Source organism: Panthera leo, chromosome B2 (genome assembly GCF_018350215.1).
Source record: "Panthera leo isolate Ple1 chromosome B2, P.leo_Ple1_pat1.1, whole genome shotgun sequence".
NCBI classification, from domain to species: Eukaryota; Metazoa; Chordata; class Mammalia; order Carnivora; family Felidae; genus Panthera; species Panthera leo.
The window spans coordinates 10,804,549-10,948,727 of NC_056683.1; the positions used below are offsets into that span (position 1 = coordinate 10,804,549).

The following is a 144,179-nucleotide window of genomic DNA, read 5'->3' on the forward strand; positions in this document are numbered from 1 at the left end:
TCTTCGGACTTATTGTTTGCTGCCAGCCCCGTTAAATAGATTAAATCATTGTCTCTTGACCCTTCGGTAACACACGCCACCGCTTACTGTCAGTACGTGGCAAAACAGACAATACTCTAGTCCCCTCTACCTTGGTCTGATTTTCCAATGAACACCTCCTTGATGTTAGTCCTGGTCACTATTATCCTAGAGATGCAAAAAGCTATGAACACGCTAGAGCATGCTGGCGAACTAAATTCCCTGGTAAATCTCAGTAGGACCACAGCAAAGGGAAACAAAGTAAAGACGGCCCTTACTACTGATTGGACCTCGAATACTTAACTGTTCTGTAGCGTTTGGCTCTGGCGCATAGAGGCTATCAAATCACTAATGGTGGTAACACAAGGATATGCGCATCTTGGGGTGAAACCTGGTGACCCTGAGACGTATCTAAAGCTGGCCGAGGGGTAATCCTGCTCCTTTGCCAATTCCTATGACCCTGTCCACGTCCGGCACGAAGTAGCTACAGAAAACAGACCTTCCCCCGAGCCCCTCAAGAACGAGAAGCAGAATAACACTACAGGAGGAATGTGTCACCAGCTAGACGCCAAGACCTGACTTTTAATTCCCACCCACCTCTGTCCCACTGATTTCCTTACCCTCTTCTTTCCAGCTTACCTCTGAACGCGGGCAAATGCAAAGTAAAACCGCGCCTCCGGCGATGGCCTCCGCCCTGAGGGGACCTCCAGCTTACCCGGGCCTCCCACCCCAGTTGGCGCAGAACCCCTGGCTCGCGCCTGCGCAGATGGACCAACCAAGGAATGACCTTCAGAAGACCAGTGGCCACCTCTACCTCGTCGTAATACGAAAATCTCTGCCCAAGGAGGAGCGCAAGCCTCATTCACATAACGGGCCACGTACGGGTAAGCACGTTTCCTTAAGGCGCATGCGCGGCCTTCCACCTGCTTCTGCATCTGAGTACAAGGCTTCCCGTCCGAATATTCACCCTAACCCTCTACAAGAGGAACCCATACAGCCTTGCTCGGGGAGTCCCAGCTTTGGAAGGTATTCCCGGTGATCCTATTTGCTGCAAATAAAGTCTCCTTTGTGGGACAACTCCACCTGCTGTGTCTGTGACTCAGCAAAGTGGGAACTCACATTGGTTCGATTGCAGTTATGATATATTTGTGACATCGGATATAAAAGCTACAAAGAAGTTTAGTGCGACCACTCTTAACAACGTTACTGTCAAATGTTAAAAGCCCTAAGTGGAAACATTTTGTCACAAAGAGAACGATCGTCTGTTAAGAACAGCTTATTGCGTGTTTCAAGCAACCCATGGAAAAATAAATACATTTTAGTTCAAAAATCAAAATGTTTTTTAAAGCGTTTAAAAGTATTTGTGTAGCTTTCACTTCTTAATTTACTGTCTGAAATCCGGAAGCAGTTTTGTGTTCTACTTTTGAAAATAAAATGTATTATTTTAGCCTGAACAAAAATGTCATTGTACCTAAGTAGATGTAGATGTGCCTATCCATCCATGAATTTACTACTCATTCACACACACACACAGTATCACATACTATCCTATGCATTAACACATGTACATGTATACCTTACATTTAATTCAATTCACAGAACATACAATGTGCACCAGAAACAGAGAAAAATTAATCAACAGCAAGCAACTGGATGTTCAAAATCTCCTTAGGGGCGCCTGGGTGGCGCAGTCGGTTAAGCGTCCGACTTCAGCCAGGTCACGATCTCGCGGTCCGTGAGTTCGAGCCCCGCGTCAGGCTCTGGGCTGATGGCTCAGAGCCTGGAGCCTGTTTCCGATTCTGTGTCTCCCTCTCTCTCTGCCCCTCCCCCGTTCATGCTCTGTCTCTCTCTGTCCCAAAAATAAAAAATAAAAAAAAAAAAAAAAAAAAAAAACGTTCAAAATCTCCTCAGACTGACACACTCAGAATAGATAATCCATTGTATGCTTCAAATAAGGATGAGGTTCTGATGTTTCTAATATAAATACAAGAGGAAACACGTCCCTGGAAATTCTGCCAGCAACTTTTGTTGTAAGCCTTTTCAGCCATGGAGAGCTGTAAACAAACCATGAAGTTCAACCATTGTTCTTTAAATCTGCTTATTTTAAATAAACTGGTAATATTTTTCCCATGCTTCTGGAACTATCCACCATTTGGTGCCTGGAAGCTTCTTCTGGCAATTACCAGTTCCTTGTCTATAAGTTCCCTTGTTGGGGCGCCTGGGTGGCTCAGTCGGTGGAGCTTTTGACTTAGGTCATGATCTCACAGTTCGTGAGATCAAGCCCCAAGTCGGCTCTGTGCTGACGGCACTGAACCTGCTGGGGATTCCCTCTCTCCCTCTCTCTCTCTGCCCCTCCCATGCTCGCTTGCTCTCTCGCTCTCTCTCTCGATAAATAAACTTTAAAAAAAATAACTAAATTCCCTTGTGCTAACTACTCTCAAGCATACGAGGCTCACAGCAGGTGCAGGTGATCTCCTCCACCTTACACAAAAAGTTAGATTTGAATTGGACCTAGAGAACAATCACTTCCAATTTCCTAGATGAGGAAACTGGGGCCAAGATAACTTGTATATTGTCCAAAGCTCTCACATCTTCTACTCGTCCATCTCCACTCAGAAGAATGGCCACTCTAGCTGAAAACATCTAAAGCACTTCCTTGGGGTCTGCATTCCTGCACGGGTCAGGAAAGGGGTGGGGGGGAGGTGATGGCCTTGACTTCTGGCACAGACCCCTCAACTACAGGCAGCAATGGATTCACTCCAATCCCTTGCTTTCATGGTCTGACTTGAGTGAAAACACCATCATGTAGTTTAAACCAGCTCTTACTAGGCATTGTCCCTTCTGAAACCAACACAAGATTCAATCCAATCCTGGATTCTGAAGTTTTTTTGTTGAAAAAGATGAGATCGGGGTTTCCTCTAAGTCTATTTGGGAAAATCTGTGTCACATAAAGGCCAAATGGCCCTCCCAGCCACAAGCAGCGATGCCGTTCACACCTTGGCTGCATCAGGTTTTCAACTGAAACTTTGGATCCACGGTCCCCTCACAGGAAGCTCCCTATTGCTCTGAACTCTTCCCTGAGTTTGTGGATTCTTCAGTGGACACCATCATATCTGCAGACTGTGTGGCTCCACAGAGCAGGGAAACCGAACAGCAAAAGGCTAAATTTCCTACTGAGAATGACCAACATAAAAACATGTTCACCACTTTCAAATTTGAAATGATGGAAGTCAGAGAGACGCAGCAGAAGAGAAAGCCAAAGAGATCTGGAGGATGAGAAACAGTGGGTTAAAACAAAATGCAAATGGAAACCAGTCTTGAAAACTCCCCCGAGTAGACAAAACCAGTTTCGTCATACAAACAAAGCTTAATTTAGCTTATTTTGCAAGGCTAATTTGACCAGGGTCATTTCTTGCTTATGCCTCTGAAAGTCACAAGCAAAACTTAAACCGTTTCCTGAGGTTGATATGAGGTAACCACTGACCAATTCCCTATCATTTAAGAAAATTCTAATATTATAACCAAGCACTGCTTTCTTGCTCTATAAGCTGCCTTATAACAATATACCACTTAGCGTCATTCCATGTTTTAGTCTAAGTGCTCCTGGTGTGCAAATTGTCTTTTCGGCACGTGCATAATAAACTTTTACTCATGACTACTTTGGCAATTCACTGTTTTTACTTCTGTTATTTCTAAGCTTTTGCCACTTGGTGGCATCAGAAGTGGGATCCACAAAAGACCTCCGGCCAGTGAGCAAACAGGTGGGGGGACCCAGAGAGCCCACCATCAGCCCTCTGCTTTCTCATCAACCCTGGAATTTGAAGGTAAGTCTCTCTTGGATCTGAGCTCCACTATCTTTGCATTCTGAGGCTCCGACTTTACTGTGCATGCTTGCTTTCTGATTTCGTTTGTTGAAGTTTCTTGGGAAGTCACCCTTTTCTGTCCAGAAATGGGGGAAACACGTGATTCCCCGTGTTTTGTAATAGCTGTTGGAAAACAGGGCTCCTCGTACTTAAAACATCGTAGGGTATCTAAAGACAGAGACAGATTCCACCTGTCGATGGACCAGGATCTTGTGCCTTTTTGGAAAAATGGGTGAACTTTTGGGTACATAGTAGCTATTCTGGGGAGTCTTTAAGTAAGTCCCCATAAAGATCATTCTTTTTTTTTTTTTTTGAAACGTTTATGCATTTTAGAGATAGAGTGTGAGCAGGGGAGGGGCAGAGAGAGAGGGAGACCCAGAATCCGAAGCGGGCTCCAGGCTGTGAGCTGTCAGCACAGAGCCCAACGCGGGGCTCAAACTCACAAGCTGTGAAATCATGACCTGAGCTGAAGTCTGACGCTTAACCGACTAAGCCACCCAGGCGCCTCTAAAGGTCATCCTTATAAGATAGAATTCCAAACCTCTCAGAGACAATGAAATGCAGTCTTTGATTGGTATGGAGGTTTCTAAAAGACAAAATGACTCTAAAAACAGCTCTAAAACCTTACAGTGTGAAAATAAAATAAAACCAAATAAAACCTTACAGCATGCAAATAAAAGTAGTAAAAAAAAGTTTTTTTTTTTTTTTTTTTTGACCATCTGAGCAGGTAACCATAACTTAGTCTACCTGCTGGAAAACAATTTAAATACAACTATTCTTTGGAGTTTTATACCTGGGACATGGCTAAAACTTTTAAAACAAAAGCTATAAGATCTCTGTTTGCATTTGTCTGTATGTTTAGGTATGTCTATATATGTGTGTTATAGATATGATATTTTTTTAACCTCTAGATGACATTGCCAAAATTTATTTGTAAAGAGCTCTACCTAATTGGCTTAAAGAAAATTAAGTGTTTATATAAATCTAGTATATTCTCAGAAATACAGAAACTAGCCCAAATGTTTTTCAAGTTCATATGATCCAGAATAATCTTTGGTACATAAAAGGTAGTTTAACTTTATTGGTTTCATAAAGCAGGCATGTCTTCAAAATTTGTCAGTAAGAAAAATATCTTAAGATAATGGTTAGCTGTTTAATGTCTAATGCAAACATAATTATTAAAAGCAAGTAACTTAAAAAATGCAAGAAGAAAAACTAAGTTGAACTAAATAATATATATCTTTTGAATATCTAAGTCATTTAAAAATAAGATGAACAATGGGGAGGCTGGGTGGCTCAGTTGGTTGAGCAACTGACTCTTGATTTCAGCTCAGGTCATGATCCCAGTGTCGTGGGATCGAGCCCCACATTGGGCTCTGTACTGAGTATGGAGCCTGCTTAAGATTCTTTCTCTCTCTCTGCCTCTTTCCCCCACTCCCATGCTCACTCTCTCAACTATAAATAAATAAATAAATAAATAAATAAATAAATAAATAAATAAAAGATTAACAGTAAATGATAAACATTAGTATATTTACTTTTGGTTTAATTTTTTTTTACAGAGACAAAAAAGATATTTGAGTTCATTAATAAACATGTTTTATGCCACACTGAAAATGTTATTATGAGAAAGAACACACTTCTAGAAATTATGAAATGTATTTATAAATTGCTAATCTACCACAGGATGCTAATATATGATAGTGCACAGTTGCTTGCTTCTAAGGTTTCTCTGGAAAGTGAACATTACTAAGAGTTAAAATTTATAATCAATATGTAAAAATAAGATCACTAGAAACAATAAAAATTAATGAAAGAAAACAATTATGTATGAAAAGCAGGTGAGGAAAACAGACTTTTTTTTTTTATAAGGATAGGTCTGAAGGACGTGAGGTTTGTTTTTTGTTCTTGCTTTTTTTTTGGCAAAGGAAAAAAGAAAGCAATTTTGTCCTAAAGTGAAATGATTGTTCTACAATAAGAAAAGAAAAAGAGGACAAGAGCTGAATGGATAGAAATGGATAGAATGGATAAATGGATAGAATGGATAGAAAGTTGTAGAAAGTTTGTGGAAAAGGAATCTTGAGAAAGGAATTTTATGTGCGGTCAAGTCTGACTAAGATTTGAATGGCTTTATTTAGCACTGGGTGTTGTATGGAAACCAATTTGACAGTAAATTTCATATATTAAAAAATAAAAAATAAATAAAAATAAAAAAAAAATAAAAATAAATAAATAAATAAAAAAAATGAATGGCTTTATTTAAGTTAAAAAAAAAAAAGGAGAGTTTTAATGTTGAAGGTACCCTGCTGTAAAATTAGAATTTGGTTTTCTCTCTGTTAAAAGGACAAAATTTTCTTAGATTATTGGTCTTCTCTTAATAAGAAATTATAAACAAAGTTTTTTTTTTTAATAAAAAAATTTTTTAACATTTATTTATTATTGAGAGACAGAGGGAGACAGAGCATGAGCAGGGGAGGATCAGAGAGAGAGGCACACACAAAATCTGAAGCAGGATCCAGGCTCTGAGCTGTCAGCACAGAGCCTGGCGCAAGGCTCGAACCCATGAACAGTGAGATCATGACCTGAGCCAAATCGGATGCTTAACATTAGACTGAGCCACCCAGACGCCTCACAAAGTTTTTCTTTACCTTTAATGTCATCTGCTAGAAAGCCCAGATTCTGTGTTCTGTCTTTGTCAGGTCTTTGATTACTTAGGAAAATGGAGTCTTCTCTATTAAAAGAGCTAAAAAAATTTTATTGCAGCTGTGTAATTTTTTGTACATGTTAAATTTGATAGGAAATAAATAAGAAGTGGGGTGTCTGGGTGGCTCAGTCGGTTGAGCGTCCGACTTCGGCTCAGGTCATGATCTCACGGTCTGTGGGTTCGAGCCCCGCGTCGGGCTCTGTGCTGAGGCCCAGAGCCTGTGCTCAGAGCCTGGAGCCTGCTTCGGATTCTGTGTCTCCCTCTCTCTCTGACCCTCCCCCGTTCATTCTCTGTCTCTCTCTGTCTCAAAAATAAATAAACATTAAAAAAATTTAAAAAAAAAAAAGGAAATAAATAAGAAGTGATGCTAAACTTTCTGTAGGGGGTGTTTGTATGAAATTCCTAAAAATCTGGTATGTCCTGGTATAATGTTATCAGTCATAATGTTAAGATGTATGTCACAGAAACAACCAAACAACTGCATTATACTGAACTCTCATCAGATCTTTAACCGTGGTCATTTTTAAGTCCTTCTGTCCTTTACTTATAGTTATTGTTTTACTCTTGATTCTTCTCTGAAAGCATATACAATGAGCTAAAAACAAAAGTATGAGTCTTCAAAGAGATTCATGGAAAAGACCCTGAAAAGTACTCTAAAGGGCAGGATTTTGATAACTTGAAGATCAGAACACCAAACTGGGTAAGAATTTCTAAAACTCTGATGGAAAACCGATTCATAAAGCTGCTAACCCAAAATGAAGCAACACAAGAATGATTACAGGAGACAGAATAAACTGATGAAGATGGTTATAACTTTTTTAGGATTTTACTTAAAACATCGCCAGTTCTTTAATGGCTTGTTTTCCAGATTTATTTTACTTTCTTATTTTAGAGGGTGAGAACTCGTGAGTGTGCACATCAGCAGGGAAAGGGCAGAAAGAGAGAGAGAGGGAGAGAGAGAATCTTAAGCAGACTACGTGCTCAGCACAGTGCCTGTTACAGGACTCAATCCCACGACCCTGGGATCAAAACCTGAGCAGAAATCAGAGTCAGACACTCAATTGTCTGACCCACCCAGGTGCCCCTGTTTTACAGATTTAAAGGACGCGTTTTTCTCCTCTCTTTTAAGCTCTCTAGAACTTACAGCAATTTGGTAAAGCGTATCTTTGCAACAAAGGTTGAAATGTTTATCTCTTTCTCCCTACTTGATCCATGAAGAGTTCAGAAACTCTTATTATATATTCTTATTTTCATGACACAATGTATTATATAAATAAAAATAAAAACAATAGGCACCTGGATGGCTCAGTCAGTTGGGCATCCGACTTCAGCTCAGGTCATGATCTCACGATTCGTGGGTTCAAGCCCCGCATCAGGCTCTGTGCAGACAGCTCAGAGCCTGGAACCTGCTTTGGATTCTGTGTCTCCCTCTCTCTCTGCCTCTCCCCATCTCACACTTTGTCTCTGTCTCTGAAAAATGAATAAACCTTTAAAAAAATTTTTAAAAATAATAATAATCAGGACAAGTTTACTGAAACTAGACTTAATTTGCAGACAAAGAAGACTTACTGTGGTTATCTTTGATGAAAACAAAGGTGAGTACAAAGAGGAAAATTATGTTTCAGTAAATACACCTTTATGGATATCAGATTCGGAGTTGCTCATTGTCTTTGAGGTTTTCTTACCTGTAAACAGGGCTGAATTCTGAATTCCCCCACTTGCCCTCAACATTTAGCTAGAACTCGCCAAAAGTTAACATATCCAATTTTCTCCCACTCTTTTGACTTGGAAATACTATGGAATTAAAATTGCCCTTTCCCTGAAACCAGAGAAGCTAAAGCTGGACTATTTGATATAAACTTCAGAGAAAATCACCACAACAGCTTATGGGCGGACTTCATGCCTGTTGCAATGCGGTCACTCAGAAAAATGATCAGAAACATTCACCTTGCAAACCTGAAAATCTGACAGACCACCACTGCCCGCCCTCACTCCATCTGAAGATACTTAGAATCCAATATCCAGAAATCATCTCAATGGGTCGCTCTCCAAACTCAGAAATCAGTTTTATAATTTGCTTTAACCATTAACCTTTGTTTACCTTTTATTCCCATAGAAATGTCTCTCCTTAAATTACCTGATTGCTCACATCTAGGAGCCTGGGGGGAGGGGGGCTACCAACAATACCACCTCCTGAAATAAAACATCCTCATGTTTATCCTGTCCTAAGTAATCATGAGGCTATTTGATTGCTAATACATCGTGTTGTGCCTATGTAAGTAAGTTGAAAAATTATAAACCATTTGAGTTATTTAATTGGCTAAATCTTGGCTCCTGGGAATCTCTGCTCTGGAGAATTTTTCAATCCTTGACTATTATTCTTTTTGTAGACATCATATCAACCTTTCCAGTGTGGTATGTATTCTCTAGAGCTTTAAATTTTTTTTTAATTAATTTTTTTTATTTATTTTTGAGAGAGACAGACAGAGTGTGAGCAGGGGAAGGGCAGAGAGAGAGGGAGACACAGAATCCGAAGCAGGCTCCAGGCTCCCAGCCGACAGCACAGAGCCCGATGTGGGGCTTGAACTCACGAACCATGAGATCATGACCTGAGCCGAAGTCGATGCTTTACCAACTGAGCCACCTAGGTGCCCCTCTAGAGTTTTAAACATCCGTCAACAGCCACTCACGTGCCAACTGGATCTGTCCGGATCAGACAACTGGATGAAATCAACAATAAGGACAAAAATGATGATGTTGACTATGTGGTCCCTTGGCCTGACAACTCAACTGGATGAAAACATCGAATGTGTGATTCTTCAGCCTGACCACATCAACAGTGCTAACAGGGACTAACACTGCACTGAGAGAATGACCAATAGGGGGAATTGTTAAAATAAAAAAAGAGAGACCAGTCTTGAAAGTTCCCTGAATTGCAGTTTAAAACCAGTTTAGTCATTCAGACAAAGCTTAATTTAGCTTATTTTGCAAGACTAACTTGACCTGAGTCATTTCTTGCCTATACCTCTGAAAATTACATGCAAACTTGAACTACCTCCCGAGGTTGGTATGAGGCAACCACTGACCAATTCATTTTGATTTAAAGAAATTCTAAGATGAGAACCAATCTCTGTGAAGATTCGTAACTGCTCTCTCACCCAAAAGCTGCTTTACAACAGTATAGCCTCATTCCGTGCTTTGGTTTCAGCAAGTGCCCCGGTTTGCAAACTTTTTGGTGTGCACTCAATAAACTTTTAGTAGTTACTATTTTGGCGGCTTACTGGTTTTCTTCTGCTATTTCTGAACTTCTGACCACTCAACATGGCTTGAAGGTACAAGGGACCACGAGGAAGACATGAGAAAGAACTGAGTTCTGCCAACCATCAGTGAGCTTGGGAAAGAACTCCGGGCCCCAAATGACGACATACACAGCCAATACCTTGATCTTTAGTCCAGCCAGTTGCTGAGCAGAGAGCCCGGCCACATGATGACAAACTTCCGGTGTACAGAAGCTGAGGTTAATTATTGTGTTCTTTCAAGACACTTAAAAAAAATTAAAATAAGGCTAAGAGGTTCTGGGCTGGCTCATGAAAGATGTTTCTAACTTTGCCACTAACCCATTGTACGTATGACCTTGTGCTATATCATCTAGCCTCTGAATCTCACCTCCAATCTGTCAACTGGGGGAGGGCCAAAGTAATATGTACTTGTCAGAGTAGTATAAAGAGCAGAAGAAAATGTGTTTGAAAGTACTTTGCAGGGGCACCTGGGGGTCAGTCGGTTAAGTGTCTGACTCTTGGTTTCAGCTCAGGTCATGATCTCCCGACTTGTGAGTTCGAGCCCCGCATCAGGCTCTGTGCTGGCAGTGCAGAGCCTGCTTGGGATTCTCTCTTCATCTCTCTCTGCCCCTCCTCTGCCCACTCTGTCTCAAAAATAAACAAACTTAAAAAAATAAATAAAATACTTTACATACCACATGGCATTGTGTAAATGTGAGTTTTTACAGTAACCCCCCCTCGGCCAAAAATTGTGTTGATATGAATTCTGCCTCTCTTCACATAGCCTCCATTTTAATTGAGCATACAAATAGATAAATGTTTGTGAAATATTTGTGAAAAAGCAACATAAAGGAATTTTTTTTAACATTTTTTGTTTATTTATTTTGAGAGAGTGCAGGGGAGGGGCAGAGAGAGAGGAGAGAGAAAATCCCAAGCAGGCTCTGTGCTGTCAGCACAGAGCCCAATGTGGGGCTCGATCTCATGAACCATGAGATCATGACCTGAGCCGAAGAGTTGGACACTCAACCGACTAAGCCACCCAGGCGCCCCAACATAAAGGAATTTTTTTAATCTAGAAAGACCACCTTTTTTCTGAGGAGGCCATTCCTCCCTCAACACGTACTCACAAGCTTGAAATGGATTAGCCCCCATCTTCTCCTTTGGGAACAGTGTCTGGTCGCAAACTCGTCACCCACACTCACAGCCATAACACACACAGTGCAATGGCTCCCCTCCACTCACCTCCTAAAAAACAATGTCCCTCTGACATTCATGATCTCATCCGACCCTCTATGCCTGAGCCATGACATGACATGACGTTGTAGATAAATGGTTGGCCCCGGACCACACCACCGATCCAGAGCAAAGGGACACCTAGAACTGCAGTCATCTTCTTGCAAGCTGGGTATCTGTCCCCTAAGCCCACACCGTCTGGACCGGTAGAGGGCAGGGAGAAGAGAGGACACCACCTGCTTGTTCTGTGCCCAGGGTGACATCAGATTTGCCAACCCTCTCCTAACTCTCCTTTCACGTGCCCTTGTGGTACCAAAGTCCCAGGGCCAGGCTGGAATTCGGGACACACAACATGCAGGGCAGTGTGTGGATTTCTGGACTTGTTTGCTTTTAGTTAAACAAACGGGCTGGCCTCAAAAAAATAAGTCCAGACTGATCAATAATCAGTAGTCTCCAAAAAGAAAATCTGCCCCTCCAATCACACCAGATCATTAGGGAACTACAAATGGCGAACGTTAGACTTAATTCCTTTCTCACCTAAGGCCTGAATTCTACTTCCAATATACAAAAAAAAAAAAAAAAAAAAAAAAAAAGAAAAAGAAAAAAGAAAAAAAAAAAAAGGAAAGCTGATAAAATTGTACTGATAAAATTCAAAAACATAAAGACAGAAAATGGAATTCAAAGCACAACTTTAGACACATCAGAAATTCAGTCAATAAGTTCATCATTTAGAGCCCCATTTCTCATTTTTAAAACTGCCAATTGACAGATTTAATGATAAGTCACAAATACACATTATAGCACAAGCTGTCAAAGTTAATTTATTTTGAAAAAGAGAGAGAGAGAGCAGCGGAGGGGCAGAGAGAGAGAGGGAGAGAGAGAATCCCAAGGAGGCTCCATGCTGCCAGCAAGAGCCAGATGCAGGGCTTGATCTCAAGAACCATGAGATCATAACCTGAGTTGAAATCAAGAGTCAGATGCTTAACCAATTGAGCCACCCAGATGCCCCTAAGCTGGTAATGTTAAAAGGAAAAAATTTGGATTTGAAATAACAACCATGTTGGGTGTTGATTGTAAATATTAAAGGAAACCGTGAGACCATACTTTCTATTGTGGAGAAGAGCCAAACATTTTGGCATCTGAGGTAAGTACACAGACCCACCTGTGATTCTAGTCCCAACGTTAGCAAGATACGCAAACCCCAGGGAGTGACTGGGGTTGGTCTCAGGGGTGGCCACCTGCCCCAGGCAGGCTGTCAGACACACCAAAACACAGGCTCTAAGTGATTACTTGAACTAATAAATAATTCTCTTACATATACCTCCAGAGGCAGGTAATTGAGGGTGGAGTTCATTCTCTTGGTACTCACAGATCCAGGAGTGAAGGCAGGCTCAGAATTTCCAACTAATGAAAGCACAAAAGTATCTCAAGGGAGTCTTATGTTCATTTTCTGGCTGCCGCTCATCAGTAGTGTGGCCCTTGACCAGACATGAACATAAAACCACTGCTTCCTTGATGAAATGGATCTAATATCTACTCCATTTATCTCATAGGATTGTTTTCAAAAGTCCTTTAAGGAACATGTAAAAAATGTATCTATCTATCTATATCGTATTATAATTGCTATTGAATTATTTGAAGAAATTCATTTCTTGCTCATAGAGTTGGATACCATCTTTGGGGTCTAAAAAAATAAATTTATTATCTTACAAATGAAAATAATTGAATTACAGAAAAACCTAATTGTAATTCTCCTTCAGATTCACTAGGCTTATAATTTACATGGCAATGAGTTTGCTGGTTGGGCACTGATTAAAATCACCACTGTATAAAGTGGTTCATTCAATAATTCTTTGGGGATACAAATTCAAGTTTAGCAAACAATGACACTTTAAAAATGAAGTAATGTTGACATTTTAGGAAATGATTAAGGAAACGAAGAAACCATAACCCAAAAATCTTTTAATATGATCTTACTGATTTCCTCAAAAGTGAATGATTACAAAGTGAAATTTGAATTGTAAGTCAGTCCTAAGTCTTTATACTCAGGTATCCAATCACAACCATTGAACCAATGTTCAATAGAAAGGCATCAACCCCAGGAGACAGGAATGTGAGCTTTCAGTTTTGCATAAACACAAGTTCTAGTTGTTAACCAACTTTCAGCACTCAACCTTTGGTGAGTCCTGCCTTGAATACTAATCAAATGGAAATGACCTTAACACTAATGTAAATCCTTTAAAATTCATCACGAGGAAATACATTCCTCCAACAGACTTGTGAAAGGTGAGAGCGGACCACAGAGAGCAGGCAGTCCAACCCTCATTTTATAGAACTTTGATCCCTGGCAGCATTCATTAGAATGATCAAAGCCCTAAATTATTGGTTGTTTCTCTGGATAATTACCAATGCCCGTGCAGTGACCGTGTGGGATATCGCACATACAACAAAAGTGTCTGCAACGAGTGAAGGCATTATACTTCTCATTTCTTTTAAGAAACAGGGTAGCAAGAATTATTTCCATGAATGGTATAACAGATTTGGGTGCTTTTTGTAAATTCAGAACCTAGGATTTAATAGTGCTTGGTGGCTCCTGGAGGATAAAATCAAACGTGTCTAGAAACGTGCAGCACAACAAAGGTTAACCAATTGCTTTCTTGCTCCACGTTTATTGGGGCAACAGAGACTGAAACAGCTATTTTCCTCTCAAATAATCGGAAAAATATAATACAACAGCAATTTCTTAAATACATAACAAAACTTTCTGGATCGTGAATCAACATGAGATGTAATAGTCTATAGATATCAACTTGACAGCTTTATAAAATGTCATTCATCTAAGGCATTATGAAATTATCTTCAGAGCTGCACATATATACATGGGTCTATATACATAAAGGCATCCATTCATGAACACAAGAGTCAAGCACTGTGCAGAGAAGGGTAAAATAAGACGCATTTAGATTTTGAGTAAGTTTTAAGAGACAATTTGGGGTTTCAAGAAACAGTGATTTACATTCAAATAAACATGTACGTTTTGCAAATCTGGATAGGTAAAATTTTCATGATGCAGGCTACAAGAAAATTCACACTGTGAATTATTTGTTTTTCAAAGGCCTCTTTATCTAAATAGAGATTTCAAGTCCAGAGCTAACACCCATCGTGTGAACAAACAGAATGCCTATGATTCTAAAATTTGCTTCCCTGTGGCCTTCCCCCTCACCTCCCTACCGGATAAGAAGAAAAAACTTCCCAGAAGGGGCAACAGCTAGTTGTCGTCCCCTTACACCTGCTAGTGTTTCCGGGTGGGGGGTTATTACATCCAGATTACAACTGGGTGAAGGAGTTTTGATCCTGTTTCAAAAAAACTACACTACTCCAAACACAAGAGTTTTTGCCACAACATCCAAACATTGTCACATAGACCCATATCTCTTCCTAGTCCGGAAAGAGAATCCCTGGAAGACAGAGCTCATGGACAGAGGAAGGAGACAGGTTAAACTGTCTCACTGGCCAGTATGCCAAACAAAAACATCAGTCTCTTTATCTAAGTTGTCAGTTCCCTCCTTTGTAAACAAGGTTTCTAGACTGGCTTGCTACTCACCCTTTGAGGCACCGGCGATGTATCTGGGTTTAACCTACCAACCTATTCCTGTTGATTCTGACAGTCTTACACAGGCCTATTCGTGTAGCTATTTAAGGAAGAAGTCACTACTTTCCAGGCACTTTTCAACATTTAAAAACTTAAATCCAGTTGTTTGAAATCTGTTTCAAAAAAGCAACCCCCCACACCCTATCTTGTATCTAAAAAAAAAAAAAAAGGAGCTGCTTCTGTTACAGTATCTCTGTGAGAAAACAAGTTCCTTCAATTTTGCCAAGGAGACAGTATGGATGTTCTCTCCTACCTTTAACTCCAAATTCAGGAGTTCCGCCTCTGATAACACAGGATTTTAGGTTACTTGAAATCAGCCCCTGTTTTAGAGATTCTTTGCGGAATAGAAGCTTCCAGAGTTCGCTCATGCCAGGGTAAACTGCCACTCCTGACACTCTTGATACAAAAATTCATTTTCAGCTGAGTTCCCGTGATCCCCTGAGCAGTTATAAATGCCCTGTGCTACAATGAGGCAGTGTTAAGACAAAGCAAATCACTCAAATATATGTACACTTCTCTTTATACTAATAGGGAATACATTGATCGAAGAGAGTATTCTTGTTCTGACACGTTCAGAGTTTCAAAGGAAAAGAAAGACGCTTAACATTGAGAAGTTTCCAAATAAAAATGATTAAAAATGCTTTGGGTTGGTTGCCATTCGAAAGTTTTCCGAGAGTCCACATCTATGTTCTGTACAAATGGTAAATAAAAGTGTACACGACGTAGGGATGGCCTATACGTAGATCAGGTATCAACATGTATGTGGGAACCAAAGTTCCTTAAATATACACATCCCCACTTAGGACACATTCCATTACACAGGCAAAGCATCGTTCCTTAAGAATAGGTCCAGGATAGCAGCAATTTAACAACCTAGTTACCCAGTTACCTCGGGAAAACATCAGAGGTCCAGACAGTCCCAACGCACTGTCCCTCGTTCCAAGGACAGCTCTCTAGGAGCACTTTACATGTTCCCATGAAGCACCAGACTACGTTGCTAATGGCAATTATGACATCCTGTCATTGGAGAAAAAGTTACTGTCTTTTCAAAACCCGTGTGTTCAAAAATCTCACTAACGGATGACGGGAAAACTAAGTCGCAACGGGGCTATACCAACCTAAACTATTTATGATACGTAAAGCAGTTACAGTTTCTTTCTTACATTTTTTGTTGTTTGATCAGTGCCTTGTACACACAGGAAGTATCTGGCTCGCCCTAACAGAGGCTTCCTTCCAAGAGCAATATTAAACTTTGTTGAGAGCTGCTTGCACTGCGTTTGAAAATAGGTAACTAGCTTGATTACCAGTGTTTTTACACACTGACATGACATGACACCGTGCTAGGGTTGTTTTAAAAGAGTTGGGTTTACGAGTCTATACCTTTTGTTAAGTTAGGAACTTGCAACCAAAATTTACATACGTAATATGCAAAAAAAAAATCATTAGGTTGATTTCTAATAAAGTGTATTAGTCCCAGAAGGAAAGACAAAATGGCTTTGAGGAAACATTTGTTTTGTGTGTACCATGGGAAATACTCGCACGTGCCCAGTGGACGGGAGGGTCTAGGTAGGTGGCAAATTATATGGATTTCTAGATGTACACATGGGACTTTGATAGTCACTCTTGCTGTGGACTTTCAGGTCCAGTCCTAAATGTGCTGGGCGCAAGAACGCAGGGCTCAGGAAAGGTCTCTGTTATCTACGGTGAAGGATTTGAACCTCTGCCCCCTGACCCGTATTTCACATCAGACAATCCTGCAGACCACAGCTACTGGCTGGAGGAGAGTCTATCACCTTCACCAAGCTGCACTTGCCCAGGGAGAGCCGCTCCGTCAGACCACATTGTTTTACAGGCTGTAGTCCTCGCACTGGGAAAAGACACCTCCCTCTGCACAGCAGTTTTGTGCTGGAAGCTGAGATCACACAAGGAGAAACCCATTGTGTTTCTGCCAAGTCACCGTGGGAATGCCGGCAACAGCACGCCCGGTGGCTGGCCGAGGCCGAAGCCAAGTACCCACTCCTGAGCTAAGCAGCCTGCTTTGCAGCTCTTACAACAATCTCCTCTTAACCGGTGTTATTCTTTCCCTCCCCCAGGGGGGTCTCTCCCGCGTATCTCTTGGTGGTCAAATTGACACAGAATGGACGCTGGTGCTCAGTTGTGATGTGTGTGGCCAACCGCGACAACACATTTATTACACTACAGGTTCACTCGGGCTCCTTGAATCTGGCCAGCAGTTGAATAGTCCGGTGGGATCCTCCGGGGGGGGGGGGGGGTGTAAAATGATGATGGGTTAGCAACCCATTCCTTCTCAGCAACCCCAAAGCTTCCCGACGTGCTCCACAGACACAGCCTACACCGCACAGCCCGGTTCTCTTCACACGGGAACACGTGCACCAGGGCTGGGCCTTGGTGCCAAAGGCAAGTTCAAAGTCTGGACACAGGCACTTTCGAAGGTTGGCAAGGAGGAGGCAGGTGCGCTAAGTGGGGCTTTCTCACTGTGCTTCTCGTTAGAACCCCAGACATCTGTGGCACGTGGACGTGAGCAGAGACCTCTAGGTTGTGGATGGGTTGTGCTTTTTCTTCTTGCCCCGACAGGACTTGCAGACACAACAGATGATGCAGGGGGAGGCCAGGAGCAGCAGGGGTGAAGTCACCAAGGCGATGATGCCCAATCCCACCAGAATCCCCACCACCTGGAAATGTGGAAGAAAAGGCTACTTCAGCAGTTAAACCTTCCTGTATGTTTACTGTACCATCTGCTAAAGACCGAATGTGTGTTTCCCCCTCAGCCCCAGAATTCATATGTTGAAACCCTAATCTCCAATACAATGGCATCCGGAAAGGAGGGTGGTTGGGAGGTAATTAGGACACGAGGGGGGAGCCCTCACGGTGAGATTAGTGCCCTAAAAAAAAGATATTAGAGAGCTTGCTTCCATTCTCGCCACTCTCTGCCATGTGAGGACACAGTGAGAGGAAGGCCATCTACAGACCAGGAAGAGAGAGGGTCCTCACCAGAACCCAACCATAAAGCCACCTCGAGTCTCCAGAACTGGGAGAAATACGTTTCTATTTTTTTTCAGCCACCCAGTTTATGATAATTTATTCTAGAGCCTGGACTAAGACACCACCTCAGGCACGCAAAACAGTTACCAATCATAGGACCTTGTAGCCCAGTGCCTGCATGATCTGAACTGGATACTAACCAGGGAGACGGCAAGAACTAGATCGGAGGGGAGGGGAGGGAACAAAACAGACATTAACTCGAGCAAAAGCTCTGTGTGACCCCAAACTGTTGCTCTTGGCGCTCTGGCTCTCTCCCTGAGTTTCCTAATAGTCTCATAGGGATATTAACAATGATTGCTAGGCTATTAACACTGGCACCCTTAAAAGGAACGCAGCCTTTAATGAATATGAAACGCTATTAAAAATAAACCAGGACTTCCTTTGAACCTGCCACAGAAACACAATGGCAGGTACAGAGGGATTTAAGCCCCAGCAGCGGCTCATGGGATTTTAGAGCACCGCCTTTTATAGAAAGTAGGGCTTAGAGGGTTTTAGGAAAGTCGTTCTACCATTTTTTTGGGAGGAAAGAAGACCTGCCTTCGTTCTGCAGGTGGCTGTTAATTACCCGACTGCTCCGGGCCCTGCCCCTCCACTTATCCGCAAGGGGGTCATGTTCATGAACTTCAGGCACTTGCTGCATTCCCTTTCCCTGGCCCTGCTCAGGGGCTCCCCAGAACCTCCAGGGATGGATGCGTAAGCAGACAACAGGGTGGGGAGGAAGAACAGGTGGGCTTTCTAAGCCCTCCCAAGTCCAGTGTATCTAATGCTTCTTAAGGGTCAAGGTACCTGTGTTCGGTTCCACATCACTGAGGCTCTCGAGTGGCCAAGCTTATTCCTACACGGCCCTTTGTCATAATGCCTGAGGAAAATGTCATTCTGAAAAACAAGGAGAGAGGTCTCAACAAACACGCTGTTTTGAATTGAGAGACAAATACTAACCACACTGGATCTAACAGACGCGAACCATATTTTGCTTGGTGGAAGCAAACGCTCTTTCGGGCGATACTGATGAACAGCCTCCCGGAATCCCGAGGCCGCGATCTTTACGATGTATCTCGGTACTTTTACAAAGCACTGAGTGAAAAGAGATTGTAATCAACGAGACTCTCGACTGAGTCTTGAAAGGCTCCGTGTCCTGACCGATCCTCTTTGAAAGGCGGCTCTAGAGCAGGTGCGATGTGGAACGAAGAGCAGTCTTCCTCGGCTGGAAGGCGGCCACAGTAGAGCAGGCGAGGAAAAATGCCAGCAGCTGAGGTGGGAAATGCAGGCATGAAATACTGAGAAGGTAACTAACCAGGCGGGGGAAGAAGGAGAAGAAATCACAGGTGAGGGGAAAGGCACTGGGGAGAAGCAGGAGCCTGACCAAGAGAAATGACAACGGAGAGATGAACTTTGTTGGGACGATGACGGCTACGGTTTGGACAGGCTGAACTTGAGAGACACTTGAGCCATCCAAGTGGTACTGTCCAAAAGGCAGCTGATTCCACAGATCTGAGCTTTGGGGTACTTTGCCTTGGGTACTGGCAGATGTCGGGGGGAGGGGCAGGAAACAACACAGAAGTAGATGAGATCACCCGGGAGAGAGTGTAGACTGGAGAGCAAAGAGGATGTTGGTCACAAACATTTGGGTCACAAAGAATGGGTCAAGGGGAGCCCGGGAAGGAAACGGAGAAGTGGCCAGAAATGCAGAAGGGAAGCCAGAAGAGGTGTCATCACTGAAACAGACAGTTTAGGTAGGATGAGGACTGAAATATCCCTTGCATTTCACTCAAGGCCTTAGAAAAATACAGCTGGGGAGTGACAATGTGGCAAGCTGAGTGTACTTCAATGCCCGGAGGCAAGTCAGTGTCAACGACAAGAGGTGACTATGTTGTTTTGAGGCCTGGCTCAAAGAGGAGGCTGGGGGAGAATGGGAGTATGGGAGACACATAGGTTTGAGAAAAGTGTGATTCGTTTTCAAATGGGACACAGCTGCACATGTGATGTTAGTGGAAGCTGAAGTCACAAGAGAGAGAAGAGGTAACAGAAGGGGACAGGTCTCTGAGGTACCCACAGCATAAGATGAAGAACACCTCGTCCTCTGAAGACAGCAGGGATGGGGACGAAGGCAGGATCAAACTCAACACCCCAGTAAAGCTCAAAACCACGCTGGGTGGCTGTCTGTCTCACGCTTGGCTCTCGGACAACCATCCTGCTCCCAGACCCGCTGCTCTGAAACTTTCCCACAAACAAAGATCAACACCACCATCTGACACAGAACACTTGTCGAGGGGAAAACGTCATCACCAAGAGGCCAATGCCCCTGGCTAAAACCGAGAAAATGGGATCTCAAGAAACAATGACCAGAAAAAGATGCTTCAGTATTTGAAGCCTGTGCATCAGCCTTTTAACATCTGTACCATTTCATCTCGAGCGTCAGAACAGTCCAAGTAACAGAACAGTGTGTTCTTTGCAACGCCATACCCCAGACATATTCCAGCCAAAGGATGGACAGATCTGGCACACATTTATTCCCTTACATTCTTGCCGCTTAAAAAGAACCTCATGGGCTCAGCCTCCTTGTGGCTATGAACCCAATTAATATTCTGGTTAAACCTGAAGGAAAACAGAGAAGATTTCTTCCCTTTGTAAAACATGAGGGCTGTGCAGTCAGTGAGAACCTCACTCAGAACATCTCACGTTTGGAATCACGACAGCTCTCAAATATCACCCTTAATTGTAATTCGGGGGGTTATGATAGAATTTTTTTTAAGTGGAAACATTTCTTTCAACCTGAGCTACTGAGCTTCTGAAGTCTAAAATGTTAATTTTCTTTTCCCCAATTTATACCTCTGCTTGAAACACTGAGATCGGGCTGATTAAAATTCTTACTCACAGATGTCGTCTGAAACAACCTATCTAGTTTTCAGTTAAAAACCAGGCATGTGGGGGGCGGAACGCATCCCGTATTCACTGCACACGGACTCGCTGGGTGTGTGTGACACTAAAACCCCACACTAACTGCTGATCGAATTGAAGCAAACCAAGCCAACGAAATGAGAAGTTGAGAGAAGAAGGTCCCTGCCCCCCACCAACATGACGGAGGCTCACACGGATATGGACGCATTTTCTTCGTCTGGATTGCCAAAATAGTGAATATCTCTTCCTATTTGGGGCAGCTCACATGTGCTAGAGTAAACGCTTGAACTGAAGCAAGATCGGCTCATCCAGCCTTCACATCACCTTTTTTTACCTCTGGGGTTACCGTTAGCCTTGGCCCGGGACTGAATGAGCTGTACTCGAATTGGGCAAGACGTGCTTCATGAATGGTGAGGGAACAGAGTGAGGGGGGCAGACCCCTGTGTCTGGGAAGGCAACCCTAATAAAACAATAGCAAAACTGCTGTCATGGCAGTGAATGAAGTGGTTACTGAAGACATCTCATGGATTTGAGTGGCTTTTTTCTTTAAATTCAGAAAGAAGACGACAACCAAAGTACAGTAGGCAGAATGGCGGCTCCCCTACAGACGCCCGTGGCCTAATCCGCAGAATTTGAGACTATGTTGCCCTTACGTGGCAAAAGGGACTGTACGAATGTGATTACATTAAGACCTTCATGGGGGAGTGTAGTCTGCATCATCCAGATGTGGCCAACCTAATCACAGGGCCTGGAAGGGCAGAGAAGCTTCCCCAGTTGTGGTCAGAGGGAGCCGTGAATTGGAAGAAGGGTCGGAGAGATGGGATGTGGCTGGCTTTGAAGACGGGGAAAGGGGCCACAGGCCAACGAATGCGGGCAGGCTCTAGACACTGGAAAAAGCAAAGAAATGGATTCTTCCCTAGAATCCAGAAAGGAATGCAGCCCTAAAGACCCTGTGATTTTAATCCAGTGAGACCCATGTCAGATTTCTAGAAGTAAAGATAATAAATCTGTGTTGTGCTAAGCCACTGTGTTCGTGGTGATTTGTTACAACAGCAGTGTAAAATGAACACACGGATGATTCTTTATGGAACAAGAGGAGACAGTGCTCCCAAAACAGGAAATGTCCCTAAAACAAAAAAAAAGCTTGCTTGCCTTTAAGGTTGAGGTGACACAGTGAAGGTAATCAGAGATTTTATAGACATCTAAAGTGGAGAGTATCACTGAGAACAGTAAACGTCTTTTACAGGACAAACAGAGGCTCATTGTTTCCAAAGGAAAGGCCGTAGGGTCCCGGTGGTCTCACCGATACAGAAAGACCACGTGAGAAGACTTCCGAGTGGAACTTACATCCAGGTTCTGGAGACAGTACCAGCAAAACGTGTGCTTGCAATTCTTGCACATCATCTGAGCACAGCCTTCGTTGCGTTCGATATAAACCCGACAAACAGGGCATTGCTTAATGGGGGCTTCTGTGTCTGTCCCAAAGAGGGCCCTAGAAACAAAATGGATGAGAAATTATAGGGTGTGGATCAAGAACGCTGCCTGAGTTTCTTAAAAGCTAGAACCACAAGGGGGTAGACTACCAGAGCTGGGGAAGAGTGAGCTGAGTGTAAAGAATTAAATAGTTAACTAACACCTTTCTAGATTCCACTTTATGGTCACCAACTGAATTCCTGGGGCTCCTGATGGGTAGGTAGTGAACCCTTCCTTATCCGTGCTGAATTCACTTCCATGGAAGAGGGTGGGGGTAAAAATTGGAGAGACACAGATTAGTCATTCAGATAACTCCAAACAGAAGAGAACCTTTATTTATCTTTGGCTTGAAGTGAATTATATAATTGTATTTTCCACACCTGGCTTAACTCATTATTTGGAGTATTTCATTCCCCGAGCACACACTGTCTAAATAGGAAATGCAAGCAGTCCACTATACAAGAGAAACACGAGCTCAGGATCTGAGAGGGCACAGATAAACCTCTTATCTAGTGATCTGTTCAGACAAACAAATGGCAGAGGTTGAGGGAGTCAGTGATCAAGACTTTAAAGAAACACCTGGGGTGCCTGGCTGGCTTAGTCGGTACAACATGCAACTCTTAACCTTGGGGTTGTAAATTCGAGCCCCACACCGGGTGAAGAGATTATTTTAAAAAAACAAAATCTTTAAAAAATAATGAAATAAAATAAATGCCCAATATCATTCAAGAGACCTGCTCCAGATGGATGAATAGGTCAACACAGGCTCACAGCCTTAAGGGGCACAGATAATAAGTGGAGCTAATTGAGGTGGGAGGGTTAGGGAAGCCACAGCCCGGCACTGCACTTCAGCCACTGTTCATTAAAACCAGCACCCAGCACAGGGAGACATCAAGTTCACAAAGTGTTGTTAGATCCAGGATCGGAGCTGGTACTCACCATAACCTTATAGAGCACTGGGACAGTTACTATTTTAATTCCTACCCTCCCCCTTTTTTTGCAAATAGAGAAACAGATTCATAGAGGCTGAGTGACTGACATGAGGTCACACAGGCACCAAGTGACAACGTCAGATCTCAACCCCTCTCTCCTCTGGGATCTTTACACTATCCTGTGACACCCACAGACCTTACTGCCATGGCAGTGAAAATGCAGAAGGTACTGGCTAGGAAGGTCCACGCCTGCCAAGTGCATGAAGATCTATTTTTCCTCTTGATTTGTTTGGTCTAAGATTCCAGCCCAGCATCATAGCCAGGTAGTGTTGCTATTCCTGAAGAATGGTTCTACACACTCGGAGGGTGCGGGGTGAGTAAGCCAACTGGACTCTTAACACTGGTACGTCTGTTCTCACTGATGCAGGACAGCCATAGCCTTGAGCAGAGCAAGGGATCAAGCACAAAGGTCTCTCACTCTGGGCCCTTCTGCTGCTGTAAAAAGTACTGAAAGGTACAGATTTAATTGCTGCTCGTTGTAACAAAATCTGAACCTTGGTGCCATCTTTTCAGAGCATAAAGTATCGAGAGATGAGTTCTCTTCTTCTTGGACCTAGGAATTGATTACTGCACTGCCCTGCAGGGCTGCTGTTTCTACTGCTGTGCTCTCTTTGATGTGACTGGCACACCTCACAATCTGGCAGCATAATCAGGTAAGAAAATAATCCCAGCACCACTTTGCAAGCAAGAAGAATGAGGTCTGTCCCTAGCAGGTGGCCAGCACTCCTTGGCAAATGGCTGTGGACAAGCCGTGACTTCCTACTGAAAACCAGTGGTCCCTGTGCCTCCCTGCCTAAAGAGAAATCAAAATTTATACAAGCTCTAATTTCAGCAGTGGCTGGAAGATCCTCCAGGGGTAAATACCTAAATTCCCTTTAGAAATTCTTCTTTCGTTATTGTTTGTTAACAACTTACCAATTCTGAGATGCTTCTCAGGGAAGCGACTGATCTCTACATTCCATCACCAGATAACTCCTTTGCCAAGAGACATATTTGAGGTTTCTGAGAAAACTAGTGAATAATCCCCAAGGCCATTTCCCTTCTTACCCGTGCTCTGTCGGCAGGACAACAGGCTGACTATCTCTACAGGAGACTTCTGCGTGCCAAGCATCCTTGCAACAGGAGCAGAATTTCAGGTGACAAGAAGGACACTCCACCAGTACGGGCTGTCCCGGGTCACTTGATGCAACAGGGCACACTGTCTGACAGTCTGCGAAAGGACACCATGTTCGGTGGGGGTCCAGGTGAACTTCTAGAGTGTAAAAAAAGAAAATGTGATGGTCTACCTGTCCTGTGCGCAGGCTTGCGGTTTTCCTCCCCTTCACGTTTCTCTGTTATAGGCTAACATCTATGGAAGCTTGGTAAAATCAAGGGCAGTGATTTCTACCACTGGTCTTCAGAATGGATCCAAACGTACAAGGTCACTCAGCCCTGCCGCATTTCTCAAAGTAGGTACTAATGGAATGCCCTTCTGAATAGATAAGGAGTGTTCTCACCAACCAAAATCTGCGATTGTTTTTGGAATACTTCTCACTGTTCGTTCAGTACTCAAAGTAAGCAAACATCTCAAGTCCCTGCTATCGTTATTTTGGGTATCATCTTAGAGGAAAATTGGACCTGAAGGGCCCACCAAGGCAAAAGAAAAAAAAAAAAATACACAAAGGATTTTGTCCTTTCAGGCACTGAGAAATAAGTAAAGTTTCTTCTGTTTCTTAGAGGGAAATGAAAGAACAAGGAAGAAACTGAATAGTTTAGAGACCAAACAGCATCTGTCTGGTGTGGCTTAGCAAAAAAGTCAGATTACCTGTCAGTTTGTATATTCCATTGCCCTGCCATATGCTAGAGACATTTGCAAAAGACTCACATGCTCCAAAAACAAAAGGTATGGACTTTCACAGACCATAAAATGATAGTCGGTTATATACTACCCATGAGCTAGATCCACGTGGCATGTAGGAAAGCATATGGAGTTGGGGGTAAGGCCACTGTCATTCTATTCAAATGTTTACAAATTTTGTTCAGTCTTCTATTTTCTATTTCCTAACAGACCCCATGTTCTTGTCACATAATGTGACCTTTAAGGGAACATATCATGCAAAAAATGATGTTATTTGAGTAGTTGAGTGGCCCGTTTTTTTTTTCTCTGAACCAATGTATTCTGCAAATTTTAAACCAATGAGATTCCAGTTTTAAATCTCCCAAGGCTTGTGATTCTTTGTAATTTCCACACTGGAGACAAACAGACCCAGAGAGTGGTGCAAAAAGGAAATGAAGGCATTAAGTCTGAGCTTAGTTTTAAAGGTGATAATTTTACAAATTCAGTATCAGGGGAAATAAGTCCAAAATGTTCAAGTAAACACCATCTGCATTAATCTCTCATCTAGAAAATGCAACAATCAGATCTATGCTCATTATTCAAAAAGACCATCCTTACACATAGTGTCTTATCTAAAAATTTAGGGGAGCTGGGGTTGGAGAATTATAGGCCAAATATAATCAGAAAAGGGAAGCCTATTATGATTCACAGGTCCTCAGACCCCAAGAGAGATGGATCCTTGAGAAGTCCCTAAAACTTTGGGACAGCCTGGTTAGAAAGTCAAGGGGACAGTGACACACACATGCTCCAAGGTCTTGACCTTTTATTTCCACACCATTTATATTTTCTTTCAAACTCTTACAACTGCTTCACAAACACTAAACACTAAAACACTAAAGAAATGAAGGTTGGTATGTAAATTAGAGCTAAGGACTCCCACATCACATACCTACTTACCACCCATTCTAAATCAGGGGTCTTTGAAAAGTCTGAAGATAAAGAAGGAAAAGAAAAGGAAAGATACATAACATAGTTAAATTTATAGCATCCCTGCAGATCAACCTAAAGAGATACAAACATACAAACTGTCCACATAACTCTAATCCAAATTATTTGGTAGACATTATAACCTGTTTGTTCCGACCAACTTATTATTTCAGGGAGCTGGGATGCCACAATAAAAGCAGGATCAATAAATATGGCAGCAGTTAGATTTCGAGAGATTCCCATAAGGAAAAAAATCTGAGGAAGCAATGCACCAGCAGAGCCCAATGCAAAAAGCAAGGGAAGAGTCTGAGCCACAGAAAACCGTGATCTCGTGTATTTTTGTCCACTTTGACAGCACAGAAATGACCAAGCGAAGGAGCGTGTAGGAAGGGACCAAAGGGACACATTACAGCTTTCTACTTATTTCGTTGTTCTTTAAGGATAGCTTACAGAACTTAACTAACACCCAAAGTAGGGTTACCAAGAAATAGATTCTTACTCTATCCAAAAGTGATATTGGCCACTCTAGCCACTTCTAGAGTCCCTCAATATCTGCCCCAACCCCTTTCAACCTGCTGAGAACACTCGTCTTATCTCTTCAGACGCAGAACATGGCGGACACTCGCTTTCCCAGCCTACTGCGCAACCGTAGCTTGATCACGTGACATGGTCTAGCCAGTGGGAGGGGAGGGGAGGTCCGACAAGGGGCTTCTGGGACAAGGTCTCCTTCCTGATGTGCGGGCAAGAATTGCCCTTCCATCCAGCCACCTTTGAACGCAACCGCCTGAAGTTGGAGGTCCGGGAATATGATCTGGGAAAACTGTGAGGAAAAACTACATGAGGTGGAGAAACCGAGCGGCTTCATCAGCCAAACCTGCAACCATCGACCTCTGGATTCCGTGTGTGTGAGGTAATTCACTGCCCTCGCTGTTTAGGCTCCTCGAAGTCCGGCGTTCTGCTCCTTGCGAATTAAAGCATCTCAAGTGGTAAGGCCACCTCTAGCAATAGTGAGCAAATGCCCTCTTCCAACAAGGACCGCTCCTCCTGGGGAAGCAGGTATTGTACAAAGGGGATGAACGCGGCATGTCCGAGACGACCGTTAAAGTCCTTTCCAACCCCAGGATTTTATCATCTCTGTAGGTGAGGAACGTGGAAATGTGCGTACAGAAAAAAATACACACGACACACCTCATCCTGTGGAAAACGTATGTACCATAATAAAAATTTTTTGTTATTATTAAAGTTTTTTAAAAAATGGGGTGCCTGGGTGGCTCAGTCGGTTAAGCATCTGACTTCGGCTCAGGTCATGATCCTGCGGGTGGGAGTTGGAGCCCCGCATCGTCAGGCTCTGTGCTGATGGCTCAGAGCCTGGAGCCTGCTTTGTATTCTGTGTCTCCTCCTCTCTCTGCCCCTCCCATGCTCATGCTCTGTCTCTCAATAATAAATAAATGTTAAAAAAAAAAAAATTAAAAAAAATTAATACACTATGCCAGATCCATAAGGTTTTTGTGTAGTTCAGCAGACAAGTAATGTACATCCATATAGTTGGAACAGTACGAACTTTAAAATAAGGCGACTCAAACGTGACAATATGGAAAGATCCCAAGGATATATTACCAATTAAAAAATGCAGATTCAGGATGAGTATAAATGAACCATGTTTATAAAAATATGTTTTAACATTTTCAGAAGAAGGTGCCTGGGTGGCTTAGTCAGGTTGAGCGTGAGACTCTTGATTTGGGCTCAGGTGATGATCTGACGGTTCATGACTTCAAGCCTCGGATCGGGCTCTCTGCTGTCAGCTCAGAGCCTGCAGCCTGCTTCGGATTCTCTCTCCCCCCCTCTCTGCCCCTCCCCCACTCATACTTGCTCTCTCTCTGAAAAAATAAATAAACATTAAAAAACAAAACAAAACAACAGGGGCACCTGGGTGGCTCATTCAGTTAAACATCTGACTCTTGATATCAGCTCAGGTCATGATCTTGCAGTTTGTGGGATCAAGCCCAGCGTTGGGCTCTGTGCTGACAGCATGGAGTCTGCTTGGGATTCTTTCTCTCCCTCTCCCTCTCCCTCCTCCTCCATTTGCTGTCTCTATCTCAGTCTCTGTCTCTCAAAATAAATAAATAAACATTAAAAAATTTAAAAAAACATTTTCAGAAGAATATGTAAGAAACACGAAAATGGTTATCCTTGAGTAAAAGGCGAGGCAGGGGGGGTTGGGGAAGGAAGCAAAGATTTACTTTAATACTAAACTTGAATTTAAAAAACAGGAAAAAATACTACTTTTATAATTTTTAAAAGCTAGTTTTTTTTTGTTTTTTTTTTTACATTCCTTTTGAGAAAGAGAGTGCATGCACACAATGGGGGGTTGGGAGGAGGGACAGAAAGTGAGGGAGACAGAGAATCTCAACCAGGCTCTGTGTTGTCAGTGCAGAGCCTGACACAGGGCTTGAACCAAGAACCATGAGATCGTGACCTGTGCAAAAACCAAGAGTTGGAGGCTTAACCAACTGAGCTACCCAGGCACCCCTAGAAGCTCGTTGGAAAAGGCTACTATCAATCTGGTATATGAGCAACAGACTAGTAAAATAATTCTGCATCTAAGCTGTCCCCTGGAAAATCATCTACTTTTTACAACACTGAAACATATTTAGAATTCCCCTTTGTTTCACATTCTCCATACATACAATTCTCATACTATGTTTTTCCTTCCCCCTAAAAATCCTCTCTCTTTACCAAATTATAGTCTACCCCCCCTTAAAGGACCTTCATTCAAGGACCTACTGTGTACTTGTCTTAATTTTGATGTCACAGAATCAGCATCTTGTAGACCCTAGATCTCCACCCACCTGGATTATGGCTCTCTGCATTTGGAAAGGCATCAACTTGGCAAAACATGGAACTTTACATACAGCACTTTCAACATTAAACCGCCTTTATGAAATGTCACTTATTAAGGGTGACAATGAAAAAATTTTCTAACTTCAAAAGGAATAATAATTACCCTTACTGGACCCCTACTTACTGTCTCTCTGTACCTAACACCCATTTCACTTCTTCTCTCATCCCAGTCCTTGGATGAGTGATCCAGAGTCACCGATTCTCATTCCTATCCCCTCCTACCCTCCTTAAATCTCTAAAGTCAAGTTTTTATTCCCAACTCATTAATAAACTGCTCTCTGAAAGTTAAAACTGCCATGCCCCTACTCATATCCAGCAAGTGGTTTTTTTTTTTAATGTTTTATTTATTTTTGAGACAGGGAGAGACAGAGCATGAACAGGGGAGGGTCAGAGAGAGAGAGACACAGAATCTGAAACAGGCTCCAGGCTCTGAGCTGTCAGCACAGAGCCCGACGTGGGGCTCGAACTCACAGACCAAGAGATCATGACCTGAGCCAAAGTCAGCCGCTTAACCGACTGAGCCACCCAGGCGCTCCCAGCAAGTGTTTCTTAATGCAACTTGTATCAGATACTCTTGCAGCTCCCTCTTCCATTTTCCATGGCCTATTTTCTTCCCCAAACCTTCCTTCTCCTTTAGCATCAAAACTGGTTCCGTTGGTCCCATCTATGAATGGTGTCTAAGACTTGGCCCTAGATTTCTCCGTTATTTGACTTATTTACACAACCCTTGCCATGATTAAGTCTCAATCTCATTCTAATTTGTACTATTTCAAACTTCTTTTGGCCTCATGTCTTGTGATGATATGCCTGAAAACTAGGCATTGGTCATTCAACAATTGATCAATGTCAGGTACTTTTTAGAGATCATGGGCTCTAAAAGAGGTGAAAATAGAGGTTTGCAGGGCGCCTGGGTGGTTCAGTCGGTTAAGCATTTGACTCTTGATCTTGACTCAGGTCATGATCTCATGGTTTGTGAGTTTGAGCCCCACATCGGGCTCTGCACTGACAGTGTGGAGCCTGCTTGGGATTCTCTCTCTCCCTCTCCCTCTGCTCCTCCCCTCCTCACTTTTTCTCTCTCTGTCAAAATAAAGAAATAAACATTAAAAAAAAAAAAAGAAAATAGAGGTTTACTTCTCGGAGATCTCAGCGCGAAAAGAACCAGAGATGTTCAAAATTAATAAAATGTAAAAAAAAACACAAGCAATGTAATAACTGACAGAGCACCCCACAAGATAATATAAATGAAATTATTAACAAATAAATGTGAGCAACTCTTAGGGGTGGAGGTAAGGAATGTCTGATATACAGAAACGTTTTTTAATACAGAAATATTTTATGCTTCTCTTATCCCAAGTATCCATAATGAAGTCTCTCCTTTTAATCAGCTCTAAAATCAGGAGGTAAAACTGGTCCCTCCTAACCACAGTACAAAGCAGATGGCACATGCTGAGATAAAACACAAAGAAATTAAGTTAGAGCTAAAGCACCACAGAAGTAAAGATGAAAAACAAAAAAACCCCAACCCCCGTAATAGCAACTCTGCAGGCAGCCAGAGTCAGGAAGGCATAAAAGGAAAAGGACAGTCTCCCTCCAGATAGTGGAATAAAGATTCTGCACTTAAGGAAACACTGAGCAAGGACACTGGCAGTCGCCTCCTAAAGCAGGGTCCCACCAGCTCACAACCTACTCCATCTCGTCCCAACGCTGCATTCAGTGACACCACATGAATCGGCTACTTGAGAAATCAACCACGGTAAAGTATTTACACCACAGAAAGCGGCAAACGCTGTAAATCAGAGCCTCCCCCGCCCCCACCAAAAAACTGTTTGCCAACACATCCCTGAACACTGTCCACCTTGAGAGTAAAAACATAGACGTAGAGACCCTACCTCAGCATAGTCAAGTGTGGGGCACACAGCGGGCAACCGAAGAACAGAACTTAGCATGAGAAGTGAAAACTACAATAGTGACAGTTGTAGCCATATTTGCTGACCAGCCTTTTCTACCTCCTGAACATCCCACATACAGACAGGTACTTACATCTGAAGTAATCCTCTCATGTCTCCCACGGGTATACATCTTCTAAAGAGTGTTTGCTATTTGATTATATATTCTAGTTTATTGTTGGTTAATTGCTTCTTGTACATATGTCTGGGATCATCAACTCCAGTGAGAGCTCTCCTAGAAGACAGGCTGTTTCTTCTACTCAGAACCACAGCATGTGTATGTATGTTACAAGTATGTATTTTTGAATCTGCCCACCATACTTCTAAGCACCCCTCGCTATGTATGGGATGCACTCAGTACATTCCTGACCACCCAGCAGATGGAAATTTTTTCCTTTATAAATACAAAGGGTCACGGGGAAAAAAAAACAACAGAGAACAGATATCTACTAATTTAAACCAATTCCTTCTCTTGAACAGAGCCCCCCCTTCTCCCATCAGCCATTCTTTTAAAGAATCTAAATAAAATGGAAAGCGCTGCTAGGTAGAATCTGACATGATTAAAGCCTGGAGAAAAGTCCATCAATACAGGAGGTACCCACAGTAGCAATATAGTACCATGTGTATATGTAACGTTTGCTTTGGGGCACAGCTATTTTTTACACAGGTACTTGAGCTTGTTCTACACCTTTTAAATATTATTCTGGTGGGGCGCCTGGGTGGCTCAGTCGGTTGAGTGTCTGACTTTCGATTTTGGCTCAGATAATGACCCCAGAGTTGTGGGATCAAGCCTTATGTCGGGCCCCATGCTGAGCGTGGAGCCTGGTTGAGATATATTCCCTCCCTCCCTCTCTCTCTCTCTGCTCCTCTCCCCACCCTGACTCATTCTTTCTCTTTCTGTCTCTCAAATAATAATAATAAAAAAAAACACATACACTGTTCTGGTTAATTAAAGGACACTCGTCAAAGAAGTTATGCCATTGTCTTCTTGGTAAAGCATTAAGAGCAAATAACTATTCTGAGGCAAAAAGACAAATCTATCCAAATTTGACAGTCCCCTCAGCTTTATATTTCTGTGTTAACGAAAGGAGCTGAATAAGTTAACAAGGAGTTAACATTCAAAGGAGTAGTGACTCAGTTTCTCACACTGGTGACGGAGATAGGACTAAAGAGATTTATCGCTTGCAAACAGTACACGCAAGCCTTCTGTAGAAATTCACGAAGGACATTTGAATGAGAAGAAAAGGTATATTTATACTTCTGGGCCTGAATATATAGAGAATACCTAAATGATTTGGTTTTTCTCTGCCTTCTTCATTTTTGTTTTATGGCAGAGACCTCTCAGCTCAAATGCACACTTTCTGCTCTCTCAACTGGGTATTAATTTGGTTAGAATTGCTAGAGATAAGCCTCTGGGATTGTTACATTTGTGTGAGAACCAGATGACTCTGAGCAAACATTACTTCTGCTTTTGAGAGTTATTTATAGCTGTATGTTTTTTAAAAACACATTGAAGTCAATAGGTTAGAACCATGAACAAACAGCTAATCTACGCATGGTTTTGATCTGAAAGATTTCCAACTTACATCCAAATGATGCAGAAGAAGAGACTTAACACGTGTAATAGGGCAGGGCAATTTCACAAGGAGCTAAGTGAGCAGAGGGGAGGGTCACAGGACATAATGTGGGGATAGTCATCAAGGACCTGATTCTAGAGGATGACGATAAGGCCTAAGCATGCTGAGAAGCCGCTGGAGGGGCTTTTTTTTTTTCGGTAGTATAACACAAATACGATGTGCACATAAGCTGTCTATTCACGTTCGCCACTAGGCGGCCTGGCATTGGGAGCGCTGAGTCTGATGGCCGGCTGGGCCGTGCTTTCCACAATGGCTCTATGGTTCTTAGAGAGACATTGTAAGCAATCTCTGCACAGTAAGATTTGTTGCACATCCGCAGCTCTTCACGCTCCTTGACGCTGTGGACGAGGAACTTCTGGAAGCCACCAGGCAGCACGTGCTTTGTTTTCTTGCTGCTCCCGTAAGCAACGCCGGGCGTCAAGATCCGGCCCTTGAATCTTCTGCGCGCCATATTGTCAGTGCCTCTGGGTTTCCGCCAGTGGCGCTTAATTTCGATATATTGGTCTGACTGGTGCCTGATGAACTTCTTGGTCCTCTTTTTCGCAATCTTGGGCTTCACCAGAGGTCTGAGGGCGACCACGATGCCGAACAGGAGATGGCCGCCACCCCCACGGGCAGTGCCGAGGAAGAGAGGGCAGTGCCACCGTGATGAGGGGAGAGCCGTGACACGATGACCACTCTCAGAAGACTACTCTGGCGACCGTAGGGAGTAGAGCTGGTGGCGGCACAGGGTGACGACAGAGAGCAGCGATCTAATCCGAGATGACGCGCTGGATTCTAGGTGAGAAGTGTAAGTACCGATAATTCGGAGCATATTTTGAAGGTGAAACCGTCAAGATTTCCTAGTGAGGAGGCAGTTGGATGCAGTCATCCCAAGCTGACAACCACTGATCTAGAAAGCTTTCTGAAACTTCGTATTTGTTGAATAAATGAATGAAGCAACGTAACAGAAGTGTAAGAAATGCTATCTGTAGATCAATTCCCCGTGGCAATAAAGGATAATTGATGGTCTACACAGCAAGGTTCTGTCTTACTCAGCCCTGCATTCAGATATTTCCAGAGAACAGGAATAACCACTCAGAGAGACTATTGCACAGGGTTTCTTGGACTCTCAGGGAGAAGAGCATCCCCCAGCAGAACAGGGATTCCCACCCGCAAGTCTGGCCAGATTACGCTGAAAAGGTATCTGAGCACAGCACGACATCTCCCCTAACGACTGTGCTTCGGCCCAGCTCCTAGAAGAGCAGCTACAGGTAAACATCCACAGAGGCTAAGAGAGGCATTTTTATTTTTTAAGAATTAGAATTTCAGGGGCACCTGAGTGGCTCCGATGGTTAAATGTCCAACTCTTGGTTTCGGCTCAGGTCACGGTCACGCAGTCCGTGGGATCGAGCCCCCCTCGGCACTGAAAGTGCGGAGCCTGCTTGGGATTCTCTTTCCCTCTTTCTCTGCACCTTCCCTGCTCACATGCATGTGTGCACGCACTCTCTCTCTCTCGGAATAAATAAACGTTTTTAAAAAAGAATGATTACAATTCCAATATGCTATTAAGAGCACAATTTTGCTTCCTATCCGTCAGGTAACAGAGTGTACCACAAATGGGTTTTTTCCTAGAGGAAAAACCACTAAAGGGGTGTCACATATTAGCAATCCTAACCCCACACCAAAGAGGAACCGACTGATGGACACCAGTTGGAAGCCAAATCATGTCCGTGAACAAGAGCTTCTCCCCCTCACGCCTGACTCCACCCCGTTGACCTGAGAGGAGCCTGAAGGGAGGGGAGCTGTACGGGGTTAATGCGAAATTTTTAAAAACACTTTTGATTACTATTAGAGTGAATTCGATTCTAACTCCTGGCTCTTGGCCTAGGAGACACAGTTATCGTGGAGATAAACAAAATGCGCACATCCAAAAAAACATAAGATTTCGTTTCTTCCCCCTTCAAATTGCCATTCCAAAGCTGGAGGAAAATGCACTAATGCGTATTCAGCTAATTTTTTCTGCATCCGCGGTGACGAAAGCTTCATGTAGCTCTGAGATGGGGGAAAAGTTCAGGAATCTAGAAAAAGAGAGCCCAGGGGCCTGTACACGGGCTAGGGGTATTCCCAACACTTTACCATGAACGTGATTTAGCAGTCATTAAACGTAACATACTTACATCAGAGACAGACAAATTCACCAACTGGAGCCAGGATTTACTTAAGAAAATTAACACTGATCACTGAAGTAAAGTTGCATGACTGGTCTTAAGACTGCTTGTTCATAGAAATTAGGCAAGGCAGGAAATGCTATGTAAAGCTATCTCTACTTCTGTATTCTGACAATTCTTGAGAAATAGAAACATTTTAAGAGAATAAAACTGCCTTGAGCCCTAAGGAGCATGTCTGACCCCAGCGACTGTTTTCAGTTTTCAAACCCTGATCTCGAGATCCACTGGAAGCCATCAGTATCACATAGGTAGAGCTTGGTTTTTATTCTGTTGTAAATTGTCTTAACTAACATAAGTGGGTTTTCTGCCATCCTCTGCCAGTGTGAAACTGTGCCAGAAAAGAGATCCCATGATTTCATATTATGGTAGGAAACATCATACAGCCAAGCTAATTTATCAGCTGAAATAAACCAAACTGGTTTAACTTTCATGACCCTCTGCATTTTTAATTATGCCAAAGTTAATTTGCTTTCTGATATCTCAAAGAACAAAGGTCTTCTGTAGACAGTTAAAATGCAATTAAACTGATCAGAATTAACATCTGCCGTAGTAAATAAAGTGAAAGAGACGTGGCCTTTAGCAGCCCGCTGTCAAGATTGCTGAGGAGAACCAACAGAATTTCAGACCCGGAAACAACTTCTGAGGTTATCCAGTCTGACGCTCTTACATTATGACCCACACAAGCTAGGAGCGTGCATAACCCACAGTTCATGAGTATATGCTGGGATCCAGCCTTTTTTCCTCCTAGAATACCATTCTCCATGTAAACGCATAACCATGCTGTTAAATAGATGTTCATTTCCACTATGAGCATGGGAACGTTTTCTCTTTAGAGCAGCCACTTGGCACGCTCTGGGTCAGCAAGTCATGATCTCCTTGGAGGTGCTGGAGAAGGTGGGTTCATGATTCAAGTAACAGCACACTGTATGATGGTGCCGTACGATGCTTTAGAATCTAGGACAATGTGGGTGGAAACATGCTGAAAAAGATACGGGTTAAGATGAAAAGAGGACAATAGTCGTATTATTGTGCTATACCCTCAAGTCCAAGGTAAGATCTGGATTCTAGAAGATGCTCTTTTCGTTTGGTTTAGAAACCTGGGACAAAGGTAAGATGGGGTGGCAATAGTGACGAATAACAAAAACCACAACAACAATTTACTGAGCACACACAGTGACAGACACACAACACTGACTCATTCTTCACAACACCCCAGCTGTTACAGGTACGGGTGGAAGTGCACACAGGGAGAGGCAAGACGTCATACTGTGCCTGTCACTTGGGGCCCCTTTCAAAAAATCACCCTATCTGGTGATAAGGGTCTCTTCTTACGGACACTTTAGTTTTTCAGAGGAAAGCTGAACCACCTAGAGGGCGCTGTTTGAGATTTAGAACTGACCCGCAAGAAAGAGTTGATGGTAAAGGAGAGGAAGCAGAACGCAGGGGAGAAAATGTTACCATCTGGAGGCACAGGGTAGCTTTGTAAGGAAACCCTAGACTTAGTCATACATTTACCACAAAACACCAAAAAGCAGGCTCAAAGGGAGAACAGGTGTGCACACGCACGCACATGCATGATAAGAATGGGCTTCGGGTCAGAAACTATGAAAAGTAAGATGACTAATAAGAGATGGGAGCTGTTGAAAAATAAAACTGAAGGTTTTGGAAGGTCATGGAAGTATCACACAGCCCTAACAAAAACAAAACAAACAAAAAACACCAGGGCGCCTGGGTGGCTCAGTCGTTGGGCATCCGACTTGGGCTCAGGTCACAATCTCGTGGTTTGTGGGTTCGAGCCCCGCGTCGGGCTCTGCGCTGACAGCTCAGAGCCTGGAGCCTGCTTCGGATTCTGCGTCTCCCTCTCTCTCTGCCCCTCCCCCATTTGTGCTCTGTCTCTCTCTCAAAAATAAAAAAAAAAAAAACATTAAAAAATAATTTTAAAAAAATGCCAAGAGAAACCAAATAACTACACACAGAGCCCCGGTGACATAAAACCTTAAATGATTAAACACAAAGGAGGGGCGGGGAGCATTACACCAAAGACAAATAAAGAAGCGAGATGAAACTCAAAGAGCCCCATCTTCAATGTTGAGACTTTTGTTGCAGTGTGGAAAGGAGGCTTGTGAAAAATGCTGAGAACAGATGGGCTTTGGAGAAAGACGGGGCCGCGGCTTACAGCAGCATCGGGAAGTGACCCTGGCACACAAGAGATTCTCAGTCCACAAAAACGTAGATATTAAATACGTGAGTGAAGGCAGTAGGATTAACAGATAACAGGAAAATAAATTCCTATTTTACTTTTTCCAACAGAGAACAGTGTGCCGCTGGCACCATTTCTAAGAGTTTCCAGCCACTCTGAAAATACAAATAGCCAAGAACAGAGCAATCAACCACGAGGGAATTGAAGCAACGTGCAATTACAATAAGTAAAAAGAGGTCACAAAAAATAGGAAGAGTGCTTAAAGACTAGAGATGGAAAATCTTAATCCAATTTAAAAAAATATTCTGAAAACGTAGACTCCAGACAAGCAGACTGGAAAGACAAAATTCTAGCATTAATCATCAGGCACGTGCTTTGAGGACCAGTAGAAAGTACAACAGTGATCACTAACACATGCCAAACTTAGTATTCTCTTTTCTTTGTTAATATTGGAAGACTGACACGGAAAGGGAAAGCCACAAACACAGTAGTAGCCAACAGAAAGTCACAGATGGAAGGAAAGTGGATTCATCGAATAACCCATCTATGCCAAATGCTGTTTCTCTGCTTTATGTATACAGTGACGATTTAGGCTTGTTCCTATTCAAAATATTTTTTTCCCCACAAAGACTCAGATGAAAACAAAGCTATAAAAGGCAAGTTAATCATATATGTAACATAAAGCAGAAGACAATTAAAACACGGGATGACAGACTAAAAACTGAGTACTTGGTAGGCAATAAGCATGGGGCAAAACTAATGGAAACGTGTATAACTAAGATACAAGGCCACCACTAATCTGAGTCTTTTTCCAGAGCAATGGCAGTCTCTACACCTCTGAGAGGCCAGTCAGTGAGTTTTACTTTCCACAAGTTAGCCCTTTAGATCATTCGCATCAGTATTTAAAGCATCCCAAGACCCCCTTGTAAACAGTTCCACATAAAATATTTTTGTGGCATAGACCCCAAAGTGACCTAGCTGGTAAGTCTTGAGTCCGAGGTAGATATGAAGTCTATTGAGTAAAAACAAGATATACTATTTAGATAAAGATTATCCCAATCAAGTAAATTCCCTTCCATAACACTGTATTGATTTAAACTTACTCTTACTTGGAATGCCTTTCTCTAATAACTCTGTATCATGGATGGATAAAGAAAAAGTGCATGAATTGATACTAAAGAATTATAGGGGCACCTGGGTGGCTCAGTCAGTTAAGCGTCTGTCCAACTTTGGCTCAAGTCACGATCTCATGGCTCATGAGTTCGAGCTCCACGTCAGGCTCTGTGCTAACAGTGCGGAGCCTGCTTGGGATTCTCTGTGCCTCCTCCACTCATTCTGTCTCTCAAAATAAATAAACTTTAAAATAAATAAATAAATAAATAAATAAATAAATAAATAAATAAATAAAATAATTAATTATAAACTGCCTTCCCAAATCACCTCAGATCAAAATGTCTCTGGACTTTGGTTTCCTTTCTTATAAAACAAGGGAGTTGAACCAAACTCCCAGATTTAACATACTTCCAAATGTAATTGTGGTTCCATACTTTATGATAGTAAAAATATACAATTAAATTTATATTTAAATGAGAGAGCTTGGGCAGTTCCTCAAACACCAAATACAGAATTCAGCACATGACCAAGCAATTCCACTTCTAAGTATACACCCATAAGAACTGAAAGCTAGGACTCAAAAAGATACTTGGTCCCCAGTGTTCCCTGTAGCATTATTCACAGCAGGCAAAAGGTAAAAACGATCCAAGTGTCCTATAACAGATGAATGGATAAACAAAATGTGTGATATCCATACAGTGGCATATTATTCAGCCATAAAAAGTGCTGATACACAGCACCATGTTTTGAACCTTCAAAACATTATACTAAGGGAAGTAAGCCAGACCCAAAAGGAATATAGTGTATGATTCCACTTAAATGAAATATCTACACTAGGCAAGTTTACAGAACAGCAAGCAGATTACAAGTTACCAAGGACCGGGGAAAAAAGGGAAATGCGAAGTTATTATTTAATGACTACAGTTTCTGCTTGGGGTGATAAATACACGGTAGTGATGGTTACACAACACTGTGTGTGTTCCTAATGCCACTGAATTGTACACCTAAAATGGATGAAATGGTAAGTTTTATGTTTTGCAGATACATATTACCCTAGTAAAAAATTATGCAATTAACACAACACACAATCTATAGATGAGGAGGCTTAGACACAGTCTATGTGAGGCTGGGCAAGTCTCAACCTCTCCAGTTTTCACTCTCTTCATCCACAAAGTAGGAATAATAAAATCCATTATCAATTCGTGGGATGGGTAATGGGACATCCACCTGGAACTTGTAAGAAAAAATAAATTCCATGTATGATAAAACTGCTTGATCAATTTATAATGCATCAAAGCAAAGGTATGCAAGACTACCTATAAACTGGCTCTAAGGCCTCCCCAACTTGACTGTAACTGGACCGAATATATTAACACACCTGATGAATAAATAAGCCAATCAGAAGTAGGGCTGAACACTACAAGAACATCAAAAAGTCCCAATCACAAAGTAAAGTGTGAGGACATCTATCCAAGCTTTCTGGGGGAGAATGACAGTCCTGGCCGATGATTTTCCATGTGGACCTCTCCCGCAGCAAGGCTTTTCCTACCACAAGCATGGATGTAGCACTTAAGAGCGTATTGCTCAGTGAAAGATGCCAATCTGAGAAGGCTACATATTGCATGATTCTAACTGTAGGACATTCCAGAAAAGGCAAAACTATGGGCACATTAAAAAGATCAGTGGCAGCCAGTGGGTAGTGGGAAAAGATGAGTAAGTGGAGCCTAGAGGAATTTTAGGGCAGTGAAACGCTGTGTATGATACTGTAATGGCACATGTGTGTCATCCATTTGTCCGAACTCAAGAATGTATGTACACACACACGATGTGGCCAATTAACTTCACATGTTCTAATCCCACTAACAACAAGATAATCGTATTCTCTATTTCATTTTTTAATTTTTTTTTTAACGTTTATTTATTTTTGAGACAGAGAGAGACAGAGCATGAACAGGGGAGGGTCAGAGAGAGAGGGAGACACAGAATCCGAAACAGGCTTCAGGCTCTGAGCTGTCAGCACAGAGCCCGACATGGGGCTCGAACTCACGGACCGCAAGATCATGACCTGAGCCCAAGTCAGACGCTTAACTGACTGAGCCACCCAGGCGCCCCTATTCTCTATTTCAATATGGGGATATTTCCTAGAGAATGTGAAGATTATCCCATTTGGGGAATAAGACGAGAACACTGCATATGCGTCAATGTAAAAGGTGCCCCTCTGAAATTATTAGTATTTTTATTATCAACAGCTGTTGACATTTTGAACACGGAGACGAAGTACTCAAGGAAGTGCTTTACATGTTTTAATTCATTTAGTCCTCATCCCAACCACATGGGAGGGGAACCAACATCATCTGCATGTTGCAGCCGAGGAAATCCAGGTACACAAATTAAGTATCTTGTCCAAGGTCACGCAGCTGGTAAGCCGTAAGGCCTGCGTTCCCAGCCGAGGCTCTTAGCCACTGTTTTAAATACACTAAAAGCTTATATTCATCAGTGAGAACCAACTCACACAAAGTTTTAATTCCTAGTACTCTTAGAATTTGTCTCATGAATTACAAAACGACACTTCAGCTAGTAAGTAGTCTGTAAAATGTAAACAATGAGGAATGAGGCCTGCCCCTGACAGATGGGGCCGCAGGCGGGTGAGGAGGAGGTCCAGGGCAGGAGAAAGCAGAGGTGCGTATAGGCCAAGGGCATACCAACAATGGGCAGAGCCTCGGTTACTGAGCAGGACTAGTGAGACTGACAGAGCTCACCAGTTAAGAAGACTGAAAATGCAGTCTAACTTCTTTGACTTTCTCCAGGTAAGAGCCCTTAAATCATTGCACTGGCTACAGCCACATCCATGTGTGGGGTGAATAGTTGGAATGTCTGTGTTCCCACAGTAATTTATAACAGAGGATACTGGGATAAAGTGGGAGAATGGCAGGCCAGGTGTTTGACATTATCATCTCTGGCCATCACACCCAATAAGCACCCCGGGCTGTATTAATCAGCCAGCATGGCTAGATCTGAGATGTAAAGTACCCCATCATTAATTCTCCATCTGGCTGAGAATCCACACAGGACTGATTCACGGGGCTGTGTCTTCATGAATCAAACCTAAAATTCACCTGACTTTGCTGGTTCAGATTCCACATTCAACAACATCTTAACTATTTCCTCACCCGTTATCTGCATCTTCCTATGAGGCAAAAATGTAATTCAAGTAATCTAGTCCAAAAATTGTTTTAGTAATTTCCATTTTAATACTTCAGCCTTAAAAATGTAGTTAAATGATCTGCCCAGGAGAGATGAATCTGCTTTTGGCTTGCTAAAAAAAAAAAAAAAATTAGCCTATGAAACTGGCCAAATCTTGGTCCTAGGTAGTGAGAGCCATCCCATGACTCCCCCGCTGATCTACTCTTGTCCCCTCATATTCTGCATGGTCTTCTTTTCTCATGTAAGAATCATCTGTCAGGGTGACTGCAAAAACTATATGAGGTAAAGGTAATTGTGTTTATCAAACTTACTGGCACCAGAGACATAAACGTATCTCTTTCCCCCTACCCTCACCTCTAAACTTTACTGACACAGATTTAAAAGTTATCAATAGAAAACTGTATGTTCATGCTGTATGAGAGTTTATTTGGGGTACTCAATGAGACCCAAAAGCAATTTTCTCCTATTTCTCAGATATGGAAAAACAGACCATTTAATTCAAGAATGTACAGGGTGTCGGGGCACCTGGGTGGCTCAGTCAGTTGAGTGACTGACTTCGGCTCATGTCATGATCTCGCGGTTCGTGAGCTCGAGCCCCACGTAGAGCTCTGTGCTGACAGCTCAGAGCCTGAAACCTGCTTCAGATTCTGTGTCTCCCTCTCTCTCTGCCCCTCCCCGCTCGTGCTCCATCTCTCAAAAATAAACGATAAAAAATTTTTTTTAAAAATGTACAGGGTGTGACAGCAGGGAAAGGGCTCCTTAAAAAGATCTGCAAGAAGCCAAAAGGAGAATGAATGAATGAATCCTACAGGTAAAAAGACAATACAAAGAAAAAAGCCCTATCAATTACCCCAAGGCCAAAGTGAGAAAGAAAATGAGTCTGATGCATTGTAGATCGCATGGGAAGGACACACTCAGCCATCACTATGATTACTAGTATCAAAGGAATGAATGGTGAGTATCACAAGCAGCAGTAAAAATGTTTGGGTTGATTCATGTTTTGAAGTGATCTTCAGGAGGGGTAAATGGGTGGTAAAACCCATTTTAAGGAACATGTTCTTTTGTGAAACTACCCCAGCTTTTGTAGAACCTCTCTTCACGTGAGCCAAATTAAAAATATAAAGCAACCAAAATAAGGAAGCTTCTAGTTCCTGCTCGTCCGCATTTTTTCTGCCTCTGGCTGAGAAAGCTGAAATTTTGTGTTGCAATTACAGTTTTTCCCCTTTTGGCGTGTCCTTGTGGCTCTGTTGACAGCCCACAGCCGCCCCGACCTTACACGATGGTTTCAGGTTAGTGCGCAGATGACATATTGTAAAGCCACAACCCACCATCGGGACAGACAGGAGCATGCATACATACCTCGTTCAAATTTTAACCGTTGATAAAGCTGAAACTGGTCCACAGGTACCAAGCAGGCAATCTGAAACCAGAGATATTAAAGAGATGAGGTCTCTGTCATCAGTGGAGCCCAGAATTCCAGCCTTCTAGGACCTCTCCTCATCTGGCTGACTTTATACCAGTGGATCTCCGACTGCTTTTTCTCCCCACAGTTCACATGGTAACACAAAGAGCAATTCCGACATCCGCCCCAGTCCTCTGCCACGGATGGGAGTCGCTACTCAAAGCACCCATGACCGGACCCACCAGTCAGCTTCCGTTCTTCCGTCAACAGCTACTAAGACCAGACAACCAAGCTTTTGGACGACCTCAATTATTTGTGTACGTATACAAAAGATGCTCCTTTCCTCTCCACATTCATTTAAGAAATGTTTAAAAGATTATAGTCCTAGGGGTGCCTGGGTGGCTCAGTCGGTTAAGCGGCCAGCTTCGGCTCAGGTCATGATCTCGCGGTCCGTGAGTTCAAGCCCCGCGTCGGGCTCTGTGCTGACAGCTCAGAGCCTGGAGCCTGTTTCAGATTCTGTGTCTCCCTCTCTCTGACCCTCCCCCGTTCATGCTCTGTCTCTCTCGGTCTCAAAAATAAATAAACGTTAAAAAAAAAAAAAAAAAAAAGATTATAGTCCTAGCTTCAGAACTCCTAAAAACTAGGATCAGGTAGGTAGTGCCTCAGGAATTATAAAAACCTCATTAGTTTCCTGGGGAATAGAATCTTTGAAGCAATATAAAAATCATTCCTTCAGGCAAAAATCACTTCATGGGGCCCGTGGTTTCACTGATTGCCATCCATGCCGTGGCAGAAAATGCTAAAGGGGAGCCTGGGTGGTTCAGTTGGTTGAGCATCCAACTTCAGCTCAGGTCGTGATCTCACAGTTCATGAGTTCAAGCCCCGCATGAAGCTTGCTGCTGTCAGCACAGAGCCCACTTCTGATCTTCTGTCTCCCTCTCTCTGCCCCTCCCCCGCTCATGCTCGCTCTCTCTCTCGCTCTCTCCCAAAAATAAACATGTTTTAAAAAAGGAAAGAAAATGCTAAAGATGCTAAAATGCTACAGCTATTTCTTGTGGCTAGACTCCTCCGTTTCCATTTCAGATGGCAATATGAACTCAAAGGTTTACTGGTAAATGACAATGATTCATACCTGGCCAAATGACATTTCAGATTAATCTTCTTAAATTGCATTTCAAAGTCAGATGCAGGAAAAGCCAAATGCTCTTAAACTGGCATTCTAAAAATAATAGTTCCATTGACGTCAACTCTATTGACGTTGCTTAAAAGATACATAACTGAGAAAACCAAAAGATGTGATACTAGGCTTCTAAACATTTGGCAAGTTGATACAGGACACAGTCTTAGCCTTAGCAATTCTGACTCTAACACACTGCATATTCTTTGGTATAAAATATATCTAGATGGAAATTCATTAGTTCAACTAATGAAAGGAAGTCTGCGTTAAGAAAACAAGAGTGAATGGGGCACCTGGGTGGCTCAGTCGGTTAAGCGTCCGACTTCGGCTCAGGTCACGATCTCACAGACCGTGAGTTCGAGCCCCGCGTCGGGCTCTGGGCTGATGGCTCAGAGTCTGGAGCCTGCTTCCGGTTCTGTGTCTCCCTCTCTGTCTGCCCCTCCCCCGTTCATGCTCTGTCTCTCTCTGTCTCAAAAATAAACGTAAAAAAAAAAAATTTTTTTAAAAAAAGAAAAAAAAGAAAACAAGAGTGAAAAAAAAATGAGGCAGTTTAAAATTGTACATAACAAATATTTTTGAAAAGGTATCCAGAATCTAATCCTCCTTCTCACACACAAAAAATCAATTTGTTTACTTTGCAAATGAATTAAACTAAGTTAGCTAAAATCTATGAAGGACCACGAAACAGGCAAGTTGAGTCTTCTCCATCCCAAGTATGGTAAAACATTAATTTAATTTAATTACAGAATTTTTTTCTCCAGCTAGGGGGGAAGGTTGCATTTGCATCTGCCGCCTTAAATAAAGCTCCTGAGAAATCACTGTAAAAAAAATTATGGTTAATTTTATATGATGGGTGTTAGACTTTTACTACATTGGAAGCCACTTTTGTTTCATCTGTTAGAATACATACCACTTGGGCATCTTTCCTAAAAGACAAAGGTGTCTCAAAAACAAAAAACAGAAAAACAAAAAAAACCCCTCTGAACTGGGGACAGAAGACATAAGCAGCCAAAGGCATGAGAGGCATTCAGGAATCTGAATTTAGTTCCTTAGTTGTTGATTCATCGTAGGCAGAGGACAAATAACCTAATATTACTTCAACTTCGGGCCAAGGTGACTTGGAGATGCTGTCATCTGGACCCAACGACCTCGGTGAGGATCTGTGTCTCTATTTTCAACCCCCACCCCCAAAAAAGATCTCATTCTATGGGACAGCCCTGTACTCAATTCGCCTCCATCTAAAATAGTTTCTGGACTGATGAAGAACTTCTTCAAACCCCTCAAAGTCAACTCTTAAAAATTGTTTGTTTGTTTGTTTGTTTGTTTTTCAATGACATGCAATTTATGTAACAGCTAAGGTCAAATACAGTTTCTGGAAGACAAAGCAAACAGGAGATGAAGTATTTTAGACACAGATGAAATGCTAATGAAAAAGTGACACAAATTAATGCAGCAAAAAGTCAACAACAGGAGAGATGGATGTTTAATTTTAAATTAGAAAAATAAATGTCATCAGGGGACACATTACTGCCAACGGGGAAGTCAGAGGTCTCTAATTTGTTTTTGGGTTTTTTGTTTTTGGTCACTTACTCTACTTTAAATCTATTTATCATTTTTCAGAGATCAAAGATTTTTACGGAATTAAGCCTTAGTAAGGCAAATCTAATTTTTTTCTATTGAAATTTGTGATTAAAAAAAAAAAAGTTAGTTCCATCACACCGTTCTCTTCCCAGTCCCCCACCACTTAGAGGTGCACTTTCTCCATATTCTGCTCCATGATCCAGGAAGAGTATAGCACTGGCTGGAAGCCAGGGATACAGATGAGGAAAGGAGACCCAGAAGGTCCCCCCAAGGAACTTAAATTACTCAGAAGGCAATACCGACACATAAGGTTTTTTTTAATCTGCTCCTTGGGGAACAAAAATCCACATCTTGATCTTACAATTTGTTGGATATTAAGATTAGACTAGTTTTCTGAAATGTTTCTATTATACCCATGGCTTTAGGTCAGAGAAAGCCAGACCTTGTTAAAAAAAAAAAGAAAAAAAGATGGCCCAAAGAATTAAAATCCTGGTTCCATTGCCATTTGGAGAAAGTCACCATTGCTCAAGCTTTTTACCTGGAAGTAAATATGTGAGGATAATTATTAAAGGCTCTATCAGGTCACAGGTTAAAGGGCTACTGCTTTAAAAACAAAACAAAACAAAACCCAAAACAATCACAATTACTCTAAAACTGATTGCAAAACTGAAACCCCAACAGAAGAGATTATGAAGAGGTGTCTTTTGATATATCACTCTCCTCTTCCTGCCAAAAAAGAAATTCCAAATTGTTCAAAATCATATCAGAATGCTCCTTTTCAACTTTTCTTTTTGGAAATAATTTTAGACTCACGAAGAATTGCAAAACTTAGGTAGAGTTCCTAAATCCCATCCTCCCAACTTTTCCTTCTGTTAACACCTTACATAACCATGGCATGCATGCATGCATGCATGCATTTATTTATTTATTTATTTAGGGAGAGAGAGAAAGCATGCTCGAGAGGCAGGGGCACCGACAGAGGGGGAGAGAGATTCCCAAGCAGGCTCTGCACTCGGGCAGCGCAGAGCCCAACACAGGGCTCGAACTCATGAACTGTGAGATCATGACCTGAGCAGAGATCAAGAGTTGAACACTTTAACCGACTAAGCCACCCAGGCGTCCCATGGCTAATAATTAAAATAATGAAACTTACATTGACACAAAACAAACAACCTGCAAGTCTTATTCAAAGGTCAAAAACTGTCCCACTTATGCCTTTTTTTTTTTCAGTCCAAGATCCTGAATTGCATTTAATTGCTGTGCCTCTCCTTAGCCTTCTCCAATGTGTGGCAAGTCCTCAGTTTGTCTTTGTTTGTTTGACATGTTGGAAGAGTCCAGGCTAGTTATGTTGTACAGTGTTCTCTGATTTGGGTTTGTCTGATGCATTCTCATGATTAGGTTGAGGCTGTGCATTTTTGGCAAGAATATCACAGAAGTGATGTTGAGCCATCAGGAGGTACATGAGGACACCCATCTCATTACTGGCGGTGTTGACTTTTTAGCTTGGTCAAGGTGGTGTCTACCCAATTTCTTCACCCTTTGTCATCAGCAAAGGTTCTTGCAGGGATACATTTTGAGATTCTGCAAATATCCTCTTTCTCATTGTACCTTTGCTCCACTAATTGTTGTATCTATTGATAATTCTCGCCTACAATAGTTATTACTGTGGTAATTGCTTAATGATGATTTTCTATTTCTACCCTTCATTCTGTATTTGTTAATTAGAATTCTACTAAAAGAAATTTCAGAAATTAGAATTTCTACTGAAAGAAAGAGCTGTCCCTTACTTCCCCAAAGAAGACATCCAGATGGCCAACAGACACACGAAAAAATTCTCAACATCATGCATCATCAGGGAAATACAAATCAAAACCACAATGAGATACCACCTCACACCTGTCAGAATGGCGAACATTAACAACTCAGGCAACAACAGATGTTGGCAAGGATGCGGAGAAAGAGGATCTCTTTTGCATTGTTGGTAGGAATGCAAGCTGGTGCAGCCACTCTGGAAAACAGTACGGAGGTTCCTCAAAAAACGACCCACCAGTAGGTATTTATCCAAGGGATACAGGTGTGCTGTTTCTGAGGGTCACATGCACCCCAATGTTCACAGCAGCACTATCGACAATAGCCAAAGTATGGAAAGAGCCCAAATGTCTATCAGTAGATGAATGGATAAAGAAGATGTGGTGTGTGTGTGTGTGTGTGTGTGTGTGTACATATACACGCGTGCGCATGTGGGCGCGCGCGCACACACACACACACACACACACACACACACTGGAGTATTACTCAGCAATCAAAAAGAATGGAATCTTGCCATCTGCAACTACGTGGTTGGAACCGGAGGGTATTATGCTGAGCGAAATTGGAGACAGACATATCATATGACTTCCCTCATATGAGGAATCTAATATACAAAGCAGATGAACACAAGGAAAGGGAAAGAAAAATAATGTAAAAACAGGGAGGGGGACAAAACATAAGAGACTCTTAAATATAGAGAACAAAGAGGGTTGCTGGAGGGGTTATGGCGGGGGTGATGGGCTGAATGGGTAAGGGGCACTAGGGAATCTATTCCTGAAACCATTGTTGCACTATATGCTAACTAACTTGGATGTAAACTTAAAAATTAATTAATTTTAAAAAAAAAACAAAGAAAGATCAGTCCCTTCTCTCCCATTTATTATTCATTTATTTATTCAGGTCAGTATGGACTACTGATATTTTTTTTATTCAGTGGGTTCTCATCCACTAATAACCAGACCTACATTCAAGCCGTGGAAACAAACGTTCCTAAGTATCTTCTCAACTACCAACAGGACGATTGCCTCAGATCAACTACTAAAAAATTCTTATCTTGATTTAAAGTGATTTTTTTTTGCTATTTCTCCTTTGAAATTTATATTAATCTGCCTGTTCAATAAAAAAGAAAAACTTCTCTCTCCTCCTATGAAAAACCACTTTTTCTCATCCTCATCATTCTAGAAATTCTTTCCAAAAAGAAAGAAAATTTAATTCAAAGATAAAATAAGTTCACTTTCATTTTAACAGAACAAAAGCAGTAACATCAGAACAATAAGAACAAAAGCCACTAATTGCCCATAATCTCTATCTTTTTTTTCTGGTAAAAAATTAACCTGAGGATTCAGGTCCTACTTTGCTGAAAGTCTTCACTTTTCCTTTCCACTCCAACTGTAGCCGAGCGTAACCAGGGCTCTCAGGATATACATACACGGCGGGGGGGGGGGGGGGGGGGGGGGGGGGAGGGGGCGTGCTAGAAATGTTACACATGAAGGTTAACTGGATAGACCTAACATTCGCAACTGAGAAGAAATTAAAGGTGAGGCACCCCCTTGTTTACTATATTAACTATGATTATAATATTTGAGCAGACATCACCACCTACACCGACATTAGCCCTACAAAAACCAAAGAAGAAAAAGGGGGGCAGAGGGTGGAGCCTGTTTGCCAGAGAAACATTTATGCCGAAAGCGGTGTATTCCCATAATACTGACAATTGTTCAATATCTTGCAAATAAAATACTATATATGATTAAAATACATATTGTCTTTTAGTCAGGAAAATGAAATGGTTCCAACATTGAAGCTAGGGGTGGGCTTCATGTAAGTACCTCTCATCAAGGTCTAGAAAGCCAGGTGAGAAGAGAAAAAGAAAAAAGAAAAGCCTAGTCTTTACTTGGGTTTGGCCTTTCAAATCATATTTCTGCTACAGTTGCTTTAAAAAATCACAGACCTGGGGCGCCTGGGTGGCTCAGTCGGTTGAGCGCCGACTTCGGCTCAGGTCACAATCTCGCGGTCCGTGAGTTCGAGCCCCGCGTCGGGCCCCTGTGCTGACAGCTCAGAGCCCGGAGCCTGTTTCAGATTCTGTGTCTCCCTCTCTCTGACCCTCCCCCATTCATGCTCTGTCTCTCTCTGTCTCAAAAATAAATAAACGTTAAAAAAAAAAAAAAAAATCAAAGAGACCCAACAAAGAATACAAGGGACCAGTATATTTGAAGATGGAATTGACCACGAGGAGATCATTATAGCATGTCAAGGCCTTGGCAATTTTTGAGGGGCTATGACTTGCAAAAATACCAGCAAAAAAAAAAAAAACAGTCCCAGTTTTATGGATAAGTGCCTTACCACACTTACACAAAAATTACCAATGTTTCTTATCTCGACCCAGAAAATAAGAACTGCACTTTCTACCCAAAAAGGAAAAATGGCACATCCATCGAGTGTACTAACCAAGCTCACATCTCCTTCCCTACATACAAGATATGGAACCTGCTGGAAAAAACAAGAGGGTATAACTGTCTGAGAAACCAGAAGGCAGGGCCCTCTGGGGACGTGGAAAAGATGGCGGAAGCTAGAACTCCAGGGCCAGAATTATGCTCACAATTCCCTCAAGAGGGCTGCCCTTGCTACTCTTTATTCACCTGTCTACAGAGGCTTCTGTGCACCTTCCCACACCGTCCCCTGCCTCTCTCCCCCGCCTGCCTGCTCTGTGGGTAAAAGGGATACGCCCATGAGCACATCCACATGGCACATTCAACCCGTTGCTGCTTATTCTTCTTATAGCCGCCTTTAAAGGAAAAGCTCAGAATCAGAAACGTTATTCTCCATTTATAATCGGTTTTTAATTTTTTTTAATGTTTATTTTTGAGAAAGAGAGAGAGTACAAGTCGGGGAGGGGCAGAGAGAGAGAGAGAGAGAGAGAGGGAGACAGAGAATTCTAAGCAGGCTCCGCCCTGTCAGCACAGAGCCCCATGTGGGGCTCGAACCCACAAACCACAAGATCACGACCTGCGCGGAAATCAGATGCTCAACCGACTAAGCCACCCAGGCACCCCCATTTATACGCAGTTTTAAAGCAAAGCCTTAAATACCTTCTGAAATAAAATTCAACTGGGAATCTCAAGAATATCTATTAACGCCGGCATAACAGATTTCTTTATCTGTCGCCACCCCAAGTTTCGACTCTTCTCGGGCTAACATGCATCGCGGCCAAAGGTTATGACAGACACACTTTGGTCCCTTCCCGTGCAGATCTTTCAACCGCAGCAACAGGGCTCTGGCTGCCTGCCTGGGCGTCCTCCTCCTCCCTCTCTGCCCCACCTCGCACTGATGATACGAAGGAAGAGTGTGAGAAGAGATGGCAAGTGGGGGCTGTGCTGACGGGGACTTTGTGGGGAACACATGGATCGCTCTAATTCCAGCAACCTTTACCGAAACCACCCCAATAAACATGCAACAGGAGTAAAAACCGTATTTATTTTGCAAACGTAGCTTCAAATTCCTTAGCACGCCACTGCCCCCCGTTCCTCTCTCCTGGTCCTCCACGGTGCCCCACCCTAAAGCTCCTCCTGTAGAAATTCTGCAGCCCCCATTCTTGGTGCATCCTTGCTCTGGTGCATGTGGGGGCTCTAGCAGCCAAATGCAGGCGGGTCATTTCAATGCCCCAGGAGCTAGGGGGAGGGCTGGTTGTTGAGAAGCTGTTCTCGGCCCTCCACTGCCAGCTGGCAGAGAGAGGAAGCTCCATCACTCAGGCCATGTAATGGTAGGTATGTGCTCACCACTCCAAGTTTACAGGCCCCAGACACACGGCTCGGGCTCCCCCAGCAAGTGGCGGGTGCTATTTCCCTTCCACTGTGAGGGAAGGGCTCCATTAGTCATCGCCGTTAGAACAGGGCTACTAACTCCCAGGGGAGGACTTGCCTGAAGTAGAGCTATGAGCAAACAATCTGCGCCCCACCTCTCGTAAGTCCACGGCCGGAAGTACATGATGGTGCAAGGAAGGCCAAGTTTTACTCGTCCGGGGCCCCCAGCGGGGTGACCTGTAGCCACCGCCTCCCACCAACTTGCGTGACGTGCAAGCAAAGATGCCTTTTCTACTGTTTCCTCCATAAGCCAAGGGTACTTGGATGGGGCATTAAGTGTCTCGCTAATGAAGCTACTCCTGATAAACAAAAGTGCAAGGGCAGAACCACAGCTGAGCTCATAGGAAGCGGTAGGAAGGCAGGCAGGACCCACAGCGAACAGGAGGCGGACGCCAGGAGCACAGGCAACCACGTGAGTGAGATCTACCCTGGAAAGCATTTGGACAAAAGAGCCTAAATTGCTGGCGTCCCCTGAAGGTAAAGAAATGTTACGCTACCATGCATCTTAGAAGACAATGGATGATGAAGAACCACGCACATGGTAACATAAACAGCAGCAGCACCAAGGGAACTCGAGTCTTAACCATCATTATTTTTAACATGCAAAGTATGTCTCCGCGTTACCTGTATGATTAAACATTTTTTTAAAGGCACAGTAAGTAGTTATAGAGACAGAATCCAGTCAAGCAATGAGTTGGGTGACGCCATTGTGATATACTTGACCATATCTGGATTAAGAGCTATCTATTATAATAACTATGTAAGAGAAAGCTTGATATAAAGGAAGCCAGAAAGGAAGATGGTCCAGCCCAAGTTCACGTGTATGTGGTATCTGCTTTGAAAGGAGTGGTCCCAGGGATGCCTGGGTTAAACATCCAGCTCTCGATTTCGGATCAGGTCATGATCCCACAGTTGAGATGGAGTCCCACGTTGGGCTCTGCATTGGGCATGGAGCCTGCTTAAGATATTCTCTCTCTCTCTCTCTCTCTCTCTCTGTCTCTCCCCTGCTCACACTCTCCAAATTAATCAATGAATTAAAAATTAATTTTTAAAAACAAGTGGCCCCATATAAACTGATAAAGCTACCAAATATCTCTAACATAATACCCTATTCATGTCTAAATTCAAAATGAGAGACCGTCACTACTACCCCCACAATATTTTACTCTGCGGGAAAACACAAGTGGCCAGTTGGTTAGGAACTTTGATTACTACACATCCGTGCCCATCTTTAGTCAGGCTCTTCAGCAAGTGGGTACAGAAATGGTCCTTTAATGCCTTGGGTGCCTTCTTGCTCACCTAATGGGAAACAGACTTTAAGGAATTGAAGAAATAACCATAGTTTTTAGTTCGGAGGATGTTTTTGTTTTTTTTTTTTTGTCAAATAGCCTTTGGTAATTTCTAAGAGACACTATGGGTTTGTTTGGTTTCCGTACAGCCTAAAAGTTAAAACCGTTTTGAGAGTCAAACTGGGTACACAGAGTACCAGGGAAGTGTGAATGAGGATGTACAACAGGAAAAGGGTAAGAAATAAGACAGGGGTGAGAACTGCAGGGGAGTGTGAAAAGAAAATTCTATACTAAGAAAATCAGAAAAGTCGAACTCTGTTCTAGAGAACGGCAAGACAAACCATGGACTGTCTTCACTCACTTGCCTAAACACATGGGCTCTAACATTTGATAACCCAAGTATCTGTGGCTAGTGGTTACCATCCATTTTTTTAAAAGTCTAGAACCCGCCATGCCACCGAACTTTCCACAATGGTGGAGATGCTGTATTCTGTGGTGTCTAATCGGGCCACCATGAGCCACGTGTGGTTACTACCGAGCACCTGAAACATGACTAGTGCAACCAAAGGAATGAATTTTTAATTTTATTTAATTTTAATTAATTTTAATGTAAGCAGCCACATGGAGCTAGCAGCTATTGGATTGGAGAGCTCAAGGTCCAGAACACAGGAATGTGGCTCATTTCAAATGCCTTTGAAACTTCATCAAACTCTTCATTTCACTTATTTTTAATAGACTTTGCATACATAAATTAACTAGGATTTCCTATGAGACACAGCTCTTGCTGCCTGCTTCATGTCAGGCATTTGACTTACTAGAACTATCTTACTTGTCACCAGGTTAATTGCCACTCTGCTAGATCAGAAGCTTCAGGAGGGCAACGCTGGGCCGGCCTTACTCGTGTCTCTATCCTGACCTGACACAGGTCACTGCATGCTTAGGAAACACTGCTCACTGATGAGAGTATCAGAGAAGCAAATCAAAGAGGAAGCATCTTTTCTAGAAGGACTGTGCATAGAACGATGCTCCTGAACCCCCAAGGCTTATTTTAAAACCCATTTCCAAGTTGTACAAATCAATAGTATCCTTGGTAGCTAACTCAATCTTTCTCCACTTTAATTTCCTTCCACCCTTTCCTCAAACAAAAGTAACCAATATTTCTCACCTCAGGATTATGTATTCAAGATTACTTTTTTATCAAAAAATTCAATTATTTCATGGTTTTCCTAAAATGAATCACTTCTAAACCATTATGTATTCTTTTCATTTTTCCCTAAAAACCATGTCAAGCTTACTTGCACCACCTCAGTGATAGTCTATAAGCCAAACATGGGAGACCCAGATGCAGAATGATTACAAAGGGTCTATTAACATCTTTTGGACTGTTTAGCTTACAGATCAAAGGATATGTATGTAACAGAATATGTATTTGTAAACAAAGCATATCCACACACGCATACATATCCACACACATATACGTATATATTTCCACATATACATATACATACCACTGAGTCTCCAAGTCCTTTATCATATCATCTACCTACCTCATTCCACTTTTTTTTTTCAATGTTTATTTATTTTCAAGAGACAGGGAGAGACAGAGCATGAGCATGGGAGGGGCAGAGAGAGAGAGACACACACACACACACAGAATCCGAAGCAGGCTCCAGGCTCTGAGCTGTCAGCACAGAGCCCGACGTGGGGCTTGAACCCATGAACCATGAGATCATGACCTGAGCCAAAGTCGGATGCTTAACCGACTGAGCCACCCAGGCGCCCCTACCTCATTCCACTCTTAAAGCCAAATAGTTATGGTGGCCAGAAAGAACTGGATTCGAATTCTAGCTCTTCTACTTTTTAGATACGCACTCTTGGGAAAATTACTTAAACCCTCTGGGCTCCCATTTCCTAAGTTTGGTGAAGGGATTGGATGGTATACCAGCTACGAATGATTCCAGAAGAGCACCTGATGCACAGTGTTTGCCGAACGAATAACTGATTTCCTCTGTTTCTTGGGCCCTCTTTCCCAGGCTTACAAATTTCCCCAAAATGGGCAAGAGCTGGTTATCCTCTGATTTAAAGTGAGCAGGACTTGAAGATTAAAAGCAGATTCAAGGGCAAGCTAATGATCAGGGATTGAAGAAACGAAGCAAAGAGACAGATCACAGTCTTAAGAAAATGGGGGAAGAACTTGCTCAAAAAAGACATTTCTGATGCCCAACAAAGATCAAACGAAACTCCTGTGGAAATCGTCCGACTCAGTCTACCTTTGTAGGATGGCACTATTTCTAATGTCTATAACTGGTTGAAATCTGTCATCTGTTTATCTTTAAAGTATTAAAGATCACAAGACTCCTCGTTACTCAGCCTCCATAGCACACATTTGGTAAATGTGGTTTCTAGCACCTTCGCCCATTCTCGAGCTTCTCCAACACTCAGACTGCATTTATAAACAGATCTGAGATACAGCTTTAACACCTTATATGAAGGATCCATAGGTATGCAGAAATCAAGTACTCCTTTAAAAAGTTAGCCTCTGTATTTTGTGTCTAGACTCCCTGGTGGGGAAGTACATAAAGAGTCAAGATCCTACGGAATAATGTCAACAGGAAAGGGGGAAGGGCACGGCACTCATCCGTACCTCCGCTTCCTGCAGGATCCCGCGGCCGAGGCACACCGTGTCGGGGCAAGAGATGGGAGATCCGCATCCCTCTCGGATTGCCAGCTGCAGGTACTGCTTCAAGCACTAGAAGTTAAGAAGAAAAAAGACAATTACCCATCGCATTACAGTAGCACCAAGGTTATGTAACCGCTGCTGCCTCTTCCTTCCTTCCTTCCTTGGCAGTCCTGGGGCTCTTGGACTCAGGAAACATCAGTTATCCCAAGTGTGAACAGTAAGAGCCATCACTTTGGAAAGAAGGCAAGACAGGCGATTAATTATGTATGACCTCAATATCGAGTTTATTCAAGGCCACAAGTCAAACTCCTGTAAGCTCACACATTTTATCCCCCACAGGTTTGGCAAAGAAGAACCACTCTTTTGCACTAATGGCAAATGCCTTCTCTTTACTTTTTCTCTTTTTTAACTTCTATGACTTCCTAATTCCGTTCTTACCTAGTAGTCCTTTGCCCCAAAGTAGAACCCTGTGACTCTCATGCAGAGAGAGCCAGACAGAATCAAAATACAGCTGATCCTTGAACAACACAGGTTTGAACTGCATGGGCCCACTGATATGTAGGTTTTTTTTTAATAAATACGGTCCAGTACAGCAAATGTATTTTGTCTTATGATTTTCTTAATATTTTCTGTAGCCTACTTTATTGCAAGAATACAGTATATAATACATATACAAAACGTGCTAATCAACTGTTTATCAGGAAGGCTTCTAGTCAACAGTAGGCAAGTTTTGGGAGAGTCAAAAGTTATATGTAGATCTTCAACTTCATGGGAGGGGTGTCGGAGCCCCTAACCCCTGTGTGATTCAAGGGTCAATTGTAAGATTAAGGCACTGACTTACGTAGGAACACTCATAATAGCAAATACACCTGGGAAATATAATGTCAAAGACAATTTGGGAGAATGAGACCTTCCCAAAACTATGGGCTTTGGTGGATGCTTTGGTGAGGAGGTTTGAGTAGAACCTGGGGAAAGAAGAAACTGGATTGAAAAAAGAAATCCAGAAAGAAGAGGGATAATACCAAGAACAAATTTAGTCTTCTCACTGCCTGTTGTACCTGGATCGTGGGTAGTGGATGAAGACGGGGTCAGACTGAGAAGGCAGGAGAGGGGCTGGCAGCATTAGGGAAACCTCCGAGTCCCCCCTTCTCCCTCCCAACCCAGCCCAACACACCCACAGGAGATTGAGGGCCACCGTTCCAGAAGACGGAACTCTTAGGAAATCTGGAAGTTGATCTTGTCAATTTTGCTCATAATTGGTGAGCTCTGTGTGCATGACGAAAGGTCAAGCACACATGTTGGAGGATAACACCGAAAAAATACATAAGCTAGTCGATGAATTAATGATTCTTCTAAAGTGGTGATCATTTAAAACTGAGTTCAGATTTTTCAAATTTATACACTTATGTATCAACCTGCCTCATTACAAATATTGCTATTGTACCAACCTTTTATAAAAGCTTAACTACTGGGGCACCTGGGTGGCTCAGTCTTCTAGGCATCCGACTCTTGATTTCAGCTGAGGTCATGATCTCAGGGTTCGTGAGTTCGAGCCCCATGTTGGGCTCCATGCTGACAGTGCGAAGCCTGCTTGGGAGTCTCTCTCTCCACGCACCGCCCCAGGGCCTCCGTCTTCCCTTCCCCCGCTCACAGGCGCACTATCTCTCTCTCTCTCTCTCAAAATGAGTAAACATTTAAAAAAAAAAAAAAAGTTTAATAGGGGCACCTGGGTAGCTCAGTCAGTTAAGCGTCTGATTTTGGCTCAGGTCATGACCTCGTGGTTCATGAGTTCGAGCCCCGTGTTGGCCTCTGTGCTGACAGCTCAGAGCCTGGAGCCTGCTTCAGATTCTGTGTCTCCCTCTCTCTCTGCCCCTCCCCTACTCGTGCTCTGTCTCTCTCAAAAATAAATAAACATTAAAAAAAAAACAAAGTAAAAAAATTTTAAAAAGCTTAATATTAAATAAATTCTATGGTCAGAATACTGATGCTGTAATACTGAACCCATTCTGAACCCAATTATAAATGATCACCACTTTATAAACTATGCTAAATTCATACAATGGAATACTGAGGAATCATGAAAAATGTTTTCAAATGGTGTTTAAAGACCTGGAGAGATGCTCAGTATGAATTGGAAAAGAAAAGACGATTTGGTATGAACTGGAGAATAAAGACATCTGGGAACAGGGGTCCTTCTAAGGAGTTCCTCCGGCAGTGGACTGCATATAGGTACTGTATTTTAGCTCTTACTTTCTTGTTGGAGACAACGGTGAACGATCATTTGCTCTAGGAGTTACTGCGCTAATCATGGTCTCTTGTACCAAGAAGAAGGGGAAACACAGGAGAGCCAGAGCAAGGAAATGCGGGGAAGAATTTCAGGGCACAGGCCAAACTCGAGAGGAGCAGCAAAGCTGGCTCACAGAAAGGAGGGCCACACCAAGGGACGAGTGAATCAACGATGCGAAGGCCTGTCCACCGGCTCTGCTCCTAAGGACCTCTCTGCCATCCCTGTGCCACACAGACTCCAGTGTGACCACCCTGATACCCACAGCTGCCCCTTGACATTTGAGCAGAGAGACTCTGAAAATGTACGGTCTCTAGGCTCAGGGGGGAGGTATCTGAGAAAACAGAGTGAACTGTGCCGTGAACGCCTGTCAGAATATCTGGGCCCTAGCCATGGTTCCACTCCATCAGGTGACAAGAGGAAAGTTACTTAAACTGCTCCCCAGACTCGCTTCTCTTAATTGAAAAAACAACCAACAACAATACCTGTTATGGTGACCTCACAGGGCTTAAAACCCTCGTACACACAAACACAAACCTGTAATACTGTATACGGGAACCCTTTGAAAATTCTTAAATTGCAGGGTATTTGGTTTTATTTCTACCTCCACATGATCTTAGACTTTCTAGCGGAAGCTTTCTGGGGAAATGTTAATCCTTTGGCCTTCTGAGATTACCCTTTCTCCACTCCCTTCAGAAAACCAGTTAAGTCACTGTGGTACAGAAGCTCCATAAACAGAACAGCTATTTGTAACAGAACATCATATATACCTCTATTCAAGCCTCTCCTCAGAACTATTTGCATCCAGGGGCACCTGGGTGGCTCAGTTGGTTAAGCGTCCGACCTTAGCTCAGGTCATGATCTCCCAGTTTGTGGGTTCGAGCCCTGTTTTGGGCTCTGTGCTGACAGCTCAGAGCCTGGAGCCTGGAGCCTGCTTCGGATTTTGTATCCCCCCTCTCTCTGCCCCTCCTCCATTCATGCTCTTTCTCAAAACTAAACATTAAAAAAAATTAAAAAAGAACTATTTGCATCTACTGAAAAAGCTTAGAGTTAAATACAAACTATAGACCATGTGAGCCTGTACAGGCAAAAAAAAAAAAAAAAATCATTTCAATGTATATTGCAAACTTGTAAAATTGAACTATAAGCTTTCCCAAGAGTTTACAACAGATTTTTTTTTAATTTTTTAAGTTTATTTATTTTGAGAGAGAGAGCAAGTGAGCAGGGGCGGGGCAGAGAGAGGGAGGGAGAGAATCCCAAGCAGGATCCCCACTGTCAGCACACAGTCTAATGCGGGGCTTGAACCCATGAACTGTGAGAACATGACCTGAGGCAAGATCAAGAGTCAGACGCTTAACTGAGGCACCCAGGCACCCCTGCAACAGATATTCTATTTGTTAATGTCATGTTCTTGGGTACGGCAACCACGACATGTAAACCCAGTAACTTCTCAAGCTGCCATCAAGGACTCTTGTGGCCACAATACCACGTGAACCATGATTTTAGGAGAGAAGTTACAGCTGTATACACTGACTACAGGGTATAATATATACGTATATACCCTACACGCCCTTTTAATTCTGAGAAACACTGGTCTGAGACGGAGGTATGTACCATAAGCTGCCAAGTGTTGCGATGACAGAACCTGACTCCCCATCACTGTGAGCCTGCATTTCTAGTCAAAGGCAAAGAGGGACAAGACCCGGTGATTGTTTCTTATTGAATTTTCAAGTGCCTTCAGTTCGTTGGATGTCTTTCGTTACCTTTCACTAAAAATTGAACCTCAAACCCTCCCTCTCTTCCTCAAGACCTCTGGCTGAAGCATCTAGACTGTAAATGAAGGCAGAAAGAAAGAGAAAAAAGAAAACTACCACCATGGAGTCACATTAAAAAACAAAAACGACATTTCTAGGCAGACAGCCCCTCCTCTGCTATCCTGCCTGCCGCTCCCTCACGGTGTATTCTACAAACTTCTATCTCCTAGTCCTGCCTCAGGTGAGTTCTTTCACCACCCGCGACTCGGGCCTCCATTGGATGGTCACCCCACATCTGGGGGTCCTCCCGGGGAACCTCTGCCAGGACAGGGTCAGGGCTCTCCCCCGGTTCTGGGGACTTTCTCTGGTGGCTGGACTGTAGCACTCCTTGCAGAACTGACCACCTCCCGCCAAGGTTACTCCTGGGTGAGGATCTGAAGCCCCAGGGGGAACCACCCTGATGCCCAGGCCCAAAAGGGTGAGGGTTTGGTCCTCTTGCCCTTCAGAGGGATCCTTCCCTCCCTCTCCTTTCTCTCTCTGCAGCCCTTCCTAGGCCTCCCCCTAGTCCTCCTCAGACAACTGAAGGTCTCTGGCCAAGGCAGCTCCCTGGTGTGGCCTGAAGGTCTGAGAGCAAACAGGTCAGCCTGTCCCCGCCTGCGAGGGTCAAAGACCCCTTTTCTCCCCCCGCCCCCACCCGCAAGGGCTCCATTCCCAGCTGGCAAGAGCAGCTCAGCCAGGGCAAATCCACACACGCTGTGGTCTCATGGCTGACTCGGGCCCCCAAGGTTCCCTTTACCTCTCGTGGATCTGGCCACCATCTTGATCTACAGGCAAGATCCACCCCTACACGTCTGAGTGAATCCCACAGTTCCACAGACAAGTGAAGATTCACCAAAGATCCCAGCCCACACCACGAGGGTCCCCTCCCGCTGTATCCCACGGACCCGGGCACCACAAAGTTTCACCTAGCTCGCCTATCAGCACGTTAATCTAATACCATGCTCTGGTCTCTAACTGCACAGAACCCTTGGTGGACGGACACATTTAGGGAGGGATAGTGTGTACATCCCCGCCCCCTTCCCGAACGAAGCAGCTAGTGAAGAGGAGACCTCCATCCAAATGCCAAAGATCTGTCATTGTCCATCTGTCTGGGGGGAACGCGGAGACTGCCTTAGGCAACAGGCTTGAGCAATGGAAACCTGGGTAAGAGAAAAGTGCCCACGGTGACCACTGAGCTGAACGCAAACAGGCTCCTTAAGTGACCCCCTCAAAACAGCCAGAAGCCCTAGCTGACCAATGGGCTACTTGCAACCGGGTACTGGTACCAAAAAAGGAAAATGCCAGATGTTCCCATACCCCCCACCTCTCTCCTTAAGCACAGCCCCCACCACCTCTGCCTCCTGGAAGACCATCTCTCCCTTGCTGTCCTGCCCACTGCTCCTTTGCAGTGTATGCAATCAACTCTCATTTACTTTTTTTTTTAAATTACATTCCATTAAGTAATAGCATTAAACAGACGCCTAAATATGCAATATTCCTAACAGCTAATAAATTCTAAGGGAAATGTTTTAAACAGTACTTTTTGAAAATACTGATGACCCAAAAAAAGGAAACAGTTTTTTCTTTGAAATAGTCGACATTCCACTTAATGTGGTAGAACACAGAAACATTCTCAGGCCCTGAAGCGTCATGTGTAATGATAAGGATTGTTCTGTCCCCCAAATCCTGTCCTTGCCCTGCATTCTCTCGCTCTGTGAATGGCACGTGATTCCACCCAGCCGCACCCCAGCAACGTACGGATCCTCTATGGCACCTCTTTCTCTTACCCCTGCATCCAGTAAATGCCTAGGAGATGTCCTCGTCAGGCTGTCTAACCACACCCTCACAGCTACCAGAGCTTCTGAATCCCCCTTCTCCACCTGACCTGCTGCTCCACATCCCCGGTCTTCCCCATCTCAGTAAATGGAACCAAGTACCCAGTTACTCAGCCAGAACAAAAACGAAGACGTCCCGGATTCCTCTCTTTCTCAAATGCTACAACCAAAACGTGTCCTACATCTAAACATCTCTCACCACTCCAAGGCACAGTCACCCCTTTCCAAGACCTCTGCGATAGCTTTCCTGCTGGCCTCTGCTCCACACAGAAGCCAAGGTGCTCTTTCTACGCCTTTCTAAAACACAAATCATGTTTTATTCTCCTGCCCCAAACCCTCCAATGAGTGTGCATCTCATGTAGACGGGCTCTCTGACTCCTTACCATGGCTCACAAGGTCCTACCTGTTCTAACTCCCAGCTACTGTTCTGAGTTCATTTCTACCACATTCCTTTACTCTGGGAATAGGAATCTGCTCGCTACATGTCCGACCTGCTCTTGATGTCTTCTCCCTGGGATGCCCTTCCCCCCAGATGGCTCGGTCTTGCGTCCTTCAGGACTCTGCTCAGTGGTGCCTCCTCAGATAGGCCTCACTGGCTAAAAAGGCCCACCTTTCCTTCCCATCAGGCCTTCTCACCCTGCTTGATTTTTCTTCACAGCACTTACCATTACCTGTGTATCATCTTGTTGGCTTCCTAGAAATTCAGCTCCAAGTACAGGGACACTGTCTTATTCTCTGATGGATCCAAAAAGAAAACACACGTAGAAGGTACTTACAGAACACATGATTGCACAACTTAACACACTGCGAAGTCCTACCCATCCCTTTTCTGAAGTACTGATTAGGACTGTTCAAATCTCTCAAGCTCTTCTGCCCTGCCCCTAGGCCACTTTCCATTACCCCTTACCTGGGCTTCGGCCTTCGTTCGTCTATTAGTTTTCGCATATCTGTTTTTGCCTCTCGTTAATTCTCCACACTGATGGCAAAAGGAACCTTTATAAAATCTAAATCTGAAGGGTGCTCTGGTGGCTCAGTCGGTTAAGCATCCGACTCTTGATTTCGGCTCAGGTCACGATCTCACAGTTCATGAGATCGAGTCCCAAGTCGGGGCTACACTTGGTGTGGAGCCTGCTTCAGATTCTCTCTCTCTCTCAAAATAAACAAACTTAAAAAAATCTAAATCTGATCCATTCTGTCACCTGTTTACAACCTTCCAAGACTGAAGACACTCTAGGTCTCCTTTGTAGCACTCATTATGATTAGGACTTAAAAATTAGGTGTATATAATTACGCAGCTACGAAAATCTCACTCTCTCCACTCAGAATTGACAGTTCACTTTGCCAACGTTACAAGAAATTTCAACCTTTACATTTCTTTCATGAAAACCTTGTCTCGAGAATGATCCGGTCACCATTCACAAATAATTAGTGCAGGAGGATTTTAACACAGGCTAGTCAGATAAGGCAGTAGTTTCCTAGCAGAGGGCAGAGCTTTGAAAGGATAGAAGACAGGTATGTTTTGATAGATAAGAAACACTGGAAACTAGTGCACACTGATGGGAAGGGCAGCTGTGATACTGTGATTTCTAATAAGAAACACAAATACATCCTTCCCATTTCCAGCACAGAGCTGCTAAAACCCTTGGAATCTCCAGAGTAGCGAGAGAGATAAAGGTGTCTTTTTGTTAATGAAGTGATTCTGGGATGCCCCTGGGTCACCTGCGGGCTGGTTGCTAATGGCACCAACCCCATGAGTAGAGGCCCGGAGCTTTTAGTCCTACCCATCGAGCTCCAGGAAGGGGAGAGAGATTGGAGGTTACATCATTGGCCATTGGTGATTGATTCAATCAGTCACACCTATGTAATGAAGCCTCCATGAAAACCCAAAAGGCTGGTTTCAGAGAGCTTACTGGTTGGTGAACACACAGAGATTTGGTAAGAGTGATGCACTTCAGGGGCCATGGAAGCTTCATGCTCTTCCCCCACACCTTGCCCTGTGTGTGTCTTCCTTCTGGGTGTCCCTGAGTTCTGCCCTTTTATCATAAGCCAGTAATCTAGTAAGTAAAATGCTTCTCCGAGTTCCTCTGGCAAATCCATTGAAGCCAAGGAGGTCGTCATGGGAACCTTGGATTCACGTCTAGTCAATCAAAAGTGCAGTTAACAACCAGGGCTTGTGACTGGCACCCAAAGTTGGGAGACTTCTTTGATCCAGACTTGTTTGGATAAATGTCTATTCAGATCCTTTGCCCTTTTTTAATTGGGCGATTTGTGTTTTTATTATTGAGCTATAAGAATTCTTTGTATACTCTGCAGGTGTCCCGTATCAGATATGGTTTGCAAATATTTTCTCCCAAGTTGTGGCTTATCTTTTCATGTTCTTGAGGATGTCCATCATAAGGGTTTTTAACTTTGATGAAGTCCAATTTTTTTTCTTTTGTTCATATCTATCTGAGTTAATGTTTGTCCAAGGTGTGAAGAAACAGTCCAACTTGATTCTTTTGCCAATGGACATCCAGTTATCCCAGCACCATTTATTGAAAAACTATTCTTTCCTGCTTTGAATTGCCTTGGCACCTTCGATGGAAATCAATTGACAATGAACATGAGAATTTATTTCTGGAACTGTCAATTCTATTCCATGGATCAACCTGTCTATCCTTAAGGCAGTGTTACATGGTTGTGATTATCATAGTGCTACAGTTAAGTGTGACATCTGGGAAGAGGGTTCTCCAACTTTATTCTTTTACAAGATTGTTTTGGCTATTCTAGGACTCTTAATTTCCCATGTGAAATTTAGGATAAGCTTATCAGTTTCCACAAAGAAGATCTTTGGGATTTTGATAGGAATCCTACCTCCAGATCCATTCTGCTGCCATTTTAACAATACAGGCATACGTCATGTATTGTGCTTCACAGATATTACATTTTTTACAAACTGAAGGCTCATGGCAACCCTGTACTGAGCAAGACAATCAGTGCCATTTTTCCAACACCATTTGCCCACCTGATGTCTCTGTGTCACATTTGGGTAATTCTTGCCCTATTTCAAACCTTGTCATTAGTATTATATTTGTTATGGGGATCTGTGATCAGTGATTATGACTTGCTGAAAGCTCAGAGGATGGTTAGCATTTTTTGCCATAAAGTATTTTTGTTGCTGTTGTTGCTGTTTTGCTTGTTTTGTTATGAGACAGAGAGAGTGTGTGAGTGCAAGCAGGGGAAAAGGGGGGGGGAGGGGAGAGGAGGGGTAGGGAGGGGAGAGAGAGGGAGAGGGAAAGAGAGAGAAAGAGACAGAGAGAATCTTGAGCAGGTTCCACACTTTCAGGGTGGAGCCCGACCACAGGGCTCAATCCCACGACCCTGGTATCATGACCTGAGCTGAAATCCAGAATCAGATGCTCCAGCAATAAAGTATTTTTAAATTAAGCAATGTGCATAGCTTTTTTTTAGATACAATGCTACTGTTCACTTAAAAGACTACAGTATAGTGTAAACATCACTTTTATATGCTCTGAGAAATGAAAGAATTTGTTTGACTTGCTTTATTGCAATATTTGCTGTATTGTGGTGGTCTGGAACCAAACGTGCAATATCTCCCAAGTATGCCTGTATTAATAAGTCTCTTAATCATGAATATTGAGTGTCTGTCTGTTTAGTCTTCTTGAATTTCTTTCAGTGATGTTTTGTAGTCTTCGGAGTATGAATTCTGTACCTCTTTTGTTAAATTTATTCCTAAGTATTTTATTCCTTTTGAACTTATTGCCAATGATTGTCTTAATGTGCCATTACATTATCCTTTGCTAGTGTACAGAAAGACAACTAATTTTTGTGTACTGATCTTGCAGTCTTGCTAAACTGGCATCAGTGTTTTCAAACTCTCAGTGATTCCAATATGCAACCAAGTCTGAAAACCTCTAGTTCAATTCAATCCATGCTCTCAAGTCTAATCAAGGAAGATGTGTCCATTATCACTGCCTTTAAGTTATTTTGTAATATTCAGAAATATGAGCTCCACAGGAAGGAAAGAATCTTTTTTTTTTGCCTTATTTTATTTTTATTTTATTTATTTATTTAAATATGAAATTTATTGTCAAACTGGTTTCCATACAACACCCAGTGCTCATCCCAACAGGTGCCCTCCTCAATACCCATCACCCACCAAAAGAATCCTTTTTAACCAACATGTCCATAGGGAATACCTGCATTCAGCTAGTTCCAGAAGAAACAGTAAAGGAAGCCTAAGAAGGAAGTTACATGTGCAAAAGTTAAAGCTCTAATTGAGATCCTTTAAATACTAAACCCAAAATAGTGCTGTTCCTGTTTTTGGAAAAGGGTACTGAGATCCACCTTGTAAGTTTGAGAACAGTCATTCAATATGGGAGATTAAGTCTGGTCCCCAATAAAAAGTACCTCCAGTTCCCACCAAGCAAGAGTGATCAAACACTTCTATCTTTACATCAGGTGACCATGAAACACCTAAATTAAGAAACTCAGTGATGGAAATAGCCCTGAAGAGAAATGCACTGGAAATGCTGCAGACCGATCCAGGCTGCACAATGAAGGGAATCCAATCTGCTAGACTGTAAGCACCTTTTGATCAGAGCAGGGAGCAGCCATTAGCCTCGTAAAGATCTGTTTTCAGCACAAGTAATCCAATAACTCTCCGACTGACCTCTCAGAGGCTTTCCCTTCTCTCTGCCCAGGGTTACCTTTCTTAACGGAGGGAGCCCCAGTTTTCATACTAGTTCCAAAGAAATCTGTCTGTGCCAGGTGCTCTCAAACCTTATACCCGTATACCCAGAAAAGCAACCAATGGTTCCAGGAGAAAGCAAGCAAGAAGCCTGGCCAAGTTTACATCCTTCCATTTCCTCCAAAGAAACATTAGCCCTCAGAACTGCCAGCCCTCAGCTGGCCCCGAGGTCCCAGCCAACAGGCCTAAGAAAGGCAGTGAGAATAAACACAGCCGAGATGAAACATCGGGAGATTCCACTGAACTCATTTATCGCTGTCTTCCTCCCTTCCTCCTGTGTACCTAAAGAGTCCCTACTTGAACTCTCAGGCAGCCTTTCTGACTCTCCCAGAACACACGTAAGGCCTTTAGCAATACAGAAAGAAGCAAACACCAAATTAATAAAGAAGGGTCAAAAAAACCTTGAGCCATGATATAGGGCTATGCAAGTTATCTGCATAAAATATAACCATTCAACCAATCTGCATCAACCAATATCTGCATAAAATATAACCATTCAACCAATCCAAGTAAGCCTAGTAAAGAATGTGGTCCTCACATTTTACTAGAGAATTAACAAACGAGCATCCATATCCATTTATCCATACGATGGGTGGGTGGACAGATGAAGGATAAAGCAAGTAGAGTAAAAATTTAATGTTAGAATCTAAGATATGGTGGGAATATGGATATTGTTAAAATTCTGTACACCTTTGTTGTACGTTTGAAAAGTTCCATAACAAACTGTTGTACCAATTTTTTTTAAGTTTATTTATTCTTGAGAGAGAGAGGACAAAGGAGCAGACAGAGAGGGAGACAGAGAATCCCAAGCAGGTTCCCCAATGTCAGCACAGAGTCCAACAAGGGGCTCAATCTCATGAACTGTGAGATCGTGACCTGTGCCAAAATCAGGAGTCAGACACTTAACCAACTGGGCCACCCAGGCGCCCCTGTTGTACGAATTTTTACGTTAAAAAGAAAACAAATTACACCGTTCACCAAATTTTAATTTTGGTGAACATATTTTAATGTTCCTTAAAGTTAGAATCATCTGTGTTACAGTTTATATAAAACCCCAGTATCTGTATTACTATTTAAACCAGAGTTTGAATAAATTAGAATGAAATGCAATCTTAATTAAAATCAATGGCAGAAATATTATCTAAATTTTTGAAAGTTTTCAAAAATATTTACATTTGTATAAATGAGATAAGGAAGCTAACTCATTATGAGCTACATTTTTTTTCTACAGGGTATAAGCTACAAAGCCAGCATGCAAAAGAGTTCACATCAATGACCAGAGGTTTGATAACAGTGATGCTCAGTTTTTTTTAAGAGGATATCGTTTCTCTGCATAGAGTACTAGTGAGAAACAATGTACTATCAGTTTAGAAGAGACATAAACCTTAAGCCAACTTCCTTGGCTACATTTACAAAAGAGAATTTATTAGATTTAAGAAATGTGAACTCCAGGGGTGCCTGGGTAGCTCAGTCGGTTGAATGTACGACTCTTGATTTCAGCTCAGGTCATGATCCCAAGATTGTGGGATAGAGCCCCACATCAGGCTCCGTGCTGAGCATGGATCCTGAAGATTCTCTCTCTGTCTGTCTGTCTCTCTGTCTCTGTCTCTCCCCCCCCCCCCCCCCCGCCGCCCTTCTCTAAAATAAAATTAAAAAAGTGAACTCTGAACAAGTAGAAAAGCTTGGATTAACAGTGACTAGGTTGAATATGAGCAATCTTGTAATATTCAAAATTAATTCAGATGATGTAATTCAACCACTGCATCACATAATCAGAATATCTTTCTACTTATAACTGAAGTGGTACCAGGTTGCAACCATTTCCTCATCTCATAATTTTTCCCCAAGACTTTATTCTGCAAAAACGTGAATGTTTGACATTCCTGAAAAGCAAGTTTCTAGAAATCTGGGGATTTTGTACGTGGTGCTTACTTTTCTTCACATTAATTGCCGTAATTGGAACCAGTCTTCCTTTTCTTTCACTTAGTAAATCCACAGGCTTGCACAGCCAAGACTGCCCTTGACTGTCTTGTTAAAAATCTAACCCAGTTACGATCCTTCAACAGCCACTTTCCAAATATCCTGAGTTAGCACCATATTCTAGCAAATTAGAAGATTAGGCAAACATCATAAGTCAAACCCATATGACCAGTTGTTTCAGAAATGTGTCAGTGGTCACAAATGAGACAGAGAGAGCAAATGTATTTGACAGTACATGATGGTGAGCAATTCATTTGTGCTTCACCATAAGAGAGCTCTGCACAGACCCCCAGGCCAGGGCATCAGAACCCCTAGAGGATGGACAGAAACACAGACAACTGGGCTCCACCCCCCAGAGTTTCTGTTTTAGTAGGCTGAGGATGGGGGTCAGCTACAGAGAGACAGACAGACAGACAGACACACAGAATCCGAAGCAGGCTCCAGGCTCTGAGCTATCACCACAGAGCCTGATGCAGGACTCAAACTCAAGAACTGTGAGATCATGACCTGAGCCGAAGTCAGATGTTTAACTGACTGAGCCACCCAGGCACCCCAAGAATTTGCAATTCTAACAAGTTCACAGCTGCTGCTTTGAGGACTACCCTTTGGGAACCAATGGCCTACGACTACAGAAACAAATTTGATGGGGATGACAGTATCTGTCAAACTCCAGTGGTAGCTGTGATAGGTGTCTTAAAATTATCTCATTTACTCTTCACAGCAACTCTGGGACTAGTATTTCCCCATTCACACAAATGACTAGTAAATAGAGAGGGTTGGATTTATATATTTTATTTTTTCTTCATTTTATTTATTTTAGAAAGAGTGTGTGACAGTGAGCAGGGGAAAGGGGCAGAGAGTGAGAGAGAGGGGGAGAGAGAGGGGGAGAGAGAGGGGGAGAGAGAGGGGGAGAGAGAGGGGGAGAGAGAGGGGGAGAGAGAGAGAGAATCCCAAGCAGGCTCCACTGTCATTGAGGGGCCTGATGTGGGGCTCAATCCTGTGATGCTTAATGTGTAAATTGGAGAGTAAGAGTAAATGAGGGAAAAAAAATAGTCTCATACCTATTACATGGCAGGTACTTAAATGCCTTGTCTTTCCTCGATTTTTTTTAAATTAATGTTGATTTACTATTAATCAACTATTGAGATTGAGAGACAGAGAGAGAGCATAAGCAGGGGAGGGACAGAGGGAGAGGGAGACACGGAATTAGAAGCAGGCTCCAGGCTCTGAGCTGTCAGCACAGAGCCCGACGCGGGGCTCAAGCCCACAAACTGTGAGATTGTGACCTGAGCTGAAGTCGGATGCTTAACCGACTAACCCACCCAAGTGCCCCTCCTTGATTTTTTTTTTAATAGATGAATAAACTGAGGATCAAAGAGACTGAATAAAAACCCTACATTCCAGTGGCTAATAACTCACCAACACTTACCAAAAGAGTCAAACCAAAAGGATCGCCCTACTGGGGATGGGAAATGATTCAAAACCATTGAGGTTTTTGGCGAACACAGAGCCATTTATCTCCATGGAAATGAGGCACCGACTGGGTCTAGCCTGATTTCAAGAGGTGCCAGGCATATCTGAAAAACGTCGCATAACCAATCCTTGCTGATACACTTAAATACCCAGAAAATGGAGGTTTAACGTTAACTAACTTTTCTAGTTAGCTTACAACCTCTTTGGGTTCAACTTGTCTAAATTTTTATAAGTTCTTTTTTCCTACATGGCAACATCTTATCAGTGCAGGTAAACGCTTCTGTGGTATAATGCATCTCCCACCAACGTGAGGACCAACGTTATAAGCATAATGCTTTCTCATTCATTCATGTCTCCAACATAGAACATACTCCTCTTGATAGGACCCATTTTTCTAACTTAACAATACTGTGAGTACCATGGTTTAAAATCAGCTGAAACTGTACTGGCACTAGATATACCGTGTATTTTTTTAAAGATGGATTCACGAGATAGGATTCTTTTGCCACAATTTGCTTCCTCCTTAAAAGAGGAAGCCCTGATTCAACAGTGAGATGTGTTCTTTGCACATCTCAGATTAGGGAAGGTAAAAAATTTGAAAATACCCAGAGCGTCAAAGAAGGGGGCTTTCCTACCTATCTGGTGGGGGCTGTTGACACAACAGTTTGGGAAGGCAATGTGGCAATACATATTAGTTTAGAATACACATGCCTTTTTATTAGGTAATTCCACTCCTAGGAATTTTTCCTTAATAGGTACAGCTTGACATTTATACAAGTACAAACATTTTTATTTATAACAGCAAACACTGGCCATTAGGAAGGGCCTCATTAAATAAATTTTGACACAGTCATCCCACAGGACACTATATAACACTTAAAAATGAAGGTGGGTCTATATGTCGTTACATAGAGGCATGTCCACAATAGGGGGCGCCTGGGTGGCGCAGTGGGTTAAGCGTCCAACTCTTGATTTTGATCTCAGGGACTGTGAGATCCAGCCCCGTGTGGGGTGCTGTGCTGAGAGCATAGAGCCTGCTTGGGATTCTGTCCCCCTCTCTGTCCCTCCCCTGCTCGCACGCGTGCGCTCTCTTAGAATAAACTTAAAAAAAAAAAAAAAAAGAGAGAGAGAGGGTATGGAAAAATGGGGTGAGAAGGAAGAAAAACAGAAACTGAGGTTTCACTGTATTTCTAATTACATTCTCTACCCCATCAGCGTACAAGGGATTGGTCACCAAAACCTTGGCGTTTTAGTTGAAGTCAAAGTCTGGGACAAAAAGCCCTTCTGGATGCACAGTGGAAGAGAAGTGAGAAATCAGCCATGTGCCCTCTCCTTCTGACTCGTCCCTTGGGGCCTTCATTTGCCTGTTGACTTCCTATTTCTACAAAGACATAAACAGAGGAACTAAAACCCTATACATCCCACCCTGAAATTACTGCAAACTTTGCAGAAGTCGTCACATTAACGGAGTAGCTCTCTGTTTCCGGCAAGGTCAATGTCCCTGCCCTGAGTACTTTAGGGACTGGCAATCGGGTAAATGATTTGCTTGGGAGGGAGGGTTGAGTCGACTTCAAAATGTGAACGCACAAACCCCAAAATTTGTTACACTAGTAAACAAGGGATTACTGTATATCTACTTCATGATCTTTAAAGTAGGGATATTTTTTAATGACTGATTTGGGTCATCATTTTATGGATGAAATGCCTCGCACTGAATGAGATGGGTAAGGGGAACCTGGGTGGCTCAGTCGGTTGAGTGTCTGACTTCAGCTCAGGTCATGATCTCATGGCTCATGGGTTCGAGCCCCACATTGGGCTCTGTGCTGACAGCTCGGAGCCTGGAGCCTGCTTCGGATTCTGTGTCTTCCCCTCCCCCACTCATACTCCTTCTCTCTTCTCAAAAAATGAACATGAAAAAAAATTTTCTTTGAAAAGATAAGGTGGGTGAGTGCATGCTACTTTACTATGACAACACTGATCATTGGTGATGCCTTTCTTCTTGGGCTTCTGTCCTCAGTGGACTTTGAATCTGGATGGAGGGATAAAATGGATCTCGGTCAGATGGCTGGAAAGTAAGGCAATGCGGAGATTTGTATGAAATCTATTCAATTCGATTTTAATAGTGAATGCCCTCAGGAAAGAGATGCTCGTTTTACACTAGGGTAGCCAATGCCACCCGGGTAAGAACCATGTTTGAGTTTTTCACCAATAAATGCCCCCAATTTAGTATTCTCATCATAATAAGTGTTTGTTGACTTGTAACTGCCCTGACCAGGCAACGAGACTGCATTGGGAATTAAAGGAAGAAGGGACGAAGATTCTGGAAAGAAAAGACATGAAGGTATGCAATACCTCATGTGAGAGGCACAGCAGAAGGTGGTCTGAATGGATGTTGTGCGACAGAACTTGCGACAGCCCCAAGGAAGATGATTCAAACAGGAGCACATGAAGGAATAACAGGAGTGGCATTTTGACAGCAACATTTTAAGAAATCTGACATTAGTATCCAAATGCATAGGAAGGAGAAACTGGGACACGAAAATAACTTTCATACTCCAGACCTCAAAACGGCAGTCTACCATAGTCAATGCAGCATGTGTGGATGAGGGGGGTGTCCTCTGAGCTCTCACCAGCCTTTTTCCTTCACCCTACCCGTTTGCTCCCTTTCAGACCATTATCCACTCTGTTCCAGAGCCACCTTCCCTACCCCACTTCCCAGACAAAGCCTTTTGTGGCTCCATAATGCTCTGTAACAAGGTATACAAGACCCTCCCCATCCAGTCTCTGCTCGCCTCTCCAACCTCATGCCCAAGCACCCCCATGCCTCCCACAGTACTTTCCAGGGCTTTCTGTCAGTTCAGTGCCTCAGTATGCCCCACTTTCTTGGCTCTGTGCCTTCATACATGGCTGCGTCTCCTCCCTATGGTACTCTTCCTATCCCAGCCCCACCAATCCTGCCATCAAGCAACCCCTTAGTCCTCTCTTGGTCTCGGCCATACAGGAAACCCTCCCTCACCTCCCCAGGTCTAGTTCCAGTGGCTTCCCTGATGCTCCCATAGCACACCGTACTCCCCCATGCAAGCCAGACTAATCATGGGGGATGCACACAGCACCCATGTGTCTATGCCCACAGCACCGTGGCTGGTACGTGCCAGTGTCAAATGGAAGAATAGCATCAGATCAAGATGGGAACAGACTTGGGGGAAATCGGAATAAAGGTGTAACAACAAAAGAACAAACAGATAAACTTGGGTGACTCAGTGGATGTAAGGGTAACTTCTATCATTGTGCTCCCACTTTGCCTGCTCTCTCTGGTGGTGATTTGCATGTTTGGCCAGCCTATTGCATTCCAATATGTGGTTTGAAAAATTAAACTTTGGCAAGGTATGCTTTGGGAAAAAAAAAAAGAGAGAGAGAGAGAGAGTCTCCATAACATACCAACACAGACTGCCAACATACCATCTTTTTATAACCTTCTTTGTGAAAAAGAAATCAAATCTTGTTCCAGATCCTAGTACCGCCCCCCTATCCTGATACCATATGCTTTCCTAAGAGAATATAGAAAAGCCTGAAGTACTTGTTCAACCTATGATCAAAGGCAAGAATGTTGTGCAAATGAATCTTGTTCCAAAGCCTGTGTCAACAAAAAGGGGTGGAGGGAGGGGAATGAAGTACTATTTATTAATATTCCCACAACGGATGGAGCACTGTGGGACTTTTTAATGAGTAATCTTATCCTAAACAGTAAGATAAGCCTCATTCGAACATTACAGAGCTGGTGAGTAGAATGCAAATTAGATTTCAACAGAACCAGCACTAATAGGTAGAATTTATATAGAAATAGGCTTCGGGGTGCCAGGGTGGCTCAGTCAGTTAAGCGTCCGACTTCAGCTCAGGCCACGATCTCACGGTTCATGGGTTCGAGCCCCATGTCGGGCTCTGTGCCGGCAGCTTGGAGCCTGGAGCCTGCTTTGGATTCTGTGTCTCCCTCTCTCTCTGTCCCACCCAGCTCACACTCTGTCTCTGTCTCTCTCAGGAATGAATAAACATTAAAAAAAAATTTTTTTTTAAAGAAATAGGCTTCAAATGGATGTAGAAGAAAAAACAGCTTAGGGTTTAAAATTCCATAATTGAATAGTCAGTGTTATCCTGGAGGTTTTCAAGCAAAATCTTGATGATCAGACTAAAATTTTGATGATCAGACTATGTAGAGAGCTACATACACGCTAGCTACATTATGGGCACTGGTCTAAATGCTTTACCCAGATTATCTACTGCAATCTCCTCTATAACTTTAGGTGATTTATTATTATCCCTATGTTATATAAAAGAAAATGGAGCCTTAGACTACCCAAAGACATGAGTGGCTACCACCTGCTGGTCCAAGGCCCTATTACCTCTGGTCTGGATTATTATATTTGTCTTGTAATTAGTTTCTCTGCTTTCATCCTTGCTCCTGTAGTTAATTCTCTATGCAGTAGCCAGGGTGACTGTGATGGTTAATCTTATGTGTCAACTTGACCAGGCCAAGGGGTGCCCAAATATTTGGGCAACATTACTTCTAGGTGCATCTATCAGGGTGTTTCCAGAGGAGATTGGTTTTTGAATCGGTAGACCGAGGAAAGCAGACTGCCTCCTGATGTGAGTGGGTCTCGTCCAATAAGCTGAGGGCCTGAACAGAACCACAAGGCAGAGGAAGGGAGAATTCATTCCCTCTGCCTGACCACATGAGCTAAGACACTGATCTTCTGCCCTCAGGAAGGAACTTACACCAGGGGTTCTCCTCATTCTCACGCCTTCAGACTCAGACTTGAACTATACCATCAGGTCTCCTGCAGCTAGTCTCCAGCTTGTAGGCAGCAAATCATGAGACTTCACCTCCATAATTGCACAAATTTCTTATAATAAATCTCTCTCTCTACACACACACACACACACACACAATCTCATACTGAAGATATGTACATCTATCTCCTATTGGATTTGTTTCTCTGGATAACCCTTATTAACATAGCAATCTATTTTTTTTTTAATTTTTTTAATGTTTATTCATTAAAAAAAAATTTTTTTAACGTTTATTTATTATTGAGAGCCAGAGAGACACAGAGCATGAGCATGGGAGGGGCAGAGAGAGGGGGAGACACAGAATCCGAAGCAGGCTCCAGGCTCTGAGCTGTCAGCACAAAGCCCAATGTGGGGCTCAAACTCATGAACCCTGAGATTATGACCTGAGCCAAAGTCAGACACTTAACCGACTGAACCACCCAGGCGCCCCACAGTGATCCATTTAAAACATGATTAAATCACATTAACTTTGTGGGTTAAAATCCTCCGAAGGCTCCTGTTCTCACATGAGACTGAGGCCATAATTACGATAGTCTGCAGGGTCCTCCAGACAGACCCCACTACCTCTCCGACTTCATCTCCTACAGTCCCCCCTGCTAGACAGACAGACAGACAGACGGACACAGACACACAGACACATACACATACATACACACACACATACACACACACACACCTCCTTGCTGTACCTGAACACCAAACACAACCCCAGTTTCAGACTGCCACACTGCTCCCCTCTGCCCAAAACTCTCTTCTGCCTAATATGTATACAGCCGATTCCCCAGGCCCTCCATGTCTCTGCCTAGATAATACCTTGTTGGTGAGATTTCCCCGACCATCCAATGCATAGTAGGAACCCCTCTCCTGCACCACTCGCTATCCCCTTGCCCTGCTTTAACTCAGAGCATCTATCATCATACCAACAAGTACCTGCTTGTCAGTATCTGTGCCCCGCACTAAAATCTGAGCTATCTAAACAACTAGGCCTTGATCCAATTGCTCACGACCGTATCTTGACCGTCAGAACGATCCGTGGCACAATAAATATTTTTGTGTCCGTTGAATCAATGGAGCCCAAGCAACCAGATTTGAGACCCAGTCTCAGATGTGAAACCATCCTGGCATCCAGAAAGGAGCTACGACAGAGATGCTCAGCCCAAAGAGCGTGGTTTCCTTTTGCTGCTCTTCAGTCTTGCTACATCTCACCACTTGCCTTGAGTAAGTGAGTGGCGAGCACTAGGCGTGGATGAGATCATGGGTCCAGAAAGCCAACTCCTTCTTGAGTCATCCTGACTCGGTTTCTCACGCTCTTACAATTTGCTCCTGTTTCTCCGATGCTATCTGGCCTGCAGCAGCTCCCTCCACGGTAGGAAAATAGAGTATCGAATTTGCATTTCAAATCAGTGACTTGACTAATACAAAGTCAAAGTCATTATCCTCGGAACCCTTTTAAGTTTCAGCAGTGAGAATACTGAAGTCATTTACAAATAAACGATGTCAGATGAAGTCACTGAAAACCTGGCACAGATCATTTCACTTTACCCCAAAGTAAAGTGAAGGGAAAGCCGAAGACTAACCTTGTAAACTGAAATGTTTTAGTAGCAGAAACCAACGGAATCAGAGAGGGCTTTAAGTTGGCAGAATTTACTTCTGTGCATTTAATAGTACTACAAGACGGGAAGGCAGAGAACTGGAGAATTTTAGTGCCTCAGGCCACGACTAGAGGAGGGGACAAAAAAAATGTTTGTGACATTGCTGGCGTATGATGCCTTGTTATTTCCTGCAGCTCCAGAGAATTCTCAATAGAAAATACTTAAAATGATACTAGTCTATACATATCAAGCCAACAAGTTATTCTATTACTATATTCCTATTGGGGGTAATCAGCTTTTAAATAAATGGTAGCCTGAGATACTGGGCCATCTGATCTCTTACATCCATCAGAAATGTGCATATCTGTTCACTGTTACAGGGTTTTTTGAAGGTTTTATTTATTTTGACTATTTTAATTTTAATTCCAGTATAGTTAACAGACAGTACCATATTAGCTTCAGGTGCACAATACAGTGATTGAACACTTCCATACACAACTCAGGGCTCATCATGATACGTGTGCTCTTAATCCCCGCATCACGTATTTCACCCATCCCCCACCCACCTCCCCTCTGGTAACCACCAGTTTGTTCTCTGTAGTCAAGAGTCTTTTTTTTTTTTTTTTTGGTTTGCTTTTTGTTTGTTCATTTGTTGTTTCTTAAATTCTACATATATGTAAAATCATGTGGTATTTGTCTGTCTCTGACCAACGTATTTTGCTTATCATGATACTCTCTAGATCCATCCATGTTGTTGCAAATAGCAAGATTTCATTCTATTTTATAGCTGAATAATATTCCTCATGTATATACACCACATCGTTTATCCATTCATCTATTGAGGGACACTTGAACTGCTTCCATAGCTTGGCTATTATACATAATGCTGCAATAAACATGGGGTGCACATATCCTTTCAAATTAGTGTTTTCATATTCTTTGGGGAGATACTCTCATCTATTCACTTTTAAAGTTGTGCTGGTTTTCCTCGAAGTCCTACTTCTCGCTCTTCAATCGAAGCCCCGAGCCATTAGCCAATCTTTGGACAAATCCAACAGAGAAATCTCTCTCTCTACCCTAATTGCCAGTCTGTGGGTGTCTCAGAATAGTAGTAAGGTTGAAATCACCTATAAAACCATCTTCTTATAAAAGGCTAAAGGGGAAGCTGGTCTAGTTTTTACAGGATTTCCTTTCTCTAAAACATTATTGAAAAACAGAACAGCTCAGCACACAGTAGAACTTATTAGGAAAGAAAGGACTAAAACAGCCCCAACTTAAAAGAGACTCAGCACTTGACTGGAGTTCTCACTCAATGCCTCCTACCGCTCTGTGAGATGATCATCCCCTACCTCCCTCCACCCCACAGGAGAGGAAAGGAAGGTTCAGAGAAGCCGAAGATTTTGCCTAAAGTCACACACGTTGATGGGAAAGCCTGAACCTGAGCCTGGTCTTCCTACCTCCAAATCTGCACTCATGTTTAAATTTTTTTTTTTTAATTTTTAATGTTTATTTATTCTTGAAAGAGAGAGGGGGGAGGGGGGGGAAGGGGCAGAGAGAACTGGAGACACTGAATCCAAAGCAGGCTCCAGGCTCTGAGCTGTCAGCACAGAGTCCAACACAGGGCTCAAACCCACAAACCATGAGATCACGACCTGAGCCGAAGTCGGACGCTCAACTGACTGAGCCACCAGACACCCCCAAATCTGCACTCTTAACCACCACGCTGCACTGGAAAGGGAAAATGGAGGTGGTAGTCGAAAAATGTCATTCCTTCTGAAATCCTAATGTAGTTATCAGTTAGAATCCAGGCACAAACACCCGCAGGTTCTCTGCTTCATTTGGAAGCTACCAACCCGTGCGGGTGCACATGTGTGCACGGGTACACGCACACACACACACATGCACCAGCGCACGCACGCACTGCAAATCTTTCCAAACTGTAAATGTCTCCAAGGCCATATGTGGGCTTTTCTTAAAGGTCACTCAACAGGCCCCAAGGAAAAGAAGGGCTTGGTCTAAAAAGTTTTATATTTCCTCTCACTTTTTTAAACATTGGAAAATCCATTTGGCTCAGAGAAATGAATAGTAAAAGGAGTTCTAACTACTTAGAGCCAACAAAATGTAATGGAAAAAAGTCAAGAATACGGCTGGACGTTATTTTCTTTTTGCTCAGCACATCCTGTCTTTAATCTGAAAGGTAAATAGGCCATGCCCAACATACCGACTCTTTTCAGGTGAAATTATCTAGGTTATAAAAACAAGCAACAACTGTGTCTCCATTATGCTTTAATTCGTGGCTGACAGAAATAGCTTCCAGAATAAATCAGAGAGGCAAAAATTGCTCACAGGGGAGCAAACCCACAAATTTTCCCTCCTTTGATAATGGACTTTTGTGAATTTTTTTTCTTCCACTTGAATTATAACAGTGTGGTATCATTATCTGGTGGAGTATGTTGCAAATGCCAGAAAAGGAAATTTTGAATTTTCATGTTTGAGTTATTTAAATCCACAGGAGAGAGAAAGAGAGAGTTTTTGCATATCATCAGTAGATGAACATCCCTGGGATATTTAACCTCCAAGTACAAGAGCAAGTGATTTTGCAACACCTCTCTCCATAACCCCACAGTATCAACTTCTTGACTCCACAACGCACGTAATGGTCTGTGAGTTCAGCCATGCTAATGAGAGCTAGGCCCATCTCTGTCCTATATACTTAGCCTTCCTTGCTCCTTGCTTTATGCCACGCTTTCTTCTGTATATTACAGCTGAGCAAAGAGTCTAACAGAAACTGTCATCAGAAATAGAACACGTTAAGTTTCCTTCAACAAGAAACGAGCTACACTCATGGATTATTTGAAGCAAAGTCCATCACATTCCTTTCTCTGGATGTCATTTAAATCAAGAATTACCTACAGGGAATAATTTGAAGCAGTGTTCTCCAGAGCCGGAGTTGTGGGGAAGTTAATGGGTAGTCCCCTAAAAAGGTGGGGTGGTCAAATGGAAATGCTTCCTCAGGAGAAGTTAAACATGGTCCCCTTGCTTTTCTTTTAACCACAAGATTTCACAGAGCCTCTAGAATGCATTATGATCCTTCCGAGAAAGGAATGGAGAACATACCAGTTTCTGAGCTAATCGGACCATGGGACAGTTTAGTCAAGGACCACCTCTGTTTCACAGCACTAGAGGTCCACAGAACGCACGTGGGTTGGGGGCACCTATCAGAAGGCCCAATCTCCCTAAAGATAGGGAATGACCTGGCTCACATCCAATGGTCAGGTCAGACACCCCACATCTATCCACACTGCTCTCCCAGAGCACACGGATCTTGGGAACAGAAAGAATTTAAGCTCACAGCAACGTGGTCAGGGATACTTCTTAGGGAAAACAAGAATGTCCTTATACATTCTTAAGGACAGAATGTATAAAAAGCTTTATTAAATTACGAAAGTATACCAGTATAGTACCGCATCCAGCAGGGGGACCATTCCATTTGACCCCTCTCATAATGAGGAAGGGAGGGAGAAGGATCTTAGCAACACCATCTCAAAGACCCGGTATGCGCGAGAAGTCTTTCCCAGCCAATACTTAGAAGATGTCATGCAATCATATTTAAAGTCAGAAATTAGTAGTATATGGCTGATTCAAATGTGTCACATATTTCTCTGCAGCCTTGAAAACGCAAAACACATCTGACACCTTTACTACTAACATTGAATATCTATACTGGAGTGCAAATTAAAATGTGCAGGATTGGACACATTTTTTAATAGTTTTTTAAAAGTTCCAGCGTCGGAGGGATATAAAAACTACCAAGCCATTTGACTTTCTGGTTTGGAGTACTCCCCAACAATGAGGAAGTCTGATCATAGATGACAGAATACTCTCATTGTCCTAATTCCTACCCTCAAATTGCCAAAGGGGAACCGAGAAGCCCTTGTGTTGTGTTGTTTTTAACTGGGAACTGAGATCTCGTGCACCAATCCTTGTGACAGCGTGCACTCCTTGTCAGTACGAGGTACCACCTCTGCCTGTGGACCCTCTACCCAGCGCTGACAAGCACAAACTTGAATCCTGAACTATTAGGTCTCATGGCAAAACCTGAACTCCGTATCCTGCTTTTCAAACATCTGTAACCCCCAGACAAAAATTTCCCTCCTGCCTTTAACCAAACGCTGCTTCTGACTCCTTTGTTTCAAAGATCAGCAAGGGTCCAAAAATTATGTGAGAAGGTCAAAAAGAATGAAGCACAGCATTCAGCAGCAAAGCAAGACCAAAGGAAACCGAAGCCGCCCCTCAACAACAAGGTCACTTCCTTAAGCAACACACACTGATAACATGAGGAAGGACCAAGCACAGACGTCACTGAGCGAGGCGTCCTCTTCACAGCCTGCTACACCTGCAACAGCCCCCACCTGCACTCCACCCTCCTGGCCCTGCTCTGCCTTTTCTCTAAGCCCTGTTGCCCAATCCTCTGTAACTCACCCAGTTATTATGTTTATTGTTTATTATGCAACTGCCTTTGATAGAATATAAGCCCCTAAAAGCGAGGACCTCTGCTGGCTTTGTTTCTCAAACTGATAAATCCCAGTGGCTGGCACAGATCCTGGGACACTCGTCATCTTTGGATCCCAGAGTTCAAAACTTAAGGAAAGGATTATAGTCACTTTCCTTTTTTATTTTATTTTTTCATTTTCTATAGGGGAGAGGGGGGAGAGGGAGAATCCTAAGCAGGCTCCAGGCTCAGCACAGAGCCTGACATGGGGCTGGATCCCACCACCCTGGGATAATGACCTGAGCCAAAATCAAGAGTCAGACGCTCAACCAACTGAGCCACCCGGCCATCCCTAGTCACTTTCCTTTTTACCCAAAAATCATTCCAAGGCTTCTCCCTACCCTAATCCTCAATCAAAAAAAGTTTTTTAATCAATATAAATGAGCTTGAGAACATGACATTTTGATGAAATTAACAAGAAAGAGCAAAATTTATTTCACCTTAAATTGTTAATCTATTTTTTTAAAAAGTATGCTTAGTAAATACACCTCTTTATAAATGACTCTACATCCTTAATGATTCCTCTGTCCTTGCTTCCCTTGATTTAAGCACTGGTCACTATACCTGAACTATTCAATTTCCTTCTCTAGTCAGGGCATGAAACCTAGATTTGTCTGGTGATTATTACACTTTTTGTCTAATAAATAATAACAGTCTGCCCAGACGAGGCCCTACCAAAGCACAGATAAAAGGTAAATATTATAACTTGGACATCAGGCCTCTGCCTTGCTGAGATGCCAGTCTGCATCCCGCGTGACTCTTAATTCATCCTTGGTTTAAGAGAGTAGTTGATTCATGGGGCACCTGTGTGGCTCAGTCGGATGAGCTTCCGACTTCGGCTCAGGTCATGATCCCATGGTGCATGAGTTTGAGCCCTGCGTCAGGCTCTGTGCTGACAGCTCAGAGCCTGGAGCCTGCTTCAGATTCTGTGTCTCCTTCTCTCTCTGCCCCTCCCCTGTTCATGCTCTGTCTCTCTCTGTCTCAAAAATAAATAAACATTAAAAAAAAAATTTGTTTAAGAGTAGTTGATTCAAATACATACAGAAGACAGGAAGGTAATATAAACAGAGAAAAGATCGTCTCTTTGGGGCCTACAAATACAGGCCTGGATGGAGTCGCTAGATCTTACCACTTTTTCATTTTTTCATGAAATTTCCCAATTGGGGATCCAAATAAAAAATGTGTTGAGCCCAGACGTGACCCATGAGCGTCAATTTGCAACTCTTGTTTAAAGCCTCAGCTCAGAGATCACTGCCACCAGGATGCCCCCTCCCATCCCCAAGCAGGTGAGACAGTCTGCTGGTATACTACATCTAGCTACCCCTGACTTTGCCAAACTTGGACAGTTCCTTCAATGAGTCCATCTTCCCTATGGGACAACATCCAGCAGAGTGCCTGGCACACGGTAGGAGCTCAAAAGATATTTGAATAAATGAAAATCTGAATAGGACCACTGGGTTCACACTTGCAGTAGCCACCTTGAATTCAACAGTCTGTTTCCTATCTTCACACCTTAATCAACCAGCCTCCAGGGAAATGTGCCATCAAGGTCACGACCATTGACACCAAGTGTCACACTAAAAGAGGAAGGCCCACTCCTGGAGATCTACCTACATACTCTCTTTATTATGAGGAATAAGTACCATTCAGCATATTGTGAAGACAGAAAAAAAAAAAGGGGGAGATAAGCACAAAGTAAAAGAGTTATGTATCATGTGCTTTGTAAGAGATGAGAAAGTATATGAAAGAAAATTCAGTTAACGGCCACCTGGTCTATCATCCAACACCGGATGAGCTCCTTACAGATGGGAGTTAACTAAGATGTGTGAAAAATATTTCTATTTTGTTTCTTACCTAGCACTTTAAGAACAGATCCTGCTTATTCAACCAGTAATTAAAGATCACATACACTTTATGCTTTGCCTAAAAAACAGTAAATACGGGATTTACCATTCCAGACACTATTTGGAAACAGACCCAAACGTGGAATTGCTCTCCAAAACAGAAGGCTGTTGTAGCAAACCCTGGCTTCTCAGAAAGCCACTGAAATCTATCCTGTGCTTTGACAGTTCTCCCCATTGTATTTTCTCAGGCTCATGATGAAAGCTTCAAGGAGAACTTACATCTGTGCAGAAGAGGCAGTGGCATTCCTGGAGTGTGGTCATCTTGTCCAGGGACCGTTCACACAGGCAGAGTTTGCAAGTGACGAGAGGGGACGGAACCAGGTCTCCCGGCGTCGGATTTTCGGTGGTCATGGTGAGACAGTGGAACCTACCAGCTGAGCCCATCAGCCCATCAGCCTTCTTCAGTCTCCTCAACCCCTACAGGAAGGTCCAAAGCAGAAAATATTGCATTCATTAATACAGCTGTTGTTTAACCAACACATTTGGGCACCAACAGAGCAAACCTTCACCTTCCGGGATATCTAGGCATACATCAAAGTTCATTTCTGAGACCCATGGCCTATAGAGCATGCCACCTTGGCAAGGTGCTCCTGGAGAAATTGAAGGTGACCTCACCATCCTGACTCATATAATGTAAATTATGGGAACGAAAAGACCACAAGGAATAAACACGCCATTTAGGAGTCGCATACTATAATCCAACAGATTAAAAAAAAACAACTTGAAAATAGGATGCCCACTCAAAAAATTACACAAAGAATTACTATGAGATCCAACAATTCTGCTTCTCAGCATACACCCAAAAGAATTGAAACCAGGATGGAAACCGATACTTGGCACACCAATGCTCACAGCACCATTATTCACAATTAGTCAAAAAGTGGAAACGCTCTAAATGCCCATCAAGAGATGAAGGAATAAACAAAATGTGATATGAACATTCAATGGAATATTATTCACCTTTAAAAGGGAATAGGAGGATGAACCTTAAAGTCATTATGTTCAGTGAAATAAGCCAGACATGAAAGGGCAAACATCGTATGATTCCATCAATAGGAGGTATTTAGAGCCATCATATTCGGAGAGACAGAGAGTAGAAAGGTGGGGTTGGGAGAGGGGGGAAATAGAGAGTTACCATTTAATGGGTACAAAGTTTCTGTTGGGAATGATGGCAAAGTTCTGGAAATGGAGAATGTGATAGTTACACAACACTGTGAGTGTACTTCATGCCACCGAATTACACACTTACAACAACTGAAATGGTACACTTTACGTTCTATAGGTTTCATACCAATCAACTTTCTTCAAGGGGGGATCAGTGCTAATTGTGTCCTGTCACATATGTCCTTGCATTTACTCTTTTGCAACCATGATGATTATTTCCTTCATCTTATAGACATGCTAAGCAATCATAACTTCTTCTGAAGAGGAGTTAAATAATCTGCCTGGGTTCTCAGAGCTTGTATAGAGCAGAGCAAAATTCGAACCTCCATCTTCTGAGACCAAGCCCAGTCCTGGCCCCTTACACCAGAGACTGGATATTATGTGGAAGGATGGAACGGGGAGAGAAAGAAGTTAGAAGGGGTAGGGAGAGAGGAAAACCGAGACAAAGAGATAAAGAGACAAACAGCCCATGACTACAGCTATCGAAGGTCACCGAAAACTGTGCAGAGTAAAATCTGTCTCTAAATATGGCAAGACAATAGGATTTTCCTACACTGAAAAATAAAAATTATAACTGAAACCCTTCTACTTGTTTTTATTCAGATTATCTTTAGAAGAGGTAAATAATTGTGAAAGTAATCTTCAATAGTTTATAGCACATCAAGAAATTTCATGTTCTAATTAAAGAGAAGGAAAATCCTAAAGTTCTTACCATTTCAAGAGCGTATGGCCAATCCTAATAAATTCTGCCACAGAAATAAATGTAAATACGCTCTCCCCCTACAAGAACTAGACTCTTCTCATCCCCATTTTGGAGCAAAAGAAAGGACATGTTTAGCATTTGTTATGTAGCCCCACAGTGGCTTATGTCTCAACATACAGGTACAAAAGTATGACAAGGGAGAAAAAAACAAATTGTATTGGATGGACAGGAAAAAAAGATCTATGAGATCTAACTGCACTTTCTTAATGTCATACCAGAAAGAATCAACAGTTATTATAAACTCTAGTAACCTGAAATATTCAAGGCTTTTTACCTACTCCCTCAGTAGTAGACTTGATTAAAAATAAATTTAAATAGGAAGCTAACCAATGATTGGCTTCCATGATAGTATTTCTTGGGAAAGGCCGTATACGGCTTAAGATGTGGTGTTCTTATTTACCTATTAATGAGCTATCATCCAAGAGCAAATCAACCTACGTATAAAATTCAGGATTTTGAAGTTAAAGAAAAAAAATCTCTCTTTAGGGTCAATTAGTGATTTTACCTCTCTCCTCTTTCCAGGTGATGCTTAGACAACCATCACCTGTTTGTTTCTCCTAGTAACACACACATCACCAATTTCATCCAAGTGCTGTCTTCACATTTCTATCTTCCCAACATGGTGTATACACCACATTCTGATGATCTTTGCCCACAAAAAGAGAAATCCCTAGTCAAACATCAAGAAGAAACGCAGCCAGTACACTTAGCCTGATGAGCACTGAGTAATGTATAGAACTGTTGAATGACTTCAGTGTAGCCCTGAAACTAATATAACACTGTACGTTAATTACACTGGAAATAAAATGTTAAAACTTAATAAAGTTTTTTTTTAAAGGAAGGAGGAGGAGGGTGAGAGGAGGTGGAGAAGGCCACAGCAAAGAAGAAGAAATGTAGCCAGTAAATGCTTCTGGAGGGAAGAGGGGACTGACACAGACCAGAACCTCCTCATGCCACAAATGTCAAATACAGGAAGAGCCCATTTGGAGGAAGCTGTTAGGAACAGGTTAGTCCTGCTGTTCCAACACAGCAGGAGATGTAGGAATTCTTCAGCAAAGTCAATTATTTCTTATAGTCTCAAACCACATTATTTTTTTTTAATTTTTAAAATTAAAAAAAAATTTTATCTCTACCCGCAATGTGCCAATGTGGGCTTGAACTCACAACCCCAAGGCCAAGAGTCTCATGCTCTACTGCCTGAGCCAGCCAGGTGCCCCTATAGCATTTTTTAGAAAGAGACATAGGACACTCACAAAATGAAGACATAATTGCATACTCCTTAGATTATCTCTTAGAAATGGTCTTTTGAGGGCGTCTGGGTGGCTCAGTTGGTTGAGCGTCCAAATTCGGCTCAGGTCATGATCTTGGCGCTCATGAGTTCGAGCCTTGTGTCACACTCTCTGCTGTCAGCGCAGAGCCCGCTTCAGATCCTCTGCCCCCCCGCCCCTCCCCCACTTGCACTCTCTCTCAAAAATAAATATTTTAAAAAAGTTAATAGTGAAACATGGTCTTACCACCTGCCATATCCATAAGTTTGCACTCCTTACTTTGTGAGTTACAAACCAAAGTTATAAAAATATAAAAATATCTATTACCTCCAAGTTTCTTCCTGTCCACTTTATTTGTCGTTATTTGTGTGTGTGTGTGTGTGTGTGTGTGTGTGTGTGTGTATGTGTGTGTGTATGTGTGGTAAGAGCACTTAACAGAAGATCTCCCCTCTTAGTGGGGCGCCTGGGTGGCTCAGTCGCTTAAGCGCCCGACTCTTGGTTTTGGCTCAGGTCTTCACCTTGCAGATTGTGAGTTCAAGCCCTGCATCAGACTCAGTGCTGACAGCACAGAGCCTGCTTGGGACCCTCTTTCTCTCTCCCTCTCTCTACCCCTCCCCTGCTGCACTGTCTCTGTCTCTCTCAAAATAAATAAATAAACTTAAAAAAAAAAAAAGGTCTACCTGCTTAGCAAAATTTTAAGCATACAATGTAGCATTGTTAAGTACAGGCATTATGCTGTTCCTGAGGTACATATTTATCTCCTAATTCATCAAGTTGTATACATTAAATATATACAGCTTTTGGCCATCAATCATACCTCAATTAAGCGGTTTACTATATATACATGTACACAACTTTTTAAAGTATATTTTATCTGTAAAAATATTTTGATAAAAGCCTTTTCCAAAGCAGAGACCTGTTCTGTTAAAGCAACAACAACAAAAATTCCAAGCATTCCAAACGAGGCCGTACTTGTGACTGAGAAAGAGGAAGGAGGTCACATATTTCATCTCTGAGATGTGCACAATTCAAAATGATTCTTCAAAAAGAAGTGATTTATTTTTCTGTGGGCAATAACACCGACTCCCTGAAGTGATGGCATTCAAACATGTTTAAGGCGATGGAATTTTACAAAAACAAAATCTGGAGTAAACTGCCACCGTGTAAAGGAGCTAAGGTGGGCCAGTGCTGGTGGAAGAGGACGGGGAGAGCCAGGCCAGGTCCCCTGGACCTGTCCCTGGGCACCTGCCAGGCACCATCACAGATGCTCAAGGCTTCACCAGGCACAGTCTGAAAACCTGCTCTTCGAGTTTTCACTCTGGGCAAAATCAATTAATAAAGGTTTTAAAAATGAATGACTCAGGGCACCTGGGTGGCTCAGTCGGTTAAGCATCCAGACTTTGGCTCAGGTCACCATCTCGTGGTTTGTGAGTTCAAGGCCTGTGTCGGGCTCTGTGCGGACAGCTCAGAACCTGGAGCCTGCTTTGGATTCTGTGTCTCCTTCTCTGTCCTCTCCCACTCGTACTCTGTCTCTCTCTCTCTCAAAAATAAATAAACATTAAAAAATTTTTTAAAATGAATGACACATGCTGAGCGCTTCATAAAAAGAATATGAATCCAGAAAATCCTTTCACCATTGATTCATTACATACAGAGCTCTTCAAGGAACAATCAGGACAGTCCTGAAGTTCTCTCTCCTTCGAGATGTCGGGAATGGCTCCCAGGTGTCCTAGTGTCCCTTCACTTACATCTTATTCGGATCCCCCGGTCTCCGCAGCATGGAACCACCAAGAGAAGAAATTCAGCCGCCCACCCAGACCATAAGCAAACAGCATGAAGTTCAGAAGGGGTGTCCAGAGGAAGCTGACCCCCTCACATACACACGCACACACATGCTGACAGCTCCCGACCCTTTCACCGCACCATGTCTCTGCAGGTGCACTGACGGTTCACACCCGCTCCCTTCCAGGTTTTGGGGAAAGCTATCCACCCAGAGAGCCGGTAATTCATCTCACTGCCTTGCTCAACTGGTTCTGCCTCATACCTCACGTTTCACCTGAAAGAAGAAAGTGACCTGAATGGTCCACCCTCCTGCTTGTTTTAAAACGGTAACGAGGATCCCAGCTTTTACCATTATTGCAGATGTGACCCAGCCGAACCCAATGAGGAACGAATTTTGGCAGAGAGGACAAGGGGCATGTTGGGGAAGAAAAAAGAAACTGGACAGCTGCTTTTAGGTTTAAACTCGCTAAAGTTAATGGCATGGGTGGGGGTGGGGAGGCGAGGGCGGACTTCACCCAGATTCTACAAGTACCACTTGCTTAAATATAACTAACCACACAACGGGGCGCATGCTAGAAGCACAGGATGTAGAAGGACTTTTCGTATTCTGCTGGCGGCCTGGAAAAGCAATCTGCTCCAAAAATGCAGAGGCTGGAAGAGCCAACATTCAAAGTATTTTTAACTAATGTCGTCTACGCCTGCCTCACTACCCAGAGTCTCGGTGATCGTTCCACAGCACAAAAGGATAATGTAGTCGGAAGGGACAATGTTTCACCGGGATACTTACCTAGTTATTTAGGAATTTTTGCACCATTCAGCAAAAACTTTAAAATTCAGATAAATGGATGAAGCAGAATTAAAGAGACCCAGAGAGATAGAAAATAAACAGAATGAATCACCTGGATATCACTGACAGAAGAGAATATGAATGCGTGTAAGAAGCCAGCCGATCTGTGCTGAGGTCTTAATTCCAAACCGTGCTACGGAAGTCTAAGATCTACTCAAGAACAAGGGACAAAACAGAAGAGGAGACACAGGAATACTCTCAAAATGTTTCCATGCCCATGTAAGGCACTGAGTCATTCCTGTGAGGTAGCTGGAATAAAAGATATAAAAGCATGACTCAGAGAAAGCTTACAAAGGGAAAGGTTTTCAAGAAGGGTAGGTGGTGGAGAAGGTACGTCTGAAGTGTTGCCTTCATAATGGAGAGATTTTCTCAGGAAGCCAATATTCTAATCGAGTAGAATGAAACAGCAATCCAAAGATCCCATCTCTGCCTTGTTAGGAAGCTCTCCCAACACCAACCAAGAATGACATGTCAGGCAACCAGATTCCACTCAACATAATCTGAAAAATTAGTACTGTGTTGACCCTGGCACTTCTGCCCAATGCAACTATGTAGCCCTAGTTCATGTTCTTAACAGAAGCTATTAACGACTCAAATGGCACAGACTGAGTCTAGTGAAGTGCTGACCATCATCAGTCACTAGCCATTTGCTGAAGTTCTACCCTAAGCATAGTCTGGAATGGAAGGTAGACCAGCTGGCTGGTAGAGTAGCAAGGGCAATGGGTATTAGTGCTTAGTGGGGTAAGGACTTAGGGCAGACCTCCTTAGTGGCCAGGGCTGTGGTTCTCCTGTTTGCATCCCTGACCCACTCTCTGGCCATTCGGGGACTAGATGGACCAGTACAAACCCAGTGATATCAGAGAAACAAATATCTTCTATCTACTTATTTTTTAATGTTTATTTGTTTTTGAGAGACAGAGTACAAGCAGGGGAGAGGCAGAAAAAGAGACACAGAATCCGAAGCAGGCTCCAGGCTCTGAGCTGTCAGCACAGAGCCCAACGTGGGGCTCAGACCCACGAACCACAGAATTGTGACCTGAGCTGAAGTCGGACGCTTAACTGATTGAGTCCCCCAGGCACCTACTTAATTATTTTCTGAAAGAGTAACACCCAAGGCCAACAACAGATACCTGGCATCACATATGGGACACTTGATCATTATATGCAAAAAACAAGACAGATTAGACACTATTCTCGAGTATAAACAAATCCAAGCCATTCTTAGTTCTTAGGTGTGATGGAAGCAAATATTCACCTACTCGGGCTTTGTGAGGTAGCAGCATTGCTGTAAAAGACTGTTTACCATCGTGCCTCGTGCAATAGGAAAGCAGACTACGTCTTCTTCCCTCAGGAAATGAAAAAGTACTTCAGTCTGTAATTCCTTAGCTTTAACATATTCATCCCAACAGTTACCAAGATGTCAACAAGATTATAAATGTGTAACCCGGAGACTGTACTCTTCTAAAAATGGAACTAATGTGCAAATATATCCCTATTAACTCGTATGCAGGTGAAAAGGACAGACACTCCATTAGGAGGAATATCTTTTTTGTTTTTTAATGTTTGTTTATTTATTTTGGGTAGGGGGGAGGGACAGCGAGCGAGCGAGAGAGACAGACAGAATCCCAAGCAGGCTCCGTGCTGTCAGTACAGAGCCTAACGAACGGCTCGAACTCATGAACAGTGAGACCATAACCTGAGCCGAAATCAGCAAATATTAATTATTAGCATTGTTTTCTAAACAGTCTCTTTGCTATTTGAAATTGTTATGTATAAAGTCTGTTACAGCTATTACTAAGATCTAATTTTCTTCCAGCTATGTTGAGATATAATCGATATGTAACATTGTATAAGTTTAAGGTATACAGTGTAATGATGAGACACAGATGTGTGTATATACACATAGATGTCTACACAAGTTTCGAAATGATTACCATAGTAAGGTTAGTTAACACACCCATCACCTCACACACTTGCAATTTTTTATGGTGAGAACATTATCTGATTTTTATGTTTTTTCCTACAAAATATTCAGGAGAAATACACGGAAAGATTTATGGGGACAATGGCTAACAAAGCAGATGACTAACTCTAAATCCTTCAGGGCACAGGCATCTGGGACGGCAAATTCTAACATCTGCACAATGCTGATCCTTTTTCTAAAAAGTACATTCCTTTTTTTCTTGCCCTGTTTCCACATTCTCATTACCGCTACAGGGAAAGGCCCAAGAGGAGAAAATCCGTCCCTGGCTTTTCTAACAATGAAAACTTATCAGAGAAGGCAGGCGTGAATAGGAGATTAACAGCTTCATGATATTTTCAGCACTGTCATTTTACACTCTTCGTGGGAGCTCCCCACTCAACACCGCCAGAGTGCCCTGCCCACCCCGTTTTTTTAATCAGTGCTTCCCTGCCTCCCACAATTATTCATGCAGCCCTGCTGAATAATTCGTCTTCCCTCTGCCTGGCATAACAACAAAGCTCAGAAGCAGGAAGAACGCCACTGAAAGGCAGGTCAGACAATGATGTAATGAACAGATCAAGGAGACGTGTTATTTCAGAAAGCCCCATACAGAAAGAAAGAGATGGGCTGACTTCTTGGGTCGTGACATTACCAGGAAACTACAGTTGCTAAGGCACACATAGCTAAATCAAAACGTTTGCTCCAAATGGATACAAACATGTATCTGTATTACCCTCTCTTCTGAATGTCAGAAGTTTCCTATAGAAACTTTAATTAGAAACAAATTTAAAAGCAGCTTGGGAGAGGACTCCCTTCCGAAATCCCACACTAAGCAAGGTGCAGCAGGTATGTTTTCATTCGCCTTTGCCAAATCCTTTTCTCAAAAACCCAGTAATGTAGGAAACAAAGTCAACCCCACAAAGAACTGAATTCTGAATTCCACACATTAGGTGCTAGTGATGTAAAGGTGACCGAACCCAGTCTCCACTTACAAGGAGTAAACTCGTTGAGGAGGTTGTCAACAGATAATGTTCTATAATGATAACAGAGGACAATTTGTGGGTTTCTATGAAGCTTTGACCACAAGTCCAGCAAAGAGACAAATGAGAGATGATGTGTTCTTTCTTCCCCCAAAGACAAAGAACCAGTTGAGTAAAAGTCTGGCCCTCAAACTCATGACTGCAGAGGAGATGGGAACCAAGGAGACACGGCTTTTAGAGTATGTTCTTTAACAGATGCTACAAAAGCCATGTGATCAGCAGTATCCCCAGCTGTGAACAAGAGAAGTATTTTGCACTTAGGTTGTTGTGCTTTCAGTTCAAGGAAAGAGGTCTCCTCGTAAACGAGACGTTTCTCATTCCGTGTTGCAAAAACGTTGGCCGCTTTTACTTTCTTTAATGTATAGCCTCCCGTGTCTTAATAACCATTGAAATGCGATGTGCTGGGTTTAGAAATATGCATCGACCCAGCAAAAGCAAATGCCAGAGTTAATAAAAATAGAACATTAGTACAGACCTCCTGCCTGTACCTAAAGGTGAAAAAGCAAATTAAAAATTAAATAATTAAATTAACTTTGGTGAGGTTATGCCTCTTCAGGTTCCTTAACACTCAGATGACATATGGGAAACATTACCAAAAAAAAAAAAAAAAAAAAAAACAAAAAAGTCAAGATGACAAACATCTAACATACTCAGGAAAATAACATGACTTAATAGAAGCTTCCAGAAATTAAAGCAGGCATCCCTGGAAAACAGTCCCAGCACTCAGGACTAATGACTGCAGATGCCTACTCCCCAAAGCTCAAAGTGGAAAGGAGGATTTGTGTGGCATTTTGGCTCCTTTCCCATATCCAAAATAATCAGTTGCACAAAGTAGGTTTAGTCCCAAAACTGTCTGGACTTTGTTCCTTCACCAACATCTGGGTTCAGCATGATTCCTGACCTCTACCTCAAACTGGTGATTTCAAACACGAAGAACCTCACTGAACAAGAAAGTAATGTCATAAGTCAAGGCCACGGGAAACACAGAAGCCAGAATTAGCAGAAACACCACAGAGCAATGATTCTGAGGTCCTTATAAATGCTCCTAAATACTTAACACATTAAACCTGCTTCTCAAAATCGAAAATTTAAATTTACCTTCTCAGATTAAAAGTACTCATCTTCTTGAAGAGAAAGGTAGTTTTCAGGAAGCTAAGTGGTCTTATTATATAGATAAAACAAGCTTTTTTCCTCTTTCTTTCTAGATAAAGGATAATTTTTCTCTCTGCTGTCAAGTTTGGCTCAGAAAACCTGGTTCACAATCTGGGAGACCCAAAAACTAATTATTTAAAAAAAAAAAAAAAAAAGACGTGTCTTAAACTGACCTACTTTGAAAGCCTGGATGCCTTTAAATTGCCAATGAACTAAAGCCATTCATGAGAATGGAGCTTTTGAATGCTGAGAATGTTCTATGGGGCTCAGTGCAAAGATATTTGGCACAGACGACTATAAATATTTGTAAAACTCTGGGTAAATGGACAGCGCTTGACCACACTCACACCTCGCTTCCAGCACAGTAGTGTAGGAGCAAGTTATCTAGGGTGATTGGTTTGGGGACTTGGGGGGTTATGTTTTCTCCTGTTTGTTTTAAATAAAAAGTTCAAGCAGCCCGATTCCGCGACTTGACATCTGTTTTACACTTACATTCTCTATATACATGTGTACCTTGTATTTGTTTACTCATCACGACAGTTTCAATTCATCAGAGGCTATTTTAGAAACAGAAGGGTTTTTCTCTTTCCTATTTCTCCAAGTGTGTGCCCACCACAAGGGAAAAAAAGAGCAGTCACAGGTGTGCAAGGGTAAAACAGGAGGGCTGTGAAAACGTGGCCTTGGATTTAATACAATTATCCCAATGGGGCCCATGGTTCTGCTACATCTATCTTTCTTGCCCCCTCCCCCTCCTCAAGATCATTTCAGAAATAGTTCCGGGGCTGCTACTTAGGAAAAGGACTAGGGTTGGGAAGAGGGGGCAGGGTCAGCAGATGGAGGGACCAACAGAGCAGTGAGATCTGAAAGGGACCAGGAGGCTCATCTCAGTGCACACTGCAGCAGCCAGATACTTTAATTAGCCAGCAACTCTGTGAAGGCTGGCTGGGTTCCTTTTTCCTCTTACCCACACCCTAAAAACTGAGTCATCTCAAAGTTCATTTATTTTGCTTCTGGGCCTAGACCCCCCCCTCCCGCCCCATCTGCTGTTTCATAAATGTGAGATACATTGTTCTTTAATTCAGATCTTGCAGACTTCAAACAAACATCCAGAAATGCCACCTTAGAACACTGATAGTCCTATGGGGACTCCCAGCTAACGTCTAATCAGATACCTGCAGCAGAAAGAAATAAGAAAGTGACCCACGGTAGTGAAAGCATGAAGACAGAGGACATTTTCCCAGACAGGGAAATGCATTTCTGAGAAATCTGAATGTAAGACGTGCATGCATCAGGAGGAGACTCACAGCAGGATCCCCCAAAGTCATAAGGAAAGCAAAAGGTGCCCCGAGAGGAGAAAGCTCAAGATCCCTTTGCTCCGCTGAAACAGGAATCCCTTTCATTTTAACCTAGAACTTGGGAACGGCAATACAGGATCCGAGGTTCACTCTGTCTTATCAGCAACTGCCTGACAAAATAATCACCATAACGCATGGCCAAGATCCCATCTCATTCCCATCTATGCGTGTCAACACCGTGCTGTGTGCGTTTCCAAACAACGGAAGGTCGACATCTGAGATGATGCCAACTTCTGGTCTCCCCTTAAGAAAGACACCGGGGAGGTCTGACCTAATCTTGCGTTTGCCAATCGGTACATTTCGCAGAGGCCGTTTTACTGGAAACGACACCGGTTTCTCTTCTACCTTTGCGTCTATTTTTCAAAGTTAACAGGTGTCTCGGGCGTTCGGGATGAATCCCACTCTGCGCGCTGTTAAGCAGAGGAGGCAGAAAAGAAAGCTACAGACCATGGAGTCCGGGTCTCTCCGTCCTCGCCCGCCCGCGGCGGCTCAAGCGCTCGGCGACACCTACCTGGCGGGAGGGCTCGGTTCCTCCGGGCGCCGCCGGGGCTTCTCAGCAGCCTGGCCCGCGCGCCCCGGGGAGGCGGAGCCGGCTCATTCCCTCCGCGGTCCTCCGGGCTCCGCGGCCCCAGCTCTGCACCCCCGCGGGACGGCAGCAGGACCGCGGCCGGAGGGGGGGGGGGGGGGGTGCAGCCGCGGGCGGGAGGGGGGAGGCGGGGAGGCGGTCCGACAGGCGCCCGCTGCCCCCCCCGCCCCCCGGTGAGCGGCCGCGACGCCCCGGGCCCCGCGGAGCGTGGAGCGCAGCTCACCAGCGGCGGCGCGGGGAGCCGCGCGTGTATTTATACAGGAAGCTCAAGCGCGGCACTTCCTACTTCCCATCTGGGTCGCCCTGGAGCTGCAGGTGATGCTCTTTTAACCCCGTGCGGGCCCGGCCCCCAGCGCGCCGCCCCCCGCCCCCCACCGCCGGCCCCTCCTGCGCCCGCTCCGTCGCCCCGGGACCTCTGCCGCTCGCCCTTCTGGGGCGGCTGCCGCCGAAATCCGGGGCAGGGAGTGTGGCTGCAGCCCTCCGCGTCCTTCATCCTGCCCGGACCGGGGCATTTCCCCTCTCGGCCTCCCAAGCTTGTTGCTTCTCTGCGCCTGTCCTGCCGGGACACCTTCGCCCTCCCTCCCGATCCCGGCTCTTTAACTCGCCTTCTGCTGCTGCCGGGAACCCCCGACCTGCCTTCCCAGAAAACGGTTTTGTATAGACACGCTTCCCCGCGCGCGTCTTCTCAAAAAACACCTTGTACCTGATTCTGGCCTTTGGGGTCTGGTGAGGAAGTCAGAACGCAGGCAAATCGAATCAGCACAGGCTTCGTTTACCTCCTAAAATTAGAGGCACGCCTTGATGACTATAATTTTGCTTGAAGTGCTTTACGGAAAAATTATGTGGGAGCCCATTGTAACCTAACAGGTTGTATGACGTTAAAGAAAAGGTGACACAAATATCCAGAAACCGTAGGGTATGCTATGGTGTGCCTTCCTCACTGCAAAACCTTGGACACTTACTGTGTGTGATGTGGAAAACATGATGATCTATCTGTTCCGTCCCTGCCAACCAGGCCGCCCCCACTCCCACCCCCAGCCCAGGTCACAATCATAGTCCCAAATCTGTCTAACGGCTGCAATTTAGAAATGTCGCTGCTCTGATTCAGGAATCTTTTTGTACTCGAGACTCAACCTCACTGTGCTTTTACAAAGGCAGTCAGGAATGTGCTTCCTAAAAGGAAGGGACCCACACGCCCTTTGTGGAAGGGATCTGAGCGTGCCAATAAAGTAGTGGCAGTGAGCTCCGTGCCAGCCAACACAAGTACACTGCTTCTCAGCCCTCTGTGTTCAAGAAAACCTCCAGGTCGAATCCAAGTGTTGAAGAACACAGCTATCTAGGTGCGTGATGGCAGGACAGGCCTGGACCAGTCCCTTAGTAGGGGAAGAAGGGAAGGCAGGCAAGGGAAATAAGACAGTAAGAGAACACAAAGTGAGGAGGGACCCAGAGTAATAGAATCAGGGAACGTTTGAGATTGAAAAGTTGTTCTGGCTACTTTCATCCAAATGCCTAATTTTCAAGGCAAGGAACCCGATGTCCAGGGAGATTTAAGTGGTTGGCTAGAACCGGATACGGGCAGAGCTGGAATGAGACCTGAATCCCTGTTAGGTGAAAAAGGTGCCTGTGAATAACCACCCCCATGTGGTCTAACCTCAGATTTAGCAGAGTAGCTCAGGTTCTAAGATAACCAACCTCCGGCCGTTTCCTTAGAGGAGTGACCACTGCCGATGGACTGGAGTCGGGGAAGAGAAACAAAGCTCCTTCTGAGAGGTTAGTTTATTCACTGGTGTCCATACAAAACTTTGACGCCTTAAACCAAAGTTCAACACAGAATCCACTTTTTAAATTATCATGCAGTTAAGTTAGAATCTTTTGTCAACTGGATAAGGCAAGAGACTGCTGTCATGAAAGCATACATTAAGCGATAATCATGCTGCCTGTTGTGCCAAATGGCAAGAAGAAAGGGGAAAAAACGTAGTTAAATAACATCTGCATCGATTATTTTCACCATGCAGGTTTATAAAAATCACGTGAAAATTTTAATCCAAGTAAACATGTAGAACACTACAGTATTATGTGAACAACTTTTTCAGATCTGGAATAACATACGTAGGAATAAACGTAAGCAAGGAGGCGAAAGCCCCGTACGCTGAAACTGTAAGAGATGGACGAAAGAAACTAAAGGCACAAAGAATGGAAAGATGTTCTGTGCTCACGGACTGGAAGAATAAATACTGTTAGAATGTGCATCCTATCCAAAGCAATCTACAGATTCAGTGCAATCCTATCAAAATTCTGACGGCAATTTTCATAGAAACAGAACCTACAATCCTTAAATTTGGGTGGAACCACAAAAGACCCCCAAAGCAGTCTTAAGACAGAACAAAGCTGGGGGGCGCCCCAGGTGGGTCAGTCAGTTAAAGCTTCTGACTTCAGCTCAGGTCACGATCTCATGGTTTGTGAGTTTGAGCCCCGCGTTGGGCCTGCTTGGGATTCTATGTGTCCGTCTCTCTGTCTCTGTTCCTTCCCTGCTTGTGCTCTCTCTCTCTTTCTCAGAAATGAGTAAACATTAAAAAAAATTTTTTTTAAATCAGTTGAGCAAATTCGAAAAAAAAAAAAGAACAAAGCTGGAGGCATCACGGTTCCCGATTTCAAGCAATATTACAAAGCTATACTAATCAAAACTCTTTCAGATCTGCCTAATGCGTCTATAGTGTGCATTCATTGATTCTCTCTAGCATTTCTTGATCTCCTCCCAGACAAGCTGCTAGATGCTAGAAAGACAAAGGCAAATCGGTTCCTGTCCTCAAAGAGCTCTTAGTCCAGGGGAGGAGTCAGACAAGAAAAGCAATGATCAGAGTACCATGATGAGTGAAATGATAAAATGATGCTCTATGGGAGCACAGAGAAGGGCAATTCAGCTAAAGGAAAGGGTTGGTGAAAACAATCAAGAAAGGCTTCCCTGAGAAAGGGACTCAAAGCTGTGTCTTCAAGCAGCCAAGTGGGGAAGGTGGAGAGAGAAGAATGAGCCAGACGCAACAGACAGGGCAAGGAGCTAGGTGGTGCTTGTCATAAGTCAGAGCAGATGCAGTCAGAATGGAAGAACGATGGCCCGAACCCACATAGTAACAACTGGCACAGAAAGGAAGGGGACGAACAGAGAGAGATTTGGGAAAGAGAAGTGATGGGGCCTGATTGGATGTGGGGGTGAGGGGGCAAGAGGAGCCCAGGTTACAAGTGCCACCAACTGAGAGTAGGAATGGAGGAGAAGCAGTTATGTGGAAAATGATGATGCACTTTGAATCACTCAGAATCTGAGGGGCCTCTGGTACATGCTGGAAGATTTGTCTCATAGGCCATCAGAGAGATCTGGAATTATCATCATTTAGGTGGTGGTATGGATGAGCTCACCAAGAGCTGAGATCACCCACAAAAGGTAGCATGCTGTGGGGAAGCAAAGGCTTTGGACCCATCCAAACTCCATTGCCCACTCATTACTGTGTAACCTTAAACAAGTTTTAACATACCCCAAACTCAGTTTTCTCTCTCATCTATAAAGGAGGAATGATGATATTCATCTCCTAGGTTGTTATGAGGGTAAACAAGGGTTTTGTAAAGTAGCGAGCACAATGCCTGCTGACACCACCCAAGTCTTGGGGGCAGTGAATGTCACTTCCTGGAATTGTGCAGTACACAACCTGTTCAGCTGTACAGCATGGCCCTGTCCTGATACATCATAAGAGCTCGGTCAATGTTATTCATCTAAGGAAGGAAAATGGGAAGCAAAAAGAAAGGGATCAGAAGAGAACCCAAAGGAACACCAGGATTTAAAGGGTAGGTAAAAAAAAAAAAAGCCCTCAAATAAGGGTGAGAAGGAACTACTTCTTTTAGACCACAAAAATAAATATCACATTTGAGAAGTAAAACCCAGCCACTACAATCTATAAAAATATTTTTTTCTGATCAGTAATGACACGATATTACAACCTGTCCACATGAGACAGCAGTCCTGTTGATATTCATAATAGAGAATCATTTCCTAGTCTGAATTACATACCTCCATAAAGAAAAAGCAAACAAAATGTTCACATTAACAGTAAGTAATCCAAACTGTGACAGGAATCTATTAGCTTGTAATATACCTGAAGTCATATAAAAGCAAAACCAAAATAAATTCAAAGCATATTCTCCCTACATATGAGGCCAAAAATATATCTAGAAATAGAATTACTAGCTTTCTCAACACGTACATGTAAGATGTTACATAATAATATATACCATACTATATGTAGTATATAATAGATATATATTATATATTATAAAATGCACTGAGGTCCTACATAAGAAGAGAATCAAATGGAATTTCTTTTCAAAAATTTCTTTAATTAATATAAAGAAAAATCGGGGCACCTGGGTGGCTCAGTCGGTTGAGCGTCAGACTTTGGCTCAGGTCATGATCTCTCAGTTGGTGAGTTCAAGCCCCACGTCGGATTCTGTGCTGACAGCTCAGAGCCTAGAGCCTGCTTCATATTCTGTCTCTGTCTCTCTCTCTCTCTGCCCCTCTCCTGCTCACACTCTGTCTCTCTCTTTCTCTCTCAAATATAAATAAACATTTAAAAATTTAAAAAAAATCAAGATTCACTTATGCAGCTGAAATTACTCTTCTGATACACCGTAGTAGGTAAATTAGTAACACATACCTTAGATGTGACACCTTAATTACATCCTGTGTTAAAACCTAAGTTAGGGGCGCCTGGGTGGCTCAGTCGGTTAAGTGTCCGACTTCAGCTCAGGTCATGATCTCATGGCTCGTGGGTTCGAGCCCCATGTCAGGCTCTGTGCTGACAGCCTGGAGCCTGCTTTGGATTCTGTGTCTCCCTCTCTCTCTGACCCTCCCCCATTCATGCTCTCTCACTGTCTCAAAAGTAAATAAACATTAAAAAAAATTTTTTTTAAAAACCCTAAATTAAAGGAAAAGATTTGTTCACTTTCAAAAAGTCAGATGAAAGAACACAAGTATTGAGAAACCAGCTTCTGCAATAAAGTGCAATTCTGTCCACAGGAAAACATTTAAGGCAAAGGTCATGGTGTCCTGCTGCTGACAATTTGGCCATTTCTCCTTTCCGAACAGCTATAATTTTATTTGCATTTTTCTGGCGCATCTAATGGTGCTCATTTATACATTCAATCAACATTTACTGAAAGTATTGAGCACAGAACTAAGAGTGAGACACAATACAAAGTAAGACTTAAGAACACTACAAAACAATATGATAGAGACTATTCCAGAGATACGCCCAGGATGATGTCCAATTGCCTCAGACTTAATAACAGAAGTTTTCAAAAAGCTAAAGACATGTCATTTGGTTCTACTTCATCCATACAAGAGCATCTCAACATCTCACACAGCAGGTCAAAAGCAGCTGAGCCCCAACAAGAAAAATCTGACCAGAATAATCTCAATCCCATTGCCATTATGCCACGCAAGAACCCATCATGACTCGAGATGGAGAGCTCAACCAGACAGCAAGACTCCAAAGGATTCAGTCGTTCAAGACTCTTAACATCCCACCTACAACAACCACTAGCAAGCTGGGGTTATGGGCCAATGAGAAAATGGAATTCAGCTCTCTTGTTCATCACCTAACTGCAGAAATAATTACTGAATTAGCCCTGACTTAAGATTCTGTACTAGACGGGCGCCTGGGTGGCTCAGTCAGTTAAGCGTCTGACTCTTGATTTCAGCTCAGGTCATATCTCACAGTTCCTGGGATCAAGCTCTGCATCGGGCTCCATGCTGACAGCCCAGAGCCTGTTTGGTATTCTCTATCTCTCTTTCTCAAAATAAATAAATAAACTTTAAAAAAAAAAAAGATTCTCCACTAGAAAGTCTGACGAAATAGCCTTGAGGATCCTCATATTTGCAAAGATTGCATTAATCCTTCTAATACTAACATCTCTTCCAAATTCCTACATATCAGTCAATGAAAAAAAAAAAATTCCAAGCAAAGTTCCCATAAGTCATCATCCCAGCCACTGTACTAGTTCATTGCTCCCTTTCCTCTTCCGACAAAATGGTGAATCATAAAGTCTCCAGTGGAACCAGAAGCCAGGTTGAACTAACACATACTGTCATCTGCAATAGATCAAAGAAACCAAAATTAAGGTTGTAGAAGTCATGGCTAGATGAATGCTGGATTGGGACATGTGGGTACCTTGAGGCAGAGGGCTCCTATTCTGTATCCTGCAAGAGAAAAACATCCCCTACACTTGGGAAGCCTATTTCCTTTCCACATCTACCACCTTACACCTGAAGTTCTCCAGATCTTTCTCAGCATATCTTCAGGGGGTATAACTTCCCAGAGCCCAGGCCATAGTACCATCCTCAGGAGGAGCGGGAGGAGCGGAAGGAGTGTCTCAAGGACTCTGCTAGGTACTAACAATTGTAGCAAAAACCATAGACTCTGTGCAACAATGTTTGCATGGCCAACAGAATGGAATCTGAGAGATCCTTCTTACAAACCCACGTTCCTTAAGTGGATCCTTCCCATTCCCCTTGGACTCTGCAGTGGCATCATTGATTATGAAATACACGAAGATCAGTTTAAATAAGCAATCATCACGGTCATGTGGCAGGTCTTTGCAAAATGCTTCTTACCAAGGGCCTCTCAATAATTTTTAGACTCATGTGATGCCTGACGTACGTAACTATACTGATCTCATGGAATTACTAGTTACAAGTAATTAACGATCTTGTAAGGCCAGCAGTGAAGAAAATAATTTACTGCCCAGAGTCCTCTCTGTTCAGATACATACACATTTTCTCTTTATTTCTCTAGGGCACCTAGGGAGCACTCAATGATTTCTTTGTCTGTCTTCCTCAGTAGTCTGTCAAAAGTGTGCCATAGCATCTTTTCCTTCACTTTCCACTCACATCAGCCCCTCACTCACCATGTACTAAAGCTAACAGACTATGGTGTCTTATAAGTATTTTTCTCGATGCTCATTTAATCACACTGTGTATGCGCTCTCTCCCTCTCTCTCTCTCTCTCTCACACACACACACCATTTATCTCAGTTCTGTGAAATGTCTATTCATATTCTTTGTCCATTTGCCTTTAGAATAGTTAATATTTTTCCTGTTTGTAGGAGCTCGGTGTAAATTACAGATTTTGCCTGAAATATATTTTACAAACACTTTTTCCAAAAACAAAGCTGATGTGTTGACTTATTTTATGTTGCTACTTCTGTAAAAATGCTTTTTGAAGAGAGCCAAAGCATAAGAGACTCTTAAAAACTGGGAACAAACTGAGGGTTGATGGGGGGTGGGAGGGAGGGGAGGGTGGGGGATGGGTAGTGAGGAGGGCACCTGTTGGGATGAGCACTGGGTGTTGTATGGAAACCAATTTGACAATAAACTTCATATATTGAAAACAAATGCTTTTTGATTGTACATATTCGGATATGCACCTCTTTTTTCTTAACTAGCTTCTGGGGTTCTCAGGGTTTTTTTTAATTAATTGAAGTACGGTTGGCACATATTAGTTTCAGGTGCACAGCACAGCGATCTGACAAGTATATCTACAAAACGCTCACCACAGTAAGTGCAGTTACCCTCAGTTACCATATTACAGTATAATGTTATTACAGTATAATTGACTACGTTCATCCCTGTGACTTCTTTACTTTGCAACTGGGAGTTTGTAGCTCTTAATCCCCTTCGCCTACTTTGCCCATCCTCACCTACCGCCCTCCCCTCTGGCAACCACCCCGTTGTTCTGTGTATTTAAGAGTCTGAGTGTTTCATCTGTTCATTTGTTTTGTTTTTTAGATTTCATACCTAAGCGAAATCATATGGTATTTGTCTTTCTCTGTCTGACTCATGCCACTTAGCATTGTGCTCTCTAGATCTATCCATGTCATTGCTGATGGCAAGATTCTGTTCTTTTTTACTGCTGAGTGATATTCCATTGTGTGTATACACCACATCTGCTGTATCCATTCATCTATCAATGGACACTTAGGTTGCTTCTGTATATTGGCTATTATAAACAATGGTGCAGTAAACACAGGGGTGCATATCTTTTCAAATTAATGTTTTTATTTTCTTCAGGTGAACATCCAGAAGTGGGATTACTGGGTTGCATGATATTTCTATTTTTAATTTTTTGAGGAACCTCAATACTATTTTCCACAGTGGCTGCACCAATTTACATTCCCATCAACAGGGCACAAGGGTTCCCTTTTCACGACATCCTCGCCAACGCTTGTTACTTCTTGTCTTTTCGATACCAGCCATTCTGACCGGTGTGATGAATCTGAGATCTCATGACCTTGTCGTGGTTTTGATTTGCATTTCCCTGATGAGTGATGTTGAGAATCTGGATGTCTTCTTTGGAAAAATGTCTACTCAGGTCCTCTGCCCGTTTTTTTGGTGCTGAGTTGAAGAATTCTTTATATATTATACCTAATATTAGTTAATTAAATTAATGTATTAATAAATTAAACACATTAAATTAATGTATAATGTAATAAATTAAGGTTTCCCACGCTTTAGGTTATACATGTGTGCTTTCCTAGATATCCCTGTGAGATGTTTATGGATTCATTTTTTAGATCTGTCTTTAATCCATTAAGGAATTATCTTTAAATGGTATCAGTTCTGTTATACTTTAACCAGATAGAGAACTACCTATACCAGAACAACATATTAAGTAATCCAGTATTTCTCCAAGGAATTGGACTGCAACATGCATCAGATATTAAGTATAATGTTTTCTGTATTTTGAATTATCTATTCTGAATGATCTATCTCTGAATCTATTCTGTTCCAGTGGTCTATTTGTCATTTGCTAGGCCAATATTGTCTTGATTATAGTGACTTTATAATATCCTTTTTTAAAAATGTTTATTTACTTTTGAGAGAGAGAGAGAGAGAGAGAGAGAGATGGCACGAGCAGGGGAGGGGCAGAGAGAGCGGCAGACACAGAATCCGAAGCAGGCTCCAGGCTCTGAGCTGTCAGCACAGAGCTTGATGTAGGGCTCGAACTCAGGGATCACAAGATCATAGCCTGAGCCAAAGTCAGACGCTTAACCAACCGACTGAGCCACCCAGGCACCCCATGACTTAATAATATTCTTATATTTCATACTCTTCCTAGTTTTCAATAGGGTATAATCAATGTAAAACTTTATGATCATTTTATGCAATTTTTAAAAGACCCTTGTAGCTATCCTATTTTTGAACTGTGGGAAATTTATATATTATGTATATTTTTATGTTTTTATTATTTAAGGGAATGATTTTTCCATTTCGTATAACTCATTACTTAGAAAAAAGCTTTCAATTTCTACATTTATCTCTCATCCAGCCATCTCTCTGAGTAGCGTATTAATCCTACTAGAGTGGCTGTTCTGTTTCTGATTTGGTCTCACTTTTGGGGGTGTAGACACAGTCATCTCGGCAACAAGAATATGTGTTTTTTTTCTCTCTTCCATTCCAGTACATATGTCAGCAATATAATTTGTTGTCTTGTCGCATTTCCTACAACATTAAAGATGATGTAAATAAAAATGCTGGTCATAGGCATTCAAAACTAGATCCTTATTTAATTGGTTTTAGCATCTCACAATATCAAGTTCGTTGTTAGTTTTACACAAATAATCTTTATTATGTCTAATAGTTCCCTTCTATACCTCCTTAAGAGTTACATTAGGAATATACTGAATTCTACTTAGCAGATTTCTCATCAACAGCTCATATGCTCATACTACTTGTCTTTTAGATTTTTGATACAGTGGATTCAGTGCTGCTGGATTTTCTTAAATAGAACCAAATTTGTAACCTGGAATAACACCTTCTTAATCACATCGTATTGTCTTATACTGATATCACAGGTATGCTGGCTTCACAAAGTGAGTTGGGGAGATAACATCTTTTTCTATGATCTGGAAAAGTTTAAGTTAACAGTGCAATTACCTGACTCTTAAAGACAGAATTTCTCATTCAAGCCAGGACACTGTAAGAATGAAAGAAGATGCTAATAAATAGTTGACATCATATAACTTTTAAAATATATAGTGATGGACAAAACAGTCGGTTTCATTATATCGGCGGGCTGACAGAATGGTTCCATTCAAAAAACTGTTTTCAGAAATAAAACCTTAAACAAATAAAACAGCATGCTTATGAATACAAGCATTTAAAACAATTTTTAAACTTCTTTATATTAATTTATCTTAATTTTTAAAATACGGCAAAGAGGGGCGCCTGGGTGGCTCGGTCGGTTAGGCGTCCGACTTCGGCTCAGGTCATGATCTCACGGTCCGTGAGTTCGAGCCCCGCGTCGGGCTCTGTGCTGACAGCTCAGAGCCTGGAGCCTGTTTTGGATTCTGTGTCTCCCTCTCTCTGACCCTCCCCCGTTCATGCTCTGTCTCTCTCTGTCTCAAAAATAAATAAACGTTAAAAAAACAACAACAACAACTACAGGGGCACCTGGGTGGCTCAGTCGGTTAAGCATCTGACTTCAGCTCAGGTCACGATCTCACGGTCCGTGAGTTCGAGCCCCGCGTCGGGCTCTGTGCTGACAGCTCAGAGCCTGGAGCCTGTTTCAGATTCTGTGTCTCCCTCTCTCTCTGCTCCTCCCCTGTTCATGCTCTGTCTCTCTCTGTCTCAAAAATAAATAACGTTAAAAAAAAATATATGGCAAAGAAAATTAGTCTTGGTGCATATTCAAGTTCTTTAATCAGCTTGTTAGTAACACTGCATCATTGCTATTTTTATGAAAGATGTTATATTTTCATATATACAATCTTTTTTTATTTTCTTAATAAAAATTCCTGCAATCTTGTGGCACCTGGGTGGCTCAGCCAGCTGAGTGACTTCAGCTCAGGTCATGACCTCACGGTTCATGAGTTCAAGCCCTGCATCGAACTCACTCCTGTCGGTGCAAAGCCTGCTTAGAATTCTCTGTCTTCCTCTGTCTCTGCTCCTCCCCTACTCACAGTCTCTCAGTAATGAATAAACATTTATTTAAAAAAAAATTACTACAATCTTCTTTAAAGGTACATTTCATAGGTAATATATTTGAAATTATTGACCCCTTCAATTGATTCCTCTCTGTAGACCATAATATTTTTAATCGAGAAGATAACTCGTCTTCAGTGCTCAAATACCTGGTAAGCTCAGAGAAAACTCTACTACATGAAGTATATTCTTAATTTTTATTTTTATATTGAGACATACAAATATTTAAGCCACGGTATTTTAAAAGACACTGTATTTTTTGTCATACCTTTCTTTGAGAAATACAAAAAAAAAATTCATCAGGATGAATTGTATCCACTTACAATTCTTTTTACTGTTCCATCAAAGTTAGATACCCTGAAAACACAAACTTTCTAAAATTCAATCTATTTTGAATTCTTGAGGACAACACAAGTGTATCCTATAAGAATAGTATTTGCATCAAAAGGATCTTTCCATCCACAATTCTAGATATCCCAAGTGCCACTACAAAATTTCAAAATTAAATCCTGCATCCTGTGTTTGACTTTCTTATCATTGACTTGGCTCAGTTCCTACCTTGTAAGGATAGATTCTAGTACCTTCCTGTTTGCGACCTTTTTTCCCATAATTGCAATTTGCAAAACTTCAAAACCTGAATATTTATTTTGCTTGTTTCATTAGCTAGTACTTTGATTAAAAATCTCTAGGAGCACCTGAGTGGCTCACCCAGTTAAGTGTCCAGCTCTTGGTTTTGGCTCAGGTCATGATCTCATGGTTCCTGAGTTCAAGACCCACGTAGAGCTCTGAGCTAACAGCGTGGAGCCTGCTTGGAATTCTCTATGTCCCTCTTTCTCTGCCCCTCACCTGTTCTCATTCACTCTCTCTCTCTCACAAAAATAAATGAGTAAACTTAAAAAAAAAATTCTAACTGGTTTCAAACAAAACACAACCCAAACGATTTCAAACAAAATACAACCCAAATTTAGAGGACTCCTCTGCAAAAAAACAAATGTCAATACAATCAATTAGGGCTGATTTACAAAGTAGTTCTTCAAACTATTTGTAAAATCTGATCGATATTGGGCTGCAAGGACAGAAAACCCATACTCAGCTTCATCACAAAAATATTCTGGTTCAACAACTTAGCATATGAAGAAAAATATTTGTAAAACTTGGCTATTTCTCCTATTTCCCTTGCAGTTTGTTCAAAAGAGATAACGACTTCTCTGTGAAATTATATGTGCAAATGTCTGTCCCTCAGACTTCTCATTCTAGCAATTCCATTGTGTGTACTCTGACATTGTGCCCCACTAACATGCTTATTTGTGTTCTTGCTGAAAAATAAATCATTATCAGCACTCCCAGGGGCCGAACGTGAGTATGGGGATTGACTCCAAAGAGGCACCAAGGAGCTTTTGCCGGGATGACAGTGACAGAAGCGTTCTAAAACTGAGTGGCAGGGATGGATGCACAACTGTACAAATTTACTGAAAATCTTCCAACTGTGCACTTAAAATAGGTAAAACTTCTGGTTTATAAATTTTACCTCAGTAAAGCTGTTAAAAAAGATAAATTTCATTTTTTAAGGTTTATTTCTTTATTTTGAGAGAGAGAGAGTACAAGCAGGGGATGGACAGAGAGAGAGGGACAGAGAGAATCCCAAGCAGGCTCCGTTAGCAGCGTGGAGACTAATGTGGGACTTGATCCCACAAACCGTGAGATCCTGACCTGAGCCAAGATCAGGAGTCGGACGCTTAACCAACAGAGCTACCCAGGCGCCCCTAAATTTCATTTTTTGATGGTAAACTTTTTCAACAAATTTATAATAGAATTCACGGTAATATTAAACCTGTAAACTTCCGTGGAGTGATTTTCCTAAAAGCTTTTCTGAATTATATGAAAATAATGAAACCATTCAGGTAAAAAAATTAACTGATTTTCTTTGTGAAGCATGTGGTAACGTTTACATGAAACTGGCATAGTTGGTGTGTTAAATTCTCTTCTGCTGTCAGAGCCAACAGATCAACAGCGGTGACTTCACCTTTCATGTATGTGTAAGCAACCAAAGTTGAAAATGACTGGAATCGATTTAGAAGAGCCATGCTTCACGGAATAAAATTTAAGGACACGGTCTGAGGCTGCAGGTGTTAAATCTTGATCTTCGGGCAAAGTATTCTTAAAATAATTGCAAACTTGGGGCACCTGGGTGGCTCACTTGGTTGAGCATCTGGCTCTCAGTTTCAGCTCGGGTCATGATCTCACAGCTCGTGGGTTCGAGCCCTGAGTAGGGCTCCATGCTGATGGTGTGGGTTTCCTCTCTCTCTCTCTCTCTCTCTCTCTCTCTCTCTCTCTCTCACTCTCTCTCTCCCCCTTTGCCCCTCCCATGCTCATGCTCACTTGCTCACTCTCAAAATAAATAATTTAAAAAGTAATAATAACTGCAAATTTTTAAAGTAGATATGGATGTTGCTTCAGTAGGTGTGTGAATTACACATTCATTCTTATCTTTCTTAAGAAACAGAAACCCAATACTCAACTTTTCTTTAAACTTTGCACTTCTTTAGCTCATTTTCTGCAACGGGGGATTCTTCCAAAGTAAATTTCCAAGTTAGTAAACAACAAAACAGAGAGTTTTCGAGTTACACCGCACAAAAATGACGAAATCACCACCCGGAGAACATTCAGACTTCCCACACTTCACGCCGACCACACCCAGGCCCAACCTGGCAGCTTCGTGCTCTTGTAGGCCACGGGGGCAGAGGGGAGGGGAGGCCACGGCGTTGCCGACCGGTAGGCCACATAGCCGGCAGGGCCAGCAGCCTGGAGGACCTTTCCCGCCAGCAGCAGGACTGGGATGAGTTAGTTGTCCTTAGCCACCAATGTAGGAGCATGTTTCATCTTGTTAGCAGGGGCTCTGCAGGCTGCTCTTTACAGAGAGATGTAAGTGAACTTGCATTTGGAGAGAACTTGGTGGGGGCGGGGGGGACATAGGGTTGTACGTAAGCATGCGTTAAAAACACTCTTCACCACACGCACTACAGAGATCATACGAAAACCCGTTCTCATGAGGTCGAGGACCACTACCCCGTCTTATTTTAGTGACTGTGAAAATAATAAAGTCCAGAACCAATGCCAGGTGGGACAGGCCGAGCAGGCACAAACTGAGACTTCTGGTGATCTGGTTGAATTTTCTACACGATCCAATTTGGGTCACTTACGTTTTACTTCCAACATTGTCCATTTCTTCTATATTTTCAAATTTGTTTCTACAGAGTTCTGCATAGTTTCCACGTGTATTTCTTATAATTCTTTCCGACTCTCCTGCCACTGTGGTTGGGTCTGTTTCCTTGTTCCTAATCTTGTATATTTTTACTTTTTCCAATTTTTTGGTCTTATTTAGCCTTTCTGCTTTTTTTCTATTCCATTAATGCCACTTTTAACTTTATCAGTACCTCTTTTTTTTTCTTTTTGAGGGAAGCAGGGGTTTTGTCAGGGTTGGTTTTTTTTTTTTAAGTTTATTTGAGAGTGAGAGAGCACATGTGAGAGCAGGGAAGGGGCGGAGAAAGAGGGAGAGAGAGAGTTTCAAGCAGGCTCAGTTCCATCAGACCCCGACACAGGGCTTGAACTCATGAACTGTGAGATCGTGACCTGAGCTGAAAGCAAGTCGGTCACTTAACCAACCAAACCACCCAGGTGCCCTGTCAGTCTTTTCCTCATGAATAATAATATATATTTACTGTTTTACAGGTTTTCCTTTGAGTAAAATTTTGGGTAATATACCTTAAAAATTGAGTATACAAGTATAATTTTTATTGCTTTCTAAAGAATCACCATTTGTTAGTTTTGTTTTATTTTTGAGAGACAGATAGAAAGAGAGTGAGAATGAGCAAGGGAGGGGCAGAGGAAAGAGGGAGAGAGAGAATCTTAAGCAGATTCCATACCCAGCATAGAGCCTGACGCAGGGTTCTCTCCAACAACCATGCGATCATGACCTGAGCAGAAATCAAAAGTTGGAGGCTCAACTAACTGAGCCACCAAGGCACCCCTGTACAATTTCTCTTTGATTTACTCTTTGATCAAAGGTTTATCTAGGAGAGTATTTCTTAGTTTCAAGTGGCATTTGGGGGGGGGGGGTCATATCTTTATTATTAATTTCCAATTTAATTTTTTTAAGGTTTATTTTTGAGAGAGACAGAGCGTGAGTGAAGGAGGGGCAGAGAGAGAGAGGGAGACACAGAATCCGAAGCAGGCCCCGGGATCCGAGCTGTCAGCACAGAGCCCAATGCGGGGCTCGAACTTATGAACCGCGAGATCATGACCTGAGCCGAAGTCAGACGCTTAACCGACTGAGTCACCCAGGCACCCCTATTAATTTCCAATTTAATTGGATTATAATTAGGGAATGTGATCTTAAAAGTCTCTACTTTTTGTATTTGGTATGCTTTTGATTTGTTTTTATCCAAGTGGGTTAATAAGTGTATTACTTAGTACACTTAGTACTCTAGTAACTGGAGCTTGGAAAATCGCACATCTCCAAAGAAATGCTCCCTTATATGTGTCTTGGTGATGTGCCCTGGTAGCCTGCCCTGCTCACCTAAAGACTAAACCCCAGGGACAATGGTCACGTCCCAGTGTCCCACTGCAAAACCATCCTAACTTGCCAATCTGGAACCATCACACCTCTAAGTAGAAAACAAGGCAATTAGTTATCTTTAACAGCCAGATGATTGTATCACTTTGGAATTTAATCAAAACAAACCAAAGGCATGCAGTGCTCCTGGATGGTGCCCAGCAAACATCTAGTTCAAGTTTTCGTTTTCCAACCTGGGATCTCAACTCCTCCCCAGCATAAGTAGGCACTGGGAGACACCAGACAAACCCGCTGCCCGCCTACAAATCCAGGAGGAAAACATATTTGTACATGTCAAGGGTGGCTCGGCATGATTCACAGAAACCCTGAGGTGCCAAGGGGCTAGAACTATTTTTAAATGTAAGCAACTGTTAAAACAGGTAGTCCCACCAAGGCTTTGAAATGTCTGTGCTTGCATCAGATCGGCCCTGGTGATCTAAGACTCATACAATGAACACACGAAATAGAGGAAATCTTGTTTAAAATCACCAAGGAAATTCCAAGCTCTCACCAAAGAATTAGCGGATATTTCAACAAATATACACTTGGAGACAGGGTGTTGGTTTGTTTTTTTTTTGTTTTTTTTTTGTTTTACAGTTTCTCCCAAAAGTTCATAAAGTGGAAGCTTCCTGAGGACTGGCACCATTGGGGGAAGAAACACATTATACTGTTGAGTGCCTACTGTGTGCCAGGCAAGCTACTTTGTACTAAGTATTTTGCGTATATTATCTTTTTAAAATTTTTTTTAATGTTTACTTTTGAGAGAGAGACAGAGACAGAGAGCGAGCATGAGTGGGGGAGGGGTAGAGAGAGAGGGAGACACAGAATTCGAAGCAGGATCCAGGCTCTGAGCTGTCAGCACAGAGCCCAATGCAGGGCTCAAACTCATGAACCATGAGATCATGACCTGAGCCGAAGTCGGATGCTTAACCGACTAAGCCACCCAGGTGCCCCTATTTATTATCTTTTGTATTTTCACAGTAGTCGTTATAGAAAAATGTCTAAATTTAATCACATGTTTTTTTTGGTGGTAGCATATTTTTTTTTTTTTGCTTTTAATTTTATTTTTTATTTTTTTAAATTTACATCCAAATTAGTTAGCATATAGTGCAACGATGATTTCAGGAGTAGATTCCTTAGTGCCACTTACCCATTTAGTCCATCCCTCCTCCCACAACCCCTCCTGTAACCCTCAGTTTGTTCTCCATATTTATGAGTCTCTTCTGTTTTGTCCCCCTCTCTGTTTTTATATTATTTTTGTTTCCCTTCCCTTATGTTCATCTGTTTTGTTTCTTAAAGTCCTCATATGAGTGAAGTCATATGATTTTTGTCTTTCTCTAATTTCACTTAGCATAATACCCTCCAGTTCCATCCAAGTAGTTGCAAATGGCAAGATTTCATTCTTTTTGATTGCCGAGTAATACTCCCTTGTATATATATACCACATCTTCTTTATCCATTCATCCATCAGTGGACATTTGGACTCTTTGCATACTTTGGCTATTGTGGATAGTGCTGCTATAAACATGAGGGTGCATGTGTCCCTTCAAAACAGCACACCTGTATCCCATGGATAAATGCCTAGTAGTGCAATTGCTGGGTCGTAGGGTAGTTCTATTTTTAGTTTTTTGAGGAACCTCCATACTGTTTTCCAGAGTGGCTGCACCAGCTTGCACTGCCATAATCACATTTTTTAAACATTTTTTTGAGTTTATTTGAGAGACAGAGAGACAGAGAGAGAGAGAGAGACAGAGCATGAGCAGGGGAGGGGCAGAGAGAGGCAGAGAAAGAGAGAATCCAAAGCAGGCTTCACACTGTCAGTGCAGAGCCCAACGCAGGGCTCGAACTCACCAAGTGTGAGATAGTGACCTGAGCCGAAACCAAGATTTGGATGTCTACCGACTGAGCCACCCAGGTGCTCCTACACTTTTTTAAGTTTATTTATTTATTGGGGGTGGGGGGTAGGTGTGGAGAGAGAGAATCCTAAGCAGGCTCTGCACTGGCAGCATGGAGCCCAACATGGGGCTCCAGCTCATGAACCATGAGATCATGACCTGAGCCAAAATCAAGAGTCAGATGCTTAACCGACTGAGCCACCAGGTGCCCCTCCCTGTTTAATCACATTTTTAAATGATTAGTAGCTGATGTATCAGAAAAGCCTTGTTAAAATACTGATTCAGCTATAAAGTTTTCTTGTGATATAAACTATTTAGGGTTATATTATGACTCCAATATTTTGTCAGGTAGAATCCCCTAAAACTTTTAAGATCTGTTTGTGATTTCAGCAGACTTTCACTTCGAACACCGACCAGTATATCTACCCAATTTACTTTGAAGTCATCGTTACATAAAATTAATTAAGTAGTAACTCATCTAATCCAATGACCTTATAAGATCCAATCCCAGCTGGTATTATATCATGCATTAGTGTATCACAGAAGTAATTCTGGCCAATGACCCAAGTGATTTTTTTTATTGGGCACAAAATTCAAAGGAACGTATAACCTGCCTACCTTTTTAGATTCATCTTCTGCCCCTTTCACTTTGCATCTGTGTCCCAGCCACACAAAACTATTTTCAGGTGCTCCAAATCTCCCATTCACTAATTCCTTTGGCTCTCCATGTGCCCATTTTCCCCCACCTCTCCCACCTGATGAACAGCTCCTCCGTCCCCAAAACGTGACTCGAGGTATAACTTTTCGGGGACACACCCTCTCCATTTCCACTTGCCTCCTCCCCCATGAGGACAGCTGGCCTCCCCTGGTTTTCCATCCTTAGTACACACAATGCTCTTACCCTGAATGAAGCAACTCATTCGGCAAACTTTTATTTAGCTCCTATTGTCTACGGAGATCTTTATTAGGTACTGGGAACACAAAAATAAACAAAACATGCAGTGTAGGAAAAGTCAGACACGTATACCAGGCAGGGCAGTGCCCCAGTGTTGTGCCATCCGGATCCCGGAAGGCGGCTTTGTGAACCCCGCCCTGCAGAACCCGGAGAGCCTGGGCAGAAATGTGGGGAGCCAACAGAGAGGGGGCTGGGCAAAAGGAACTGCATGAGCGAAAAGAGAGAGATGGATGGCAGATAAGCTCTACTGATGGCAGAAAAAATTTCTCCAGCCAAGGCATTCCATTAAAAATTAAAAACATTAAAAAAAAAACTTTAAAACTACTCATTTATAAACTTTCCAAGGGATAATAAAAGCAGTTAATCATCAGAGAAAGTCACCTCTAGCTTTATTCCTGATTGTTATCACACCCAGTGCTTTCTTAAACACAATGAGGCTCATTAGTAATATGTTAAAACTTTCAGATTTTCTCCAAAGACAAAAAGGTGATCTTATGACTGCCCTGAGAAGCAGGAATGAATAAAGATAAATAGTGCAGTTGTGTGAGACAGTAATGCGGCCGACCGAGGAACAGGGTGAGGAAGGAAGACTCCTTCACCTCCCCGTGTAAAGGGGAGAGAGAACAAATCAAGACAAATGATAGAAACTTTGGTGCAAGGATCCTAGATCATTCTACTGGGATCAGGGGTCCTCCGGTCAATTTGGCTTCCTTTCCTATGACCTAATCTGCAAACATAAAGGCTGAAGTTCTCCTCGGTGGTTATGTGGAAAATCACCAATCCCGAATCGTATCCTCTTTGACCCACAGAAGACAAAACTTTTCAGTCACCCATATTATGTTGTTGTTACATAAATTCTGAAAAACAAAACAAACAAAACACTTCCGATCTTTCCAAACTTTAATTTTTACGCATCCTCGTACAGGATGTTGTGGTACCTACCTGCGGCTACAAAAATCGGAGATGGGGAAGCAGAAATCAGAGCTCAAAAGAACACGATAAACTTGAGTGGCCGCCTGTCCTTTCCATGCTCATTGTTTCCGTTCAACAGTTCAGACCGGTCAAGATGTTCTGTTGATATCACATCAACTTAGGCCTCTCATCCAAAAACATAACACATGATCCAAATGAGCAGGATGCAGACGTTGTGATCTACACCATGCCCTGATTTATACAGTGCCTGGTTCTATACTGCATTCAGAAATTCAGATGAAGGCGGAAATGACAAAGGCGTGGACAACGTACACCTTTTCTGCAGGGATTGAGTGAAAGGCATTGAGTACAATGCTCCAGGTTTAGAATAAACAAGTCTTTAAGCAAATTACTGCATGCCCATTATAAACTGGTTATAGAGGAAGGATAGTTCCAACCCCTGAAAACAAATCAGAACCTGTTACTACAGCAATGTTACCGCATCGGACGCTCTCACAAACATCATCCCACGGAATACTCACAGTACCCTTTCAGTTGGCTTTATCATCCCCCTTTCATAGATGAGGAAATTGAGCACTGAAAATTGAACAGACTTCCCTGGGGTCAAACAGGCAGGTACCGGCCCCACATGGACTAGCGCCTAATAACCCGGTCAAGTGACTCTCTGCCAGTGCTCCTGCTTCCCCAAATAAAGTTACAGGTGAAATCAACCCCCCTTGTTTTCATACCAGGAACTTTTTTGTAAGGAAGACAAAAATAGAAGGTTGGTATAAAACATTTTAATTCTACTTCTTAAACATCTACTCAGGGCAAAAGGCCAGGTGTTTTGCCCGAGCAAACCAGACAATAATCCTATCTCAGTGGAAGCCCCATCTTAACCAAGAAGAAAGATACCAAACATACATCGGGAAGAGAGTCCAACAACTCTGAGTACATTAATTGTCAGCATTGGCCTCCTGCAAGGAGGAGGAGGCAGGTTTCCTGGAAAAGTGAACAGTCAAAGTGTATGACTCAAAGACTATTTCAGTACAAGATCCTATTTCAACCCTGTTGTCCATCTGTTTGCTGAGAATGTAAAGTTGTCTGGGTCCAAGTCAGAGAAGGAGATGAAATCATCTACTAAAAACACTTATGCAGGATCCCCATGAAGGCACATTGTGATTACACAACAACCAGAGGCCGGTGCCCGCCTTCCTGTTACCTGTCAGGGCTTCCGTGCAGTCACGATGCCTCACCCCAGGGAGGTTAAGTTCAGGGATTCAGCTAAACAAATGGGGAATGCTGTAGAATTCATCATGAATTTTTTGCAGGCTACTCGAGGGGGAAAAAAAAAACTCAAGTACATGCAAGAAAGAAAAAGTTAATAAATGCTTTACACACAGGCACTCACAACAATACCTATTTATCAAATGTGGCAGTCAGTCACTCTTCTCTCCCTGGTCCTCCTCCCCTGACTCCCTTATCCTTTTGAGAGGAGTCACTCAGGACATTAAACTCTCTACTCTCTACTCCTATCCTTCCTTTTGTGACATCTAGTACACCTGCATCTTTCAATACGTGGAGCCACCCTCAAGCCATCCCTTGCATGCCTCCATGGTTTCTCTCTACCTCGTTTAGAGTGAGAGGAAGTGAAGGTTCCAGAGAATATCGGATTTTAGAGAAGTTCAGGAGAACTAGTATTCAGGAAGCTAATGAAGTCAAGGCTTTAGACACAAAAGAGTCCAGACCCCAATTTTAAGAGCAAGTAAATTATGAGATAATAATTAGCATTTCAGCTATGTTGTAGACCAAATGATCATTTACGGTATGGCTAGAAATGTAAACTACCAAGTATAATATCGTTTCCATAGTAAAATGAGTTCTAAGTTCTAAACAACTGACCCACAAACAAACTTTTGGAACACTTAGCATTCATTAGTTTGGGTCACTTACCAGAAAATGTAACAATAAATTTTTCCCCTTGAGTTTCTCCTCACAGCTGCAGAAGAATATAGAAAGTATAGGTGTCTATAACTGGGTGATTCTATTTGACCTCCTTCCTTAGAAGCTCCTTCAGTTGAGAAACAACCTGGACCATTTGTTCCTAAGAGCCCCAGGTGAATTTCCTCCCACTGTGCCCAATGAAAGTAACTGGACCCATTTCTAGATAGGTAGCGACTATAGGGGAAAGGGCTCTCAACATTATCATAAAGAGATAATAAGGACAACAGGTTGGGAGAGGGTTTTATTCACTTTATATTGGCAAAGAAAGTCAGTAGCTTGCTGCTACTGTAGCCCAGGGCAAAAGGTGAACTCCGATGGCAGATGATTTCTTCTGAGCAGATACTGCAATGGTACTCCTGTGTGAGTGAGGTGTGTGTGTGTGTGTGTGTGTGTGTGTGCGTGTGCGCGTGTATGTGTGTGTGGAAAGGCAATTAAGGTATAAGGAACAAGACTGGAGGGACAATAATGACATGATGTACTTCAAAAGGGGGAAAAATTGACATGACAACACATCACCCAAGTCTGTCATAGACTTCTTTTCTCTTCAAAGAGCTATAACCTTGGGTCAAACCTGGAGTAGAGGGACTCTTAGACTTCTCCATGTAATAATTAGAGTACCCAGAATGGGCTGTAGTCAAACCAGATGAGTGAGAAAAGACAAGAGTTAAACATTCCTACCAGTAAAGGATGTTGCCTTCAAATCCCAAGGCAGCCATGTCTGGACGATGTAATTCTGCCTCCTTGGTTAAAGCTGATTGGACCCAGAATAGATGTCTGTCTGCAGCAGAGCCAATCAGATTCTCTCTGCCAGGAATTCGGAATTCGGATTTAGGAACAGCTAATCTCTGCACTTGGTTGAAGCCGTGCAACAGCCATATTCTATCATCTATATGAGCTACAGAAAAATCCAGAGAAAGCACAGTAAAGGAGATGCAGTAGAGGAGGTAACGTAAGAGTCAGAGAAAGAATGATGGCTTTCCACTTCTCAGTTCCAGTTCCTTCCAGAAGCCACTTGCATTCCTATCTTTGAATTCCTCAAGACACTCCTGGTCCTTAAAGCCAATTGCCCGTTTTTGTTAAAGCTAATTCAAATTTACTTCAGTTATTTAAAATCAGAAACACCTTGAGTAAACCACATTACCATCAAGTAAGTCAGTATCATGCTATGAAAAGAACATAGACTTTTGAATCTGCCAATGCAGTGTTCAGATCTTGGCTCTACTAAATACAAGCTGTCTCGTCGAGACTACATTTTCTAACCTCTTTGAGCCTTGATCTCCTCACCCACAAAATACAGATAATGACTGCCATGTGTAGTTGTAAAAATCAGAAAACACATCTAGAGGGGCACCTGGGTGGCTCAGTCCGTAAGTGTCCAACTTCAAGCTCACGTCATGATCTCATGGTTCGTGGATTTGAGCCCCACAACAGACTCTGTGCTGACATCTCAGAGCCTGGAGCCTGCTTCAGATTCTGTCTCCCTCTCTCTCCACCCCTCCACTGCTTGTGTTTTCTCTCTCCTTCCCTCTCTCCCCCCCCTCAAAAATAAAAAAATAAAACATTTTTAAAAAATATCTAGAGCCTCTGGCATGTGGTAAATACAAATGAAATGATAACTCTTAGAATTCCTTGGGACAGTAGTCATGGTGGCTGTAATGGCATCACCATGGATATCTCAATAGGAAGGTTATATATAGAACTTATGAATACAGAAAAATGTTTTCCTTAAATTTTTCAGTTTACAGAATAATTCGATCCAAGTTTTTTTTGTTTGTTTGTTTGTTTTTTTGGTTTTTACTGGGATACTCCAGTATAGGCAAGTATAGCTTGATTTTAAAATACTTTTTAATGTATCATCTATTACAGATAACTTCTGTATTTATGGGGAAACTCCTAAGGAAATCCCTCCAGGAACTCTTAACCACAGGATCACTTTTTTTTTTTCTTTTTAAGTAAACTCTCCACCCAACATAGTCTGGAACTCATGACCCTGAGATCAATAGTCGCATGCTCTACCCACTGAGCCAGCCAGATGCCCCCACAGGATAATATCTTTACCAATTCATCTTCTCCATCAGCTTACACAATAGAGAAATGGTTCTAATCCCTGTGGAAATCATAGACCCTTTTGAGAAAGGAGAAAGCTATGAGTTCTCCCTTTAGAAGATTCATGTCCATATGGAAAATGTTGCACATTTCCCAGTGTGCATGGTTTTGTGAATGTCATGCATGAATCCCTAAGAACTGAACAGTCCAATAAACCTCTTTACCTGGAATTTCTTTAAACAAGTCTGCATGTAAGGAGTCAGCATGTATCCCTAGATATACCCCCACAAACAAGAGATAACTTGTATTAAGCACCCCTTCCACAACTCCCATGCTAATACCCTTACTGAAATGCAATAGAGCAGGTCCCCACTTGTCTGGGAGGGGGACTTGGACATCCCAAGGTCATCTTTACATACTCTACCACAGCACTTACTCACCGTATTTTAAGCACTGACTTGCATGTCTCCCATCCTAAGCTGTGAATGAAGGCAGAAAATGTCTTTCATTTCTAGGATTATACTTCATATAGTAAATATTCAATACATGGAAAATAAATAAGCATATGGTATCTTATAAATACAAACTATGATTTGTGCTGATCTTTGATATGACTCAAGAAATAGAAAATTCAAGATAGTGTGGGGGCGCTTTGGTGGCTCAGTCAGGTAAGCGTCAGACTTGATACTGGCTCAGGTCGTGATCTCGTGGTCGTGGGATCCAGCCTCGAGTCAAGCTCCATACTCACTGGGCATGATGCTGCTTAAGATTCTCTCTCTTCCTCTCCCTCGGATCCTCCCCCGCTCTCGTGCTCTTTCTCTCTCTCTCAAAATAAATCAAACTTGAAACAAAATTCGAGATAGTGTGCAAGCAGTAAAAGGACTTGAATCCAGTTCAGAACATTCCCCAAAACATCATTTCTACAACCCTACTGGGGCTGAAGAAAGTTTCTGCTGGGTCGAGTCTAGAGAATTAAATTTTTGGCAGTGGAGCTCTACCCAAGGCACAATTTCCGGTCTTCTTTCTCTTCTACTCTTAAGTCATTTGTAAATTATATACCATCATACACACAAACATGTGAGCATACACATGTACACAGCACAATTAAGTGTTGGATCTTCATGGAATTGTCCTGCACCCCAATCAGCCAAAATATATTCACTTGTTGTTTCTTATATCTGTTAAGAGTAATGTAGCGGTAGCAATAAGAAGGAGAATTAGAATAGGGGCACGTGAGTGCCTCAGTCGACTAAGCATCTGACTCATGCTTTTGGCTCAGATCATGCTCTCACGGTTAGTGAGTTCGAGCCACACATGAGGCACTGTGCTAACAGTGTGGAGCCTGCCTGGGATTCATTCTCATTCTCTCTCTCTCTCTCTCTCTCTCTCTCTCTCTCTCTCTCCCTCCCTCCCTCCCTCCCTCCCTCCCTCTCTCTCTCTCTCTCTCTCCCTCTCCCTCTCCCCCCCTTGTAAAATAAATGAATAAGCTTTTTAAGAAAGAAGAATTAGAATACAGACATCTCAAGGCACTGCCCTCAATAAGATCTTGGATGAAAACCAAAAATAAACTAGAAACAAGTTAAAGATAGGTAATAGAAAACGTCAGCTTTATCTCTATATTATTATTGCCTTGAGTTGTAGATCATCTAGATACCACCTTCTTACTCAAACATAGCCTTTTATTCATTCATTCAACAAATACTGAGCAAATCCTTGTGTGGCGGGCACAGTGCTAGACCTAGGGATACAAAGGTAAACAAGAAAGCCAGAGAGCTTCACTTCACAAAGAGAGAACTGTCTTTCCTTTCTAGCAGAAAAGATCATTTCTTAAAAGTGATAATAATAAAACATTTGAGTGCCATGCTAAGAGATGCACAGATACTACAGAAGCACTTGGCTGGAGCCCAAATTTAGTCTAATTTGGAGCAATGGTTTCCAAGTGTGTTTCTCATAAAGGCAGCATCAGAGCTACCTGGTGGTTTTAACAAGACCTCTAGGTAATTCTGATTCACACCCTATCCCAGCACAGGTAAAGCGGATCATTGATAGTTTAACATGTCCCCAGGTGATTCTATTGTGGAGCCACAGTTGAGATACTGGTCCATGGGGGTGAGGAGAGACCTCCCTACGGAAATGACCTTTAAACTGGGACCTAGATATAAATAAGAGCCAGGAAATAAATACTAAAGTAAGTAGAGTTATACAATGAAAAAAGTGTTTCAAGGTAGAGAAAACTGCATATTTAAAGGGCAGAGGGCAAAAAAAACCCTGATGCATTTGAAGAATGTATAGAATTATTCAATGGGGCTGGATTATAGAGAAGTTAAGGAAGAGTGCTTTGAGATTAGACCAGATGATTGAGAAGGAATTTGCAGGCTTAAACGTTGAACTAAAAACCCATGGGAAGCCTTTGTAAACAGCTTCACTTCACCAGATCTTTACTTTTTAAATAGCACCCCGACTGCAGTGTAGAAATTGGTTGAACAGAAGCGAAATTTAATATAGGTGCTTCTAGGTAAGAATCTGTTTCAGTAGTCCAGGTGAGAAATGAGACTGGTGGTAGCAATGGGGTTGGAGAAAAGTAAACAGCTTCGCCATTATTAAGAAATACGATTGACTGGGGTGCTTGGGTGGCTCAGTTGGTTAAGCATCTGACTTTGGCTCAGTTCATGATCTCATGGTTCATGAGTCCGAGCCCTGCATTAGGCTTTGTGCTGACAGTTCGGAGCCTGGAGCCTACTTCAGATTCTTTGTCTCCCTCTCTCTCTGCTCCTCCCCTGCTCGCTCTCTCTCTCTCTCTCTCTCCCTCTCAAAAATAAACATTTAAAAAAAATAGAATTGACAGAACTAGGGGATTAATAGAACTGAAAGTTCTGAACTCAGTACTTGAACTTGTTGTTTCTTATATCTGTTAAGAGTAATGAAAGTTCAAGTACTCAGTGCTGACCTCCATGTTTCTGATAAGAGCAATTGGGTGGATAAAGCCAAGTTCATATTTAAGCACAATGAATTCAAGGTAGGATATACAAGTGAAAACAACTAGTAGGCTCTTGACAAGAGGTGTATGAAAATACCAATTTAGGAGTGCTTATTTATTGAATCCATGGACGGTAACAGTATAATCTACAGAGTAATTCAAGTCTGAGGTGAAAAGGACTTAGAACCTAACCCCTTGGGGGCACTAGTGAATAAAGGAGAAAGAATTAACAAAGAAAAAAAATAGTGAAAGATAAAAAAAGAAATAGCCAGAGAGGTAGGAGGAAAACCAAGGGACCAAGCAAATGTAGTACCTGAAAGCCACAGTAAGAGAAAGTCCTGAGAAACCAAGAGAAGACTACAGAATCAAATGCTGGTAAAAGCTGAAGCAAGGAAAAGACCAGATGGTTCCACTGGATCAGTAACATTAAAAGTCAATATTGACTTCAATAAGACAAGTTTCAGAAAGTGGAAGGAATGAATGCTGCTTGGAATCGGCTGGAAAGCAAGCAAGAGGTTAGGAAATGGAGGTAGCAAGGACGCAGCATGGTCAAGTTATCTGATTATAAAGATGAGATAAATTGGTACCCAGAGAGGCATGTGGAATTCATCAAATACTTTTTTAAATGCATGTTCAAGAGCAAATGTGAAAGAGAAGATCCTGAAGAGTGTAGGATAAGTTACAGAAAAAGGCCACTGAGGAGATAGGAAGGGACTGGACACGAGTCCAAGAGTAGAACTAGCCTTAGTTAAGAAGGGGCACCTGTTCCTTAAACTCTGACCACCAGGTGAGATTCTGCAGTGGGGCACGCACATCTGTCCTCACTTTGATTCCAGGTTCTCATCAGGAAAGCGATTACAAACCCTGGAGTATTAGCAAATACTATTGGTTACAATTATGATGGGAGTTGCTGAGAACAGGTCTAATTTAGAACTCAGAGAAATGTCAGAGCCGGTACCCGGGTCAGACCAGCCAGATAGTGATCGACTTGGCCCAAGTTTGCCCAGGACTTTCCCTGTTTTAGTACCGAAATTCCTGTGTCCCGGAAAACTTCCCAGTCCCAGCAAACTGGAACAATCGATCAAACTAGACCTGTTTGAATGTTAGCAATATGTTACTTCTCCATAATAAGTCAATAAGCCTCTCAAACAATAAATTATCAAACTTACCTATTTATATTTTTAACCCAAATTACATCTGAGTTTGCTGCTTACAGGGTAAAGAATACGTACTCCTTTTTATTCCCTTTGTAGACCCTGTAAGAGGCAATGCTAATGACATAATTCCTTTGCTCTATTTCTGATCTCGTTCTGTAAGAATGTGCAATGCCCTGGAGTACAAGTCCAGCTTATGGATCTGCTGGGATTTTTTGCCCTTTTAAGAAAACTAAGTGATGATTCAATGCAAAGTAAAAAAAATAAAAATTGATCCACAGCAGAAAGAAAGTATTTTATTCAGCCCTTAATAATTCAAATGTTTGCTCGTTTTGCTAAATGGATAGACTCTGGAGGAATAAATTACATTAGATACATAAATACGCAAATATGAGGATGATTCAGCATTTTTATTACAGTACACAATATAATCTTGAAGGAGCCATAAAGTTAGACTACTAATAAACCTAATGACTGCTGGGTGATGGGATAAGATACCAGAGCATTTTAAATAAGAGAGCAGAGGGGCGCCTGGGTGGCTCAGTCGGTGAAGCGTCCGACTTTGGCTTAGGTCATGATCTCACGGTCTGTGAGTTCGAGCCCCGCGTCGGGCTCTGTGCTGACAGCTCAGAGCCTGGAGCCTGTTTCAGATTCTGTGTCTCCCTCTCTCTCTGGCCCTCCCCCGTTCATGCTCTGTCTCTCTCTGTCTCAAAAATAAATAAACATTAAATAAATAAATAAATAAATAAATAAGAGAGCAGAACTACATTAGGATAATCCAGCCTAAAAATAATTAGCTAAAATTAGGATGCTTTTACAAATATAAATTGCTAAATTCATACATTTAAAATAAACTGCTAAATGACAATTCACCACAAAATAAGTCTGAAGAGGAGAGACTATTATGTACAAAACGTAGTGCTTTTTGGAAGTACTAATGTAGTGAGATTTCTAAAGTAATATATTTCCATTTTTCCAGCTTTATTAAGTATATGACATATAATATTGTATAAGTTTAAGGTGCATAATGTGTTGATTTGATACACTTACATATTTCTAAATGATTACCATGTAGCTTCTGCTAACATCTCCTCTAATTTACATAACCATTCCTTTTTTTATGGCAAGAGCATTAAAGATCTACTCTCTTAACAACTTTCAAGTATATAATACAATATTATTAACTATAATCACCATACTGTATATCAGATCCCCCAAACACATTCACTATGTGTGTGTGTGTGTGTGTGTGTGTGTGTGTGTGTGTGTGCGCGCGCGCGCGCATGCACCTCACATCTCTATTCATTTATCCATGAATAGGCCGTGAGGTTGTTTCCGTAGCTTGGCTATTGTCAATGATGCTACATGGCAATGCAAATATCTCTTTGATATACTGTTTTCATTCTTTTCAATAGGCACCCAAGAGTGGGATTGTGGAATTATACGGTAGTTCTATTTTTAATTTTTTGAGGAAACTCCATACTGTTTCCATAGTGCCTGCACCAATTTATATTCCCACCAACAGGGCACGAGGGTTGCCTTTTCTCCACATCCTCACCAACACTTGTTATTTATCTGTGTGAGCTCAGCCCTTCTAACTAGTGTGAGGTGACATTCCTTGTGGTTCTGATTTGCTTTTCCCTGACAATGAGTGACGTTGAGCGCCTTTTCATGTATCTGTTGCCCATTTGTACGTCTTCTTTGGAGAAATGTCTATTCAGTTCCTCTGCCCATTTTTTAATCAGACTCTTTTTAGGGTTGTGGGTTTTTTTGTTTTTTGGTTTTTGGTTTTTTTTTTTTTTGGTTTTTGTATGAGCTCTTATCAGATGCCTCGTTTGCAAATATTTTCTCCCATAGGTTGCCTTTTTTTTTTTTTTTTTTTTTTTTTTTTTTTGCCATGAAGAAGCAGCTTCCCAGTTTGGTACAGCTCCACTTACTAATTTTTGTTTTTGTTGCTTGTGCTTCTGGTATCATATCCAGAAAGTCATTGCCATGACCAGTGACAAAGAACTTTTCTCCTATGTTTTCTTCTAGGACTTTGCGGGTTTTAGGTCTTGGGTTTAAATCTTTAATCTATTTCAAGCATGTAAGACAGGGGTCCAATTTCATTCCTCTGCACATGGATATCCTGTTTTCCCAAGTCCCTTATTGAAAACCCTATTATTTTCCAATTGAGTATTATTGACTCCCTTGTCAAATGTTGACTGTACATGTGAAGGTTTATCTCTGGGCTATTCTCTTCCACTGATCTATGTGTCTGTTTTTATAAAGCCCAGACCACATGGTTTGTAGTAAAGGTGTGAAGCAAGGGGGTGTGATGCCACTGGTCTTGTTCCGCTTTCTCAGGATTGCTTTGGCTATTCAGGTCTTTTGCAGTTTCATACAAATTTCAGGATTTTTTTTTTAATTTCAGTGAAAATGTCATTGGAATTTTGACAGGGATTTGAGTTGAATCTATAGATGGCTTTGAAGAGGATGGACATTTTAACAGTATTAATTCTTCCGATCCCTGAACATAGGATATCTTTCCAGTTAGCTGTGTCTTCTTCAATTTCTTTCATCGAAGTCTTAAAGTTTTCAGTGTGAAGATCTTTCACCTCTCAGTTAAATTTATTCCTAAGTATTTTATTGTTTTTGGTGCTCTTGAGAATGAGATTGTTTTATTTCTTTTCATAGTTTATGGTTAGTGTATAGAAATGCAACTGATTTCTGTATGCTGATTTTGTATCCAGCAACTTTACTGAATTTGTTGCTAGTCCTATTTTTTGATGGACTCTTTATGATTTTCTGCATAGATAATTTTATTTCTTCCTATCCAAGAATTTTTATTGATTTATTTTTATTTTTTTGCCTGATTGCTCTGGCTAGGACTTCCAACTATGTTAAATAGAAGTGTTAAGAATGAATGTCATTGTTACATTACTGAGCTTAGAGGAAAAGCTATCAGCTTTTCATATTTGAGTATGATGTTACCTATGAAGCCGTCATATATGGCCTTTATTATGTTGAAGCACATTCCTTCTATACCTAATTTGGTGAGAGTCTTTATAATGAAAGGATGTTGCATTTTGTCAATTTCTGTGTATTGAGATTATAATTGATTTTTGTCTTTCATTCTATTACTGTGGTGTATCACATTGATTGATTTCTGTATGTTGAAACATCCCTGCATCCCAGGAATAAATCCCACTTGTTCATGTGGCTTTTAATGCACTGCTGAATTCAGTCTGCTCATATTTTGTTGATGATTTATGCATCTATATTCATCAAGGATTTGGGCCTGTGTTTTTTTTTTCTTGTAGTGTCCTTACCTGCCTTTGGTAGCAGGGTAATACTGGCCTCATAAAATGAGTTTGGGACGTGACTGACTAGCTCAATCGGTAGAGCATGTGACTCCTGGTCTCAGGGTTGTGAGTTCGATCTCAACGGTGGGTGTACAAATGACTTAAAAATAAAATCTTTAAGGCCCCTGGGTGGCTCAGTCGGTTAAGCGTCTGACTTCAGCTCAGGTCATGATCTCGTGGTCTGTGGGTTTGAGCTCCACATGGGGCTCTGTGCTGACAGCTCAGAGCCTGGAACCTGCTTCGGATTCTCTTATCGCCCTCTCTCTCTGCCCCTCCCCCACTCACACTCTGTCTCTCTCTCTCTCTCTCTCTCTCTCTCTCTCTCTCTCTCAAAAATAAACATTAAAAAATTTCTTTAACACTTTCTCACACCATTCACAAAAATAAACTCAAAATGGATAAAGGACCTGAATGTGAGGCAGGAAACCATCAAAACCCTAGAGGAGAAAGCAGGAAAAGACCTCTCTGACCTCAGTCATAGCAATTTCTTACTTGACACATCCCCAAAGGCAAGGGAATTAAAAGCAAAAATGAACTACTGGACCTCATGAAGATAAAAAGCTTCTGCACAGCAAAGGAAACAACCAACAAAACTAAAAGGCAATCAACGGAATGGGAAAAGATATTTGCAAATGACATATCAGACAAAGGGCTAGTATCCAAAATCTATAAAGAGCTCACCAAACTCCACACCCGAAAAATAACCCAGTGAAGAAATGGGCAGAAAACATGAATAGACACTTCTCTAAAGAAGACATCCGGATAGCCAACAGGCACATGAAAAGATGCTCAACGTCATTCCTCATCAGGGAAATACAAATCAAAAACATACTCAGATATCACCTCATGCCAGTCAGAGTGGCCAAAATGAACAAATCAGGAGACTATAGTTGCTGGAGAGGATGTGGAGAAACGGGAACCCTCTTGCACTGTTGGTGGGAATACAAATTGGTGCAGCCACTCTGGAAAACAGTGTGGAGGTTCCTCAAAAAATTAAAAATAGACCTACCCTATGACCCAGCAGTAGCACTGCTAGGAATTTACCCAAGGGATACGGGAGTACTGATGCATAGGGGCACTTGTACCCCAATGTTTATAGCAGCACTCTCAACAATAGCCAAATTATGGAAAGAGCCTAAATGTCCATCAACTGATGCATGGATAAAGAAATTGTGGTTTATATACACAATGGAGTACTACGTGGCAATGAGAAAGAATGAAATATGGCCCTTTGTAGCAACATGGATGGAACTGGAGAGTGTGATGCTAAGTGAAATAAGCCATACAGAGACAGGTATCTGTCTAGATACCATATGTTTTCACTCTTATGTGGATCCTGAGAAACTTAACAGAAACCCATGGGGGAGGGGAAGGAAAAAAAAAAAAAAGAGGTTAGAGTGGGAGAGAGCCAAAGCATAAGAGACTCTTAAAAACTGAGAACAAACTGAGGGTTGATGGGGGGTGGGAGGGAGGGGAGGGTGGGTGATGGGTATTGAGGAGGGCACCTTTTGGGATGAGCACTGGGTGTTGTATGGAAACCAATTTGACCATAAATTTCATATATTGAAAAAAAAATAAAACAACTATGCAAAAAAATTTTCTTTAATAAAAATAAAAAAATAAAATCTTTAAAAAATGAGTTTGGAAGTGTTCACTCCTCAATTCTTGAAAAAGTTTGAAAAGAAATGGTGTTAATTCCTCTTTAAATGTTTGGTAGAATTCTCCAGTGAAACCTTCTCATCTTGGACTTTCCTTTGCTGGGAGGTTTTTGATTACTAATTCAATGTCCTTATGGGTCTGTTCAGATTTTCTATTTCTTCATAATTTAGTTTGGCACCATGTATGTGTCTAGGAATTTATCCATTTCTTCTAGGTTTTCCAATTTGTTTGCACATAACTGTTCATAATAATCTTTTCTCATCCTTTACATGTCCGTTTTATCTGTTACAATGTCTTCTCTTTCATTCCTGAGTTTATTTACATGAGTCTTCTTTTTTTTAAGTTTATTTATTTGAGAGAGAGAGAGAGAGAGAGAAAGTGGGGAAGGGGCAGAGAGAAGGAGAGACAGAATCCCAAGCAGGCTCCACACTGTGAGTGCAGAGCCTGTTGTGGGGCTCGAACTCACAAACCGTGAGATCATGACCTGAGCCGAGGTCAAGAGTCGGACACTTAACCAAGTGAGCCACCCAGGTGCCCCGAGTCTTGTTTTTCTTTTAGTCTAGCTAAAAGTTTGTCAATTTTATTTACCCTTTCAAAAAACCAGCTCCTAGTTTTATTAATGTTTTTCATGGTGTTTCTGGCCTCTATTTCATTTATTTCTGCTTTGATCTTTGTTATTTCTTCCTTTTGCTCACTTTAAGCTTAGGCTGTTCCTTTTTTCCCCCTTGTTTCTTGAGACATAAAATTATTTGCGACCTTTTTTCTTTAATTTTTTTAATGTTTATTTTTGAGAGAGAGAGAGAGAGACAGAGTGTGAGTGGGGGAGGAGCAGAGAGAGAGGGAGACACAGAATCTGAAGCAGACTCCAAGCTCTGAGCTGTCCGCACAGAGCCTGACGCGGGGCTCGAACTCATGAACCATGAGATCATGACGTGGGCTTAACCGACTGAGCCACCAGGCACCCCTCTGTGATCTTTCACCCTCATGTAGGCACTGATTGCTGTAAAGTTGCCTTGTAGAGCTGCTTTTGCTGCATCCTATAGGTTTTGGTATGATATGTCTCCATTTTCCTACATTTTAATATTTTTATATTTTCCTTTTTTTTTTTTACCCATCAGTGTTCAGAAATACATTGTTTAACTTCCACATGTCTGTGAATGTTCCAGCTTTCCTTCTGTTACTGATTTCTAGTTTCATAGCATTGTGGTTGGAAAAGATAGTTGGTATGATTTCAATCTTCTTAAATTGGCTGAGACTCGTTGTGTGACCTGTCGGATGATCTATCCTGGGCACTGTTCCACGTGCACTTGAGAGTATGTGTGCCATCTGTTGGACAGAATATCCTATTTATACGTTTGTTAGGTGCATTTGGTCTAAAGTATGGTTTAAGTCCAACGTTTCCTTGTTGATTTCCGTCTCGCTGATCTATCCATTGTAACGTGGGATATGGGAATCCCCTACTATTATTGTACTGTTGTCTATTTCTTCCTTCAGATCTGTTAGTATTTGCTTAAACATATTTAGGTGCTCTGATGTTGGATGCATATATATTTACGACTGTTATATCTTCTTGATAAATGACCCCTTTATCATTATATAATATGTCCAAACTCCTATGTTTTTGCCCCAACAACGGGCTGAAATTTTTCCTCTGAACACGGAACTTTCACAAAAGCTTCCCCATCTATGGGTGATTGTCTAAGACAGTGTTTTCCAGAGGGACCATGGCTGAGAGGGGCTGGAGCTGGTTCACAGACCACTGCACCAAGGTTTATATGCCTGTAACCTGATGTGCATGGTGTCAAAATTCCTCCTGGTTCCCTTGGCCTATGATGCTGAATCCCATGGTCCCCACAAAGGCACTTTTGTTTCTCACTACATTGCTAACCTACTGGTTATTTTTAACGTAATAATACATAGGTCATATAATGATCATTATTTCTAAAATACTAAGAGGCTCAGATGGAAACTGCTATCAAAAGAATAAAACACAGGGGTGCCTGGGTGGCTCAGCTGGTTAAGCATCCGACTCTTAGTTTTGGCTCAGGTCACGATCTCACAGTTCATGAGGTTAAACCCCACATCGGGCTCCATGCTGACAGTACAGAACCTGCTTGGAATTCTCTCTCTCTCTCCCTCTCTCTCTCTGCCCCTCCCCCACTTGCTCTGTGTCTCTCTCTCTCCCTCTCTCTCTCTCTCTGCCCCTCCCCCACTTGCTCTGTGTCTCTCTCTCTCACTCAAAGGAAATAAACTTAAAAAAAAGAATAAAACACAGTATGTTAACTTTCTTCATCATTCACAGTCAAATTGATCACACACACTGCTTGGTTATTCACTTCTCACTCTTGAATTTCTTGTTGAAAAGTTATAGCAAATAACTCAGAAGAAACTGGGAGGAAGGGGAGTTTTGACATCCTCTTCGCCCCTGAAACTTCTCTTACCACAAGACAAAACTGATCTTGCCGTTGACAAACACAAAGTCAGGAATATCAGTGATCTATATAAATCACTATCTTTATGGTATGAATTGTGAAATAAAACTAGGGGTCAGCAGTCTTATGACCTTGAAAAAAGGATCGGAACTAAACACTATAACAAGGGAGAATTCATTGTCAAATAGTTGTAACTGATATTCTGAGAAATTAGGTTGGGATTTTATCCCCACTAATTCCCCTCAGAGACCTAAGCATCAATAGTATTAATGGAAAATAAAAATCGAAAGCTGCCCTTGTTCTCCCTCAATCCAGCTCAGCTTTAAAGGAATGTATTTACCTCCCTACACTCTGTTGCCAAATTCCTCGTAATCCCCAGGGGAAGCATGGTTAGATTTGGTAAAAGGAAAGGAAGTGTGGAGGGCTAGAGTTTCACTCTTTCCTCAGAAATAAAGGCACATTGTGTAGCCATCACAGATACTGCATTGTGATGACGCTTTATGGGCTCTCGGAGTATGTCCATATCTGCATTATCATCCCAGTCCCCAAAATTGTTTCAAATTAGTTCTCTTTCAGATTATCCCTAGTATTGTTCCTTTCCCTAACAGAGCTACAGAAATAGAACAACTGCCCCGGTGATATCAGAAATCACAATTCTTGGGGCGCCTGGGTGGCTCAGTCGGTGGCATGTCCGACTTCGGCTCAGGTCAAGATCTCACAGTTGGTGAGTTCAAGCCCCACATCGGGCTTGGATCCTCTGTCCCCCTCTCCCTGTGTCCCTCCCCACCTGGTGCTCTGTCTCTCAAAAATAAACATTTTTAAAAAAAGAGAAAGATATCACAATTCTTAAACCACACTAGTTACTTAGAGAGACAGAGTGTAAGTGAAGACAGTGGTTCCCAACCCCAGGTCACACATTAGAATCACCTACGGGCGCTTTTTAAGAACAACACTTGTCTGTCTTTTTTGCCAGACCAGTAAAATCAGAATCTCAGGGGGTAGGGCCCAGGCAGTAGTATATTTAAATACATTCCCTAGACAATTTTAATGGGTACCCAAGCTTCCTTAAGAATCAGGTTTGGGGCACCTGGGCGGCTCAGTCGGTTGAGCATCCGACTTCAACTCAGGTCATGATCTCGTGCGGGTCGTGAGTTCAAGTCCCACATTGGGCTCGCTGCTGTCAGCCTGTCAGCGCATAGCCCCCTTCAGATCCTCTGTCCCCCTCTCTCTGCCCCTCCCCCATTTGTGCTTCACCAAAAATAAATAAATATTTTTTAAAAAAAGAATTCAGTTTGACAGCATATAAAAGAAAAAAATAGCAGTATCTTAAGACAGAAGTGCTTGTTTTCTTCTGTATGAAAAATGGGTTTTTTGGGGCGCCTGGGTGGCGCAGTCGGTAAAGCGTCCGACTTCAGCCAGGTCACGATCTCGCGGTCAGTGAGTTCGAGCCCCGCGTCAGGCTCTGGGCTGATGGCTCGGAGCCTGGAGCCTGTTTCCGATTCTGTGTCTCCCTCTCTCTCTGCCCCTCCCCCGTTCATGCTCTGTCTCTCTCTGTCCCAAAAATAAATTAAAAACGTTGAAAAAAAAAAATTTAAAAAAAAAAAAAAAATGGGTTTTTTGAAAGTCTGCCCATACTAGTACATGTATAACAGCTCCTTGGGTTCTCCAGGGCTTGTGCTCAATCTGTCTTCTTGCTCTATAATCCTAGGTTGGGCTTCTGCTTTCAAGATCACTTCCTGGTCCAAGATGGCTGCTGGCACTCCAGCCATCACATTCAAGACTAGAAGGGGGAGGGAAGGAGAAAGAGCAAAAGAATGTGTGCCCCCCTTTTTGAATGGCCTTTCTGGAATTTTCCAAACACTTACACTCTATGGGTAGGATATCATCATCATGTGGCCACACTTGGCTGGAATGGAGGCAGGCAAGCATAGTTTTTTGTGGGGTTTTTTTGTTTGTTTTTTTTATGTTTATTTTTGAGACAGAGAGAAACAGAATGTGAGTGGGGGAGGGGCAGAGAGAGGGAGACACAGAATCTGAAGCAGGCTCCAGGCTCTGAGCGGTCAGTACAGAGCCCGATGCGGGGCTTGAACTCACAACTATGAGATCATGACCTGAGCCGAAGTTGGATGCCCAACTGACTGAGCCACCCCGGTGTCCCAAGGGTAATTTTTAACAGGACTAAAGGTGTTTTATTTTATTTTATTTAAATCCAAATTAGTTAAGGACTAAAGATTCTGTTGCTAAAAAAGAAGTTGCAAATGAAATTTGGGAAGGCAACTTGTAGACTCTGGCACAGCTGAATAAATCAACAACACAGCTCAGGCTCCCTACATTCCATCTTGCTCCCTTTTGCTTGAATCAACCTCATTGTTGTACGGCGCCCCAAATTGTTACCGGCCTCAGAAGATGAAAGCGACAGGAAACACGAAGCTCTAACACTCCATTATCTTCCGCCATGGTTGAATCAACTGAAGACACCAAACCACATGCACCAGCGGGGTCTGTTGTCTACGATGTCACAATGGAATCAGTTAGCTTCAGAGACTGGGTTTAAGATCAAGGGACATACATTCAGTGCACAATACCCATCCCCTTCTGGGTAAGGTACACATCAAGTCGGGTTTTTTTAACCCAAGCCTAGGCTAAAAATAGACACCGAGGTTCTTTTACATCACATTGAATAGCAGGTATACAAAGACGCAGACACTCTTGAAATATAAATCACCCAATTTTCTTACATATATTTGACCTTGAGGCCATTCTTATAGACTTTGTGTGTGATCGAGCAGCTAAAGCAAGATGCTTTTCAATAATGGGCAGAACCATGTTGCACAGAAAGTAGGTCACCGCAAACTTCCTATTTTAGGGTCCCACTACCTACTTTATGCAGCTTGCCCTGAACTTCTCTCCTTATCCCATAACCACCTAGGCCCCCCGTGGCCTCATGCTGCCCACAGCCTAGGGTCCCAAATCATAGCATCCTCATTGCAAACCGGCTGACTCCAAATCCCCCACCCCCAACTGCCAATTTTTCAGACCGTCCTAGAGGACGTACACTATTGCTTCTTGGTGACAATGGCAGTGTTAGTAAGACAAACGGGAGAGCATATCCAGTGGTGCCTCTTCTAGGTGATGCCTGCAGGAAATGTGTATCTATTTGAGACTCCTTTAAGGAGTATAATGAGCTGAATTGTGTCCCCCCACCCCCAACTCATATGTTGGTGTCTTAACCCCCCCAGTACCTCGAATGTGACGTTTGAAGACAGGATCTTGAAAAAGGTAATTAAGTTGAAACGAGGTCATTAGGGTGGGCCCTAATTAAATATAATTAGTGTCCTTATAAGACAAGATTAAGGCATACATAGGTACAGACAGAAGACCACGTAAAGACACAGGGAGAAGATGGCCATCCATGGACTGAGGAGAGAAGCTTCAAAAATAAATCAACCCTGCTGACACCTTAATTTCAGACTTCTAGCTTCCAGAACTGAGAAGATTAATTTCCGTTGTTTAAGCCATGAACTCTGTCATGGCAGGTCTAGCAAACAAATATGAGGGTGACTAAGTTTTTCAAATGGCACCAATTTTTGGATTGGTGTTAAGACCCACTGAAATCATACCAGTTACCAGTTATCTCCTTTGCATGCAGGCAGGCCTATACTATCAACTACAAAGTCTTATAATTCTAATGGACCTTAAAAAAAAAAAAATGGAGCACCTGCCTGGCTCAGTTGGTAAAGCATGTAACTCTTGATCTCAGGGTAATGAGTTTAAGCCCCATGTTGGGCAGTAGAGTTGACTTTAAGTTATTTTTCATGTTTATTCTTTTTTTTAAATTTTTTTCTTAACATTTATTTATTATTAAGAGACAGAGAGAGACTGAGCGTGAGCAGGGGAGGAGCCGAGAGAGAGGGAGACACGGAATCTGAAGGAGCTCCAGGCTCTGAGCTGTCAGCACAGAGCCCGACGCGGGGTCCGAACTCACAAACCGCAAGATCATGACCTGAGCCAAAGTCAGGCGCTCAACCGACTGAGCCACCCAGGCGCCCCTATGTTTATTCATTTCTGAGAGAGAGAAAGAGATAGAGTGTGAGCAGGGGAGGGGCAGAGAGAGAGGGAGACACAGAATCCGAAGCAGGATCCAGGCTCTGAGCTGTCAGCACAGAGCCCGATGTGGAACTCAAACTTGTGAACCACAAGAACATGACCTGAGCCGAAGTCGGATGCTTAACCAACTGAGCCACCAGGTGCCCCTAGAGTTGACTTCAAAAAAACAATCTATAATTCGAGGGGTGCCCGGCTGGCTCAGTCAGGTAAGTATCCAACTCTTGACTTCGGTTCAGGTCATGATCTTGTGGTTTGTGGGTTTAAGCCCCACGTCGGCTCCACGCAGTGGTGCAGAGCCTGCTTGGGATTCTCTCTCTCTCCCTTTACCTCTCTGAAAAATAAATAAATAAACTTAAAAACAACCTATAATTTGAACAACAAAAGAAAGCAGTACTATGTTCTAGCACAAAGCATAAAATAGTCACTCATGAGTTCATACAGAGAGAAATAAATGGCTGAATGAATGAACAATGGAGAATAGTCCAATCTCCCATACAGAAGAATTCTAGATAATTGAGGTAGATACTCTGCCCTCAAGGAAATGGAGCATGACCCTGTAGTCCTTAATTGTGGATACTGCATAATAACTTCCTTCCAAGAGTACTTTAGGGAAAAGGGAAGAAGAGAATAACTTCCAAGTGGAGAAACCTCGCAAACACTACCTCAGCCTGGTAATCAAGGCCCATGTCAACAGTGAAAAGCCATGGTTATCTTATGCACCACTGACAGGATATGATGAGAATGATACCTTACTTCTGTCATCACCCGCCTAAAAACCCATAATGCCAGTTGATGTATGAGAAAAATATCCGACAACCCCCAAATCCCAATTGAAGGTGATGTAAAAATACCTGATAGACCTTGGGGCACCTGGGTAGCTCAGTAGATTAAACATCCGACTTCGGCTCAGGTCATGATTTCATGAGTTCAAGCCCTGTGTCGGGCTCTGTGCTGACAGCTCAGAGCCTGGAGCCTGCTTCGGATTCTGCGTCTCCCTCTCTCTCTGCCCCTCACCTGCTTGCACTCTGTCTCGTCTCACAAATAAACAAACATTAAAAAAAAAAAAAAATACCTGATAGTCTTCAAAACTGTCAAGGTCATCAAAACCAATGAAAGTCTGGGGTGCCTAGGTGGCTTAGTCAGTTGAGCATCTGACTCTTGATTTCAGCTCAGGTCATGATCTCACAATTCATGAGTTCAAGCCCCACATCAGGCTCAGTGCTGACAGCACAAAGCCTGCTTGGGATTCTCACTCTCTGCCTCTCCCATGCTCACTCTATCAAAAATTTAAAAATTAAAAAATTAACCTTAAAAACAAGATAAATCTGAGAAACTGTGCCAAGAGGAGCCTAAGGAGAGGTGAACACAAAATATAATGTGTATCTTGGATGAGATCCTAGAACAGAAAAGAGGACGGTAGGTAAAAGCTAAGGAAGGCTGAATAAAGTATAAACTTCAGGTAATTAAAAAAAATAATAATAACCTATAGACAAATGTGCCCTATAGACTTTCCACAAGTCCAATTCCTTTCTTCACCATCGCGGAGATCCTCAGGACCTGCTGGAGTCCTGGCTGACTGCAGAGCAGGTGGAGGAAGGCAGCTCAGGCAGTTATAAAGGAGGAGAGAGCACTGCAGTCTATGTGCCAGAACGGAGATCAGCCCCACACGGTTATCCGAGGCAACAGCATGGTGGGCATCAGTGCTGAAATTAAACAACAGCATACAACACAAAGGCAGGTCACCCAAAGAAGGCCCACTGGCCACCCATTCAGCGTCATTCCCTTGGTGAATTCTCCTCTGCCCTGGGTCAGCTCTCAGCCTTACAGGTTCGGCAACTACTCCATCAGTATCTTGAAGTCAAACTCAGGGATGCTGAGTCATCCCAACTAAACATCAGTGAATATGATATAGAAAAACAAAATGCCACGTTGTCAGGCAAACCCAACATGCTGGGCTTGATGGGGTGTGGCCTGGGAGTCTGCATTTTTTAAACTTTATTTTGAGAGAGAGTGTGTGAGCAGGGGATGGGCAGAAAAAGAGAGAGAGAGGGAGAGGGAGAGACAGAATCCCAAGCAGGCTCCACATGGTCAGCACAGAGCCCAACACAGGGCTTGAGATCACAAACTGTGAGATAATGACGTGAGCCAAGATTAAGAGTCAGACACTCAACCGACTGAGCCACCCGGATGCCCCAACAGTCTGTGTTTCTAATAAGCTCCCAGGTATGTCAATTCTCTTGGCCCATGGACCACATTCTGAATAGCAAGGGTGTATACAAGCTACATAGGAAACCAAAGCATCAGATTTTATTGGTGAGCTGAATATGAATAAATCAGATCATGGGAGAAGTTGACCACTTAACTCCTTAAGGCCATCAGGCTTCGGCTGCCAGATGTGTCCACTTCCGTGATAGAGAGAAACCCACTGTGATGCCCAGTGGTTGTTCATTATCCTTGGCAATTCGGCCTTTCCCCTGATGGGGTCTGCATAAGTACCACCTATTTACAGCTCCAGAGACCCTTCTTATCTACATTTCCACACTTAATCCTCTCCTCCTACCTCCGGTGGGAGGAACAGATTCTTGACAGACGCAAATGACATGCCTGCCATTCATTTCTCAGCTGGTTTTGCAGACCTAGGAGCCATTCCCTCCAAAGGAACTTGATAAATCTTTGCACTGACCTCGTGTGTATCAATTTCCTAGTTCTCTCTCTAAAGAAATGTTACTTCTCTTCGTCTTAATGGAAAAGGGGAAATACCACACTTACCCTGTGGCCACAATAGAAAGGATTCTCATTCCTCAGCTATTTATGGAGCCACAATTGCGTGCCAAGCACACGTTAGGCCCCAGGGACACAGTGGTGAGCAAAAGCAGACCAGATTCCAGCCCTCATGCCAGGTGGTCCTCTGAGGAAAGCAGTGGGCTTCCCGTCATTAGAACAGCTACACAAAACGTTTCATCTTACAAACTTCTACTTTCTCCTTTTGGCCAGCTTCAATCTCTTCAGACCCTTGGTTTTAACAGGCACTCCATGCCATACTACAAACTGCATTCAACAGCATCTTCCCTGGTTCCGTGGTCTGGCCTGTTACATCCACGTGGCCATGCAAAAACCCCAAAATAACCTCCCATCAATTTCTGCCAGGTCAAATCAAAGCATATTGGAAGAGACAACCATCCAGAAACGCTATACCAATCAAAGGAGAGCAGGCAATGAAAACTCATGTAACCACTTACAGCTTATGAATAAGCAAGTTTCTAACAGATTGCTCTAGCAAGGAAGTAATGATTCTATTTCGTTCATTCAGCCACTTCGACACATGCCTACCAAGGGAAAACCCTGCTCAGTGGGTGGTTCTCAAAGTCCAGCATGCAAAAGAATCATCTGGAAGGTCTGTTTCTAATGCAAATTCTAGGGTCTCACTCCCCCTATTCCCCTCTCACCCCACCTCCTCCTACTAGAGTCCCATGGTCGGATTCAGCAGGCTGGGCTAAGGCTTATAAATCTGCATTTTGGGAGCACCTAGGTGGCTCAGTCGGTTAACTGTGTGACTTTGGCTTAAGTCATGATCTCACTGTTCAGGAGTTTGAGCTCCGCAGCGGTCTCTGTGCTGCCAGCTCGGAGCTTGGAGCCTGCTTCGGCTTCTGTCCCCATCTCTCTGCCCCTCCTCTGCTCATGCTCTGTCTTTCTCTTTCAAATATAAAACATAAAAAAAATTTTAATACAAAAATAAATCCACATCTTCAACACACACCCCCAAAGATTCTGAGAAATAGTGACTTAAGTTTGATTCTCGATGTTAGTGGATTTCAACCGTGGTTCACATTCGATTTCTGTGAGAGGATTTAAAAAGAAAAAAGAAGAGTCCTCATGCCTCATGCCTGTACACCAAGACCCCAAAACAATCAAATCAGAAAGTCAAGTGTATGAGACACAGCCATCAATGTTTCCTCAAACTTTTGGGTGATTATTTAGTGTTTCCAGGTGATACTGTATGTCTGGGTTGTTTGATATCAGATTCCAAGTCCCTCCCCGAAGATTCTGATTCAGCAGGTCTGTCTGGGGCAAGACCCTGAGTCTGTATGTCTAACAAGTGCCCTCCGGGTGATTTTTATACTGGGGTTTGGAAATGAATCTATCTTAGCTGAGTCAGAAACTCTCAGCTCCGGGAAGGCTGCTCCAATGGAGCTTTTGAGTATGGTTTTGGAGCCCTCATTCCATGCATCTATTGGCCTGGGTTTGCCCAAAGGTAGAGAGAGAGGAATTCATCTTACTTGATGCTTCCTAGCAATGAAAGCCCACTGCTTTATACCACAGTGACCTCGTTAGCCTCACTTCTTACTAATATAGCAGGATGTTTCTCCCACTTACTTAGACTATGTACCAGGCACGTGGTCTTAACAGCACCTGATACAGTAACTAATTTAATGTTCATGACAACGTTACGAAAAGGAACTCTTCTTAGTGCTAATCTAAGAGTCAGGAAATTGAGGCATAGAGGTTAAGCAGATCATGTAAGCTCCCAAAGTCACCTGGAGGACGAGTTTGGACCCAAATAGCTGAGAACCAAGGTCCACTCTCCCATCCACAATGCTGTAATGGCGCTCACCAAACAAGAGTTGAAGAGCCTACTTGCACATCACTTGCTGCCAGAAAAAGAGCACAGAAAGGATCAAATCAGGGAAGCTAATGTTTATTGAATCCCCACCTGTGTTCCAAGTGCTAGGCTAAGAGCTTCATGCATATCACTGCATCTAGTCCAAGACTCAGATATCATCCCTACTGTCATGGGCACACTAGGTATACTACCTTACTCAATAGTGGGAAGTTAACACTTGAATAGCATTGTGCAAAAACAACAACAAAAAAAAACAAAAACAAAAAAACATATAAAGCAGCCAAAGAACGCTTCAAAGGGATTTGGCAGGCTGGACACCGAAGAATGAGCCATGGGAGGGAGTGGGAGGTGTTGGGCTAGAGGAAGCTGAGCACAGGGTGACCAGGACTGGCTGTGGAAGGAGGAGGCGTGGGGAGCTTTGGCTCAGAGAAAGGACAGGGCTGCCTGAGGTCCTGGGAAGGGAGAAGAGTTTCATTCAGACATTCTGCTTCTCAGGGCAGATCTTAACAAGTCAGGACAAACGGTGAGGTCCATCCACTCAGAAATAACATGACACAACACTGCCTTTAAAGAGGAGCCGATGCCTCCAACTACTGCGAGGAAACACAGAGGCAATTTCTTCTGTCCTGCCTGAGACTTCTTCCTGCGTAGCAAGCGGTACAGGAGGGAGAAAGGGGTGCAAATCCAGCGCCTTTAACCCTGAGAACTTTAAGGATTTGGCAAGTGGCACACGTTGCATGTTTCTTGAGGGAAAACAGTGGCAAGGGGCTGCGAAGCACCACCTTTTTCCGACCTCTGTTTGGGGATATCACGTGATGCCAGTCCCGAGCAGCACATCTAAGAAGAGCCACGAGGAAATCTGCCTGGCCTCCAGGGTTCCAGACATCCAGTGCTACCTGCCAGGTCACAGGGCACACACTGAGTGAGGTCTTGGAACTCTGTGCTGAACAGCTGAACAGAAAGGGTCTAAAAGACACCGGGACTCAGACACACAGACAAATTCCAATGAGAGGTCCAGGAGGTCTGGTAAAGAACGTACCCAATGGCATGAGCATTCCAGATACACGGCTCTGATTCTAGAATATGAGCTACGCAGTCTTTTTATGTGGGCTATGGACAGCCCTGAGCCCAAAGACATTAACTGGAACTGAAAAAGGCAGGCAAACTTCTGCAGGTGAATGAATCCCACCCTTAACTGCAGCAGGGATGGAAATGCTAGAGTTTCCATGAAAGATGTGTTCCCATTCAAGGCCAAGAACAAGCGAGTTAGGTACAAAACAGTCACAGAATCCCAGGAGTGAGGAGAGTAGATAAGGAGACAAAGTGTAATAAAGTCTACAAGAAGGTCCAAAGGACAAAAAAAGCAATGCAATGATTTTCATTGAAGGCAATAAATCACACGAATAAATGAACATTTAAGCTATGCTATCCTTCATTCCTGCTTCATTGAGCTCCCACCATGATTTGTCAGCAAGTTTGCAAAACAAGCATTACCAATAGGAAAAGAAAAAAGGGGAAAAAAGCCTGATTGACTGATTGAGGAGTTTATCATTTTTGGAAACTTCCACTATGTGTTTTATTTGCCCTGGGCAAGTAAAGCTGAGCAGACCACATGTGTCAAGCAAACCAGAATTAATGGTTCAAGTTTTCTTGTATTTTTACTTCCCGGATCCAAGAAATAGTAGCTGAGGACATCTATAATTTAACATTGTTTCAAGGCAGACTGCACCCACATTTCCCATCTTTAATATGTTCCATTTAAAATCCATACCTACTGGGGAGCCTGGGTGGCTCAGTCGGTTGAGCATCTGACTTTGGCTCGGGTCATGATCTCACAGTTTGTGGGTTCGAGCCCCACGTCGGGCTATGTGCTGACTGCTCAGAGCCTGGAGCCTGCTTCAGATTCTGTGTCTCCCTCTTTCTCTGTCCCTCCCCCGTTCATGATTTGTCTCTCTCTGTCAAAAATAAATAAAGATTAAAAAAATAGTAGTAAAATAAAATCCATACCTATTGTTTTCTCTTTGTACATCGTAAGGTCATAATCTCCTTTATGCGCTGTCCTGAGAATGACTTCTTTATGGGCAAACCACGCACAGCCTGCTTGCAACCCACAAAGCCTTCAAAGCTGGCCACACCACCAAATGTGTAGCACGTTCTCAGACACACCCAATGAAAGCCAAGCCTGTTGTTTCTAAGAATGATTTGTGCATGCCCATGAGCACAAATGAAGTGAATTCCCCCCACCCCCGCCAAAAAATGTTTTGTAAACACCTATCAGCGTAAGGAAACGGCACACTGGACAAAAGCCTACAAGAGCAAACTGCACCGGCTATCGTGGGGGCGGGGGGACTCTGTCTAGTGTTCTCACCCGCTATGCCTCATGTTCTGCATGGAATATCACAAAGCCTCCGTAAACTTAGCTGGTGAGAAGAACGGAAGTCGCCTGAAGTAGAAACAGGATTTATGTGCACTTGTGAACCGTCCTTGCCTAAAACCGCAAATGAAGATTCGACTTTGATTAGGCTGTCAAGCAAACACTTACATGTCCCTCTACATTCACATTCACCTGGCACTGACCCCGTACTTGGCTGAAAGGAAGACACGTAGACAGCCATCTGACTTAACCACACCGACGCTCATCTAGGAAGCTCTGCGGCCCAGCGTGGTGTTGGAACTCCCACCCAGTATCACGGAGTCATAAGGCACAGTCTCCTAGGAAATGTCTTGGCCTTTCTAAGACTCGTGTCTCTCATCAATGTGACAGGATTACCTTAAAAACTTCGTATGGAGGGGCGGGCTCAGTCGGTTGAGCGACCGACTTCGGCTCAGGTCACGATCTCGCGGTCCGTGGGTTCGAGCCCCGCGTCGGGCTCTGTGCTGACAGCTCAGAGCCTGGAGCCTGCTTCGGATTCTGTGTCTCCCTCTCTCTCTCCCCCTCCCCCGTTCGTGCTCTCTGTCTCTCAAAAATGAATAAATGTTAAAAAAAATTTTTTTTTAATTCCTATGGAAACTAAATATGGTTGGCAATAGCTAACACTTATTATTTATTATTTGCCAGAACCGCACTAAATGATATGTACATCTTTCCTATATTTATGTCATATACATATATAATCTCATCTAACCCCCCCAACAACCCTGTGATTATTGATTCCATTCTACGGATGAAGACATCTAGACAATTAGCTAGTTGGTCCAGGTCACATGTAGCAACCAGCAAAACCAGGACGGAAATGCAGGTAGTCTGGGCCCAAAGCCAGTGCCCCCGACCACTCTGCCATACATGCATATGGGCCTGGATGTTGTCTCGGCCCAGAAGATAAAGTGGCAATATTCGTTCTTACCCCACAGGAGATGAGCTGGGTGTCTGAAGTATGAAAGAGATAATTTTTTTTTTTAATGTTTGTTTATTTTTGAGAGAGAAAGTGTGAGCAGGGGAGGGAGAGAGAGGGGGACAGAGGATCCAAAGCAGGCTCCATGCTGACAGCAGATAGCCCAACGTGGGCCTCGAACTCACAAACAACGAGATCATGACCTGAGCCAAGGTCGGATGCTTAACTGACTGAGTCACTCAGGAGCCCCAAAGATAATTTTTAACTTATATACCCTTATGTGTTCCTTGAACTTTATACTTTATGAATATATTCCCTGTTCAGAAAAATAATATACTAAAAAGAGGTTTTTTGAACACTAAAATTGGTACAAGAGTCGACAAAAATCAGTAATAATACTATCCCTTATGTAAAGAGGGGAGTGTCCTTTCCACAATTTAAAACTTAAAGCATTATGAAGTCTTACAATCACACAAAGGCCCACCCAGGAGCCTGCTTAAAACACGCTGAAGTTTCTAATATAGTCATTGCATTGATTCTTCAGGCCTCTTGTTTTCCACTCACAAAGGTTTCACTGACTGTGCCAGGAGGGCATCCCACGCAGGGCCTTTGCACTTGCCATTTTCCCTGCCAGGACCCTTCCTCTCCTGTTTATTCAGAGGCTCCTCCCTCACCTGCCTCCTTCAGGTCCACGCTCAAGTATCATCTCAATCACACTCTTTAAAAAACTGCAATCCCTTTATCTTGTCCCCATAGCACAGATCCCCATCTGATGACACATTCTGTTTTTACGTATTTATTCTATTGTCTGTCTCCCAACCCAGACCCTTAGAAGGTCAGCTCCCTGAGAGCCGGGATTTTTGTCTCCTCAGTTCATTGCTATTTCCCCTGCTCTGAGAAGAGTAAGATAGGTAGACCTTCATTTAATTGTTAAATGAAAAAATTGACTGCGGCCCGTGGACTCTTCCTGTGTTGAACATTTTGAAATTCCTTTTTTTTTTTTAAGTTTATTTGCTTTGAGAGGGAAAGGGAATGCACAAGCAGGAGATACACAGAGACAGAGGGAGACAGAATCCCAAGCAGGCTCCACACTGTGAGTGCAGAGACCCATATGGGGCTTGATCCCACAAACAGTGAGATCATGACCTGAGCCCAAATCCAAAGTCAGATGCTTAACCAACTGAGCCACCCAGGCGCCCCTAACATTTTGAAATTCTTAATTTAAGTACATATCACATTTATTTTACGGGGCTAGCTTCAACAAAGAGTGAGGACTGACCTACATAGAATTTTAAGAAAGTCCAAAGTGTCACAACGTCTACAAATTCATTCTTTGGGGTTTCTCTTCCAAAGCTCTTTTAAACTGGAAAAAGGGGTGTGTCACAGCGGATTTGAAGGGAACTGGTAGAAGGGGAAATCCACAGAAGCTGAATTCAGACTGTGGGTCTCCGTGCCAACCTGTCGGGCAAGTTCCTTAACCATCCCACACCCAAGCTTCTTAACCAATAAAAAGCTGGTAATTGTAACAGTGCTTAACTTATAAACATGTTGTGAGGCTTACATTGGTTTCAGTGAGGGTAAGTTTAGGTATGAGCTAAGCCCTTGGTAAACTGTTAAAATGTAATATATGTGCTCAGAAAATTGGTAACTGTTATAATATATTATATGTGCTAAGTAAATGTAACATAAAGAAACGTTCTTCTCCACCTTACCACCAAAACAGTAAAAATTAAGTGAAATTTAAAGAATAGAACAAAAAGTCAAATTTGATAGAAAATATAAACTTAAAATGTCACTGAAACAACTAATGTCAAGTCCCTGGGCTTTGCATTTTTAAGGATTCCAAAGCAAAGTAACAAAATCTAAAGAAAATAGTGCAGTGTGGCTGCCAAAGGGCACAAATTAAGAATTTGCAGATGAGAGAGAGGTGCCTGGGTGGCTCAGTGGGTTAAATATCTGACTCTTGATCTCAGCTCAGGTCTTGACCTCAGGGTCGTGAGTTCAAGCCCCGTGTTGGGGTCTGCACTGGGCATGAAGCCTGCTTAAAAAAAAAAAAAAAAAAAAAACGAGGGGCACCTGGGTAGCTCAGTCGATTAAGCGTCTGACTTTGGCTCAGATCATGATCTCATGGTTCATGAGTTCGAGCCCAGCATCGGGCTCTGTACTGACAGCTCAGAGCCTGGAGCCTGCTTTGGATTCTGTGTCTCCCTTTGTCTCTAATCCCTACCCACTTGTGCTCTGTCTGTCTCTCTCTCTTTCTCTCAAAAGTAAACAAACATAAAAAAAATTGTTTTAATTCCAGCAAGGGGAAAAAAAGAAGTTTTTAAGATAGCACGTTTTTTTTTTTAACAGAGCACATTCTATCAGAGCAAGTCATAACAACCTCCAGAAGCCACTCAGACAAAAACCCAGTGGAAACAAGCATTTACTGAACTTCAGTGAAGAAGCATCACTTGTTTGTTGATAAAATAAAAATGAATGAAAATTCTAAATTCTCAGGGCACCTGGGTAGGTTGAGCTCTGGAATACTGATTTCAGCTCAGGTCGTGATCTCACTGTTCATGGGATCAAGCCCAGCATTGGGCTCTGCACCAACAGCAAGGAGTCTGCTTGGGATTCTCTCTCTCTGCCCCTCCCCCACTAGCATACACATGCACTCTCTCTCTCTCAAACAAATAAACGTTAAAAAAATCGAAGTTTTCTTGCTGCCTTTTTTACCCTTGGAATGTTAAAAGTATACAGTCTTGGGGCGGGCACCTGGCTGGCTCAATTGATGTAGTATGTGGCTTGTGATCTCAGGGTCGTGAGTTCTAGCCCCACATTGGTCTCAGAGATTACTTAAGGAAATTTTTAAAATAATAATAAGTATACAATCTTCTAGAAGCCAGTCAACCTTCCTTTAAAGGGTATGGAGGAACTGACAGATGTTCAACCATAATTAAATCCTTTGTGTTTTGCCTTATAAAAGCAGGGCCTGTGAGACTGAGATCTGTGTGCCTGCACAACTCCCTCACTTTATAAAGAAACTGATACAAGGGGCCCCTGGGTGGCGCAGTCGGTTAAGCGGCCGACTTCAGCCAGGTCACGATCTTGCAGTCCGTGAGTTCGAGCCCCGCGTCGGGCTCTGGGCTGATGGCTTGGAGCCTGGATCCTGCGTCCGATTCTGTGTCTCCCATTCTCTCTGCCCCT

The 144,179-nt window shown here is 42.7% G+C and overlaps 1 protein-coding gene, 2 long non-coding RNA genes and 1 pseudogene across 3 annotated transcripts; 1 reads left to right on the forward strand and 3 right to left on the reverse strand.

Moving 5' to 3' along the window:
• Positions 1 to 13,737: 13,737 nt before the first annotated feature.
• Positions 13,738 to 93,993, reverse strand: RNF144B (ring finger protein 144B). The gene is made up of 8 exons (XM_042937796.1): positions 93,840 to 93,993; positions 82,214 to 82,411; positions 54,951 to 55,055; positions 42,548 to 42,608; positions 24,222 to 24,426; positions 22,057 to 22,201; positions 18,598 to 18,687; positions 13,738 to 17,441 (listed from the first exon to the last, which is right to left on the reverse strand). Exons 2-8 carry the CDS (start codon positions 82,376 to 82,378, stop codon positions 17,301 to 17,303), a joined length of 912 nt encoding a protein of 303 aa, XP_042793730.1. The 5' UTR covers positions 82,379 to 82,411; positions 93,840 to 93,993; the 3' UTR covers positions 13,738 to 17,300.
• LOC122219241 lies at positions 32,214 to 35,434 on the reverse strand (annotated as a pseudogene).
• On the forward strand, positions 42,615 to 50,598 carry LOC122219525. The gene is made up of 2 exons (XR_006202422.1): positions 42,615 to 42,907; positions 50,407 to 50,598. It is a non-coding gene; the product is annotated as an uncharacterized LOC122219525 (long non-coding RNA).
• Positions 93,994 to 103,277: 9,284 nt separating the features above from the next.
• Positions 103,278 to 116,157, reverse strand: LOC122219526. Its single transcript, XR_006202423.1, has 4 exons — positions 115,997 to 116,157; positions 115,268 to 115,313; positions 103,894 to 103,933; positions 103,278 to 103,458 (listed from the first exon to the last, which is right to left on the reverse strand). It is a non-coding gene; the product is annotated as an uncharacterized LOC122219526 (long non-coding RNA).
• Between the last annotated feature and the right edge of the window lie 28,022 nt (positions 116,158 to 144,179).

Bases quoted from the DNA above. Each gene is read 5' to 3' on its own strand.
- RNF144B (XM_042937796.1), bottom strand. From the start codon at position 82,378: ATGGGCTCAGCTGGTAGGTTCCACTGTCTCACCATGACCACCGAAAAT. The intron at 24,427-42,547 runs GTATGTATGCAT...TTTACACTCTAG, and splicing joins ACGGTTAAAATTTGAACGAG to AAGTTCACCTGGACCCCCAC. The intron at 17,442-18,597 runs GTACCTTGACCC...CCACATTTCCAG, and splicing joins TGATGTGGAACCGAACACAG to GTGGTGGGGATTCTGGTGGG.